The 121128-nt window shown below is 44.5% G+C and overlaps 9 protein-coding genes across 15 annotated transcripts in view; 4 read left to right on the forward strand and 5 right to left on the reverse strand.

Moving 5' to 3' along the window:
• Positions 1 to 422, reverse strand: part of ddx47 (DEAD (Asp-Glu-Ala-Asp) box polypeptide 47) — a 4383-nt gene extending 3961 nt beyond the window's left edge. The window contains exons 1-2 of the mRNA XM_068719000.1: positions 275 to 422; positions 1 to 73 (exon numbers count right to left, since the gene is read on the reverse strand). The exon at positions 1 to 73 is cut by the window's left edge and continues 21 nt beyond it. Coding sequence (XP_068575101.1) covers positions 1 to 73; positions 275 to 406 — 205 coding nt within the window. The 5' untranslated portion in view covers positions 407 to 422. The remainder of the gene's footprint in view (positions 74 to 274) is intronic.
• Positions 423 to 719: 297 nt separating this feature from the next.
• wbp11 (WW domain binding protein 11) lies at positions 720 to 6682 on the reverse strand. Its single transcript, XM_068718949.1, has 12 exons — positions 6524 to 6682; positions 5769 to 5855; positions 5603 to 5634; positions 5409 to 5502; positions 5000 to 5196; positions 4529 to 4662; positions 3862 to 4028; positions 3538 to 3774; positions 3314 to 3439; positions 2927 to 3208; positions 2190 to 2375; positions 720 to 1890 (listed from the first exon to the last, which is right to left on the reverse strand). The coding sequence occupies exons 2-12, from the start codon at positions 5830 to 5832 to the stop codon at positions 1208 to 1210; spliced, it is 2202 nt and encodes a 733-aa protein (XP_068575050.1). The 5' UTR covers positions 5833 to 5855; positions 6524 to 6682; the 3' UTR covers positions 720 to 1207.
• Positions 6683 to 7815: 1133 nt separating this feature from the next.
• Positions 7816 to 12454, forward strand: LOC137878460 (THAP domain-containing protein 1-like). 3 transcript variants are annotated; one of them, XM_068718771.1, is made up of 5 exons: positions 7816 to 8087; positions 8267 to 8303; positions 8493 to 8625; positions 9540 to 10153; positions 10505 to 12454. In XM_068718771.1, the coding sequence occupies exons 1-4, from the start codon at positions 7859 to 7861 to the stop codon at positions 10146 to 10148; spliced, it is 1008 nt and encodes a 335-aa protein (XP_068574872.1). In that variant the 5' UTR covers positions 7816 to 7858; the 3' UTR covers positions 10149 to 10153; positions 10505 to 12454. The 3 variants fall into 3 exon arrangements, with proteins under 3 accessions (XP_068574872.1, XP_068574871.1, XP_068574873.1); XM_068718770.1 differs by having other exon boundaries at positions 9540 to 12454; XM_068718772.1 differs by lacking the exon at positions 8267 to 8303 and having other exon boundaries at positions 9540 to 12454.
• A 514-nt stretch (positions 12455 to 12968) lies between these two features.
• LOC137878461 (pleckstrin homology domain-containing family F member 2-like) lies at positions 12969 to 18575 on the reverse strand. Its single transcript, XM_068718773.1, has 3 exons — positions 18468 to 18575; positions 14190 to 14536; positions 12969 to 13907 (listed from the first exon to the last, which is right to left on the reverse strand). The coding sequence occupies exons 2-3, from the start codon at positions 14470 to 14472 to the stop codon at positions 13312 to 13314; spliced, it is 879 nt and encodes a 292-aa protein (XP_068574874.1). The 5' UTR covers positions 14473 to 14536; positions 18468 to 18575; the 3' UTR covers positions 12969 to 13311.
• Positions 18576 to 22836: 4261 nt separating this feature from the next.
• On the reverse strand, positions 22837 to 25701 carry mgp (matrix Gla protein). The gene is made up of 5 exons (XM_068719031.1): positions 25617 to 25701; positions 24216 to 24307; positions 24060 to 24089; positions 23743 to 23848; positions 22837 to 23440 (listed from the first exon to the last, which is right to left on the reverse strand). Exons 1-5 carry the CDS (start codon positions 25697 to 25699, stop codon positions 23284 to 23286), a joined length of 468 nt encoding a protein of 155 aa, XP_068575132.1. The 5' UTR covers positions 25700 to 25701; the 3' UTR covers positions 22837 to 23283.
• A 17485-nt stretch (positions 25702 to 43186) lies between these two features.
• Positions 43187 to 45589, forward strand: pde6hb (phosphodiesterase 6H, cGMP-specific, cone, gamma, paralog b). Its single transcript, XM_068718702.1, has 3 exons — positions 43187 to 43252; positions 44436 to 44593; positions 44699 to 45589. Exons 2-3 carry the CDS (start codon positions 44451 to 44453, stop codon positions 44814 to 44816), a joined length of 261 nt encoding a protein of 86 aa, XP_068574803.1. The 5' UTR covers positions 43187 to 43252; positions 44436 to 44450; the 3' UTR covers positions 44817 to 45589.
• Positions 45590 to 48849: 3260 nt separating this feature from the next.
• On the forward strand, positions 48850 to 53242 carry LOC137878414 (G-protein coupled receptor family C group 5 member D). Its single transcript, XM_068718712.1, has 4 exons — positions 48850 to 49190; positions 49990 to 51187; positions 52690 to 52745; positions 52940 to 53242. The coding sequence occupies exons 2-4, from the start codon at positions 50062 to 50064 to the stop codon at positions 53015 to 53017; spliced, it is 1260 nt and encodes a 419-aa protein (XP_068574813.1). The 5' UTR covers positions 48850 to 49190; positions 49990 to 50061; the 3' UTR covers positions 53018 to 53242.
• A 1589-nt stretch (positions 53243 to 54831) lies between these two features.
• On the reverse strand, positions 54832 to 97317 carry LOC137878295 (RNA binding protein fox-1 homolog 2-like). 4 transcript variants are annotated; one of them, XM_068718554.1, is made up of 13 exons: positions 96287 to 97317; positions 87487 to 87537; positions 74861 to 75064; positions 74028 to 74201; positions 73501 to 73554; positions 73075 to 73167; positions 63543 to 63630; positions 63010 to 63066; positions 62567 to 62711; positions 61398 to 61440; positions 59072 to 59178; positions 58524 to 58599; positions 54832 to 58310 (listed from the first exon to the last, which is right to left on the reverse strand). In XM_068718554.1, exons 1-13 carry the CDS (start codon positions 96533 to 96535, stop codon positions 58266 to 58268), a joined length of 1386 nt encoding a protein of 461 aa, XP_068574655.1. In that variant the 5' UTR covers positions 96536 to 97317; the 3' UTR covers positions 54832 to 58265. The 4 variants fall into 4 exon arrangements, with proteins under 4 accessions (XP_068574655.1, XP_068574654.1, XP_068574656.1 ...); XM_068718553.1 differs by having other exon boundaries at positions 62567 to 62744; XM_068718555.1 differs by lacking the exons at positions 87487 to 87537; positions 96287 to 97317 and adding an exon at positions 83349 to 84798 and having other exon boundaries at positions 62567 to 62744.
• Positions 97318 to 100205: 2888 nt separating this feature from the next.
• On the forward strand, positions 100206 to 107719 carry LOC137878436 (CD9 antigen-like). Of its 2 annotated transcripts, none has more exons than XM_068718740.1 (9): positions 100206 to 100292; positions 100540 to 100648; positions 101223 to 101328; positions 101446 to 101543; positions 103135 to 103209; positions 103321 to 103425; positions 104231 to 104326; positions 104523 to 104606; positions 105424 to 106333. In XM_068718740.1, the coding sequence occupies exons 2-9, from the start codon at positions 100583 to 100585 to the stop codon at positions 105652 to 105654; spliced, it is 861 nt and encodes a 286-aa protein (XP_068574841.1). In that variant the 5' UTR covers positions 100206 to 100292; positions 100540 to 100582; the 3' UTR covers positions 105655 to 106333. The 2 variants fall into 2 exon arrangements, with proteins under 2 accessions (XP_068574841.1, XP_068574840.1); XM_068718739.1 differs by having other exon boundaries at positions 100212 to 100292; positions 106241 to 107719.
• The last annotated feature ends 13409 nt before the right edge of the window (positions 107720 to 121128 follow it).

A 121128-nucleotide genomic window follows, 5' to 3' on the forward strand; every position in this document is an offset into this window, starting at 1 on the left:
CTTCTACCTGGATCTTCGTTGGAGTCTTCCATCCCAGCTGATCACACGACTCACAAAGAACCTCGGTAACACCCTAATGGACGGAGAAGACACAGAGCAGAGACCTTTGAACGTTGCCGCCACTGTTTTGCTACCAAATCACAACGTGGTCAGATAGCAGGTATTTAAAATACAAGTGCAGCCGCTACTAGCTTAGTTTAGCTAGCTCAATGCCGCTGCTTGTTTTTGTTGCTAAAATGGCGTTGCTTCCTCGCGCTCTGTGAGGCGGACTTACCAAATCCTTGAAGGTCTTCACTGCCACCTCGTTTTCGCCGCTGTCAAGAGGACCGTCAACATCCTCGCTACTCGTACTTTGGAGTGTTTCGTCTGTGTTCGGCTTCACGCTTTCCACAACGTCGTCCGCCATGCTTTTAGTCCCAACGTGTCGTCAGCTACGGAATGCGCAGATGCGAAAAATCGATCTCAAGCCGCACTGGATGATGGGATTTGTTGTTCTTACACGTATACACTGAAGGCGCCACAAAATCATTAAGAATACTAAATTACTGACTGGTGGAATTTAGTAAAATCTTTCCCAGATATTAAGCATCCAGACAGGAATTGCTAAAACATGTGTATGATTATGTTATCCATGTGTTGCATATATTGTCTCCTATATCACACACTGAAGGATGAGGTAAAAAGTATTTATTTCGCTGCAGATCAAATCGTTTAAGACAAACTTTCCACACCTTTATTTCAATGTCCAACATGTTTCAGAGATAAAATAACAATCATACAAAATGCTTTTTCTGGTCATGGCAAAACACAAACAGTTGGCCGGAAGAAAATGCCAGTTGTAAGAAGAAAAAAAATGGACTAAAAATGGAGGAGAAAAAGCACAGGTAGTCTCTGGCAGACAATGTTTTCATAGCAGAGAATAGTCTTCTTTTTAGGGGTCTTAGCAACTAATTTAAAAAAAAATTACAATTTCATGTATAATCTGATTTCTTATCAAGCAAATTCACATAATCCTTGATACAACAAATAAAAATCCAAATCAAATGAAGATGGAGATCAGTGCTGAGTGTAGCAGTCTTTCCTTGTTTACTGAAAATAAACTAATCTAGCTGACTGCCTTGAAGACAGCTACCTCTAGCACTCTGCACAGAAAACAAATACACCTTTGAACCCCACTGAACATCCGCCCCAAATACCCTCCGAAGTCTCAGAGGAGTCCCTCCATCTCCCTCATAAAGGCTTCATACATCTGGTCTTTAGTCTTCATGTTGGACTGAGACACAGCACCCATCTGGACTTGGTGGACCAAGCCCATCGAAGCAGCTGTTGCCTGCTGTTTCTGCCCATGTCCACCTCCCATGCCGTCATCTCCCCTCCTTCCTCCGTGACCTCCTTTCTCGTGATGCCCAGCTGCTGCCCCGGGCATCCCTCCGCTCTTGTCCCTGCGCACCCTCAGTGCCGTGGGCACGAAGCGGGTGACCTCTGTCTTCGGATTGATAATCTGAGGTTTGGCGGAGATGGTGGCCCCGCCGGAGCCGGCACCTGCAGCTAGGCTGCCTCCGGCTGCTGCGACCGACGTGATGTTGGGTCGCTTTTCGATGGTGGCCGCGTGGTGGTGCCCGGGGGGATTGGCGCCCGTGGGGGCGGCAGCTGTCCCTGGGGGGGGAGGCATCTGCATGACGCCCGGTCGCATGGGCATAGGCATGGGCATGGAAGGGGGCGGCATGTTGCCCTGTGAACCATCCGGGTTGGATCCTGAGCCTTTTTGTCTCTGGACAATGTTGGGAGGAGCACTGAGCACGTTGGCGTTGAGAGGGGGAGGAAAGAGGGAGAGTGGTGGGGCAAGTGGACGCGGGGGCCCTCCAGCTCTTGGGGGAGGAGGCGGGATACCTGCAAAAAGACACAAAGTGTATTTTAATGAGAAATGTATGACATTCCTCTTCGCCACTCCACAGATTTAAAACATAAAGTATGCTTACAAAGTATGTTTAATGATGTATAGAAGTATATTTTTACTGCCTCAGTTTGAGTTTCACTGCAGCTGAGCTGTGATGGCATATAAAATAACTAAAATATTTTCTTTTGTCACGTATATTCACACACAAGAACATATAGAGCATATACACACACTCAGTTTACATTTGGATTGAAAGTACCACACACACACACACACACACACACACACACACCTGGTGGTGCAGGGAGTGGGAGTCTGGGAGGGGGTCCTCGTGGTGGGGGGCCCGGTGGGAGGCCAGGAGGGGGGCCTGGTGGGGGGCCCGGGGGCCGACCTGGCGGAGGTCCAGGGGGCAGAAGGCGGGGCATTGGACCCCTCATGCCTCCAGGCATACCAGGAGGCCTCAGGAACGGAGGAGCACCTAAAGACAGAAAATATCAACTTTTTTTCTCGGGACCCACTTTTTAAAAATTATTTTTTTGGTGTGACATGCATGGGACAGAAACAATAAGACAGTGAAAATGATCTGTTGAGGTCGCTGTCTGTGTGGACACCACACGCGTACGAGCTGCAGCAGTTCACCGGCTGCTCACGCAGGCTCTGAGGTTCATGAAGAAAAGGAAAGGCGCTCGTCTGTACATAACCATAAACAGTATAAACTACGTGGGAATGACGTAGTTCATCGGGTGTGTGCTTAAACCACATGTGTGTATATTTATCAAGGTAAAGATGGTATTGCAAAATACATGTGTCAGCCAAATGTGACACCGGTGACGTTGATGAAACAAATCCTAATCGGTTCATCCTCGAGTCCAAGTGGACTTTGTGCCAAATTTGAAGAAATTTCCTCAAGTCATTCCTGAAAACATGATGCCCCCGGCTGCTTCCGGTGTGGATGCATTAAAAACAGGTAAAGAGATTTATTCTAGTATGGAGGTCAGAGCTGAAGCATAGTTTCCCGGTGCAACTAACCTGGTGGTGGACCTGGGGGCGGGCCAGAGGGTGGACCAGGAGGCCTCATGGGGGGAGCTGGGGGTGGACCCAGTGGTGGAGGCCCAGTCATTGGTGGACCTTGCAGGTGTGGAGGTCCTTGCTGGCCCACCGGCCCAGCAGGAGGGGGTAGACGCGGATTAGCCATGAGGTGGGGCGGGTTTTCCCCGGGTGGTCCCCTGTCCTCGATGTCTGAGCCGTCCGATTCATCCGTGTATTCCTCCTCCACCTCTTCCTCTTCCTCGTCTTCAGGAACTGACTGACCTGGAGACAAACATTTGAACAATACAGCACCATGTCATCAGAAATAGAAATTAAAGTATGCTAGCTTAGCAAGTATGGAGCAAAGACCCTGGTATACTACAGTACCTGCCATCCTCAACATCATAGCCTGCAGAGGGGTAATGGCCTTGGTCTTCTTCACCACCCTCTTCTTCTTCTTCTTTCCTTCACGGAGTGTCTCTGGAGGCATGTCAGCGAATCGTACACTGCGACCTAAAGTAATTAAACGTAATCAAAAGTAATTCATCAAAAGGATGAGTAAGTTGAGAACTTAAAGGAAAAATACATTAAAGCGATTCTGAAACACTCACCTGCATGTCTTTCATTTCGGTCTCTGTCCTCCTCCCTCTCCCTCTCCTCATCGGGCCGGTCCACACTCATCCTCAGGTCGCCGTCTCCTCCTTCCTCTCTCTCGTCTTCGCTGTCCTCCTCGGAGTCGCTTTCGTCGTCGTCCACGTCGTCCCGATCTCTGTCACTCTCACTGCCGCTGTCCCGATCTCTTCCCAACTCCATCGGAGAGTCCTTTTCTAAACCAGGAATGGAAGGCTCTGCTCAGGAAAAAAAAGAAAAATTAGGAATTAAATTAAAGGAAAATTAGCATTCAGAAATGTAGTCATTCAGGGTTTGTGCGTTACCTGTGTCGGTGCCATAAGCTCGTCGAGCTGGGATGCCGTACAGTGCCAGAACCTGTGGGGGTGGGGGCCCGGGTGGGGGTCCAGGGGGTTTCTTCCCTGGAGGTAAGCGTGGCACACCTGGCACTGTTGCCAAAATCGCTCCAGAAGATGCCGACAGAGGTCCTTTACTGAGAGATGCATAAAAACAGAATTCCCACAAAAAAATGATTACCTCAGTGGCAGAGCAATACTCAGCAGTATTACTTAAACCCATTGATTTGTGGACTGCTGTTTTGAAGCCTTGAGTTCGGCGATGTAGCCGTCGTCATCTTGGATTACAGCCATCACATGTTGGGTTTTTTTTGCAACCAATGAACGGTCTTTATGGTCTGTTTTACTCTAAATGGACCATAATTTACTAAATGAACATTACGCTGTATTGAAGAAGACTTGAAACTAGAGGTTGAGACCATAAACTCATGTTTACAATGTTTACTGAGGGAATAAATCAAGAGAGAAGTAGAGTCATTTTAGACTAGACTTCTATACAATCTGACTTATTTTTACAACCCGAGGAGTCGCCCCCTGATGGCCATTAGAAAGAATGTAAGTTTTAAGACAATTCCACAGTGGCTTCACTCAGCAGAACCGGAGGTTTGTCGCCTGGTATGCACATGTTAATAACTACCCAAAAGAGACGTTTTTCTTCAGTATGGAGGGGGGCTGAGCTCCTGGTAGTGGGATGTCCTGGATGTGGATATTGGAGGGTGCATGAGGCATATCTGGTAAAGGAATACTGTCAACCTCCACTGACTCTGCATTCTGAAAAAGAGGACACAAAACACATGATAGTAAATAGAGTCACCACAATGCCTCAGCAATGTAAAGAAACAAATATGAAGTGTTGGGGCTCAACAAACTGTGTATAAATTCCCGCAAATTAAATAAAAGACACAAATTTGCTGGTGCTTCTCAATGAGTCAAGATTAATAAAAATCTAAATTCACAACTATGCCTGCAACCACAATACTTTCCCTATTGATGCATTTCAGTCCAATCATGGGCGAAGTGTTTATTTACTGTATTACAAGTCAAGGACTTGTAATACAGTAAATACAAAAACATGTTTATGAATCCAAACAAATACACATAAACACACCTTGACTGAATCAAAATAGAGAGCCAGCTGCCCTCGCTTGGTCTCATAGTCCAACTCAAGTTTGCGTAGCTCCTTGTAGGTGTCGGGATTCTCTCTCTCGTAGAGACGGACAATGCGCTCAAATGTCTCACGTAGCTTCTTCCTCTTGTCCCGCAGCACTTTCTCATTCAGCAAGGGCTGCTGGACTGGGTTGAACTCTGTTGAAGGCGTTACAGAAAAGCTTAATATTTTAACAAAAGCAGCAGCTTTAGGAAATGATGATCTTTTGTTATAGTTAAATCAGTTGAAATAGTCCAAAAGCCATAAATCATGAAAAAAAACATTCTAACTTTATATTTAGGGACCGTAAACCTATGTAAAGACACATGAAAGCCAGTTTTACAGAAACGTATAAATCCAGCCTCCCCACCCATCTCATCCAGCTTCTCCATGTCTTTAATGATCTGTCTGGGGTCCTTCATCTTCAGCACAGCAGCTCTCACCATCATCCTCTGCTTCTTGTTCTATCACAGATATTAACAAAAGAAGCCACATGTTATTAACACAATAACGCCACTGTAAAGAGTACATTTAAAAGTGAATATGTTTAAAGACCACTCGTACCTTTTTTAACTCCCTTTTCCTGGCCTCCTTTCCTGTAAGAGAGGTGGAAAACAAGGGTACACTAGTTATTGTTCTGGCACTTGAAAACAATGAGTTGATCATTCTTCGGATGTTATCCAGCAAGCCGGGAAAGAGGAACCAGCTGCTGGTTATGGTCGGTACTTACTGGCCTGGTCGGTGGGGTTCATGAACTTCCCACTCTTGGTGGAGGAGGTTGAACGTCTCCCCATCGTGCCGGTGCGTCTCCTTCACCCTGCAAAGTTATGACATGTAAAAAAAGAAATTAACGATCTGTGTCCGCTGACAGAATATACACATCTATAATTTATATTTTACATTTCACAATGAATTCAAAGACGTCTCTGTCAGATGTTTCACAGCATCTTTAAGAGATTAGTTCGTTTCATTTAACCTTCGTTTACTACTACTAATGACATGCTTGTTACCTCTGCATACATTACATTTAAAAGTATCATTAGTAAAACTGTAACTAAATGTAAATGTAACATTAAGACAAATAAACATTGTAACGTTGCGCTATGTTGAGTAATGTTAATAGTGATGGTTGGCGAACGTTAGTTAAACAACGTAGCTATAGCTAACGTACAAGCGAAGACAATCTAAGTCTTTCTCTCTCTAAGTCTCTCTCTCTCTCTCTCTCTCTCTCTCTCTCTCTCTCTGTGTGTGTTAGATACAACGTATTCAAACACTCGGGTGTTTTAAGTAGCTATCGAACAGTATAAAGCCGGTCAACTTATATATGTGATAGATATCTAACAGTTATATCTTCTCATAGCGGGCCATGCAGCATTTGGCTGGCAAATGCTAACGTTCGGCTATCTGTTGACGTTAGCTCGCACTTGTAGCTAGGGCCGCGTTAGCAACGACAGCAGCGAAGGAGGAACGACATTTGAATCTTACCTTTTATTCCAAAAAAGTCCGTAGAGCGTAACGCCCCACACGCGCACCTTTGCGTACCAAAAACTAAAGTAAAACGTGTTGTGTAGCGTTACGCTGCGAAAGAGAAATCCAAAGCCTTCAGGAATGAATGCATGCACGGACTGCTTTAGCCGGTCGCCATGTTTACTGCGCGAGCAAGAGCGGAAGAGGCTAATTTGACGTCATCAGAAGGTCGCCGTGGTTTCCTTTTTCTTCAGATGAATATACATTTTATATGATTATACTGAAAATGGTACTACCATGTATATATACATGAAACAACAAAATATAAAACATAAAATGAATCTTAAAATATAGAACTGTACGAGAGAGCTATAAACAAAAACAAATGATACACCTTTTGTATTACAGAGTATGTGTCCGATCACTTGAGAAGTCTTCAAATATATATTTTGTATTAGTTGCTATCTTAGAAACAGACAAAGATTTCAACACAAAATAGTCTTTTTTCAGTTCATTTTATTTTGGGGAAAATTCCACATTTACAAGAAGAAGAGATGGGCGGACTCCAATCAAAAACTATATCAATATGTAATGTAATATCAATATGGCACCACGATTACAAAAAAACCCGGCAATTCATACTAATCATGTGTTTGATAGATCTATTATGGACAAATAATACAGTTTTTTGAATTACTTGTTTTACTTGGTATATGCTATCCCTGGTAAAGACATTTTTGTTATTTATTTGTTTCAAAGATATAGACTAACATTTTGTTTTGCTGACATTACAATGGATTGAAGATGTGACGTTTGAGAACGTATACGTTCTGATTCCAGTTCGTCAGGTTGAAGCATTCACACAGCAGGAACATATACGGGAACTGTGTTAAAATTGGAAAACACAATAGATCTATAGAATGGTATGGGTAATGGTAGAACACGTTATGCTTTACTGTGCAAAGTAAGATGCTGAGAGAATGGATACTGCTTCTTAATTAAATGAAGTTGAATTATGATTTACGTTATATTTTACAAAGTCCTGGGGAGAAGTGTTATCTATGTGTTTCAATATTTTAGGAGAAACACTTGATTGAGAGAGAGAGAGAGAGAGAGAGAGAGAGAGAGTATAACTTTGCTTATTTTCTTGTTCTCATTATCTTTTCTCTTTTATTTATACACACTCCACACCAGTTAGTGGCGGTAGTGCACCATAACGTTGTTTGTCAACCTTCATGAGCATGAAGAAGAAGACTTCTAGCTGCAACCAGAGGACTCGTTCCCTCCTGGTCAAAGGAGAGAATGCGGGTTTGAGCCACTTCCGCCTTGGCTTCACTTTTCAGACCCGACCTAATGCTTCGTCCGCCTCTCACAGACAGCCTGGCGGTGTTATCTTATATTCTTCTTATTTACAGCCTGTGGGTGTTATGCGTTTTTTCGTGTAGGAACTTAAACCCTTTCACGGTGCGTTTACGGTTCATTAAAGTTAATTGTAACATTGTGGTGTGTTGTCTAAGATGTCTTGTTCAGCCTACGGTTGTTCCAGAAGACATTCTAAGGGGTCGGACGTTAATTTTTTCCGGTGAGTAGCGTTACATTGTGTTTTAAGCCCGCTGTTCACTTGCTAAAATTAGCATTTATTTTTTACGTGAAATACAGATGCAGCTTTCTAACCTAGCTAGCTCGCTAGCTTTAGCGTTTGTTAGTTTTTTTTGACGTTTTGTGAATGAACATTTCTTCTACTGATAACATCTGCGGCAGAGGAGACGCAGCAAAGGCCCGTTGCTGCCCTCTGCAGGTCAGTTGTAGAACAACAGTAGAATCTGAGCCTATCTCTCCTGGTGTAACTTCCACTACTTGCCCAAACATTCCCAAAAGCTCTACAGTGAAGACTGACACATGATTTGATATCCACTTTCCATCTGTTATAACATATTGGAATGTCTGAATGCGAAAGTTAACTTCTATTTTTTCCTTCTTCAAACAGATTTCCTTTAGGTGATAATGCAAGGCTGAAGCAATGGTTGCTGAATGTGAGGAGGAGGAACTGGATCCCATCTAAAAGTTCACGTCTGTGCAGTACGCACTTTAAGGAGGATCAGTTCTTCATAGACAAGGAGGTAGACGGACACATTTTAGTGCATTAATTAATTACACAGTGAATTTTCTAAATGTACCAATACTTAGTTGTGAAAGTTATTGAAATACCAGACCTAACGTGGAGGTGACTTAACAGTAAAAACATATTGAATGTGTGGATATCACCCAGATGATGTACGTGGTCCTGGTGGATCTACACAAGTTTCATTACAACTGTATAGTTACTATGATTTCAATGCTCCTGTGTGTGAATACTTTTTTTTATAAATGGTTACAAAATGTGTGGTTTTCGCTTTTATTTGTTTATTGTCTTCTTTTGTTTGGAAAACCACCCTTAAAATCAGAATTTAAAGGTACAGTATGTAGGATTTAGGGGGATCTATTGGGAGAAATGGAATATAATATTCAGAATTGGGTTTTTTATTTAGTGTATAATCACTTTAGACTAAGAATTGTGTTATATAGTAAAGACAATATATGTTCCTTATTTGTTTTATGACATTAACATAGAGGCTTTTGAGAAATGCCAGTTGAATATCTAAGGGGCCAGACTAGCATTTATTAGCAAAAGTTGAATTTTCATAACCATGTTTTCATTAATATAAAGTCACCTGAAACCAAGAATTGTTGTTTTTCTTAGCTCAGAATGAGCCCTTCATGTCTTCGTAGGGAGCGGGTCTCTTCACAGAGCGCGCCATGTTGCACCGCCATGTCTCTACAGTGGCCCAGAAAGGACAAACCAAACACCGGCTCCAGAGATACCCTTTTGTGTTTTTACGTTACATAAAGGCCACTGTAGTCCTCTGGCACGCTTGGAAAGGGCTTTTCCTTTGGTTGCAATCTGCATCCTCACCACTAGATGTCACTGAATCCTACATACTGCTCCTTTAAATCACAAAATGTACCTGCTGATGTCTTCTGCATTTATCTTTAGGGCAAGAGGAGGCTGAAGGAGACTGCTGTGCCCACCATTTTCGTCTTTCAAAACCATTGGTTGATAGAGGATGTAACGAACACGACCACACAGACCAGCCTGCTACGATTGACTACCAACATTGACAATGATCCGTATCATAACATTGCCAATGCGGAGCAAGCGCCTATTGAGGAGGACGACGTTGTTGACTGCGATGTCGTTGACGGCGTCGTTGACGGCGTCTTTGACGATGTCCTTGATGATGACATCGTTCGGGTTATTGTCGGCGGCGATGTCGATGAAGTCGTTTCCGATGACAATACCGAGTGTGCGGCGAGCGTAACTTCACAATCCGCTTTGCACGATCATAGCTACCGGAGTCTGAAACAAGAGCAGATCTACGTGAGCACTGATCACAACTACATCGTTTCTGGTTCTCCCAGGACACTGAAACGCAAAGTGGACGCGGTACAAGATCAGCTCGTCTTGGCTCACAAAAAGCTGAAGCTAAAGTGTCAGGAGACGAGGCGAATGAAGTCGAGACTCTTGTCCATGAAAAATCTCACTAAGGATCTAAAGAAAAAGTTGAATGCAGTTGAAAAAACTCTTGCAGCGGTTCATAAGTAATGGAGGTAAGGCGCAAACAAGTCCAGGAGCTCAAAGCTTAGGGGAAGAAGTTGATCTGAAGTCTGATTATGTTAAAAGTCTCTCATAGAGATGCACCAATTGCAAATTTCTTGTCTGATTCCGATTGTCTTTTAACAAACTTAAATTGACTGCAAGGCTTCGGATTGTTTTTTTTGTTTTTTTTCCTACCACTGTCTCCTGAACCTACTTTAATTTTGGACTTCACAATGTTTTCAGTGAACTAACTTAACTGGTAATCAGAGGAATGAGCTTATCCGTCTTAGTCTTACCCAGGTGGGACTCTAGACATGTGACAGCTGAGTGCTGTATTAACAGAGTGTGGTTTGTGCACGTAGAGTCCTGTTCATAGTGGCAGCTGTGTCTAAGACTGCACCTGTCGCCGAGGCCTGCTTCCTCAGGTCCTGCTTCCTCAGGTCCTCAGCCCGTGACTTGGACGGTCTGCCACCTCCTCGTAAGCCTTCTTCTTACGGCAGCCTTGACGCAGGGTGAGGACAAACAGTTATTATTATTATTATAACCCCCGTTCTGGAAGGTCTATGACGTCGCGCTTGACATCTCGACACATCAGGCCAAACGACCTCGCTTACAGAGTTAGGACCGGTGACATCATCTGTGACGTCAACCCTCAACTCAAAGATAGTCATTACCGAAAACAAAGTCTAATCAAATGAAATAATCCGATCATGCTTAATTTGATTAGTAATGATCAGATGTTGCTGGCAGCAGCAGGTGGAGTTAAGTGAAGCTTCAATGATGCGCACCACCTGCACTCATAAGCAACAGACTATTTAATGAACCAAGACTTCAGGAGAAAACTGTTGTGGTTTTAGGTCCAGGACAGCAGGACAAGCAGCCGGACATAAACGTCCTGTTTAACAGGAGAAACGACGAGACTTTCGCTCCCATTTAATGTTTTCCAAAACATTCAAATTAAAAACACATCCATACTAAGTGGACCACAAAATAGACCTGTGAGCCTTGAAGGCAGGGATCAGGGAGGGAGGAGGGTTGAAACAAGATTTTCAAAGTAATGGTCAACTATTGCAGGTGGAGTTCAACGGGCGCTTCCATGGTTCCAGTCACAGCCGCTCCCTCTCATAAACAGCAGACAGTTTAATCAGCAAAACGTAGTTCAGGAGTTTCACTGAGCTTCTAACAGGGTTCTTCTGAGTCCGCTATAGACCAGGTTCTTTAAGGGATCTGCTTGTTTTGTCCCTCGCTGCAAAAGCCAAATGTGACACTAGGTGGCAGGAATGCCATTCTTCAACAGTCCAGCAGACACTCAGCAATAACACAAGACCAGCTGTCAAGTGCTTGTGTTACCCTCAACTTCAAATAATGTACTTATATACTTCTTTCTGAACACTTTCCAACAATCTACCTTTCAAAATAAGACGTTACGGCAGACTCTGTTCTCTGTACTGTGCTGACTCTGACCAATATGTTTGCAGCATGTATAAAATTAAACATAGTCATCATATTGTAACAGGTACGTGAAATGCATCTCTAATTTGGCCTTCAATGTCACGCTTGTCTGATTCAATATTTAAAAGGCTGCAGGATTTAATGGTAATCAACTTGACTCTGTGCATTTTCTACACATCTGCAATGCTCTGAACTCTATCAAACAACAAGCAGGTCTTCAGAAGCTCATTCTCTGCATAATTCAAACCAATTCTGTGACGTCAGCGGGATTATTACGTAGTAGTTTATGCACTTCATGCATCATGTAAACAGCCAGACTACACACAGTATTTACAGTAGAGGAAGTATTGAGCACAGCACGTAAATTAGGACCAAATGAAACCAACTGAATGCAACGATTTTATCATCACTGTTCAGAAAGACAGCTCAACAATATATATATATATATATATCTATTTACATTGTTTGAACTTGTTTTAGCATGTGAGCAGCTGTTATTTATTATTGAGTGTCTACTGTCCAGTAAAAAGAGGTCTTAGTGAAAAGTAGCTTTTGGAATAATACGGATCTGTCAGATATTATGAAACCGTCTCAACTCCAACAATGTTCTTCCTGCTAGCGCCTTCAGGTATGCTAAAAATATTTGGCACTCAGCAGATTTTAACCCTGTGAGAACTATCAACAACACTCACACACTTATAAAGGTCTTACGGTGTATTGATATAAAGTAGGAGCTGGAAGAGAGACAAGAGCACATGACTCACCGTCAACGTGTGTCACAGGTTCAGTTCATTTGTACGAAAATATAAATGTTTGATTATTTCACAAATCAAAAGAAATAAAGCAGTCAAAGAGACAAAGTTGGAAGTTGGAGGAGTGGACATTTCTGAGACGCTTTCGCATCCTCTTTGAAGATTTGGGACAAAGACTTGAGTGTCAGCAGTTTGTTGTGTTTAGTGAGACTAATCCCATGTCCGATAAATGCACTCTACTGTCTGATCTACAGTAAGTAGGCCACGTTTCCGTGTGTGGAGAAGTCAAACAGGTTTGACGCTACATTCTCAGAAATGACTCAACCAAGATTAGAGAGACTGAAACATTGAGTTGTTTATAAAACCTATAACTGATTTAGCTGTCCTACCTTCACAATAAAATGTCACAGCTGGGTTTGTTGAGCGCTCTATGGACTCAACACCCTAAAAGCACATAAAAGCAGTCTTTTAAAAAGGGCATTTTGAAAAAAAAGTCTGTTAATGAAGTCCTCTGAAACTAATCATGAAAATAAGGATTTTATAACGTTATATAATAAAAACAGAAGTTAAATTGGTGCATCTGACTCGATCTAATAATCACAAGAGACACAAATCCTTTACGAGTGTTTTAAGCGCTTTATTGTTGTTCGATAATTTCAAAGCAAAAATAAAAAAGTAGCAAAGTATAAACTGTTACAATGCAGTTTCATAACTGCATGCACTGCTCTTCTCAACATCCTCTGACATCAAATCATATTTGAGAAGACAATGGTGTTTTTCAGTGGCTCGAGGACCGGGTATGACAACGTTACATCGTTCTCCTTCAAGGTTTTTAACGTTACTCTGTTGCATTTGTTTACCTTTGTGTCATCTTAGCCCATTCAAAAGGCCAAATACTCGCTGACTTCATTGTTTAAGATGACGCTTGATGATGGCAAACATGTCTGAGGGACCGTCTCCATGTTTTACTGGGGCCTCTGATTCATTGGTCTCGGGTAAACATAGGTGTCCATCTGTCCACAGGTGTCCTGATGGGACACCAGCCAGCCGCCGTAAGTGTGGCCCTCCATCGTCTCCGCTCTCTCGTCTTCATCGCTGGACGGCGCCTCATTGTCCTCCTCCGAGCTATTCTTCCGAGTGCCGTTTCCTCCCGGGCCGGACACCTCATCCTCCTTCGTCCTCTGGTCGCACAGGCTGCAGACCCTCAACCGCTTGGTGGGGTGAATGTTTCCGATCACCGCTCGCTGCGTGGAGCACGCGTTGCACACCAAAAAGCCGCATTTCCGGCAGTGGTGGCGGCGATTGGTCTTGGTGAACTTGTTGAAGCAGCGCATGCACTTGAAGGCCGCCTGGTCTGGGATCCACGCCACAGCAAAGGTGGAGCCAGGTTGGCTGCTGCCGCCCTGCAGCAGGTTGGAGCGGCACTGCTCGATGTGCTCCATCCAGGCCCGCTTCTCCTCGTACGACGGGGCGGACACGAAGAACGACTTGCGCGGCGTGCGCATCAGCCATTGGTTCTTCAATCCCTCAGTGTCCTCCATGTCCTCGAGCATGATGTCCCCTGAAATGACAGTCAAGACGGCCTATTGAGAACATTGCAAAAAAAAAAAAAAGAAATGTCGTCTTATTTTTTCTTTTTGTGTGTGTTTTGTTTTTATATCTATAGAACGTTGTGCTCAATTGAAAGTAGTTTAGGTGGTATGTGGACAGGCAAACAGGTGCAGAGCAATAAATACTTGGTCACTCTAGCTTGAGTGGAGCTGTAAACACAGATACTGGTTTGATCACCAGCTTTCTCTTCAGTCGGACTGGATGAAGTGAAGCCACAGGAGGAGTTGCTCACCTAGAGGGATGACCTTCTGGTTTTTGTGCCAGCGGCCGTGCAGGATGATGCTGCCGTACACCAGCACGTCGTTGAAGAGGAAGAAAACCTTCGGCTGGGGCTTCCGGCGGCCCTGCTTCACCAGGCGGCCCTGTCCCATCAGAACCCGACCCGGCTTGGACAGGGGCTGCCCCGCCGGAGCAAATGAATTATCCACCGCCTGGATGCGATGGCGGTTCTCTTTGTCGAACGTGAACAGGTCCATCGCGGCAATTGAATAACCTGCTGTTGGCAGCGGGATCATAAACAAGGTGTAGGAGATGGGCTGGGTGGAGTCAGACTCCTTCCTGGTGACGCCATCGGAGGTACTGAGGTTACATTCAAGACAAACCCGTTAGACGAGGAATAAGGGAGATTATGTGGCGTGTTGTTGTACATTTAGAATTCTTTTTTTTTTTTACAGTTTAGAAGCTACTCTGGAAATTTAGAACAAAGAGTAACCGTAGCGGGCTGCATTTAAGAGGAACATAGTGTTTTTTTTACTACTTTAATGTTATTTAACGGACAAAGTTCCTGGTTACATTTTTAGATAAATAATTTACATGCAAAACATGATCAGTTTATACAGTAAAATACATTGCTACAGATTAAACACCAAACAACACCGTTCAAATTAGCTACACATTACTTTTACGCAAGTAACATTTTGAATGCAGCACTCTTAATGAAAATAAGCCGCCTCTTTCCTTCCTGCACGACATCAAATATGAAATCATATTACATTGAAACAAGACTAGAGTCTGCAGTCATCAGAGCAGCTCTGTGAGGCATGTTAGACAAACTAACACGCTTAAACAAAGCAGATTTTTTTAAAAGTTTGGCTATTTAGTTACTAAAAATATAAGTAGGGAAACAACAAGAATACGCAGCAATATTACCGCCTCGAGCACACGCTCAACAAGCAACATAATCGAGTATTTCATGTCCCGCCGTCCGATTGCTTATGTTCACCGTGTTTTACGACGTTGGCCTACAGCTGACGCCGATGGGAATGTCATTCGTTTTGCAGGTATTTGGTCATACATCAAAGTATTGAAATTTAAATTGAATAGATGAAGAGCCATTGTGGTATTGAGAGACTGGTTGCGCAACTCGGCCAGCAGCTGGAATGAAAAAATAAACTTTGGTGACAACAGGTGTTCGTCTCTCACAATGCCGCCTGTGTCACAGACATTGTGTGTGGAGCTTCTCTGGCAGTCCACAGGTACTAATTATGCAAATCAGCCAGAAATAAACAGCAGGCTTACATCATCGGGTCAAGACACTTTGTCAATCAGCAGTGATACTGTTACACAATGAGCGGTAAACAAAACGTACGCAAGGCAAAAATACAAGGGGATCTCCAGAGGGTGGGGGTTAGAGTTCTCTTCCAATGAGGAAATACATTTGAACACATCGTTTACCGACACAAAACGTCATTTGGACTAAATAATGCTTGCCAGTTTATTATTTAGTATGATAAAACATTACTTAGGCTAAAATAAAAAGCATATTTTAGAAAAAAAACATCTCTACTTTGAGAATCTTCTCCACTAACAAAACCTTATTTTGTCCAAATGATATAATAATTTTGTGTTCAGCACCCATCAAGTATGGGCTTTGTGTCATTTAGACTTTTATGCTGATAAAGTAACTAAGCTCCCCAATCTTCTCTGTTTCTGTAGTTTCATCAGTGACGGAGTTGTCTGACTAAATACTCCAGTGATCCAAAATAGATTTACTTCACAAGACGCAGTCAGGCGATTAAGATCAACCCCAAATCTCCACAAAATGTGCAGCTGAGGCTTGAGATCTGTGTCATGCTTTAAGGAAATGAATGAGCAAAAACTTAGCAACCACTTTCAGTAACTGGTTTATATGTGGAGCCATTGTGAGAACACAAGTACTACTACAGAAAGTGCATGTACTCTGAATTCAAGAGGTATTTACTGAAGTAGCATCAATCACTTGATCAGAGACGGTGGGGTTTCGCTGTGTGTAGGTCAGAGAAATATGACCGTCACCCTGTCGACGCTGTGGAGTCCTTCCTCCTCCTGAGCTCCATCATAACCCAGGACCTCAAGTGGGAGCTGAACATCAGCTCCATTACAAAGAGGGCTCAGCAGAGGATGTACTTCCTGAGGCAGCTGAAGAAGTTCGACCGGGCCAAAGACAATTACATACATTTACAGATCCCTGCTCAACTGTTCACTTTAAATATACACTTAACACTTCAGTAACAGACTCATTTTAGCATACTCTTATATTGTTTATTGTCATGCACCAATCACCAAGCCGTATCCCTTGTATGTGCAAAGGTACATGGCAAAAAAACCCATTTCTGATTCTGAAGTAAACCCATTGACTTCAAGACGAGCACTCCATAGAAGCCTGTGAGAAGATGCCCCCTACCTCTCACTTGATTTATGACCTCAGTAAATATTGTACATGAGTGTATGGCCTCATTTTGTAGATTATGTTCCCATTTAGAGTAAAACAAGAAGATAGAGCAGCGTGTGTTTTATGGCGTTGCTACTTGACGTTACCTTGTGGTTGACAGGTTGCTAACACGTCTGCTACTCAGAGTTTTCATCTTAGGACTTTAACCGCTTCACGGTGTGTTTTCAGTTCATGAAAGGGTTCTGTTCTGTTCGCCTAAAAAATGCCTTATTCTGCGTTCAGTTGTACTTAACAGCGAGATCCACCTTCGCCTGACCACGTCACGGTGACTACGTCCACGTGACTATTATGCCGCGCAAAATTCAGATGGAGGGCAGGACGTGAAGAACCTGTATACTGCACGAAGTGGAAGTGGAGCAAAGTGAATACATAAAAGGGTTGGTTGAAAACTTGATTGAACAGTTATCGCCAGAAAAATAGAAGCACATATTGGATGTGATCGCTACAAAATGAAGAAGAGCGATTTATCCGGTGTGGAGGCGGTCGACATCACAAATGGCCTCATCCTCCAGACCTCCTCCTACAGGGCTCGCCAGCTAACATCGCTAAAAACAAATCTCCCGGTAGATAGCTAGCTAGCTTCCTCCCGCTTAAAAGCAATGACAGAAACACAGACCATGGTACTGCGGTCAAGTCAGCAGACATTCAGATCTCCGTGGTCAACAAGTAAAAATGTCAGATTTTCAGCATGGGTGGAGTCAACGATGTCCTCAACACATACATATCAGTCATTGTCTGCAATTATTGAGAAACATTTTTATAGCACCTCAAATATTCAGTTATTAGATGTTTTCTCGGTTCAAATGTATGACTTTTACTTTGAAATATCTCTTAATTGGTACAGTAAAATTGTCTGATTTTCAGCATGGGTGGAGTCAGAGATGTGTTGAACACATATTCCTCAGTCATTGTTTGGAATTATTGAGAAAATACTTTTTATAACACTTCATATATTCAATTAGATATTTTCTCTGTATAAATGTATGACATTTACTTTGAAATATTTCTTAATTCGTACAGTAAAAATTCCCGATTTTCTGTATGGGTGGAGTCAACGATGCCTTGATTACATATACATCAGTCATTGTGTGGAATTATTGAGAAAAACATTTTTATAGCACCTTAAAAATGTCCGAAATTTGCCATTTGAATTCAGTTCAGAGTTTTTGCTTAGTAAAATATCTTAATTGACTGTCAGTCAGGTATTATTCATTTTAATATCTTTCCAGCAACCCTCAAATCAAAGAATAAAGACACTTCACGCACAATTTAGGTGTATTTTCCCATTTACTCACGAGATGCAGGTAACATGTTTCATACTTAATGTGAATATAATTAATTTAATCTTATTTCCACTATGCAATATGTATACTTTGTTTCACGGATACAACAAAGTATCCAACATTCAGACGAAACATCTTATTTTGAAAACCGGATATTCGTCTGAAGAAAACCGAATGTTGTCTCAAGTTAATCTTTCCGCTAACTTTACAAAGTCCTTCGCTCGCTCCCAATCTGTGCCGTTTGAATGCGTTTACCGTATATTTCAGCATATAGGCGCACTACAAATTAAGTGTCTGCTGAGTTAACCATGGATATCGGAGTGTCTGCTGACTTGACTGCAGTACCATACTGGTGATATCACCAGAAACATAGCCAGACACGTCTGTGATAATATCACCCCGTGGTGTTTGTTCTGTAGCTAGTGTTTTGCCATTTTTAGCTAGCTAGCTAGCTTACGCACCTCTTTTTGATCCATGTCAGTCGCCATTTCTCTGTGATTTAAAAAAAACGTCTTACCTTTGTGTACAACTATTTTCGGGAGTCGAAAGCAGCCCTTTGTTTTTTACTAGATTTGTTTGGTTGGAACAGCCGTAAACAGCGCAAACCAGAGGCACTATTGCTGCAGTGCTGAACCTGCCTCCAGTCGCCTGCTGCACTCCACCTGGAAAGCACGCCGATGTGTGACGTCATATGCAAAGAACCTATACTGTCTGTGATGTCATGCTCACGGTCAACAGGAACATCTAGTGGCCATAATTTGTCAAAGCAGTTCTATTCAGCTATCTATTATGTTAATCTATCCAGGGTCACATGTTATAAAAGAACACACACACACACACACACACACACACACACACAGACACACAGAAGGGTTTTATTTATTTGTATTTATTCTTTATTTAGTTTCATCACACTACTCTATGGTAACAGCAATTATAGAATTACAGAAACAATTCTGTGGGTTTAAGTTGGATGGAAAATATATCCCCATGCAGATATTACTCCCTTTGCTCAACTGTCTCACATCTGTTTGCATTTTTATCCCCAAATCTCTCAGTTTTTAAGTTGTGTAAAAACGTTGACAGACTGGCACATTTTTGGAATATTTTTGCTCATGCTTTTTTTTTTTTTTGGCCTAACTAAAAAAAAATCAGTTGTCATGGTTTGGCTTCTAATAGGGGATTGAGAGAGAGAGAGAGAGAGAGAGAGAGAGAGAGAGAGGAGAGGGAGAGTGATTACAGAGATGCAACACACACACGTCATTCACACAAATAGTGCTTCAGGACTACGTTAGATTAAAAGACACATCATATATATGCTGCTGGATTTGACCCCCATGCTTCTTATAGGTGACGTGAAAGTGATACCTCTCCAGCTGGGTCAGAGACAATTCTCCAGCAGCTCTCTTCTGCCTCACCACAGTGGAGGCCTGCTCCCTCTCCACAAACAAACCTGCACATGTAACACAACTTTTGTGATTGTATATGTATATACTGTAAATGTATATACACAATGTCTACCGATCAACCCAAATCAAATGCATGAGAAAGATTCAACGTATGAATAGCAACTCGGCAGAAATAACAATTTTGTGTTAAACCATGAAAGAAAGTCCAGGTGCTGCAAATAAAATGTGGATTAATACAGAATTCATAAGTTCAAAATGTCTTTATCATCATTCTACATGTATATAAGAAATCAGAGTAGTATTAAACAAAATGTTAAACTAATAATCAGTTTTCTATTTCATTAATTTGTCTAGAACTCTCAGATGTTGTCCAGCCAAACTGTGGGAATCATCAGGTTTAGTTCTTGAGGCAATATGTTACATATTAATGCAACTTTGATCATAAAGTCAAAACATGATCTTACCCTCCTGAGCAGGGCTGTCAGCAGGCTGGGAGCCAGTGGAGGCATCTGTCAGATATATGGGGGGAACATATGAATAATAACAATGTTTTTATTTGATTTGATCATTTTCAATCCAGGAAGAGTCCCTCTTTCAAGTCATTCCTTTTAAAGTAAACCTCTGTCTTTACTTAAGCCAGAACTAAATGCATCAGTTGGCCAGACATTTAGTATCAGTGTCAGTAGTTTGTTTGCTTGTTTGTTTGCAGAACAGCATTCAAATCCTATAAAAATATACTATAATAAAGAGCTTTGTTTTATCATATGCTGTTGTGCAGCTCTTACCTGAAGTCAGACAGATGACAGCAGGGAGCAGAGAACCAAGACGGCCAAAGTCTTCATCTCTCAGCCTCTTTCTTCAGCGTCAGCGTATCAGGCAGCAAGTAGACTTCAACAGCTCTCTCTCTCTCTCTCTCTCTCTCTCTCTCTCTCTCTCTCTCTCATATATGCACATATACACACTGGATTTATAGATGCGGCCCTCTGTGTGTGATTGGTTAGGGAATCATATATCACACCAGAGATACACACCTCCACAAGAATGATGCAAAAACAAATTTTAAGTTTATTTTTTTTGCATAAATGGGGATAAAGGTGAACACATAGAGGACAAGAGGTCTTCTCCCAAAAGGCAGGTATTTGTTTTAAAGCAAAGGTGATGAGAAAGCAAATGTGGGGGTGACTCTCAAATGTCAAATATGAGCCACTGTGTTATTCAATGAACAGTATTTGACACCTTGTGGAGGTCGTTTGAGCTGCGGCTGAGAAACTAGATTTCTTCTTGTACATCGTGAAATGTTTTCGCGTATAAAGATGAAAGAAAATGATTGAAGAGGAGATGCTCAAACATTGTAACAGAGGTGTAAAATGCAGTGACATCGCGTCACCGGACTTCTTGCTGTCAGTAATAAACCATTTGATGAAACGTTAGGGATGCCATGCCAGCTGGCAGCCTGGAGAGGTCCCAGTTTTACAGCACACCCACACACTTTCACATGCAGGTCACGAAGTGGATACAGCAGAGAAGAACATGTAACACAAACTGAAACAGGATAAAACCGCCGTCCCACATTATGTGACATGATTTTAATCTGAGGGCCCTCTCTCCCTCTTTATTGCAAACCGCGGTGATTTCCTACAGAAACAAAAGCAACATTTAGAAACAAACCCAGTGTGTTTGAAGATTTGTGGAGGGGTAATTTCAAATGTGGAAAGTTTTTTTTCTTCTTCTCCAGAAACAAGTGGGTGGTTTCCCAATAAAGCGGTGGGAAAAGCTTCATACAGTGGAGTGGGACATGTTAACTAACTTTTTGTAAACTTTCATCATTTAAAAAAAATCCAACAGAAAACATCTAACTCTTCTCTATTGTATTTGTTCATTAAAAAGAGACCATTGCTGGTAATGTTGAAGCTGAATGCAGCATCTGATGCACTAGAAAATATCTTAATCTGTGATGTGAAAGCGTCCCTCCAGAATGTTTTCTCCTCTGCTCTTCTTGTTGCTTTTCCCGCCTGGATATTTAGATTCTGGACTGGTCCTGAGAGTATTCTATGGGGTGTAATTTGACCGTCTGGGTCAATGTCGGTGCCTTGACAGAGGAGGATTCAACCTCAGGACGAGTTGAATTGTGCTGATCGGAGGCCTTCTGGCGACACGACAAAACACACATCCAGTATGTCTGTCTTTTTCAGGCCCTGCTGGGCCATGCAGACGTCTGCTGCCTTCTGTGTGTCTGTCTGCAGCAGGAGGATGCTGATACATTCCTCCTGAGATTACAAGGAGCCAGATCTTCACCACACAAACATTAGCCCTGTTAGCTGGTTTGAACGACAAGTAGCAAATATTTTCTATAGCATGTGAGAGTGAATGCTAAAGTTACATTTCTGAAATTAAGTAATGCACACCATCACTTAACTCAATGACATAATAGCTAACCAACGATAAGAAATGTATCCTCATCTGACGAGCTGACTTTACTCTACGATCATAGTTAGCTGTATTAGCTTGCTGTAGCACTAGCTAGCTAGCGCGAATTAGCTAGGCATCCGTGGTGATGTGTGTGTTTTGTAGAAGCAACGTAAATAAAAAAGAAAATTCAGTTAATCTTATGCATAAATACCAAGTTCGAATCGATCAAAATGACTGAACGAGAGTTTACATTGTTTTATGATGATGTTTACTTGAGCGTAGGCCTACTTCGTGTGTACATATTGTACACAATTATTCCACAAATATAGTTACTTTGCAGATTAATATTTTTTATTTAAAAACATTAACAGTTTATGAGATCAAATACATTGTTTTTACCCCTTTTTTGGTGTGCAGGTGTGCAGTTTGGGGCTCGTTACCCCGTTTTAGATGTCTTTGAGTTGTTCCACCAAAGGGACATTTAAAGGAGCAGTGCGTAGGATTTAGTGGCAGCTAGTGGTGTAACTAAACGCCCCTTTGCGCGTCCCTCCCTTTCCCAAGCATGTGGAGAACTATGGTGGCCTTCAGGTACAAGTCACAATGTGAAAGGCTCTCGCTAGAGCCACTGTCTGGCTTGTCCATTCTGGGCCACTGTAGAAACATGGCGGACTCTGTGAAGAGAATCCGCCCCCTACGTAGATATGAAGGGCTCATTGTAAGCTACAAAAACACAACGATTCTTGGTTTCAGGTGACTTTACATCAATGAAAACATGGTTGTTGAGTATTCAACTTCTGCTGATGAATGCTACAGTCTGGCCCCTTTAAATATTTCCACTGGCAGTTCTCAAAAGGCTCTATGTTAATCTCCTAAAACAAATAAGGAAAACATATTGTCTTTACATGTATGAGTATACATTCAAACACTATTCTCGGTCTAAAAACACACAGAGCTGTAAAATTAGCCATTTCATCTATCATTCTAACATCTGCCATGTGTTGCAAACACTGACACTCAACGCCAAAAGTTCTCACACACCCATATGGCAAAGAAATTGCACAAACAGGATTCGGATAAACCCCAATAAAGGGGAATTTATTTATTTATTCAAAGCAATGGAAAAAATAAATCACTGACAGCAGTGCTGGCCTGGATAAATAGGTGGATAATGTGAGAAACGGTTAGTGGATAGTGAGCGAAACACTTCAGTCGTGCATAAAGCGCATAAAGCTCATAAATGCGGTGAAGGTGTGATAATAGCGGATAAAGGTTATCCTGAGATTACACAAGAGATTGGCCGTGAATTTCTACACGCCTGTAACTGACACTGGATGCCTTTGTGTCTACAGAACGTGTTTTTCTTCTAGGATCCATTCCACATCCACAAGAGGCCACAAAAACAACACATAAATTATAGAAAAGTTGTGATATGGGGGGGGGGGGGGGGGGTGATGAAGGAACGCGCATTCGTTCCCAGACGATAATGATGATTCTGCTTTTCGACAGACTCTCTGTTTAGTACCGACGAGTCACGGCTGGTCTCTGGGGTTGATTTCGGGAGCCGAAGTACCTCTGGTAGGCCTGTTGAAAGCCGTGGCGATAGGCGTAGAAGCGGCAGGGAGAGTAGTCCTCACAGGTCTCCGCACGCCTCTCCGCCGGAGACTTTATCGTCCTGGACGAGATGTAAGGGGGAGTACAGAGATACGTCACAAAGGCAGACAGAGACAGTTAGAGGGGAAGAATGAGTGAGAAGAAGGAAGAGGATTGTAATCAGAAACAGCTTGTGTCTTTGCTTTGTTGCCTTTCCTCCTAAATTCTTAGATTCTAGCATTTAGCTTCAGTCTCTCTCTCTGTCCCGTAGACTTTTTTAATAGTGTCATTAAGTTTGTGCATGCCTCTCTGTGTGGTTTTTACATATGTAGGGTGCACAAGGGTAATGTGCTGTGCATGCATGTCTGTGGTTGTGTCTTCTACCTCATGAAGTGGTAATAGTTGTGGCCGTTCCCTCTGGCTGGGTTGTATACGTTGCCCCTCTGTGGCGTGATGAACGAGTTGGCTTGGTTCGGAGGCACAAACAGATCTGGAAGCACAAAACTTTTACTAGACAAAAAGTCTAGATTTTGAATCGGGTATAAGGCATGCCCATCGTGCAACTGATCTAAGTCCGGCGAGATAAAGGGCAGGGGAATGTTAGCCAGGGTTAAATACATTACGCTGTATAACAGGCGGCGTCTTGTTGGTTAGAACTTGCATGCATGTTTTTCCATGAACGAGAGACAACATTTAATCACCTTCAACGGATTCTGTGCTTTCATGAGAGTCTACGGGAAAAACATGGAGTCGGGTTAATCATAAATGATGATGATGAATGGGATGAATTATGTGTTTTGAATGAATAGTGGCTGCTGAGCGACAGAGGAGCTGAGGACGTCGGGGAGGACCTGTACCGTAGCAGACGCAGAAAGAGACCGCGGCACAGAGTGCCAGAAACTGAAGGAGGCTCCTCATCCTGGTGGCTTGCGTAATCCGCTCTGTGGCGCTGGACAAAGAGGAGAAAGGTGTTTCAGTGAGTCAGGCCGGTCAGACCACAGTGAGACTTAGACAGGAGAAAGAGAGAGAAAGTGGCTCCGATTTCAAAACTGCGGGTAAACAGGAGAGAACCACAAGCAGGGATAGGAGGCTGAATGGGGAAACGCTTCTAAATCTGGGCCCGTGGTTTTGTGCATACGACCGGCACACATACTGTACGTCTACACATGCTGGCGAGTTGCTGCAGTGACTGGATGTACAAACACCCACTCAGTAGCTGGAGCCCCACTTTGTAGGGAACAACCAGAGAATAGCTGTGTAGCTAATAGAGTCCTCATAAACTTAATGCAGGGAGATAAGTGGAAGTTATATAGAGGCAGGTATTCTGGGTGGCTCTGCACGCACACACACACACACACACACACACACACACACACACACACACACACACACACACACACACACACACACACACACACACACACACATCTGCACTCAGTCACGCACATAAAGGGACCTAAGGTAAGGTGTGTGACACCTGAACAAACAGTAATGCCAGATGTGTGTATCAGCCCAATACACGCACACACACACACACACACACACACACACACACACCCTCTCTATTCGCATGCCTGCAGTGCAGAAAAGCTTTCATCCCCATCTTCTGTTTGTGGGATTTGGACGGGATTCTGTTTCAGCAGCCCTCCTTTTTTTCTCAGTCAATAGCAGCTTTCATTATACATAAACACACGCGCACGCACAACTCACTGACACATACTCAGACACACACGCAGCACTCATAACATCAGCCCCTCAGGCATATCTTGGCTTACAGTCGTACCCGGACTCACAGCGAGCACAGAAACAGAGAGCCTTTGGCCCAAAAGTTCACAAAGACTGCCATCTAGACGAGCGTGTGTGTGTGTGTGTGTGTGTGTGTGTGTGTGTGTGTCAGCTGCTGACACTCAAAACAGTGAGTTTTATGTTGGTCTGAGTCTTAGCAGGGGTCCTGGTGGGTTCATTTTCCCCACTGAATGTGCCCACCTCACTGGAAAAAGCCACAGGCATGCTGTTGGGCACAAACATAACCAACCTGAGGCTGCATATGAAGTACTCTACACTTACAGACGGGTATTGTAGGACTATTGTACTATGAGGATTACATGTTGCAGCAATATACCAACACAAAATAAACAACTACAAAAATGCATCGGCTAATAGATAAGATGAGATAAGTTTTGCCAAAGTTGAAAAGAGATGTAAACTACCTCTACAGTTCACCACGCCATTCAGATGATCTGTTTTAATGTACTCACCGTGAAAGATAAGTATGAAGTCTTGGAAATATCTCTGTGTCTGTGTTTTCCTCCCGAGAAATATTCCCCCAAATTCCTGACATCACGTCTTTTATACTCACCTCTCCCCCCCCCACCTCTTCATTTCTACCCACCACCTCCCCCTTAGCCCTCGCCCTCTCTCTCTCTCTCCTCCCTTCTCACACTATCAGCCCTCTTTTTCCACCGTTTAATCAGTATTAACTCACTCCCTCCCCAACTCCAGCGGCCTCCACTGAAAAATACAGATGGGGGGGGGGGGGGGGGGGGGGGGGGGGCGAGGGGGAGGGAGGGAGACAAAACAAGCAGGGGGGTAAACAGAGAGGGGTGAGGAACGCTTGGCACGGGGGACATCTAACCTGCACCATCGCAGATATGTGATAGTATTCACTGTTGTTTGCCAGCATGGCGCCGTTATACGAAAATACCATCCATGCAGACACAACATGGACCGTCTCACCTGTCTCACCTGGACAGCAACACTTAGTTCTGGTATGATGTCATCTTACATGAGCATATTGACCATTGTTTGAAGGCACTTTGAGGGTTGAACTATCTCTTTAACATTCATGAATGAGAAGCTGTGATCTCAAGCAGTCACCGTATCACTGCTGGTATTCTAGCAACACAACGGCTGACTCAGCAGTACACCTACGTTAAAGTCACACGGGACAACATCCATGTGGTGTGCATCACATTTGGCTGAGGCGGAACATCTGTGAATAGCTTGTGTGAAAGCAGACCCTTGCCAAAAAGCAAACAAACCAGAATAGGAGGACGGGCTATAGCAGGAATCAGCTGGTTTCCAGACAGACAGATAAACATTAAGGCAGACGGTAAAGATGGAGATAAACCCCGGCGACAGATAAGAGGAGAGATTCAGAGAGAAAGCACATGTCGGTGCAGCCGTGGGTGTTTTTCTGGCGCTGCAGGCCGCAGACACATTCGGTGATGTGGTCATGTTGGGCCCTCCAGCGCAGATATTAAATGTCAAACACAAAGCAGAGGGTGGGAGATGAATGAGGGCGACTGTTTTGACTTTCTCAAAGACTTCAGTTAAGTAGTTTGAAATCGTTCCTAAACTTAGAGACCGGCAAAGAGGAGAGGGCGAATGAGAAAAGGTGGAGTGGGTGATTGCATGGAAAAAAATAGTCAAACAGAGATTTATTTTTTCACCCTTCTCCTCCCAGCGTTCTCTCTTGTTTATGCCGTCTCTAAAGCTATATTCTGCCGTTCTACTCGTGTGCATCGCCCTCTTTTTTTGTTTTTACCTTCACGCTACTTCGGTACTTTTTCCCTTTTCTCACTCCCTCTCATGCAGTCAGTGTCCTGCTCAGACCAGACACCCCCTCAGCCTTTTCCATGTCTATGCGTTGCAACAAAGCATCCAGCTCTTGAGAAATGCTATGAATGCACGTTAGACGGCCGTGATCTTGTTTGTTTTTTTGCAGAGAGTGAAGTTTGATGAATGAAAAACAGAGATGGAAGTGGAAAAACAGGATGGGATCCGCCCGGCGGAGCTGAGCGTGATGGTTGTGACTAACAGGGAGCATCTGAGCAGTACATCTGAAGGGAAAAGGTCAGTACAGGAACAGGAAGTGATAATTGGCCAATTCAAGTGAGGCAGACCCAAAGTGACCTTGGAGGGGGGAGATGACTGGATCAGACTGTATGGAGGCTGGACTTTATGACAGTCTGTGGTCGAGGGGGCAGGACATGGATGGAAGAAGGAGGAATGGAAGGAAAGAATGAGCATTTGGCGGGAGAATTAATGCAGAAGAGGGGAAAAATAGTGAAAAGTGCTGGAATTTCGTAATGGGGACATGACCACAAATGTGTAAACTATTCACATAATGTCTGCAAAAACACATATTCTTACCTGTCTGGGCCAGCTCGTATATCAGTGGTTAAGCAGGTGCACCCGTGGTTACCAAGTCAGAACACAGACAAGCAGTATTTCAACAACAACTCCCAAAAACCAAAGTTCAGCCCTAAACTGGCAAGGCACGATATTTTTCCCGCCGCTATTTTTTACATCTTTATGTTTTCTTAATGGTCCGAGCTGTGATTCACTTGTTAAAAATTCAATTTTGAAAACAGTAGACACGTTGAGGAGTGAGTGAGTCAGATAGAAAACATCATGTGACGTAAGCTCTGTCTCTAGGATGAAGGACAGACATTACTCAGGACTGTCCTCCTCCTCTCTGATGGTTCTGTTGTCCTGCGGCTGTGAATTTTGCCGTGTGAATGTCAACATGTCACTGTGCAGATTTATGGGTGTTGCATAAGGCTGGCATCCAGAAGCAAACATGGCTCTTCATCTGTTTGTTTTTATGTTATTTTGTACAAATAAATAGTTTTATTATCACTGTTTTTGGGAATGATCTTTTTTACCTTCAATTCTTCTTTCCTTCTGGTGTCTCCCAGGCCTCATCACCTATCGACAGAATCCAGGGCCAGTGTAGGCGTGTGGTGAATACCATGTATCACTTGTTTTCTCAGGCTCAACCTCTCCTGTGCACCAACTCCCAGCTGAACCTCCATGCCCACATGCCTGTGCTGAAGAAATATGGAGGACAAACAAGTAAAACATTATCATTTGGCTTTGGATGCACTGTGGCTGAAGTGAAAAACACAAAACAAAAATGCATTAAAAAGTATGCTTGCTCAACAAAACTCACCTCTTAAAGTTAGAGTTCTATGTGTAGGATTACATAGTGTTGCATAATGATACATAATTTGTCTTCATGAAAAGCTGCATAGAGTTCAAGGAATAGTTTGATATTTTATGAGCTTTCTTGCCTGCAGAAGGTCAATACCACCCTCATGGCTGTGCAGTGAATACTAAGCTGGAGCCAGCCGCCGGTTAGGGACTGTACACACATTGTTGAGGTAAGGAGAGGGCCTGAACCTTTTTATTATTATTAATTATTTATACATAAATACAATAATCTCCCTGTTTATAGGCAGATTTTGTTACCTGTGAACAGATCCAGTCTGGCTGTCCACCCTTGTTTGCAGTCGTTATGCTAAGCTAAGCTAACCGGCAGTAGTTTCATATTTACCACACTGTACTTAACTCAAAATGTTCCTTTAAATTTATTTCATCCTTAGCAACTTGCAATAACTCTGTCCTAAAATGAGCCATTATTTTCCTATGTTCCTTAAACGCAACAGAGCAGTGCTAACTATAGCACGTCGCTAATGATAAAGAACAGCTTCTACCCCGGCGATGATGTAATTAGTGTAGTTCCTGCTGTTACATGACTGAGTAGAAATCTATTTGGACTGCTAATTTGTCTGCTTGAATCAATGTTTAGAGGTGGATATCAGATCTTGAGCAGCAAATGAAGGGAGTGTACTGTAATGTGTAATGTTTGTACACTCCTATCCCCCCAGAGTGTCTTGTTGTCTCCAAACAAATTTCTTTCGAGGTGATCGGTGGTGGAGATAAGTGAACTGTCTCACCTCTTTCCCGCCATCTCCTGTAATCTCTCGCTGCTGTAGTCAACCTGTTATTACAGAGAGATCACATAAGCACATATAATTCCAATTAGGAAATAGTTTGCCTCAGAACGAGGGAAATGGCATCAGGTTGAGTCCTGCATAATTTGGGGGTTTAATGTTCAGCGAGGGAAAGGTTTCACAAGAACACTCTCCGTTCATCTGGAGCCCACGCAGATAACACACACACACACACACACACACACACACACACACACACACACACACACACACACACACACACACACACACACACAGAGCTCTGCAGAGACAACGCTGATCATTGTAGGCCAACCAGGAAGTCAGTGCCGCACTGGTTCCCTCGACAAAAAGTCGATGGAATTTTTTTACATTTTGCAGAAAATAAGTAATAAATAAGTTTATGATACTTTTACACGTTTTCTTCAGCAAGAAATCTTCACAAATGAGCACCACCTTAATGATTACTGAAGCTTGAACGCATTCAGCAGAATTAGTGAATCGCAAGTAAACACAACAAGGCTGTGAAGGCGGACTAGTCGGCGTCATGACGTTTTTGTAGTCTAATTTAGCCACTTGTTAGCAACCGCTTATTTCAAGACACGTAAAAGCTTCAAAATTCACGAGAAGGGTATTTGCTGACATATTTTATATCATAGAACAAAACAGCCAAATCTCTTCCACTTAAGCTGATGAACACAGACCTTATTTCAGGCATCTAACCAAAAACCCATTGACATCGAGACGAGGACACCGGACGTGCTAAAATGCTAATTAATTTCCATGTTTTACAACTCACTCTTTAAACTTGGATTTACAGTTATTGTTTTTTTACTTTATTTAAGTCTCGATATAAATCTGCAACAACCAGGATTTGCTTGGCTTTGGCATGTGTGCTGTTAAATTTTAAGCACAGTCTAAATTATTTAAGTCTGTCTTCAATGCATCAATAATGGGGGTCAATTCAGGAGACGCTGCACATCTGTGTGTGTGTGTGTGTGTGTGTGTGTGTGTGTGTGTGTGTGTGTGTGTGTGTGTGAGAGAGCGTAAGTGTGTGGGTGTGTGGGTGTGTGTGTGTGTGTTTACGTGTTTCTGTTGCTGCGCAGCTCAGTATAATCTGCCTCTATTTCTCAGAAGAGCACCATCCAACTTTTTTCGTTTTATGTGGCGTTTACTTTGGTGCCCCACCGCTCTTCTGTGGTGCCAACTCTAACAAACTGTCCTGCAGGGCATGCGACCAGCACCCACCTACTCCTGTCAGGAATCTCACACACACACACACACACACACACACACACACACACACACACACACACACACACACACACACACACAAAAATGCACTGCATCAGATAGCATTCACAAACACAGACAAGCGATCACAGACGGCGACTCTGTTTATTAAAGTCAGACGAGTGCAGTAATATGAAAGCATGCTGGGGGGGATTTCCTCGAACCAAGAGCCCCACAATGATTGTTATGCATGACCACAAACACACTAACTGCAGCAGTCTGTTCATCTATACATAAGAATCAACTATACACTTTCTGAAATACTTATTTCTGTCTCCTTTCCTCTCTTTCCTGCCTTTTTAGCAAATGCTCTCATTCCTTTTCCCGTCTGTCTTTCTTATCATCTTATCACACACTATGCTATCGTAAGCCATGTTGCACTACTTTTATCTATCCTCCTCTTTATTTAAAACACAACTTTTTAAAGCTGTATGTCACTATATTGCCAAAATAAAAAAACAAAGTCCTTCCCCAGTGCCTAAAATATTACACGACGTTCCTCCACCATGTTCGCCACGAACAATCAGTCCCTAAACCACCAGAACTCTACTTTCTGATGTGACCAGGCTTTACCGCTGCCATACTTAAAGGCTGCTACCATGTCTGTCCCAGACCATTTGTAATTTCGCTCTTTTCTGTCGCATTGTCAATATTCTGCGACAAAAAGTCCAGCTTGTCATCCACATTTGACGGGATGTCATCTCTTTCCCATCTCTCCCTCTATCCACTGTATTTTTTTCTCTCTCTCTCCCTTCGCGGTTGTCAAAAGCGGTCAGCGTAATCACAAGCACGAAGCCACCAACACGCCGGGCCAAGCAGCGAACCAACGTGTCGTCTGCGACTGAGTGGTGACACGCAGGCAGACAGTGCGCGGAGTGACAGGGAGCCACAGGGCGCCGGCGCTTGCACCCAACAACCCCTTCAGCTTCTCTCAGGCTCACATTCTCTGGGCTGTCATCTTATTTTAGGATAGCGCTGAACGAAACCTACAGGAGCTGTGTCCCCGAATGACCAAGGCAGGACTTGTGATGATGGAGTTATCACATGCCATAATCTGAAGTGCCGAGTAGCCATTTCCCCAGGAGAGGTATAGACGAGATCAGGGACCAAAGAAAGAAAGATTTGAACTGTTGAGCGTTCACACAACTCACCAAATAAAGTTGGAAAGAAAGAAACACAGCACTTATCTTCTTAGCAGACTTCCCAGCATGCATTGTTCGAAATAAATCTCTCCAGAGGCCATTCTTTTTCTGTAATTTGAAGAAAACGTGCATGATGGTGACTTGCTGTGTGTATTCTAATACATATTGAGCTAACGCACGGTTGTTTTCTCATACACTAATGAAATCAATGCTAACCATAGTCTGTCCCTGTCCCCACACACATGTTTTTCTTTTGGCACAAGCCGAGCAGCTAATGTGGCTATAGCAGCATCACTGACAGAAACGTGTTATTTTTAGCTATGCCAGTGACATGTCTCCAAACATCAACATGGTAGCATTATCATTGTAAGCATGTTAGCATGCTGATATTAGCATTTAGCTCAAGTACAGCCTCACAAAGCCACTTCCATATTTTTACTCCCTCAGTATTGTTAAACCAGATTGAAACGTTGCCGAGTTTGTTTAAAAGTGCGTCTGCCCCCTTGTGGCCAAAGATAGAAGCTGTATAATACTGCTGACCAGTGATAACATAAATCATGGGCTGCGGGCTGTAAACCAACCCAATGAGAGGTCTGCACAGTGGAATGTAACATGTCATGGTCTGCACCAACGTGTATTGGTGTATTATAACTAAAGCAATTACACATAAGCTCGGGCCTGAGTGGAGGAGCTTCTATCCCCTGCAGCTAAAGCCCACATGATATTATTATGCAGAGGATTAGGAGTCCACACACCAAGAGCACTAGCCGTAGAACCGCACACTAAGCTGGCTTCATGACCAGTGTGCATGTTGTGTGTGTGTGTGTGTGTGTGTGAGATGCTGAGCTGTGGGTGTGAAACCATAGTAACCTGGCCTCTTTCACCCTCTCCGCCACAGTGACACACTGAAAACTAAAGAAGAGTTTTTTTCACCTGAAGGACGGCTGCAACGCTGCTCTGCTGAGCGACACTCATCTGCCCCCTGCAGGAGGAAAAGTGTGATTACCAGTAACACGTCTGTGGAAAACGAGTGCTTCAACAAACCCTGTTGTTTTCATCATTGACTGATATGTGCACACATATATATGTATTTGTGTATAATTTTTTAGAAGATATGGCCCTTACCAAACGAGTGAGTTCATACTTTAAGAGGGCCACTCCTTTATTTGGATTATTGGGCTTCTCTGTTTGTCTCTTTCTCATGCTTGTGGTCTAGGAGCTGTTGCCAATACTGTAATTCTTCACTTAAAGCTTCATTTCCTATCTCGTCCTCTCCACTCTGCTCTACTCCTTTCCCCTCCCCTCCCCTCCCTTCCTGCCAAAGCAAATTAAATACCAAACATTAAAGTAAGATAGACACCAGCGAGCACGAGCAGTCTCCTTTTTCTGACATGTTTTGGCCTCTCCACTCATTTTAAAACGACACATGAATGGGCATATTCAGTACAGAGTGTAACGTATACTTCAGTTCCCACAGTTAGCTATATGAAAGCATCTCCTCACGAATCCTCTTTTGAGGCCATTCCTCGGAGTCTTTCCATGTCTCTGGACTTTTATGCTATTAAGCTCAATGAGAGCCTCTCTGTTATCCTGCCTCTCTGGAGCTCTACTGACCCCTCGCTGACTGCCTGAGAGGCTCAGCTAGGACTGGTAATGAGATGTTAGCCCTGACAGCGGTAACGTCGAGGAGGCTGAAGAGCGCTATTCCCTCATCTGTTCTCCTTTTTTCTTTCCTCTCTCTGAGCGCCGTCTGAACATTTTCCTCCCTTCACTCTTGCAGGGAGCTGCAGCATCTCTTATTTATTCCCCTCGCTCTTCCTCGCGGTTCTCTCTTCCCCTCCCAGCTCATAACGTCTCTTCTGTCTCGCTATGGTTTTCTGGAGGACCTCTTTCTCACACCATCTTTCTTGGCTGCTGCGTGTCTGCACACTATAACAACGGGTGAGGGACTAAAGTGAAACTTCCACATCACACAGGCCTGCAGCTGGGTTTTAAGTGAAGAGGAGGCTGTTAAAGTTCACTGTGGTGTCTTGGGTAACAACACACTGAACCATTTAACAAACTGTACAAATATACAACGACATGTTGGACGCATTGAGCTCAAATCATTGCTACCATTTTAATAAAGAGACAGCACGGAATGAAAGGCCGGATGTTTTGTAACATCACATTTTTGGAGCCATGGTTTCTTTTTGGTAATTTTTTTGTCTGTTTGTATTCGTTTTGTGTGTCCTTGTGGTTCTTTTGTGTCTCACTCTAGTTGTTTCGTGTCTATTTGTAGTCACAAAGTGTCTCTTTTTTCACATAATAATAATACAAAAGATTATTGGAAACCATCCCAAAAAAAAAAAAAATACGGGTATGCAGGTTCTACTTTCTTAAGGCAGCGTTAGTCCGCTGTTCTTAAACTGATTCACTAGTTTTACTGCATTTTAACGTCATGTTACAGTAGCCTTGTGCAAAAATGAACAAACACAGATATTGGGCTGGATTGAGTTTGGCACACACTCAGTACTAACAGGCTCAGGCTCTTCAGATCATATCTCATTGGGGTTTTTCTACCAGACAGAGTTGAGTCAGTGTGCTTGGTGAGGTCACGGGGTTTGTTCTCTGTCTGTTTTAAAAGGCTCGGCATGGTGTCGACGTTATCATCCAGCAGCCTCTCACAATACAGGATCTATAATGTGTATTCCTCGGCTTCCTGGGTTTTAATGGCTGCCTGAAAGCGTCAATCACGGCATCGCATTGTTACAGACTCTGTTAAGTATTAATGAGTACATTACTACACTGTGGGCTGGAAATGGGATGCTTAGCTAGCCAAGGGCGTATCCTGCCCTGTGTGCACACACACACACACACACACACACACACACACACACACACACACACACACACACACACACACACACACACACACACACGGCACTGTACGATGAAGCGGATCAGATTGGGAATTTATGAGCTGCGACTGAAGACATAAACATATAAATAAGCATTAATCCTGTTCATTAGTGGTACATCGAGTTATGCGGCAAAAACAGGCGCTGTGAGCCATCCAAACATGTGTGTGTGTGTGTGTGTGTGTGTGTGTGTGTGTATGTGTGTGTTGTGTGTTGTGCACGTGTATTTCTGTGTGAGAGAAAAAAAACCCACAATGCACCAAAATAGTGTTTTTGGAAAAACAGATGTTTCTGTTAAAAGCTCTCGTCTATGGCATTAAAATAAGGAATCTTTCAAGATTCAAGAACTTAATTAGTGCTCTATTGATAATGGTAAACATATTCAGCATTGACAGATCTGTAATGGAACATCAGTTATTCATCTTTATATATATATATATGTATATATATATATATACACACATATATACACACACACAGAACATATGTGGCTGTTGGAAAAATGAATAAATAAGATTTTCCTTTTCATGTATCATTTCAATGCAGAGATGAATGCAGCATTTATCAGGTCTGCATTCAGGCTCGGAGGAAACCCAGGAAACATGTGCACAGGGTAAAAATGAAAGGGAGCAGAGAGTCAAATCACATGACGTCTACTCCCGGAGTGCGGAGCCCGAGAGGGACGCCTCGGAGCACTTGCTACGCTGAATAACCTTTTGCTTCCTTTATTTTCTCCTCAATTCAACCTGCTTTCTTCAATCAGTCACACACGCAAAAAATAAAATACATCCTGTATCCGTCCTGCCTGCCAACACACACACACACACACACACACACACACACACACACACACAGAGAGAGAGAGAGAAACACATTAAATAGGAGGAGCTCTATTTTCTCCCTGCAATCATGCACTTGTCCTCCAGTAGCATATACACGAGTGTGTGTTATGTGTGTGTGTGTGTGTGTGTGTGTATGTGTGTGTGCGTGTATGTGTAGCGTGTATTTCTGATTCTGGTTTGCCTCAGATTCTATTAATTGCTATTAATGCTGTTCCCACTGCTTTCAAGCCCTTGCGAACGTCACCATGTGTCACCATGTGTCATGACAACGTCAGCCTCTCTGATTTGGTGATATCCAATTAGTCTGCCTCACCGATCCAATCTAATAAGTGGCCTCCTTTAATGCCAATGGAAGCCTTAAAGCCCAGATTACAGCTTCCCTTGTCTTTCTAACCCTCTCTCCGTCACTCTGCACCCACTCTGAGCAGTCGGCTCGACTACTATCACAACGTGAGCATCCCAACGTGTGAAAGAATGTTTCAGGTCGGGTTTATTCTCGGTGGACACCTCTCTTATCTCCGAACACATTTTGACCCTCTTTGAGTCTCACATGTGTATGATGCAGATGTTCCTCAGAATTATAAATACGCTGCAACAGTCCACTGTGCCCCCAGGGAGTAATCGATTCAAATGTAAGTGAAATAATAATGAGGAAAACAAATTGGTATCATTCATTTGCTATGGGCTTAAAGTCGCGGGAAATGCATATGGAGGCTGGAAAGCTTTAGAGGAAGACAGACGAATCCGCCTTTACTCATTTAATGATGCTGATGTTTGTTAAGCCTGTATAAGAACTCCATCCTCTCATAGTTCATCTGTCTGGTTAGCTTCTCTCCTCACTGAGACTCTTCAGCCCTCCGCAATCTCATGTTTTTGCAATTGTTTTCGCAGTTTGTGTGTTTGGAATTTGATGATGTCAAAAGATCTGCAGTAATCTGCAGTCTGTTGCTCTGAGCTACTTGCTCTCCTATAAAACTTTAAATAACAGGCTATGTGTAGTTAGAGCTTTTGCCTTAATTTAAGCTCTGATTTATGTCCAACTGATTTGTTGCAACACTCAAAAGACCATTTAAAGAGTTCTTCACCCACTAATGTAGCACTGCGCATCCAAAACATTGTCAGACTCATGATGGACATTTTAATAAAGAGGCTCAAAATCAATGCAGCAGAATGGAGTTATTAGTCTTTTCTATTTCACGCACACGTCTTCTTTATCAAAACATACATTACCCACAATGCAATGCAACCACAGAGGGTCTGTTTGAAGATTCAGGTGTGTTACAGGCCATACATTGGAGTAAGTTGAAAGCGCGAAAAAAGAAAAAGTTTGAACTATCCACATCCACTATCATTTCTGATTCATCAAACATCAAAGCACGTCTGCACCCTGCACTCCCCGTGTCTCTATATTTCTTGATGTTTGTGTGATCCTCTGTGTTCAATTTCAGCCAATATAATTCTTTCCTCTCACCGGGATTGAAAGCAATCATCCTTCATGTCAGACGTCACATCAGTTTGGCCCATGCATACGGGAAATCTTTACATCTTTTTCGCAAAACAGTCATCATGTGGATTGGTTTTTGATGCAATGTTTGATCAATTTTCCCATGAAAAAATCTCGGTCTGTCCTTGTTTACTTTTCTGATTCATAGATCATCAAAGCCAAATGTCGAGGTTCAACAAATAGTATTCAGCATATACAGTGCAACATGAATCTCAATGTTTATTCTCCTGTTTTACATTCTGAGTACAATGGCTGCAGGACAGCCGAGTCGTCCGGTGCCTCTTTCCTATCCTTCTGCACAATGTTTTCATTCCAGCCTCAAATGAAATATGGCATATTAATAATTGCACACCCACATACGTGCTGCTGCTGCACATGAAGCTCACAGCTCGCCTCAGTCTGTGAGGCGAGAATTAACAGGACTTTATGGCAGAGGGGCCCTCGCTGTGACGCTTCCCTGATAAGTTCTGCATTTCTGCAGCGTAATCGCAATTTTTAAAGACTCGCTTCGGAGTTGCAGAAGAAAAGGGGGGATAGTTTGGAACAAACACTTGTGCTGTACGCACAACGCATGGGCACACAGGAGGATCGAAATGTAAAATTGTTGTTGTTTTTTGGATAGGTGTGCAACAAATACAGACAATTGTGTCTCAACATGACACAAAATCACACAAAAAGGACTGCAGTGATTGCAGAAATTCTCCCTGAGATAAGTGACTTTATAAATGTCTTCTATATGATTTTCACCTGATTAATACTCTTTGTACTGTAGACAAAGAGAGAAAAAATGACATTCTTCTCAACGTATCTGGGCTCTGCAAAGGAGGGAGACGGGACTTAAACAGTTCCTGAAAACGTTTCGAGGAAGGCGTCATGACGACAATCGACGTAAGCCCATGAAGTGAGATTCAGGTCAATCTGCCTTTCAGAGAATTCTTCCCACTGTCCAATTAGTTCAACACGCCGGCTTACTTAAAGTCTTACATAAGGCCGAAACACAGAGGAAAATTCACAGCTTCCCTGGAAAGATTCCAGAAAACACAAATAGATATTTGCAGAAACAATGGAAAGGACAACTCGCCATTAGAAATGTGTCTTTATTGAAAGCAAACAGACAGAATAAAGCCAAAGTTACTGAAAAGAACGCACCTCAGTCAATATGCTGACAACTTACAAGGACACCAGCCTGTTCTTCTGTATGGCTTATTCACCAGCAGACAGAAATGTAGAAATTGGAATGCTTTTAAAAGGGAATAAAAAGTTAATGAAAAAAAACAACATATTTATCAAATAGTGAAAGAATATATTTACTGCAGGCAAATCCATGTATAAAAGAAATTTGCTGGTTGCCATGAAAGTAAGAGATTTAGGCTAAAACTGAAGGGATTTTGCACTTCAAAGCTTAAAGAAGCGTGGCAGATCGGAAATGGAAATGCATAACGTGTTTGCATGAATGAGTAAAATCATTAGTTGCATTTGAAGTGAATTTCTGTAAGCCATGCCTGGGAATCGGAAATGAGAGAGAGGCCTGTGAGTACTGACTGAGCGGGAATGAAAATGACTTATGTAAAATAAAAAGCAGGGTTTTTTTTAAGATTCAAATATCCAATACTGATGCAACAGAAACAGCAGTGATTTCTTCATGAATAATGTATGCAGTCCATCTGAAAGCAGTTACAAAGTAGCATAATCAAGAGGTATAAAAGATGTGGCAGATGACATTGATCAGGAAAACAACTAGGTACACAACACAAAAATATAAAAGGGAATGAATAGAAGATTGCTACATCAAGGCTGTAACAAATGAAAAAGAGCTTCACTGATGGGTTGGATCAAACAGAGTGAGAAACCTTTCAAGAGTAGGTTTTAAGAAGAGACTGTAAACAGGATGATACTACAGACTCTTTGAGGCTAATCAAGCTTTTTGTGTCAGTGTTCTGCAACTCTGAAACAGTGTTCATACAGTCTGGAGGATCAGGAGATCCTGAATCAAACCATCACACAGTTAACCAGAGACAGCCAGCCAGAGGACAAAGTCTTGCTGCAGTATTTTGAACTGACAGGAGTCACAGCGGTGTCTCGTGTGAATGGATCCTTATGATGGATCAGCCCGCACTGAATCCCAGACAAAATATGTTTTCGGGGTGAAAATGGAAAACCTCTGTTACAGACAGCACATAGACAAGAGCAAAAAAAGAGTAGCCCGCAAATCTGGGATCATGTGACTGTTTATGTACTGCATGTGACCACAAGTAAGTGTGTGTGTGTGTGTGTGTGTGTGTGTGTGTGTGTCACTTACACAATAATTCCCAACCAGCTGGTCGCCGGCTCATGCTGTTGCTAGGGGATAGGCCTACAGGGGAAAAAAAATACATTATATAAAACAGACAGACAGACAGACAGACAGACAGAACGACAGACAGACAGACAGAACAACAGACAGACAGACAGACAGACAGACAGACAGACAGAGAATGAAATTGAGTAAGCTCGCTGAGAAATTGAAAAAGTTGGCAAAAGTAATTGATAAATGGTTGAAATATTAGGTTAACATAATACAAACAGTTGAATAAGTTAGCTAAAATTATCAAAACGGTTGAAACATTAGCTACAAGTAATGGATGAATGGTTAAAATATTAGCTAAAAGTAAAACAAACAGTTGAAATAGTTAGCTAAAATGATTAAACAGGGGAACGGTTGAAACATTCAATAAAAGTAATGGATACATGGTTGAAAATATGTCAAGCTTCTGCCAGTAGTGAGACTGAAGTAACTTGAATAATGCAAACTAAACACTGACAGCTCAACTGTATGAAATATTTAAATTAATTAAAGTGAACATACTTGGAACAAAAACTGCATTGTATAAGCGCTACTTGAGAGCCTGACTGGGCTGTGAGCACGTATGAAAAGAAAGGAAGCACTGACTTAGCGTCTGTGTTGAGGTCAGAGGTCAATATACTGTCAACGCCCCGTCAGCATGTGCTGGGATGAGGAAGTGTCCCATGTTTAACCTGTACGTCTGCTGTACATCGCTCTCTGAACGAGCCCTACAACTGTCAACCGTCTGACCTCATATTTACCCGCACACCAGACTGAGACATGTTAGGATACGTGTGGTTCACGCACAAGACTATTATTAAAGGTGCTTCATTAAAAACACATCTAAACTGATATTCTAACACTCACTCCATGAAGGCTTGAAGTGTGGCTGTATTTCAGTCTTCAAAGAGGTTCCTATGGCGACACGTTTTCATTTCAGAAAACCTTCTCGAATCACCTCTCACAGCATAAATCCACTTCTCTGCTGTACTTTCTCCAATACTGTAGACGTTATTATTATTTAGCCATGCAAAGCTGAAGGGAATACAGCGTATATTTCACCTTTAGCGGGTGCAGAGCGGATCAAAGCACAACGAAGGCTTGACTGGAAGCTGAGTGAATGTTAATGTGTCTGGTGTCTCTTCCCTAAATTCTATCTTTAAAAAAGAGACGATTTTAAACGGTTTGCGCTAACGGTCATGTTTTCTTATTTTTGGGGAGATGGCTCGGAACTTACACACGTAAATGTGTCTCGGACACAAAGCATGAGTTCAGCATTTGAGTCCAAAGAGACTGTGGTTCAGTCCTGTCTCGACCCTTTTTGGTAAAAAAATAAAAAGTAAAATGTAAATAAAAAGTGCATTCATGAGCTGAGAATAGTCGCTCGTGGTTTCTTTGAGCTTTTTGCAGAGAGGCAAGCAAACCTCCATACATCCAACATGTGTAGGTTAGTGTATGCCTGCACTGTATACGGTGCAGGCATACACTAGCCAAAAGTGCTAGGACGTAAAAAGAGTATGGTTTCCTCTGAACACACACACACACACACACACACACACACACACACACACACACACACACACACACACACACACACACACACACACACACACACACACACACACACACACACACACACACACAGGAATTCATGAGCTTCATGAAAGAACAGATTTCTTTGTTGAAGTCGTACTTAGCTGATGTTTGACATGCTGTAAAACGGTGCCTGTGAAGCTGAACACACAAGCACAGGACTCCCTGTGTCATATTGCTGCCCCAGTGGTACTTTTCAATACTAAGTCCCTTCGGTAATCGAATTAGTGGCCTAGGTATTAGCCAGCAGACATAAGATGAGGGGGCTCCGAGGTTGACTTATTGACCTACAATGTAAACATGTCAGCATCTCACCGTGTAGCTTTGGTCCAGTCCTGTTCATTGTTTTTACTGAGGAGCCTTGCTAACAATCCGCCGGCAAACTTTAAAGAGGCAACGAGGCAAACAAGCTTAGCTGAGGCAACTGTACTTACAGCAGCGTTTCTGGAACATTTTCAGCACACTGGCAAGTATCGTAGATTTGTGATGTGATTACATTGATGAAACTGGCCTGGTGCACACTGCTGATGGCCCCAACCATCAGACTGATGCAGAGTTTACATTACATAGTGCGGAAAAGCCTGTGTCGTTAAAGAGGCCAGCTCCATTCCTGTCTCCGGCCAACAAACTCCACCGGTAAATAGGCTTAGCCTTTGCCCTGTCCTGCTTTAGGACCATGTTGGCGTCAAAACCTCAGCCGATTAATGTGCAGCATAGGATCGACCCCAATCCCAGACCACTATATGAAATGATAGATTATTGCAAAAAGGATATCCATCTTTGAAAAGTACGTTAACCCAGATAACTCTAATCCCCATTTCTTGGCCCTTGCTTCCATATTCACATGAGTTAATACATTGACTGTAACAGCTACAGACTGCATAGATATTAAATAATGGTGGTTAGAAACTACAGCCATTAAAGATGTAGTTGCAGTTATGAGCATTGTGCTATCACCCTTTGGATTGCATGTCAGGTAGGTTGTTTTGTTACAGTCTTGGCCATGTCAGTTGGTCGTGACATTTTGTACAAACATTCATGGTCCCCAGAGGAAGAATCCTCATGACTTTGGTGATCCTCTAGCTTGTCAACTACTAAATGGTAGCATGCCAACATGCTAAACAAACATGGTGAACATGGTTAACATCAAACCTGCTAAACATCAGCATATTAGCATTGCCATGTTGAGCATGTTAGCATGCTGACTTTAGCATCTAGCTTAAAGCACAGCTGTGACTACAACTCATCTAGTCTTTATTCATCTTTGAGCAAAGAGATATCAAGACAGAGCGCAAATAGAAGGGACATTTTAATTAATGAACAAATATAGGAAATGAAGAACAAAAGAATGAACCAAGGAGCAAAGGCGACCGAGGCCTTCTTTCCCCGTGTCTGTGTGAGTTGTTGGTAAAGTTTGTCAGTCTCTTGGGTTTTAAAAAAGTCCTGGTTGGATAATTTGAAGAACAACAACGTCTGCTTACGTACCTTCCCCTCAGCGCTGTGTGCTTGTGTCATGGCTTTTTCTCAGGAGCCTTCTTGTCCCGCTTCCAAACAAGCTAATCCGGTATCCTCCCTGTAAATCAACATTTTCCACACGCAGAGGCCAAATCATTACGAGACAACTTTCAATCATTATATCACACCAGTTTAGATGTACTGTACTGATCAGGCAAGGTATATTCCAATATAGTCTTAAATCTTGAATCCTTGTAGTTTTACCTTTCCTAAAATACTGGAGTTTAAGTTGTGTGTGAGGATTTTCTTTCACCTCGTCCAAAGAAGATTTAAGTAACTATGTAGAGGCATGAAGTCGAAGGCAGCTGGACCAGCTATTCGTTCAGTTTGACGACGATTCTTCAGCTGCGCTTCATTCATTTAGTTTGACACATGATGGGGGAGAGAGGGAGGTCACCTACACTTGTTGTTGATTAACAACACTTTAACATGAAGAGAGGTCAGGCAGCTTGGCTCTTCAGCTCACAGCTAAAACCTCATTATTGCAGTGATTCATCAAAACACAAGTACTGTAAGTGCTCAAAATGTTCTTGAATACACCAACATGCAATTTGCATTACAGAAAGAACAAAACTGCTCGTTTTAAGCTCCCTTTTTCAATCAAATTCAAAGTCACGAAAGACTATATTTTTGCATATTACAATTGTACTCTAATAAGAGTTTGACGTCTGTTTATTTGTGGCTCTACACGTGAAAGCAGCATCTCACATTGACCTCACAACACGGCTCATAACAGCTGGGGTTTAGAGGGATAAGCCCGATCAGATCCTTCCAGATCTTTGACGCTGTCTCCCCATTAGGTTGCACCGCCTCCCAGGTGGGGAGGGTGGCATGATGGGAACAAGGACAGTCAGGGGGGGTGGGGGAGCCCATGTGACTGGAAAGAGGAGGATGTGGGGATTAGAGATGGAGATATAAAAGCGCAAAACAGAAAACACGCTTCACATATTCACATAAGAAGAAAAGAAGCAATCTCTCTGAGCAGAGATCGGCGGTGGCCTCTCGGGATATCTGTGACAACAGGTGAGAACAACCTTATTGACTCATGAAGGACTTTTACTTTAATCATAACAGCTTTTATAATGTTGCCATGGTAATAGAAACTACTTGTGCACTGCTTGAAGGTAAAATGTCGGCACTGAACTCAGACAATGCAAGAATTCAGATGAGGACCACTTAAGAGTTTGATGATAAGGATTTAATGCAGGTCTGCGTTTGTGCATTGCTATCTAAAACTGTAAACTGGTGCCAGGAAGAGGAATGACTGAAAACTATGATGTGTTCTACTTGATGTGTGGAGGCTGAAGTACAGATGTAGTTCAGAAAAGAAGGACTCTTGAAAGGCATTTAGTAGAAACTTAAAAGGAGGCGACAGGTGTGTGTATTTTCCGATGCCCGGTGTAAAGAGGATTGACTTTAAGGGCACAGCAGCAGATGGCTGATAACATGTTGGGCAGCGGCTCCACAGACTCTGTGACCCTCACTACCGGCCCACTGGATCTGCTGCTGCGGGGGGCACATGTGGTCGAGTTACACAACGTGCCATGGCACGGTGTTTTCTGCCTCTGTCAAATTGCCCTACCAGGATTTACAGTGTCAGATGTCACAGGAAGGGGGGGTGAGAACAAGAGCTCAGACAGGAGCCTGCTTAAGATTGGGATGGAGATCAGGACAGGACGAGATCAGGACAGGACAGGACAGGACAGGACAAACCGGGACGTAAGCAGGTCCATGTGCAGAAAATAACACGTGACATGTGTTGTGATGCAGCCTCATTAGGTCAGCAAGAGAAAAAAATTCACAGATGCGGTGGAATAGTTTGTAATTCAGTAAACAGTATCCTGATATATCTTAAATATCAAACATTCAGTGGTTGAATGTCAGAGCTGAAGAGCTAATGGAAAAGTCAGAGGTCCCATTGCACATGGCGTCCCTGTTGTTCAAGTAGGGCAATTAGTCCGCTGCGGATCAGAGTGGGATTAGAGCTAATCTGGTTATTTAAACTAATCTGCATGATCTCTTCTGATTGGCATTGAGGGCTGGAAGGAAACAGGATTAACAGAGGGCAGCAGAGAGAGAGGGAGAAAGAGAGAGAGAGAAAGAGAGAGAGAGAGAGAAGGGCGGAGGACAAAAGAGGAGAGGACAGCGGAAGCCACAGGAGTCAACTGTGATCGCCGTCTGATGTCACATGTCGCCTTTCTTTTAGAGACCCTCAGCAGAAATGAACGCCGCCCCCCCTGCAGGAAGCGCCCTGGCCCCCGGTGGATCGGCCGGCCCCACCACACCCAAGAAGGGACCACCCAAGTTCAAGCAGAGGCAGACCCGTACATTCAAAAGCAAAGCCCCGAAGCCAGGCCAGAAGGGGTAAACAAAAAAAACATTTATTACATTTATACATATATTTATTTGTATTCAATCCAAACAATCAAATTCAGGCCGCTCACCTCTTTTTGTTTTCTCTCCTTGCAGCTTTGGCGACGATATCCCCGGCATGGAGGGCCTTGGCACAGACATCACAGTGGTGTGCCCATGGGAAGCCTTCGGCGACATGGAGCTCAGCGACTTGGCCAAATACGGCATCATCTAAACCGGCTGCCTCCCGCCTTCCTCGCCTGCGTGCACCTCTCCTCCGTCCGGCCCTCTCCGCCCTGCCTTCTCTCTGTCCCAGCTCGGCACGCCACGATAAGACTGCCAGCGAACCCCCTAATGCCCTCTCGTCTATCTACCTCATGCCTCACTCCACTAAGTGGAAGGAGAGCATAAATCATGATGTTATTTTTATATGATTATATGATATTTTTTTATAGTATATATATATATATATATATAAATATACTTGGAATGAGAAGACGAGAAAAATAAAACCCCCACATACCGTATTCCCTTCATCCATCTATGATAGTCTTCTCCCGACGTCTCCCCCCCTCCTCATTCGGACTCCCCTCTCTCCCACCCACCACCCCCAACCCACGGCAATGGACGCAAGCAAAACACTAGCTTGTATTTGCTTCTAGCTGTCTATTAAAATGTAAATATTTTGTTCTCAGCGTTGAACCTTGTCTCCCATCCTACCTTTTGTACATCCTCCCACTTTTGTTTTGCATTGTATTTTGTACTCCACGTGCACAACTGTAACTGTACTGTAAACACCAAGGGGATGCAAGGAGAGCTACAATGCACTTTCACGTGATCACGGAGGATCCACTCCCTTTTATCCCATCCATCTCTCTCTCTCTCTCTCTCTCTCCTTGCTGCTATCTGAACCCACGTCCCTCCTTAGAGAAAACAAAGGCATATACTGTATGTTATGTGTTGCACAATACCACAGAAGATGTACTGTGAACTGGTACTTCCTGATAGCTGCAGTAAAATGTGTATATTTATAGTAACCATGTTGTCCGTGTTGTTTTTCTGGAACACCTACATGAAAGATGAAAGCCATGGAATTGGAATTTATCTCAAGCAATAAATATGTCAAACAAAGGGAAACAAAAAACAATCATGATTTAATACCACTAATAAGGATCTAGGATGAGATACAACATGAAAGCAAACTCTCCAATGTTTCCGGGCAGTCCTCTAATTCAAATTGATGACATTTCCTTCTGTCTCTTGACTCCAATGCTGTCTGAGCACATCTAATAATAATTGCCGCTCATTTTAAGGCTTCCTGAAATCGACACACTCCCACGTGGCTCTTTGTAGGACAAGTAAAACAAATCATGGCATCAACAAGAAACCGTGTTCTTTCTCATCTCACAAGGAAAACAAATCATCTGGTATAATAAGTATAAGATCCAGCTCACACATCACACCCCTAACAATAATCAAACAGTAAGTCCTAGGGATTATGATGTTTTATCTCTCTGTTAATTATATTATATAGAATAATATAATTATTTTCTACTAGAAAAGTATGAAAGTATAAAAGTAACTGTTATAACCTGTAACCTTTTTGAATCACTGTATAACCATTGATCCTATAAACCTTTTTCATTTTTGATTGAAGTGATTAAACCTATAACTTGTTTTACTTTTTCATAGATGTGATTAACCATATAAACTGCATATGCCTTATATAAAGTAGTCACTCTAAACTTATACACTACTTCCTCGTCTGAACAGGATCAAGCCAGTTACCTTCTGTGTCTGACTTAGAGAGAGGAGGCTTCATGTGAGTGTCGCATGAGCCTGAAGGAGGTTCCAGCTTTAGAACAGAATAAAAGCAGCAGAGCAGAGCAGCAAGAAGAGCATTCCAGAGAGTGACTGGATTAAGCCTCATAGCAAAATCAGTGAAAACTGATAAAGAGGAGAACCCTATTCTTGTAGGAGAGTTAGAATTAGTTCTAGAGTCACTGTAACTGTTTCATTGAATTGAAATTGTTTGTGATGTGATTGTTGTGAGAAAAACTTAAATAAAAATACAGCCTGACATTTTGTAAGAGTCTGAGACCAAACAAAGTATTCTGATCCTTTAGAACAAGTTAACCCTCTTCCCCTGTCCGTTAACCGTGAGATCCAGACGTGACGACTGAAGCTACCATTTGGAGCTTAAGGTAAGTTCAGTTCCCTGGGTGAAGACTTAGCCGTGTTAGTCATAAAAGGGTGTGAATGTTCACAATGGGCAATAGCAAAGTATAGACGATGTACATAACTAGCAGTGTGCTATGGGTTGCATCCCATTGAGAACGCCTAGGGCATTAGCCGTAAAAGAATTTCAAGAAGACAATTAATCCGAAATCCTAACGATGTATCTACGGGGTGAGATAAAAGGCCGACGGTATTGTTCCGACACCTAGAAGAGGAACGTATGTCCTCGCAGGTGGGACAGCCGACGGAGTTACCACCATGTTAGGTGCGAAAGACTTCCCCGCCTAGAAACGGGGCAGGAGCCGCTCACGCTACAGAATATACCCTACGTACTGTATATTAAGAGTCTACAGCCATGCTAGCAGCTCTGTGAGGCTGTATTTAGAAGTAGCAAACCTTTGAGCTAAATGCTAACATGAGCATGGTTCAGTCAGCATGTTGATTTAGCATGTTAGCATGCTAACATTTGCTGACTAGCGTTAAAAACAGCACACACCTGAGGCTGGAATGGATTTTTGGTTTGATAGCTGAAATGAGCTCTGAGGTCAACACAAGCTTAAGAGGTTTTAACATAAAACATGTCAGTTATCACCCCTCAAGAGAATTAGCTTTAAAAAGGCGGTTGCTAACAAGTGGCTAAGTGAGACTACAAAACATCATCCCGCCTGTAGTCCACCTTCACAGCCTTGTTGTGTATACAACACTCATGTGACCGTGGTGTTGTTTGTTTATAGCCTAACTTTGGCTTTTTTACTTCTGCCAAATGCATTCACGCTTCATCGTATAAGTGGTTTCATTTGCGAAGATGATCTTGCTGAACAAGACATGCGATACTCCAAAATCCAATGAAAAACTCCCAGTGGCTTTTTGACGAGGGAACCAGTGCGATAATAACTTCCTGGTTGGCCTAGAAAAAAATACATCATGAACCAAAGGAATAGGGCAAATTGAAATTTTGACCTGTTTGTGCGAGATGAAAAAGTTAAAGGGTCACCCAAGTTATTACAGTTCATCCTGAGGTGGAAATGAATGTGTCTAACATATGTCACGGCAATCCATCCCATAGTTGAGAAAATTACATTACAAGGAAAAAGTCAGGGATCACTAAGAGTCAGTAAGATTCATTTAAGGTTTGTTCAAAATTCACCAGCAACTCATACAATAGTTGTTAAGAGTCGTGGCCCAACAGGCTGACAGACAACAGTCCAACACTGCTATTCACAAAAGATCCCAAAGAGAAATAAGGTTGATAGAACGAAGCTCTGGAACTGTACAACCACCACGTGGCTTCTGTCACGATGTCCTTTAACACCGTTGTCCCTCAACAACCTTTCCCAGACACTCCGGTTGCTACGGTTGCTCTTTCAAAACAGTGAGTGACGGATAATCCGTACGCAAATGTTTCACTCGTGTGAATTGGGTGGAATACGTAAAACACATGACGTCACGCTTGAATTCCCCTGGTGTTAGGCGACACATCGGGGAGACTTTGGGTTTTGAAGTCTTCAGTAGACAGACTTTGATCTTGTCCCATACGATACACACTTTTATAGACATACTCTATGTGCATACGCTCTGCTCCTGCAGCAAACAAGCTTGCTGATTAGAAAAACAAAGCTGTGTTTTGCAGAGTGACTTTACAGTTGAAGAGTGAGTTTACAATTCAAGCGAACACACCCTGTAGACTCTTTACTTGTACGGGCATGAGATGAGGTGTTGCGTATGGACTTGTAAAAGACAACAGTCGAAAGCACTTCTCCCCCCGCGGCTAACTCGCCACTTTTAAATGTTGTTGCTGTGATTTGCCAGTAACTACGGTGACCGGCCGGTTCTGCACTGTATCCCGATGAGACTGGGGATGAGTCAGCTGGACTCCCTCACGACGAAGAGACTCTCCCCCCCATTTTTTGTTTCACATAAAGTGCGCACGTTATCGAGATCCGGGATGCAAATTCCTACGGGAAATGGATTCATAACGCAGGGAGGAGTGAACTCTCTCCCTCCCTGTGGGTGATTGAGTGTGTCATCCTGCTCCAGGTGTGTGGGCCCCACCTATAGTGTGAGGGAGGGACCCAGGGAGACAAGAGGGCTCTGACAGGAAGGTGTGAGTAGGGGTGCAAGTTTCTCTGCTCTTACCCAACCTGTTGATGCAAGGAGAAAAGCAATCTTCTGTCCCCGGGTGGCTCCATCGCGCCCCGCTCGTCCTCATCTTGCCCTCTTTCTGTTTCCTGGGGGCTGGCAGAGATATGGCATCAGCAGAGGAGGCGCATTAAGCCGCCAGTTTAGCACAACGCTTCCAACCAAACTCAAAAATCAAGACTTTTGCGGTGGGATTTGGAAGCATTTACTCTCACGTCCCAAAGCGTAAAAGGTAAGTTCACCTTTTTCTTTTCTTTTTAAAGATGGCCTCTTTTTTTTGTGATTTACCTTTAATAGTTTAAGTCATAGTCACCAAACATGTATTCTATTAAACATCTATTTTCCTTAAATAAAAGAATACAATTTCTTGAATTATTGGGCACTCTGTGTTATCAGTTTTGTTTAATAACAGCGATTATAATTGGCTATTTAGAAGTAATCTCCTTAAGTGGTGCAATTTCCAGCCATTGTTTTTCAAACTTGACCTACACAAATGAAGGCCAGTGTGGGGGCAAAGTTGACGTCCGGGGTCATATTCACTGAGTGATAATCCTGCTAAAGGTCGTCTTTGATTCTCAAACAAAGGCTCAGTCACAGACTGGAGGAAGTAGCAATCAGCTATCAGGAGTGAATATCTCTCACCTCCAATCTGAACTGCATGTAAACCCAGTGTGTGTGTGTGTGTGTGTCCCTGTCTGTCTGTGGCAGTTTTATGAGCTGATGCAGCAGAATAGTTACCTTTCATGTCTCACCTCCATGTTGCAGTCGTCCCCCCCCCCCCCTCCATTCTCAACGTTGGTCGAACACTCCTCTGCCTTGTTCTGGCATGTTTATGCGCTGCCTCCTCCTGCACTCATGCTGTCAAACCGCTTTCCCCTTCTTTCTGTTTTCCACGCTGTGACCTCTTGTGTTATCTTGTCATCCATTTCACCCCCGCTTGCTTTTAGTGCCCTCAGTCAATGTTAACGTGCTTAAGGAAAACGTGTACTTCAGTTTGGTGTTGTTGAAATTCTTTGTGCTTCTTGTCTCAGGAGAAAAGGTCTTCTTTATCGAAGGACATTTAAAAGGAAGGACTGGATCCCCAAGTGGATTACTAACTAAACATGAAAATGGCCTTTTTATCCGAGATGCACAAACCCCTTTTCCCCCTGGTCCTCCTCTTCTACGTCTCTCTCACTTGTCTATGCCAGACAACCAACGGCAACTCAACCGACAACACAACCACCTCCTCTCCTTCCTCGAGTGTTACGCCCCAGAAGGGCGTGCCAGGCTGCGGAAGAGAACTGAACCAAATCTACAGGTACCTGTGTGACCGCCGGGCAGCATGGGGTATCGTGCTGGAGACCCTGGCCTCTTCGGGCTTCCTGTTCAGCATGTGTCTCCTCCTTGGCCTGCTGCTCTGGTCCCTGTGGATCTGCGTTTCATCGAGGAACCAGCGCAGCAGCATCGGCGGCACGGTGGCCTGCATGTCCATGTACCTGTTGGCCACAGCGGGCATCTTTGCCATCACCTTCTCCTTCATCATCCGCCTCACCCCTCAGACCTGCCCCACCAGGCTCTTCCTCTTCAGCGTGCTCTTCGCCCTGGCCTTCTCCTGCCTGCTGGCTCGCTGCCTCGCTCTGCTGGGCTTTGCGGCGGCCCGTGGCTGGGGGGAGCCCGCCCTGGCCCTGGGGCTCTTCACCGTGCAGGTCATCATCTCTACCCAGTGGCTGATCGTAGTGCTGGTCCGGGACAAGAAGCCCTGCGAGTACAGCCAGGAGGAATTCGTCATGCTGCAGATCTACGTGCTGTGCCTGCTGGCGGTCAGCCTGATCCTCTCCCTGCACTACCTGTGCCGCTCCTGCTTCACGCACAGCTACAGCTACACGGGGGCCGCCCGCCAGCAGGGCCAAGCACGGGCCACGCTGCTCTGCCTCACGCTGCTGCTCTCCGCCTGCATCTGGGTGGTGTGGATCACGATGCTCGTCAGGGGAAACCGTGAGGTGGACCGTCGGCCGCGGTGGGATGACCCGGTGATCTCCATCGCCCTGGTGGCGAACGGCTGGGTGTTACTGATGGGCCACGGGCTGTCCCAGATCGCCATCTTCTGCAGGGGGGAGGCCAAGTCCAAGGATATTCCGCTGAGCTTTGCAGGCTGGACCAGCCCCAGTGCCGACATCCCAGGACTGGCCAGCCAGAAGGCAGGGAAAGAAAACGGAAGCTTTGAGAGTGATAGTGAGAAGAGTAGAGGTGAGAAGTTTTCCTCAATTGGCCAAACAGAGAGGCGCTCAACTGAAAGGTTGCGAATCGTGCAAAGGGGCGAAGCTGGACGAGGGGTATAAAAATGATTAATGCTGCAACTAACAATTATATTCTCAATCGATTAAGCAATTAATTTAGATTCGGTACATAAAATCCACATCACAAGGTGACATCTTCACATTGCTTGTTCGGTCCGAACCAACAATAAAAAACAAAAGATACTTAAAGGTGCAATAAACAGGATTAAGAGCATTACTGTAGCAGCTAACAATTATTATCTATGTAAAGATATAGTGGAGTAATGTCTACCTGAGCAGAGAATGAAGTCACTCTCCTTCTGTGTGTGTGTGTTGTAATCTGAGCTTCTCCTTGCTTTGTTGACATAGCCGGGCCAACCGCGAGTGCTTTTAGTGCATGTGAGCGTACCCCACTGGTTAGCTCAATGCCACCGCTCTGCACGGCTCTCGTATGACGGTTACAGCTGATAACGCCGTCATAGCAACCACGCTCCGGTTCCCCCTCAGGTAAACACTGTTAGCTCTGTCAGCACTGCTGCTGATGTTTGCACTGTTAGCTGCTAGCCGCCGGCTCAGGTGTCGCCATTTTGAGAGCCGTTTGAGAGGCAATTGAAATGCTCCCAATCTCGTATTTAGCACCTTTAATTTCACAGATGATAAATAAAACCAGTAAATATTCAGATTTAAGCCGAAACAGAACACAACAGATCAGTTTTTGGCAGCGTTTCTTGAAAATTACCTAAACAATTAACCAATTATCATACAGTTGCAAATGAATTGTTTCAGGTCTAAGAACAATAACGCCTCAAGGAATAATGTCACATAACAAATCATATTAATTGTAGATACCGATACAATAATGAGAAACTGGAATGTAGCCTGACAGGACCAGAGCCCAGCTTGAGTTACTAACTTTAAAACTAGACGACCAGGACGTAGCTTCTTTCTGAACTGTGGCCACAAGTGACTATTATGGATAAATAGCAAATGATAAAACGACTGCACGACAAGAGAAGAGTTATTAAGTTGGCAAACTGACTTTACTATCAGACACAATAATATCCATCTGAAGTTTGCTAACGTTAGCAAACATTAGCCGCTATAAGCTAGCGGTCATACCAGTCCAAGTAAGGCTGCAGCAGCAAAACCCCCTGAGATCAAGTTAAGCACTGGTTTGTTTTTCTGCTTATGAATTGAAATGGCAAAAATGTGTTATTTCTTTTGCTTCAGTCTTGTTTTTAAGGCCATTTTTAAGTACAAGTCCTGTACAAATAACAGCTAAAATGTAAAAAAAAAAAAAAAGACTCTACAAGCGAACAAAAGAGAAAAAGACACTAACATGGAGCATATGTCCACCATTACAAAGTGATTCCCACTGTCTGTCGACTCAGCTCTCAAAGTGCGCCTTCCTTCATGACGAACAGCACGTAATGGAGCGATAATGAGCTAACTGGATCGTGTGTCTCCCTTCAGGCAGGAGGACTGAGCAATCTCTGCGATCACCCTACGAGTCTGAATTCTCCGTGACAGTGAGTAATAAAGCATTAGGATTAACAATCTGACTTTGCAGACTCTACAATTAAGAGCCGTGACCTTTTCCCCTGCTGGGGGCAATTACAGCCAAGTTACATTGTAAGGTTAATGAACGCTCAGTTCATCACAGCTTACGAACTGCACCGCCGTGATGAATGTGTGCTTATATGTTTCTGTGTGTGTGTTTCAGGAAATCGACCCCGACAGAGATTACACCATTCCTCGCCCGCAGACCACCAACTACCTGGAACCTTATGATGAATATTGATTGAAATCATTTTTCATGCCTGCTTCTTACACACACTGATAGATAACACAACACTGTGGGTAACTCATGCACTAATCTGTACTTGGCACGTTTTTTCCACCTTTTTTTTTGTGCAAATGTAAATACTTTCTGTTTAGTGTTATATGAGTTCTTATTTCAAATGTGCCAGTAGGATGTAAAATATTCTGTCCCAAAAATAAAAATAAAATGAAAAAAAGAGACTCAGCAGAATGGCTCATCTGCTGGATTTTCCCCGTGGAGGCTGGGTGGGTGCAGATAGTCCAGCTTTATTCTGGTGGGAAATCCACATCAAATGCTTAGTAGAAGGGAGTCTTCATGACTGTGTGTGTGTGAGTGAGTGTCTGAGATGGTATATAATAGCCCAGAGGTGATAGAGAAGGCGTGAAACTGTCACTCTGAAGGTGCCAAACTGCTGAGCGGGGCAGAGGCCTCTGTGAGCAGGAGAGAGGAGGGATGAAAGGAGGAGAGAGGAGCGAGGAAGGGAGATGAGATGAGATGAGACAACACAGGAGGAGGATGGGACAGGAGACCCGTCAGCGGCGCGGTAGACTCGTGCCATCACTGATTAACGTCTTCATATTCAGAGTTAAGTCACAGTCGCTGGGTTCTGTCAAGTCAAAACAATGGATGTGTTCCGCCTGCATATAAAAAAAGATATACGAGGCGTAAAAGGTGTGGCTCTCTCCAGCAACACGGTGCTCTCTACTCTAATGACACGTGCGGGTGGTCTAAATAAAAGATGCATCTATAAATGATGCGCTTGCCATAAAGCTTTGTGTCTCCCCACTCACAGACTGCACAGATGGCGCACCAAAAGCTCTGAATGAGAGTCAGTGCCATGGCAGCAGGACAGGGAGGCTCCACCACCACTCAGGGAGCAGGGGTGCAGTAGCTCACTTTAACCACCAGGGGGCAGTGTTTAGACGCACCAAGACAAAACCAGTCCGAACTGACTGCTACATTTTCACTGTTTGAAAGAAAAGGCCTGACAATATAACACCATAGAATAACACATGCCTGTGAAATAATTTAAGTAGTAGAGAGAATACAACATGTTTTAAATCCAACGACAGGAATAGCTTCGACTGGAGTCAGCCTGTTATGTGGCCTGTAGTGACTCTGCCACCCACCAAAGTCAAATCCCCACTTCAATTGATACAATCTCCCCCCCCCCCCTTATCATACGGCCTTCAATCTATTCTTCCAATTAGCCCAACTTCAATTACTCAGAGAGCGCATGCCATCAAATTGCCAATTGGCCTCTTGTGCATTAGAGCAATTAGCAGGGATATGAGGTTTCCCGCCACATCCAGCCCATTTACGGCTATTAACTCCAGATGCAATTAAAGATTGTTCCAGATCCTCCATCCCTCCCTCTCCCTTGGCAGCGATGAAAAAGTTGGGAGGTGGCGGAAGAGCTTATCGCGCAGTAGATTTTTTCTTTTGGTCAGTGCAACCCAGCCGAGCGGCGTTAATCGCTGTTACCTCCATCCATCACCTGACTCGCGCTGGCTGGTGAGGAGGAGGAGGAAAAAGAAGTTTGTGCTCAGTGTGAGAAATGAATCTTGGTTTGGCCTCTAATCAAAAGGTTGCAACATGCCGCTCAGCTCCTCTGCCTTAGGGGAGTCTCTCTCCTGATTGGGTAGACTCATCCCAGCCAAACACTGGAGAGAAAACGATGATCGTTACACGTGTGTGGGAGGGAAATGCCAGGATGGTTACCGGAACCAAAACGCGGATAGCTGGGAGCGTCACGCTATGGAGCGGAGGTAATAAGTACTCACAGACCAGTATAAAAACCAAACAGTTTATTTATTATATACATTCAATAATAATGAAGAGAATAAACACAAGGATGGCAAAAAATAAAACATTGTGAGAAAATACATGTCACTTATTGGGGAAAAAAAATAATCACTTGGATAAATGAGCTTTTAAGAGCATGTGACGTTTAACAAAAAAATAATCCACATGCAATTCAAACTCATTCATGAGATCCCTGTACACACACACACACAAAAAATCCCACTGGGTTGACTCGAGCACAGTGCGGAGGGGGGGAAGTCAGGGTCAGCAACTGAGGAGAACCTCTGCTCTATATAGTGTGCGTGCGTGACTGTGTGTAGGTGTGTGTGTGTGCGCGTGTGCTCCAGCAGCCCTCCATAAGAGATTCGCTCCAATTAGACCCCACACGGAGTCACCGCAGCTGCTGCTCGATAACGATTGTCTCGACCGGGCAGCGCGAGGTGGAGACTCCGCTAAACGAACATCTGCACGGACCGGTTCACCGTCCCGCGTGGTAGCAGCTGCTGCCCGTTCACCAGCCTCACGCAGCGCTGCGCGCGTGACTTTCTTCTCTCTCCCCCTATTTTACAGCATTATTATCATTAGCGGGGAGGGGGGGCATGTCGTTAAAGTGGATGTTCCTTAGTTTTATTGTCATTAGAAAAGTAAACCACGGAGGGGGGTCTAGACGGACCAAATTAAACGTCGCACATCCCCGACACGGCTGGTGATCACAGCAGCGGCTACAGAGGCGCAGAGCGGCGATAACCCGGATTGTTGAAGCGGGACCGAAGCGGCTCTTGTGAAGCGACATGGCCGCTTCCCTCTCGCCTCTCCCCGGACTCTCTACCTCTCTCTTCCCCTCGCATCCCATAACATCCGAGTCCTTTCCTCCTCCTGCTATGTTAACAGCCCCCCCCCCCCCCCCATCCTCCTCCTCCTCCTCATCTTCCTCCTCCAGCACTATGATTTGAAATTCATGCACTACAATGAAAAAGGGTTCTCTGGCTGACGCCCTTCCTCTCTCACAAAAGCATGCATAGCAACACTTCTGATAATACTTGTAAGGAATAATAAGACAAAAGAAAGACAAAAAAAGAAGAGGTAATGCGTGTCAGAAATACTCATTGGACCTACTGCACACAGTTTTCACAATCATACAAAAACATTACCCCCCCCCCCTCACTGTCAGTGCCCCCTGGAAAAGGAGAGACAGCAGGGACGTTGTTATCCTGTCAACTCATGATTAATGGCTCAGCTTCTCACCTTCACCATCACAGCCACAACGTCCCTCCACTAACCTCCCACGCTTTTTCATTGTTCCAAAAGGTGGCCGCCGCTGGGCCACAGGGCGCGCTCCACATTGTTGTGGATGTCTCCCCTCATGTACTTTGCCAGTTATTCGGCCCTAATGGCAAACGTAACACAAAATATCCGCTCCAGACTTTTTCTGCATATCCCTCATGACTCCATCTGCTCTGATTTCCCTTGTCTGCAGCAAAAACGCCTCCGCACTCCACAGCATGTTTCGTGCTTTATCTAAAAAGCAAAAAAAAGCCAATAAATGAGTGTGTGAACTGAATTCAATTTAACCGGGTTCTTTTTTTTAAACATTTTCTCTGTGTGTGGGTCAGCATTCCCGAAATTGCTGTTCTCTGTCTTTTGCTTTTTTTGTAGACGTTGCTTCAATGGCTTCAAAATACAGATTAAAAAATATAACAAAATAAAAAAGGCACAGAAAAAAATGTATCAACCACAAAACTAAGAAATGCATCAGGACCCCAAAAGAAAATGTGCTTTCTTCAGAAAATCTTTGGAACCAAAAAAGGCAAATAATATCAATAACAACATAGTGAGAGTATACGGAGATGTGATAAATACAGGACAGAGACGTTAAAACCATCCGGACCGAACAATCCCAGAGAGCATCACGACGGGTTTAAAAATCCAAAAATCATGTGGACATGTGGCGTTAAAAAAACAAAAAAACAAGGAATATAAATATTAAAATGAGAAACTCTCATTACTTCATCACATGACTGCAACCTCTTTGTTTCCGATGCGTTCTAATCTGTTGGGATCTGCTTGTTCTGCTGAGTTTCAAACACGGAGCAGCTCTGAAAGCAGAAATATCTCAATTGGCCAGGAGGGATTCCCATTTGGCTGACTGGCAGATGATTTGTTTCCCTGCGTGGGTGTTCCTGCTTCAGATCTGCTAGATCTAGTTTTTCGATGGGTTCTTCGTCCGTCTGACGAAGTCATTTCGCCGCCGCGGCTGGAATGTCTGGCGGTTAAGGAGACACCAGAGGAAACGGGGCCGAGTCCTTTTTTTTTTTTTTTTTTTTGGAAGAAGCAGATCGAGGATGAGAGGAGGGGGGGGCACTGAGTTCTCATAATGGACAAATGTAGTGTAGATGACTCCGCGTCCCATCGTAGTGTTGCAGTTACAGTAATAAAAGGTAAAGAGAAGTGAACGTCTCTGAAGACAGTGGACAGTTCGTCCACGTTACATATAATGACATTTCTATGCAAATTCTTATCGGTGGCAGCAAAACTAAGCAGACGAAAGATAAACTGAGGTAATGCAGAAAAAAAAGTCACTCCATTTTTTTTCCTTGTCATTTTCCCCCTTTTAGAATTTTTTTTTTCAACATTAGTTGTTTTTTTCTTCTTGTGTTTCCTTTTAAATTCGGCGAAAGTGAAATGTTGGAAAAAATGACCCAAAAAAAGGCATTTCCCCCCCCCCCCATGCAGTGTTTCTGTGGACCAGATCTCTCCCGGTTCCCTCAGGCTGGTATCGGGTATCTTCTGAATGGAGCCGTCCAGAGTTTCATTATTACACCATTAGTACAGGGCTGCCGCTTTACGTCAACGTAGTGTTTAAAAAGATCAGTACCTTCAACAGCGACGCCGTGGCATCATTCTGTGCATACCGACACCAAAGGAAAATGTAGAAAGGAAACCGTGTACTTGGCGTTGAATGTGAGTGTGTATATAGGGCAGTGTATATATTCTAAGTTCAAATGACTTGTAGGAAAGAAAGAAAAGGTGTGCAGGACCACACAGGATCAGCAGTCTCTCTCCTTCCAGGTCCCGTAGTGTTTTAAAAACCGTCCTAAATTGTGTCCCCGTAGTTCAAAGTAGCGGGCTGCAGCTCTCTGGTGTGGGACACGCTCCCTGGCAGTTTAGTCGTTGATTTCCACGTCAGCGACGCACAGAAGAGTACGGAAACAGAGTTTGAGTTGTATGATGTGGCGAATGACCTCCCTCGCCACGAAGAGAAAGACAAAAAAAACAAAAAACACACGAGTCGTCACTATAGTCCGCCTGCAGAGACATGGTGGGGTGGGGGGGTGGGGGGGAGCTGCTGCCGAACAAAGAGCTTGAAAAAATAGGGTTTTTTGGAGCGATGTGTGAAATTCCTCGGTGGCGATTTGCGGTTTTAGTAAGGAGCAAACCTACTGTATCCTGCCCGGTATAAACTGGCCTGAAAGAGACAGAGGGGACAACAGTTACAACTATATGAGATCGTCGGGAATAGAAATCTAGTTCATCTAGAAAATGTGGTCCACACTTGGACTACAAATCCACATTCATTGAGACTGCACACAAAGTCAAATAGTGGATCCAAAGAATAGCCAAAAGTGGGCAGAGCCTCTCAATAACAGAAAGTCATGTGTGTGGGGGGGGGGTCACTCACCATGGCTCCCACTCCGTAGGCAGCAGCGGCCGGAGTTAAAGCGTGGTAGGGATCTGTAGTGTACACCCGGCCATAACTAGCAACACACAAGAAATTACACATTTGTTCAATTATTTTAAAAAACAACTGAAAGGTCCCCTGTAGAGGTGCACATGTGATGATTCAGATGTACTGACTCAGCATTGTTCTCCCCCAAAAAAGGTGGACCCTTTCCAGAACGGCCTCAGTAGTGCGTCGAGATGAATAAATCCTCTCCTGACATACAGGACTACCTTTAAAGTCCTGCCGGCTCTCACTCTGATCTCTTCCATTTGTATCCGTTCATTAGTGCGGCGCCACTGAACATGAATGCTCTCACACATCCAGTGCTTCCATAACCGGTATCGTCTCTCTGTTATCAAAGAGCCGAGGCATTAAGTATTAATCCTGAGGCCTGGGATTCTCTCTTTAGATTATCCTTCAGTTCGGCTAAAAGGAAACCTCTGCTGGTTTCTGACCGTCTGGTGTTGTACAGTGTGGCGTGTTTCTGTGTCCGGGGTTGACCTCACCTGTCGCTGTAGGTCGCGGCTGCGGCGGCTGCTCCGGTTACGGCCGCCGGCTGGGCGTATCGATACGCGGCGGCGGCGGCGGCAGCAGCAGCAGCAGGGTAGCCTCCCTAAAGACACACACACACACACACACACACACACACACACACACACACACACACACACAACAGAACTAATTCATATGGCTGAGAGGAGGAAGACACCCAGGCTAAGGTGTGTCAATGAGTGTCTGTTGGAAGGGGGGGGGGGGGGGGGCATATAGAGATAGAATATACTGACATTTAATTATTTTATGAACAAGTGCTACGAATGTACACATTTTTGTGAGTACCTCTTTTTTTAAAAAATCTATTTTATAGATTCTACACCATGATTACTGTATGTTGTTACTGTTTGTAATATTGTTATGCACAATTCAAAGATACAATTTGAAAATAACATTAAAATACATTCTTTTTTTAAATACTTTTCTTCTAATTTCCTTGTATTCAGTAAAAAAAATAACTAATAACATTTCCTTACATATACTGTATGTAAGCCCAAAATTGTTTATCATATACATATATATAAATAAATGAATGAATTACAGTATGTGTCAGTATATTGCATTTCTGTATGGGGAGAGGCGGGGGTGGTGTTGGATGTGGGACAGCAGAGCTTTATCAGTGAGACAGAGAGAGGAAATTGGACTGTCGAGGTTGAGTTAGATTGTATTATTACCACTAAGGGACACGGGGAGGTAAAACAGTGGAAGACAAAATGTTCACACAGCTGAGGCCGTAGATAGAAAAGCTCATTGTCTCGACAGGAGAGAAGATTCTAGTAACGGTGGCATACGTCAAGAGGACGCCTACAGTCTGAGGACACTAAAGGACTCACAACTTCTAGTGGAGACATTCATGACAAAAACAACTGCATTTGTTAATATTTGTGGGGTTTTTTCACGTGGATTCTGGAGACAGAAAAAAAAAAAGAAAGAGAGGAAGATGGAAAAAAAAGAAAGAAAAAAGAGTCGCACACACACACACACACACACACACACACAAACACACCCACACAAGCCTATGCTGACTATAAAAAGCACCTCCTCGCACTGAGGCCGCATGCATGAGCCAAATTAAACCTAAGGAACAAACAAAAGAAACGCTGCTGCATGTGGACCTGATCAGAGCAGAGCACACAGCAAAGCACAACAGAAAGACCCCGGCATTAAAGGAACCGGGGGATGTTAGGGGGAGAGATGGATCAAGGCCTGCTGGGTGAGTGGAGGGAAAGGGGGACATGGAGCAGTAGTACTGTACAGTATGTCTGCATGCAGCAGCCGATCGCATGCTTCAGCAATCATCCCGGCAGGGATCGGAGTGGTTAATTCAGGAAGAGACCGTGGTCTCCGCTTCAACTTGAAGGACATCTCACATCCCAACATTGACTGGACCCTTTCTGTGAAATGGTAGCATCCAATTTTAAAGGATATGCAAGAAAACCTATAGTTTAGTACGAACCGTCATGGTTGAATCCAATTTTCCTGTTTTTATGTTAGAGTTTCTCCAAAACTAGGTGACCAGACAAAAGAGACCAGGTTCTCTTTTGAACAAACTGGTAGGAAATAAAATACACACTTGATACAATTTAGTAGTTTAGTAAACAAACAAACAAAGCCCTTCCCCACAGTGGAAACGACAGCACATTTCAGTGAGTTAGTAGAAAAGTAAAGAAATAAAATTCAAAGCAGTGGTCACTTTGTTTTTAAACAACTAAAAGACAACATGTTCCAGATCAGATCAGAAGATCAGAGGAGGTAGTAGAACAATGCACACTGTGGGTTTGGTGGTGAGTTGACCCTACCTGAGGCAATCTGGGACTAAGGACTGAGTCCTGAAACACTAGTCTATAGAGAGAACAGAAACAACCGGTGTCAACCTGGATACACACACACACACACACACACACACACACACACACACGCACACGCACACGCACACGCACACACTGTTTTTCAGACACTCGCACACTGTTCCATCCGCCCACAGAGCAGCCTCCATAGTGGTGTTTGACACCCTCCATCCTATCATTACGATTTCACGGCTATTTTTAAATTAACGCAAACCCACTTTGACCCAAGCTGCGTTTGTGTCACAACAACAAAAAAAAAAAACAGCTTTCATCATTCACCTTTATGCAGGCAGCTCTGTGCAGCGCATGACTGGGCGCTCATGCAGAATCACCCCCGCAGGGAAAAAAAAAATTAAAAAAAAGAGAGAGAGAGCAGGAGAAAGTCGTGAGGGGGGAGAGAGAGGGTGTGTTGGTGGGAGGCGAGTTTACTTACATATAAGTCTGCAGCTCCGTAAAACCCATCCTGATACACCACACTGAGAGAAGGAGGAAATGGGAGAGGGGGAAGAGGTGGTGGAGGAGGAGGAGGGCACAGGAGGGGGGGGGTCGGTGGAGTGGAGGGGGTGCAAACGGAGCGGTGCACAGTCCCACAAACCAGAGTGGATGGAGGTCGAAAACAAAAGATGGTACAGGAAGAGAGGGAGAGAGGGGGAGAGAGAGAGAGAGAGAGAGAGAGAGAGAGAGAGAGAGAGAGAGAGAGAGAGAGAGAGAGAGAGAGAGAGAGAGAAGTAGTTATTTCACACCCATGCAGCATGCAGAGGAAATACAAGTTCCATTTGAGCTCATAACTGAAACCAGAAGCATTAGACAACGGGCTCGCGGGGCTCATACGCTGAGCTCACTGAACTGAAATGAGACCATTAAGCGCTGTTGTTCCCCGGCTACCAGAAAACCAGGGCAGTAAAGGAGCCGTGAATGGATCGCTTTATGGCAGTTTTCAGTGGAGCAGATATGGAGAGGGTATCTCCCCCCCCCCCAACCACCACCCTCCCTATTTTATGTTGTTTAGCTTCATTTGATTATCATCACAGTGAGCAGCCGCCAGGCCATTAACCAATCAACTCTGCTTTCATCTGAATATCGTAGCAGTCGCAACCCCATTAGCCAATCATCACAGCACAGCATCGACATGCACAGTGCGCACACTAGGGGGACAAAAAAAATATAAAAAACAGATCACGGTACATTTGAATAATTGGTAGCAAATCTGACGGCTTCTGTGTAACGACTGAGCGTGGTTTGCTGTGTGCCTATGCTAATCTGCTGATGGGGGTATCTGAGAGTTTATTCAAATGAACCTTCAACGGTGCAATCCCATCAGCGTGTCAACTCGCTGCTGAATGCCTTGAGAAGTGACTGACAATGTGCCAGTTGGACCGCTGAAGAGAGTGAAGAGTGAATAATGTGTGAGCATGAGAAGCGTGTTAAGCTGCTCAAATAGGATCCGGAAAAAAATGATTCTGAAAATCGGTATTCATGAGGTGCTCCTGAACAAAACACTTGATCTCGACTTTCTAAAACGCACACCGCGGCTCTGGGACGGCTACGCCGCAGCGCGTGAAGCCAGCGGCTGCGGCTTATAAGCGGCGTATCTGCTCTTACCCAGGGTAGGTGGGGATGGCGGGCTGAGGCACGGCAGCGCGCACCGCGCTGTAGACGGGCCGGCCGCGGCCCCGGAGGTGGGCGCCGCGGAACGCCGCCGCTGTGGTGGCTGCCGCCGCTGCTGAGGGGTATGGGAACCCTGGGACTGAAGGACGAGAAAGGAGAGTCAGCAGGCGATCTAGGGAGGAAAGGTAACGACGCAGGGCGGGACAAAAAGGACAATGTGAATGGAGGAAATCAGGATGAATTAAGGAGGAAAGAGAGAGTTGAAGGGGAACAGTCCCACTGCAGCCTTGAGGGCTTGCTATCGATAAAAAGTGAGGAGAAACGCTAGGCATGTAGTGCATTAATACAACTGAAAGATTGGAGAGTGATTAAAGTGCAAAGTAGGCCGTGGAGACGGGTTATAAAACGTGGGTGAGGGAGATAGAGAGCGGCCTTACCTGCGTAGATCTCAGGTCCGTACATGGCCCCCATCATGGGACTCAATTTCCACCCCGCTGATGGTCACACAAGAGAGGAAGGGATGAATATGGGGCAGATGACGAAGAGCATTCAATCCTACAGTGTTTGCCAGCGGGTCGCCGATGGCAACACTATATTTTAACCCCTCCCACTTTTACTTAGCTATCTATAACACACTATGATGTAGCTGTAAGCAATATGGTGACATTATATATATATATAACATGTCTTCATAGGAGAAGTTGTCATTGCAACAAATACTACACACTACATAGCTGCATGCAACTACATCGTAGTGTGTTATAAACCATTTATTACAAATTTAGTATTCTGCTGAGATGCTTAAAAAAAGAAAGAAGAGGGGGACTGGGGTTAAGCTAACGACACCTCACGCATTTCACATCCGTCTCCCCCAGCGTGTAGCTATGACGCGGTACACGCTTTCAAGTGTGTGTGTGTGTGTGTGTGTGTGTGTGTGTGTGTGTGTGTGTGTGTGTGCGGCGGTCGTTACCGTAAGGCAGCGTGCTGAGAGCCTCTCCGTTAGGGTAGGGGCTGACCATTTTCTTGTTGGTCATCACCCTGGCGGTGGCGTTATTCACCTGGGGGGGGGGGGGACGGAGGAGCAGGCGGTCAGAGACACGGGCACTCGGGACACAAATCAACACAGGACATCAAAGAAGTGCAACAGACTGAAACACAGTGAACTCCATCACAGGGCTGTGTGTGTGTGTGTGTGTGTGTTTGTTTAGTTTAACGTGTCTGTCTCCCTTTTTGTGTACTTCTTGGTGCATCTCTGAGAGTGACAACGCTATTATCTGTGTACAGTTAACGTGAAGGTTATTAGAGGTCAACATGTAGTTTACATCACTCTGTCCTGCACCAATAGTCCGTTACGTAACCTTATTTTTATTGTGGCAATGCTTACTTCAGCTGGTTTAAATGTTGGCGTCACGTGTAAAATGCCGCGCACGCCAACATGTGACCGAATAAACGTCTAAAACGTCACTGGTGTTACACTTTACCGCTGTGATCGAAGAGAACAAACTTAACTCCGGACATGGCTGCTAACTCTTTCAGTGTTCATTATTTGTGTGTAAAAGATGGAGGGGGGGGGGGGGGCTGTTAGGGGGATTTTTAGTCATCATGCAATTAAAAAAGCCAGTCTACTCCGCCCAGTAGAGATGTGGTGACTCATTGTGGACTCATTGTAAAGGGGGATGAGGGCACAGCAAAGGAAAACTGAGCTGTACTTGTTCATGTTCTTTGGCATGCACAGGTGAAAACATTCTGTATGTTTTCTTGGTTGTTTTTTTTAGGTGTGTGTGTGCATGTTCCGCGCACGCCGGCTGACATTTCCGTCTAATGCTCAGGCTTTCAATCCAAGATGGCTGATAATCTTCTCTGAGCTTCAAAAGGCTCTCACACACACACACACACTCACACACACTCCGGTCCCTTGATCTATCCCCATCTTCCTTTGATGGGTCTTAAGAGAAGGAGATTGTAGCTCTCCATAATAACGCGCGCTGCTCCCCAGCGCGACGCTGGAGCTCTACGTCCGGCTGTGTGGCGAGCCTGAAGATTAATGACCTTCTGGCTAAATGAGGGGAGAGACAAAGAAGAGGAGAGAGCGGCCGAGGAATGAGAGCGCTACACGCCGCACTCTCCATTTAGGAGACCATTAAAGCCTCTCTCTCCCGGTGAGTCACGCTCTGGTTCTGCGGAGCTTCACCTCATTTTTCCCCTCATCGCAAATGGCAAAGTCGCCGGCAAACGATTCAATTAGCCTGAGCTGTCGGACGCGGGTGTCTGAGTGGAAACATTTTGAAATGTAAAAGTTAATGAATCACTTTTTTTTTTTCCTTTCCGTCACGGTGACATTTTATCCAGACCTTTTCACGAGAAGTTTTATGTTGACTAGTTAACCCTAATGAAGAGTTAAGCCTATGTTGATGGTGTGTCTGCGTGTGCACAGCGTGTTTGTGTCATGTGCAATCATTGAAACTGGGTGACAGGAACACATGCAAATCAACAGAATATGAAGGCAAATCTCAAAGTGTTAATAATTTTGAAATAAACATTCAGTCTTTCTCGTCCCTCTTTTGCCCTCCCAGTCCGGCCTGAACAATAAAACCAGGACAAAATGAAGTCACATTTCCATATGAAACCAAACTTGTGGGGTTTACATACCTAAAAATAAATATAACAAAATAAATAAATACAAGGGAGAGAAGAGGGGGGTGCAAAAAACATTTGTTTGACAAAATTAATAAGTCATATAACACAGAGATTACACGCAGCCAAATATGGGCGCAACACATGACCAAGAGTGAGTAACAAACCAAAAAAAGAAAAAAAAGAATTCAGCCAATCAGCAAGCGTCGGATGCAGCATAGAGACCAATCAAAACAATCGCAGCACTCCCACATCGAACACGTACGAGACAAAGATGGGACAGAAACGTTAAAGAGGAAGGGATGCAGGTGAGAAGGAAAGAGACGGAGCCAGTCCATGTACACAAGAATAAATAAACAGGAGAACATAAAGATGGAGTGAAGAGAAAGAGGAGGAAAGAAAAAAAACGTTTACATGAGCAACACAAAAAGATAACCAATAACAATTATCTGTTTGAAAACAAAACATAAATCCCAAGGTGCATCATTCAAATAAAGCAATTAGATTTGGTGACCATTCTCCTGAAAATCTCATTATATGTGGTGGGGTTGAGAAACAGAGCACCAAAGGATGGAGGGAACAGAGAGAGAGAGAGAGAGAGAGAGAGAGAGAGAGAGAAAGAGAGAGAGAAAGAGAGAGAGGGGGGAGAGAGAGAGAGAGAAAGAGAGTGAGCAGTCCTCATTCCCAAAAAAGGAGAGAAAATCAAATAAACATGAGACACTATGCCAGGCATTAGAACTGTGTGTCACAAACTAAGACCAGTACACTACGACTACGACTACTACTACTAGTACACAGACAATCCACTACAAGAAAACCAAACCAAAAAGAGAAAAACAACATGGCAGCATAAGAGACCCAAAACACAGTAAGGTAAACCCCATATCGGTTTTGAAATGCATATGGTCGACACAACACTTGATTTGATAAGGGACAACATCTGAAGCAGCATGGTTTCTAAACTGACTTTTTATTTTGAAAAGAAAAATAAATCCAGCTTCATTTTTTAATGGTACCGCAAAAGACTTTTAAAAGTCTAGGTTGTACATTTGGAAAGTTGTCCAGGCGGTCGAGACGAGAGCGCCGCGGCTTCCTCTAAAGTGGAACAGCCCCTGCTTCAATAATTACAGTGTGGTAATTCCACCGCAGAGGAAAGTTCATTCAATATTTTGTGAACATGAGCTGCTCTGTCAAAGTCTCAAACATCGTGACGTCATCTCCAGTGACACGACGAGTGTTTGGAGTCGCTATCGACGCACCGTTTCTGAATATTACAGAGAGCCCGTAACACCGCACCTTTTAAACCATTGATGTGACATGAATGAAAGTTTAACTAGATAATGCGACTTGATGGAAGATGTCTCACTCTGTTGGACTTCTTGGGAGGACAAAGACACTCAGTCCACTAGTTGTTGTACAGCGGTGTTACAGAGAAGCTTCTCTCGCCGCCATAAATAACTATTTGGCCGAGCAGACACCGTCCTGCAGAGAGCACACAAACCTTCAGCAGTGACAGCTGATGTTTGAAAGCGACAGTATTAGTATTATTATCAATTAGTAGTCGATTTATTTAATCAAATATCATCCTCTGGGAATAATCCACAGTGTTTTATCCTTGGAGTTCTCTCCAAACTCGTACTGCGGCTGCAGAAAAGGCAGCTTTTTGACGCTCTGAAATCAAAGCAAAAATGGAGGCACCAAAGCAGTTTGATGAGCGCTGTGAGCACCGGGTTTAGCACTCAGCTTTTGGGATTTGGGAGAGAGTTATTTACTAATATTTTGGACTTTCTGAAGACAATAGGACTAACGTATGAATATTGTAAATGGACGTAGCTTCCCTTTATCTGTCTGCGATACGGTGTGGCAGATGCTGGCTAGCCACACGCTCAACATTAACATGAACTCAAAGCCTGGAGAAACGCCCTCGCTGAACCTGCGATGTCTTAACTCACATTTCTCAAAATGCACATCGAGTCCAACTGGCTAATATTTGACAAATGCTAAAAGCAGGCAGATCAATAAAATTATTATAGCATTATTTGCTCTGCGTCCAGTCAGAGCAACCGAGGAGCAAAGCTTCGTATCATTTCTGTTGATTTTCTTTCTTTCTTTTTTTTAATCGTTGATCAAGAAAATTAATTGTTCATACACTGAGTCCAAATGGAGAATTAATTAGATGGATTGAGGATAGCCGTGTCATTGCATGGAGGAGGGTGATTACATTCGGTCATTCCCGGTGAGGTGTTAATGACATGGTGGGGGACGGGCATGTGGAGGAAACATTACTGCTAGAATACCCACTCTGTTGAAGGATGCTCTGTGTGTGTGTGTGTGTGTGTGTGTGTGTGTGTGTGTGTGTGTGTGTGTGTCTCTCTGTCTGTGTGTGTGTGTCTGTCTGTGTGTGTGCCTGTGATACTGTGTTGTGTGCTGGAACGTTACATAACAGCAGTAGCTTTGCAGGGCGGGGCCTGTGACATTAACATCAGCAGATAGACTAACATTGTACTGTACATACTACTGTATTGAATGCCCATTTCAGCGTGGGTGGGTGGGGAGGGAGGGGGGGGGGGATCAGTTCAGTGATAGATGTTTGAACACAACTTACCGTTGCCGTAGAAACAGCGAGTGGTTACCGTGGAGACTGACAACAACACACAGAAGTCGTCAGGGAAACAGAAAAAATATAATAAATAAAGGAACAAATAATCCCAGTAACAAAAGAAACCTAAATGCCCCCCCCCCTCCCCATCTTCCTCCTCCTCCTCCTCCTTCTTCTTGACCCATGTGAAATAAAAAGCTGATAGCAGCAGTGTGACAGCTCAGAACAGAGGATGAGAGGAAGAAGAGAGAGGAAGAAAAAGGGAGAGAGGGATGCTAGCTCAGAGCATCCTTACAGCGGTCAGGCCAAAAGAAGAACGTCGCCGTACCCACTAAGAACGAGCCTTGTGCAGCGAGGGGCTGAGATGCAGCGAATTGGAACACTTCCCGAGATACAAATGAACAGCACCCTCCTTCATAAGAGCAGAAACAGTTTAAAAAGGTTTAACGCTGTCTGGCTCTGTCACAGTCAAAAGGACAAGTGGACAAGTATTTTAGCCGTGACTCATTCCTGTGTGGGACGGTTAGGCCACAAGAGAAGAGCGCACGCCTTTGGAAAGTTGGTCGTGGGTAGAGCGGCTGTAATTTCTAGTTGTCACCACAAAAAACAACACACTGAGGGTTGTTTGATAGTCAAACAATAAAAAAAAAAAAAATAAAGACGGAGAAAATTGGTAAAACAAAACAGATGAAGGCAGACAGAGATGACGGCAAAACAAAGAAGGTTAAAAGTGAGGGAAAACGGCTACAGATTGCTTTCAAATTAAACACAAAGGGGGACAGAAAGACATACTTGACTGGCAACAAGAGAATGAAGTGATCAGGGAGAGAAAGAGAGAGAAAGAGAGAGAGAGGAGCCGACACAAAGAGGGTTGGAAAGGGCAAAGTGCAAAACTCTCTTTCCCCTTTTCTTCAACCTTTGTTTTTCTTCTACATTTTCACTCACGTACAAAGCAAACACACATGGATACTCACACATCTCATTCGTTAAATCGTTTCAAACCATGCAGTAACAGAAAGCTCCGATAACAAAACGGCACCGGTCAAATCCAAAGCCGGGGGGGGGGGGGCATTTATAAAACTGGGACACAAGGAGCTCTCGCCTTGGCCCATCCAACGACTCACAATCTCACTAAATCAAAACTAAGGAAGTGATGCTACTGAATACAATCATCCGACAGGTTCAGAGTGTTTATGGTTTATGTGAGCTGAAGGCCAGCTGTGCCCCGTCGAGGACAGTGTGTGTGTGTGTGTGTGTGTGTGTGTGTGTGTGTGTGTGTGTGTGTGTGTGTGGTGAGAATGTGTCAGGCATGCAGAACCACAGGCACAACTTCTTCTCATCCTTTTCATGGCTCTCATCCATGCACTGATGATGACACTCTTTACTCTGTAGCAGCCCCCCCCCCCCTTTGCATGCAGAGCTGCACCACGTGTGAGACACACACACACACACACACACACACACACACACACACACACACACACACACACACACACCTCAGCTTTTCTGCTCTGTCTGACTAAAACTCTGCGCTGCGGAGGAGCAGTCATTTCCTGTAACACTCAAAGCCACGCAGATCAACCACAAACACGCAACCTCAGAGCAGGAGTTAGTGAACGGAGTCTGTGGGGTTTACACGGTCTCTCCTCAGTGGCTGCGTGCGAAACTGTGTGCAACCACCGATGTGTACGAACTGCTGTGCTTTTGATCTTGCCACAGCCCTCCAACACTTTACACTACAATCTACAGAAGGTCGGCGCAGAACAAGGTAAATCTTTTGTACAATGCCGACTGTTTGATGCCGACTAAAAAACTTTTTTTTGGCAATTAAATAACTCTTTATTATGTCTCTCATTCCAAGATAAAATGAAACGATTATGGTTAGAATTCTAATAGCCAGTAGGGATGTCACGACGACCGATACTTTCTCATACGATCCTCAAATTCGTACCGTACTATTTTGTACCGGTTACGTAGATACCGGGGATCAGGGCTCAAGACTAACCCCAGTGTCCCGGGGAAAACAGAAAATGTCCCTTTTAATGCTACATGCCGGTGGGCTGCCCAGTCCTGCTTGGCTAAATAATGGCGCTAACAGCTAATGCATGGAGGTTGCATTGAATGACAGTAAAAATCAGCATTGGGCAAAGATTCATTATAATGATATCATGATTTACTCAAATGTAATCTTGTAAAGTGTTTTTGGCGAGAAACTTAAGATGGATCATCAGGGATTAATAATAAACTACAAAAACAGAACGCTAACGATAATAAAGGAATGTGTGTTTACGTCCCCAGGATTTATTGTTTTGGTTACCGTGGTGTCAAATTGGGTAACGAGAAGAATGAATTTCCCTGGTTTCGGTGTGAACTACTACGCTTATGCAACGTGAACTTGAGGATTTCCTGATCGAGGTTTTGCGGTCGTGCAAATGAGACCACGCAGCGACCCAAATGCACTTTCTACACAGCCAGTCACTGCAGCACAAGAATGAAATATGTGACTACGCATGTGACTGAATGCTTTGGAGAGACTCTCTTTGATTTAGGGTGTCCTACAGTCAAAGTAACAGCCGTCGATGACTGCCACAATATCACTACCCTAGGCAGAGAGATGCTGTGAGACGTTGTGTTAGAGCACAATCACAGAGACAGCCACTGTCCAACCTAAATATAGGCCTATAGGACTGTATATGTATATCTATCTATCTATCTATCTATCTATCTATCTATCTATCTATCTATGTATGTATAGAATGAATGGTGATGAGATGGGATCACAGAGAAGCAGGAAGAGACAAAGTGAATCGTAGTTGGGCCACTTACATGGATACATTGGAAGCACACAGGGAACTGACTTCTTCAAAGCGCAGAGTTTTATTCCAGACAAAGAGAAATACAGTACAACTTTAAGCACAACAGTTCTCTTTCCGGTTCCTACAGGCTACAACACATGCACGCTAATGGGGCAGCTAAGCTATGAGAAGAACTACTAACCGACTCCCATTGACATGCACAAAGAATACCAAACGTCAGCACTCCAGTTAAGTTCAGCAAACCTTTTTTTTTTTTTTAAATCATTCAATCAAAACTTACTCTGAAAAACTAAGAACTCAAATAATCAGCCTTTTTTTCTCAGTGAGAAAGCGAGACTAGGACGCACCCAGGTGCAACGGATTTCATGCCAACCGAACAAGTGAACAGTCCCATCACCAAAACGAGTTCAACAAACGGCCGCAGAGAATAAACATGCAAGGAAAAAAAACAAACACATCCAGCTGTCTGCAGTACTGCCTCAGCTCCTCATCTCTACATTAAAATACCAACCATGCAGCCTACGTCAACCCAACTCATGCCGGTGGATAGCAGTGACACACAGTCACACACAGTAACAGTGAAGTATTCATGTGGAACCGCTGTATACAGTAGGCCAATATTTCAGAGTTCATGAATCATTGTGCAGATTGCCGTCGTTATTATTCTGCCATATTCATCTCTTAAAAAAAGAAGAAGAAGATAATTCAACAAACTCTGAAAATATACGACCACTCGAAGCCAGAGTAACATCTGCAGGAAAGGAGAGCTGCCAGATGGCGTTGTCTCTGAAAAGAAAAAGTCTGGCCCTTTCTGCTCAGGTTGAAAAGAATGTGTAAACACGTATCCACGACTTGTCCTGTGCCAGCCTTTTGTCTCCTCGAGCCCATGCACCACAGACAGACAGACAGACAGACAGACAGACAGACAGACAGACAGACAGACAGACAGACAGACACTCTATGGACTCCTGTAGCCGGCCCACCATGCAGCCTGATGCATGACTCGCTACAGCCCGACACCACTACCGGAGCACGACAGAGTACATGCAGAGTGACACCCAAAAACAGAGACCGACTGCTCGCTGATTAATACGGCTGACTGGTATCATGCAAAATGTGTGTGTGTGTGTGTGTGTGTGTGTGTGTGTGTGTGTGTGGGGGGGGGGGGGGGAGGGAGAGAGAAACAGAGTATCAGGTTACGGCGATGCCAGTGACAACGCAGGCTGTTGACTGAACACAAGGGGAGAGACTGATGCAGGGTGAACCGGCTCCATCAGTATCCGCTCAGCTTGCTGATTGACTGAAGGTGGAGGTGGCGGAGGGAGTGTGTTGTACCGGTGGATGCAGGTGGCAGTCTTTCATTCTCGACCACACTGCGGCACAACTGAGAGTACAGAACTATAAAGGGGGTCCCAGCCAGCCTCATCCATCATGCAGGAACTGACTCTCGCGCGCACACACACACACACACACACACACACACACACACACACACACACACACACACACACACACACACACACACACACACACACACACACACACACACACACACACACACACACACACACACACACACACCACAGGAAATCACCACAGTAAGCTCATGCAGAAAAACGTGGTTCAAAGATCCAATATGAACAACTGGCTGATTGACACCCCAAATTAAAAGAAAAACGGTTTCCAAAAACTCACATGCTAAAAAAACAACAACATGTATAATTAAATCAACATAAATAACCTGAAAAGAAATAAACTTAACATACATCAGAACTCAAGTGCACAGATCTTTGTAAGAACCCCGGAGAGTGAACATGCATCAGTGTGGCTGTGATTTTTTTTCCCAGCATGCTGCTGTTGTACCGGGAGGCCAGACGCTTGTCACAACCACTTAGCCACAGCGCCGGCAGAGGGGAACACAGAAGGATTTCTACACTAGGGAAGAAAATAAGAGCATCTGACAACAATCTGCCATGCATCATCCTTTTCACTGCGTTCCTCTCGTGCCCTCCGGTGCCAACTACACAAACATCATTCCAATGTTGCGGAAAAAGTTGTAACATCCGTGTGGCTACGAGTTGCGAATCAGTCGAGGGAGGTTGAGGGGGAGGGGGTTTTTTAAAAAAGGTGAAGAGGCAACAGCTTAATGTGAAAAAAGAATATGCTGCAGAGGAAAAGTACCCAGCATGCCTTATGTAGTGTTCTTGCCCCCCCCCCCCGATCATTCCCACCACACAAACAAGTCTTTTGAAATTTCAAAATGAACATATTGCAGAGACGACCAGGGAGTGGGATACCAGTGGGCTGCATCAGAGCATATCACTACAGGGAGGATGGGAGCTAGCAGTCAGTGATCAAGCAGAATTATGAGTACAAAGAGAAGACAGAAGAGAAGACGGGAGAAAGAGAAAGAGAGAGAGAGAGAGAGAGAGAGAGGGGGGGGGGGGAATTACCTCAATCTTACGACCTTCCACCAATGTGCCGTGGAGCTTTTCCCTGGCTTTCTCTGCGTCTGCGCTGGTCTCAAATGTCACAAAGCCGAAACCCTGTGGTACACGGCAGAGGTTAAAGAGGTTGGCGGTGAGAGAGTGAGTGAGTGAGTGAGTGAGTGAGTGAGTGAGTGAGTGAGTGAGTGAGTGAGTGAAGGGCACATCATGAGGGATCGTGGAGCATCTGTGCATCCTTAGACCTCGGGGTGCACTCTGACATTGTTTAAGAGATAATTGGAGTTTCGCAACACAGATTCCCCACGTGGCGCGCTGATACCGCGTCACAAAGTGTCGCATTCGCAGAGAAAAAAAAAAAAGAAGCATGCAATGTGGGAATTACTGTCACTAAAGGAAGAATTGTGGCGAATCAGGCGTCGCCTGCGCACTTACCTTTGAGCCCCTCTCGTTGAAAATGATCTCTACATCCAGAATCTTCCCATATTGCTGCAAAGAAATTTGAGGGAGGAAATTAGCAAACATATAAAAGCAAAGAAAGCAGTCCCTGGATCCTCACATATCAGTCTTTTAGGATACTGCTAAATCAGAAGCTTCTCACATGGTGTTACAACAGCGTAGCACTAGGTGTCGCTATTACACAAAAGACGACTTCCCATTAGTTTTCAATGTGCTACCTTCTATCCTTTTGCCTTGAACTCTGCTCTTTGCCCATATTCCTCTCACTTCGTCCCTCATTTTAAAAACACACATGTCAGTTAATTGCCCCTTTAAGCACAAAGAGAACACCCATGAGTTTCTTTCCTTTGTGGTAGTTTTGACTATTTTGTCCTTTCTCTTAACCACACCCCTCATGGGCCGGCACCGCCGTGGTGGACCCGTGGTGTCTAGACTGATTTATTGAACCCCATTAAAAAAAGAAAAAAGAAAAAAAGAGGCCCACGACATTCCCAGCTTCTTACCCCAAACATCTGCCTGAGGTCAGGGTCCCGGAAGCGGAAGGGGATGTTTGAGACGTGGAGGCGTTTGGGGGTCCCTTTGTCATCCGAGGGGTCTTCCACAGAGCCTCCGCCTCCCGTGCCACCTGTGCCGCATTGTACACCCGCCTCACCCTGGGGCACCTCGTCTGTCTTTCCCTGTGGGAGGGGGGGGGGGGGGGGGAGGAAAGAATAAGGGTGAGGAAGGAGCAATAGGGGGAGTTAAAAGGCGCTAAAATGGCTTATGATGATTATTTTAAAGCTCTACTGCATGAAATAAACATTATGATCTCAACTGCATCTGAAAGGATACATGGTTACTGGCCAGCAGTGTGTTGCTTTGAGCTGAATGCTAATGTCAAACTTGCTAATATGCTCACAATGACAATGCTAACATGTTTCTGTTTAGCAGGTATAATTTTTGACCATGTTCCCCGTCTTTGTTTAGCTCGTTAACATGCTAACAACGACTAATTAGCCCTAAACACAAAGTCCAGCTGGGGCTGATGGGAAGGTTTTGTAGGTTTGGTCATGAACAGTATTGGACAACATTTTGTCTTTAAAATAAATAAATGGCAATCCATCCAGTCTGGACGATAGTGGTAGAGCTACATGTCCATCTATAAACCAGGCTTTATGTCTGCAATTGTATTTAATAAAAATGAATATAATAAATCATGCAGTTACTTTTCATATTCAAGAAATCAAAAAAATCAAGTATGAGGGAAAAACAGACAACAAACTTGAACAAAAAAACGCCTCAACATCCCACACGTGTGGTGCGCTAACGATACAAACGTCTTAAAGGCCGTGCTTACGATGTTGCTGTTGGTGGTGGGGGTGGTGGTGGAGGTGGCTCCATTAGCACCGGCCCCAACGTCTGCTGCGCCCCCAGCACCAAACATGGCCCCGGGGCCAAACTCTGTCCCTGGCAGCCCGTTTTGAGGAGGGGGTGGAGGGGGGAACGCTGAAAAGGGTGGGGCCACCAATCCCTCCTGTCCTCCTGTCGAATCCTGAGAGCCCTGTGGGAGCGGGGGGGAGGGAGGGAGGGAGAAGAGGAGAGGAGAGAAGGAGACAACTTAACATATGTACACTGTAAGCAGTGCTTTATCGCGTCCTGGTGAAGGCAGAATGACGGGGTTAAAATCCTGCTTATTAAATTTCACTCTCTCCCTCCCTCCCTCCCTCCCTCTCCACTCAGTCCCTCCCCCCACTCCCTCCCTGCTACCCTCTCCCCCTCCCCCTCCCCCTCCCTCTACCTCCATATCTCTGACAGGCATGAGTTTTCAGTCAGCCGACCATGAAATATTTACAGCAAACACATCTATTATTAAGAGAGAGAAAACTCGATACACGGTTTGAGATACAGAGATGCTTATGGGATGGATGGAGATAAGCTAGTACAGCGCCACGCTAACCGTGACGTGTTTACAGCCACTGTTGCATTGTGCGAACATTTGCTCCTGGATTTTTTGGGGGGGATTTTCTTTTAGAGGCCATCTATAATTCAGATGAACTGTGTATCAGCGGGGACTTCAGCCTCAGGATCTTTCTCTCTGCACCGTTACAACTCTATCAGCAGCAGGATCATCCACAGAGTCTTTATGGATGCTGCTGCTCAACACACACACAAACACACCTTTATCTTGTGTGTGTGTGTGTGTGTGTGTGTGTGTGTGTGTGTGTGTGTGTGTGTGTGTGTGTGTGTGTGTGTGTGTGTGTGTGGTGACTCTGCAATGCTGCTTTGCTTCAATCCTTTCACACAATCAAGGCCATCTTGGAGTGAGTTTCACAAAACACAGTGGAGGGACAGCGAGTTACAGAATGAGCTGTAAAATAAATAAAGCTTTAAAAAAGAGAGTGGGTTTGGCGTCCAGACCGCACCAGGCCAGGCAGCACAACACTCGGCATTCAAACACCATCAACCGCTGGTCGGCTCCCTGCCGTGGGCTGGATCTGGGCCGGGCGACGCCTAAAGATGCTCGGTCTCCAGACAGCCTTTTTAATTAGACGGAGTGACCATAAGATGCCGCAAAGCGAACGAGCTCCCTCCCCGCGCTCTAATCCTGTAGCCTGACTGCTCACTGTTCTTCTGCAGTGTGTCTACCGCATTATTGGCCGTAAACAGACAGCCGAGGCATAAAAAAAAAAAAAAAAAAAAAAGGGCCCATCTGCAAGACAGACAGCTTCTGGGGTCCAGCCCAATGGATGGAAAAATCTGGGAAAGTGACTATCGGTGCGGTGAGGCTGAATGCGTGTTAGGGGGAGGAGCGCCCCAAAGCCGATTGTGTTCCCCATCTGCTACACTATCTAGTGATAAAAGAGGAAAATTCATTGGTTAGGCCTCGGCCTAGGAATGATCAAAGGCTTAAGTGTACTTGTTTGGGCATGTGAGCTCATAAACATGCAGTAGCCTGTGTTCAGCCTCTGAAGGGTGTGTCCTACGGGCATATCCAGGCCCGGGGCTGAGTCACACACACCCAAAATGCTCGGCAGTGGGAAAGAAGAGGGAGTACAAGAATTAAAAAAAAAAAAAAAAAATAGGGTGACAACAGAACAAGAATGTTAAAGCTTCTGATTTTAAATAATCGTGTATGAACAGGAGTGCTTGTTAAGCATGAGCCTCACAGCATGAGAGAGAGATAGAGTCGAGGAGAGCCGGTCCCTTGGGGCCAATCTGTGATTTGGGGCCGTGTAAATGTAATTGACTTGACTCGTCAGTGACTGGGTCTCCCTGAAATGACATATTTCATTAACAGAGATGCCAAAACTTAAACATGGCTCATCATTTGTTTATTCTATCTCATGGTTCCCTGAAACAACTGGACCAGATGTCACAACACGATGTTCCCACTAGAGACGCACCGATCGATTGGCTGCTGATCCAAACCGGCAATCAGTCTCTTATTTCAGATCTGTTTGCCACGTTTACACACGTGTTCCGCCGCATGATGTTTGATTTTTTTTTTTTTTTTTAGGTTTTCACAGCGATGTAGAAGAGATATAAGAGAGGGACTTATGACCTGTTTCACTCCTTAACACTATCTCTTAGTATTTCTAATTATGTAGCCTTTTATAAGCAGCTAACAACTATTTTTTTTTTTATCAATAAAATTAAAAATTAAAAAAATTGAATAATGTCCTAATTTTGTGAATGGTTTGTATTTAGCGTTTATAGATGACTAAAACAAAGTAAATGGAGAACATTTAGAATTTTTGACAGTTTACACTGACTTCAAAGTCAATTATAGTTCTTAGACAGAAAGTCTGAATCACCAGGTTCTTTAAAAAAAGAAAAAGAAAATTGCAATCACAGCATCTCTAGCTCCCACATGATCGGTCATGTGAAGAAGCATTTTAAGTAGATATCATTTTGAGGCTCCTGCTGTGAAAGTTTAAAGAACTGTGCTCGTGACCGTGAGCTCTTTTCATCAGAAGGTTAGTTTGAGCTAACAAAGCGTAAACAATCACAAACTGGATTAATGGATGAACTCATAAACAGGGAGACGAATGGAAGCTGTCAGTGGATTAAGAGCTGAGAACAGCACCTCCTTAAGTCCACACAGGCATTCCTGACCCGCCGACTGAGAAGCAGTACTGCCCTACATGGCAGCATCATATAGTCAAAAGGAGGGGGGGGGGATAATGGAAAAAGGAACAGGGGCTGGGGCTTAACGGGGAGGGGGAAGGGGATTATGGGAAATAATGACATGCTCTATTAAGAGTTATATCTGGTCCGAAACTTTCCAGAGTGAATTTTTTGACATAATGAGATAAGATGCAGAATTGGGCGCCTCTGTGATACGTTTAAACAAGCCGGCTCCGTATGGAAACGACAAGAGACGCGATCGGTAAACAGAGGAGGTCGAGTATCGACTGAAACGTTTCCGATATTACTAAATAACGAGGACCATCTGGAGAAGGAGCTACCCATCCATACGGTTCCACTCTCCCCTCGTGCGCGCGCGCGCGCACACACACGCGCACACACACACGCACACACACACACACACACACACACACACACACACACACACACACACACACACACACACACACACACACACACACACACACACACACACACACACACAGCAGTTGTGTTACCTGAGACACCATATGTTTTTCCATACACGGAGAGGATGAGGAGGAGGGGGGGGATGTTTCACTGCAAACCTTTTCAAGCGTGCGTTTATGTGTGTCTGCTGACTTTAACCCTCTAACCGCCCGAGTGAAGCGCACAGCAGCCGCAGGGGCGCTGGATGAACCGCTGAGTGGCGATGCTACTGAAACTCATCAATCATGCGAACAGTTTGTGTGTTGGATCTCTGTAGCGCCTGTAAAGACGCCTCGCTGCAGACAGAAATACTCTTTTTACGGCTTCGTCTCCCTCTGCAATCCGGCTCTTTTCTTCTCCTGTGGTCGGAGAACTAAGTATGCCTGCCCCCCCCCCCCCCCCCCTCATGCTCGCCTGCCACGCTTGATGAAAGCCAGAGGGAGAATTTCTTTTTCTCTTTTTCCCTTTTAAAAACCATCGATACCCGCCCCTGAAGTCACTTAAAGCTGTAAAGCTTCTACTGCACCGAGACGTCCGTCAAGGCGTAAGCCGCAGCCCATCTCCTTATACGGTGGCCTCTGTTGCAGAAGCTCCCGTCTCTCCTTCCTGACTGTGGGCCAATCAGATTACAGAAAAGCTGTTCCTGGGAAATGCATCAATACTCCGGAAGGCTCGGCACCAGAGAACACATGGGTGGTTATTTGGCATGACTAAGGACCTGACGAAAAATGTCATGTCGCTCTCAATATGCGGTTGTCGATAATAAAACACAAGGGAATCTAAAATGCTTTAAGTCCAACTGTAAACTACAGGCAAACGCGACGCTGTCTGTCAGTGTCAGCAGCTCTGTGGCTGCGCTGGGATCTGTGACAAACAGCTCGCTTGTTTTTGACAGTTCATCATCATCAGCATCATCATCATTATCATAATCACACTGACGGCCCTTTCTCCAACACTCTGATTCACCTTGGGCAAAGCAAGAGGATCTAAAAATACTTCCTATGCACAACTCTTCTTTTTGTTCTTTTTCTGACACACCAGACCGAAACATATGCAGAGATGGAATCATTAGAAATAAACAGATAACAGGTTGTGTATTTAGTGGCAGCAGGACTAGCTTGTGTACAGACTAACAATAGAACAGCGCCTCTCGCAAGGCGGTCATCACTTGCTGCCTTTACCAGACAGCTGCTTTTGTGTCCCAAAACTGCCAATATTGTGCAAAAAGACGAATAAAGCCTTATTAAAGGTTATTAAAGCTGCACTGATTAGTCGATGAATCGACTGAGATGAAACCCGTCTGCAACTATTGTGTTACTCAAACCAAAATAATCCAGTTTTTCTTTGCCATAAATGATAGTAAAGCGAATATCTTTGGGGTTTGAACTGTTGGTCTGACAGAACAAGATATTTGAAGAAGTTCACTAATTGGGAAATTATAACATTTATATATTACTGTTATATTACAGGGGGGAAAAACGATTGAAAAAATAATCAGCAGATTAATCAATGAAAATAATTGTAAATTGTAGTTGTTATAGATGACGACAACCAAAGCAGACTAAATAATAATAATAAATAAATAACAAAAAAAGGTTAATTTCAGTAAAAATGAATACAATTTACAAAATAAACAACAATAACCAACCGAAATATAATTACAATGGACTAATAGGGACAGAATAGGTCATCTATCATCACTTATTGATATATTTTGGTGAAGTCGTACTGCAGGTAAATAATCCTGACTGGATGCGGACGACCCTCGGCTAAAACAGGTTGGATTGAAGTGTCTACAGTGTTTCCACTAAATGATGAAGAAAGACACACTTCGCCTCCCTCTGGTTCTCAGCCTGACCTCGAGGTGTTTCATGCGTCAGCGGTACCTCTGCCTCTGTAACTATCTTTCAAATCGCTCGCACATAATCACTGATTGACATTTACACTTTTAATTTAATCCAGACTAATTTACAGAAAATGCAACTGTAGGATAAGGTGCTCCCCATTTTACCACCAAAAATCCATAAAGACAACACAGACAGAACATGAGTGTTGTAATATGGAAGAATCAGAAAGAAAATCCTGCGTTGCTAATCCTCAGCGGACGCTGCAAGACCACAGCGCTGGCTTGAGGTGCTGCAGTGCGAGATAGGGTGCAGCGTGTGCAGAGGCTGAGATACTGCATACACCGAGGGCTCCGCTGCACCGCTCGCAATGTGCCCGACCGTGTGTGTGTGTGTGTGTGTGTGAGAGGTAACATGCGGAGCGGTTTCACACCTCGACCCCGCTGCCCACAGCCTTGGGCAGTGCGCAGTTAGAGCGGCATTAGCGTTGGACAGTATCATCGCGGCTGTATGGGGCTGGCGGAGGGACAGTTCACCCTGAGGTGGAGTAGTGTCACACAGTGCATTAAGCCACCAATACTGAGGACTCTTAATCTGTAACAGGTGAAACTGTGTTCCTGTGAGACATGGAAGTCAGCATTATCTGTCACTTTCTAATGGGACAGCTGCCACACACACACACACACACACACACACACACACACACACACACACACACACACACACACACACACACACATAAATACCATAATCCCACAGGATAATTATCATGAATAAAGCTAAATACACTGTTGGTTAAACTGAGGGTAGCTGGGTGCTGACATGGCACTTACAGCAAAACACACAGGTAGCTGTCAGTTTGAGAGCGCAGCTGTACAACTCTGTGCGGCTACGATCTCTCTCACACACTCACACACACACACACACACACACACACACACACACACACACACACACACACCCCCTGAGGGCAGAAGACTTGGGTGTGGATCCGTTGCACATTCCTTTGCCGTGGTGGTGTCTTGAGGAGATAATGCGGGAGGTGGGAAAGTTAAGCAGCCTAAACGCTCAAGATGCCACTCGCTGCCTTGTGAAGCACGCGGCGGCTTGACACCCTTTCCTCATGGGCTCAGCGCTAAGCGGGTGGGTTTTTGGAATGACGCAACATATCTGGTAAAAGGCTAGTGCACGGAATACGCACACGTTTTCCAACAACCAGTAAAGAGGATGTTTTTGGATGAACAGTAGAGCTGTGTTGAATAGTTCAACGCTTCATTCAAAACGATGACATTCTAAAATCAATATTTGAATGCCGCACCTTTCTTTTTTTTTTTCATGTCTATTCATTGTGTACATTTCTATTATTAGTGTTGTACTATCTGTAGGAATAGTGGCGGCTGCGTCAGGATTGTTTCATGAGGATTTGTTACATGATGCGAACATTTCCACGAACTTTAGAAAGTCCAAAAGTCAAAATGTATTGAAAAGAAAACTTCGCGACATGTTTTTTTTTAATCTCACGAAATGTTTTGCTGCAATCCATATTCGCTGACGTTTAGCTTTTCAAACACACTGCAGTCATAAAAAGCTCTCCTGCTTGCGCGCTCACAAACGACAATCTAACAGCCTCATAAATCACATCTATATCAACACAACAACACTAAATGTACTTCTTCAGGGTGAGGGCAACATCAAATATGATGACAGATGGAGCTCCATTCAAAAACCTCAACAGGAGCTTCAACTGAAAACAGGCCGACTTGATGCTTGTGTGTCATGCTGCAGTGATGACGCCGACTAGCCAATTAAACAGATGAGTTTTGAGAATCGACGAGTCAGCGGGCTCGTTATGGAGCCGGGTCCACCACTGACCCAGAGAGAGGGGGGTCCACACAGTCTAAAGAAACCGCCCTGTGTGGAACACCTCAACCGTTATCAAGCACATTTCAAGCATCAACTGTGTTACTCCAAAATAAATGCTGTACACTTCTTGCAAGGAGCAAAATTTGAATTAATACAATTCGTTCAAGATATCAACCAGCCCTAAATTCCGCAGTAGGCTAAGGTGAGCTGTCCTGGACACGAGTCCCACTGAGGGTCTAACCGTCCCTCTGATGCACACTGTAAACTACAGAGCAGAGGTGTGTCACCCAAAACACAGGACGGTGCCATGAAAAGTGTGACTGGCCGAGTGTCACCTTTAAAGAGCAATCCCACATGGAACTAACGCCCTCGCCCCCCCTTACGCCCTTCTAGTTACTACCGCCATCCTCCATTTGGCGTCGTTCCCTTTGAAGAGGAATGATGTGTTTAGGGTACAGCTGCTCTAGCCTGCGGGGGGGGGGGGGTTCTCTACTTCACCATGATGAATAGATGGAGACAACTACAAATCTTTTGAATCTTGGGTGGAAACACGACAGCGGCCACGATTATCGACAGTGTCCACGAGTAAGACAGGGCTGCTGTTGTGTGCATTCAGTTATAGGAACTGTGTGTGTCTGTTGTTCCATAAGAGAGAGAGGGGGGAAGTAAAGTACTCCTGGCAACAACTGGCATGTGCGTGTGTGTGTGTGTGTGTGTGTGTGTGTGTGTGTGTGTGTGTGTGTGAGGAAACAACTGTGCCCTGACACCTGTCTCCCTCAATCCAGAGGCAGATGAAGTTTAAACCGCATGGACAGCTTGGATGACAACGTTGAACCGCTTGACAAAGCCCCGGCCTCCACATGCGGCGCACATGAGCAATACGACATGACACGGTGTGCGGTGCAGCGTGGCGGGAGCATGCAACGCACCAACTGCACACGCATGTCAACGCGGCTGCTACCTCGCATCTGCACGTACCTCCCCGTCACCTTCCCCCCCCCCCTTAAGGGCCCCAAAGGAACCCAAGACCGGAGAGCAGGGCATGCTAGAACAGAGCCAGAGAACAGCTCTCGTCCTCGGGCTGTCTCTCGGCTAAAGTAGCACAGACACACCCACCATATGCTAAGAGCAGCCGAGCGCACGTCGACTGTAAACATTACACGCGGCAGTGTTGAGTAACTATTTTGAATATAGTCAAATGTTGTCGCTCAGCAGCATGCGACTCTCTGTATGTTGCGTCCACTCCGGTGACGCATGGACAAAATGTTGCACAACTACTAGAGTGGTAATGAGCCCGTTAGCATTGTTTCTTTCAAAAATAATTAGAGATACTTGAGTGCAAAGAGTTAAATAAAAAAAAAAAAAAAAAAAAGCCCTGCCAACTATCTGACAACAGGCCTCACCTGAGCCAAGAGACATCAAACCAAATACAGGCCACATCACAACTATTGAAAGCATTTATAATCTTCTGTGATCTTGCTGTTCTCGACATGTGCACAAAGTTGCTGAAAAAAAGAAGCTCTGCTTCAGAAGCCAACTTACCGGCAGCATTGCTTGGTAGTACAGCCCCATCATCGTCTGCTCTAGAGGAACAACTGCTGACCAGCTCTCGTTCCTTCTCCTCTCCCCTTCCCCGTGTGTCTGTATGTCTCCTCCTGTGCCTCCTCTCCCCTCACTGTGCTCTAAGACCATGAGCCGACGGTGGCTTCAGTCCACGTCTGTCTCGCACATTCAAATTCTCCCTCGTTCACTCCCTCCCCCTTCGCCGGTGTCCCTTCTTCCACTTCTCCGGCACACGAGCCTCGCTCTGCCCGTCACTCCCTCTGCCTCTCTTTCCTGCGTCTCCCCCCCTCGGCCCTGCCGCTCTGATCCCCCTCGGGCCTTTCTGTCTCTCTCTCCTCCTGACAGTCTCTTCCCTCCCGTCTCTCTCTCTATTCTCTTTGCTCTGCGTCTGTCATTCACACGCTCGCGTTATACGTCCCGCTGCTGCTCCCCCCTCGCTTCCTCTTGTTCCCGCCCCTCTTTGAGAACTTTCCCTCCTTCTCGGCCTCAGTCCCTCCTATCCATCAAAGCATCCATCCTTTCCATGCAGCCACCTAACCCTTGCTTCTGGATGGAGTCAGAAAGCTGCTGTTGCTGTTCTCCTAGAGCCCCCCGGAGAGAGAACAGGAACAGGAAGGAAGGAGATGCTGTCTTCTATCCACGAACTGGCTGCCTGAGAGTACAGAACACGAATGCGACCCCCACTGCATTGCAGCTCCTTTTTTTTTTTTGATGATGATTTATTTATTGCGTGGCAGCCTGTCAGCTCCAAAAAAAGCAGCGGTGGGAAGGCCGGTTGGTAGACAGCTAGGTAGCTAGCTGCGTGGGTAGGCTCCTAGATCGCCATCTTTCTGCTGCAGCTGCCTTCGCCACACAGATGGAAGTCTCACAAAACTGTGGGAGCGCCAGACTCCAGTATCTAAACCTCAACCTGCACAGGAATCTGGATTTCGCTGCATTGCGCCTTTTTCTTTTTTTTTCCCCTCCTTCTTCTGGCTCGGGCTCAGTTTTCCCCCACTTCCCACCACTGTATTGTTAGGAGGCGCTTAATTTTTTGCAGAGATGAGAGTGCAGTTCCTTGCACCGCATTTTCATATGGGAGGGACTGAACTCTGCGGGGAGAAGAAAATAAATAAATAAAAAAATAAAGCCATGTGATGCCAAGCTTTCAGACATCTGCTGAGGCTGGCTAGAACTGGGTCCAGAGGGATGGAGGGATGCAGAGAGGGCAGGATAAGTGATTGGTGGAGGGAAAACATGGGGCAAAAAAAAAAAGAAAGAAAGAAGGGAACTGGGCTGGAGTGGGAGGCGAGGGACGGAGGGGTGGTGGATGTGAGCGAGAGATAACGGGATAGAGGGATAAATGGATAAAGGGCTGGGTGAAAAAAAAGAGAGAGCCAGGGATGACGGGATTAGGGCTGTAAGTGAGGAGGATGAGAGGATGAATAGGGGATGATCTGAGGATTAAGCACGCAGACTGAACGCAGAGATAAACACACGTGGTCGCACACACACACAAACACATGCACATTGTGTACACAAAGATGTGCTGTGATCATATTCATGCTGCTGCACTTTGGCTGGCACTCACACGGACCCAGACGAGGGGCTAACTAACACGCACACACACGCACACGCACACACACACACACACACACACACACACACACACACACACACACACACACACCAGCTAATTCAAACAAAGGCCTGCTATTTCAAACACAGCATCTACAGATAAACAATTTCAGGAGCCATGAGAAGATTATGAGGCAATTAGATTTAAATACAGTATTGCCGTTGCTAAAAAAAAAAAAAAACCTCAGGTATGAAGCCTCTATGATGTTTTTATGTGTGTTTGTTGTTAACCCTGATCTTTTTTATGACCTAAACAGCAAAAGACTGACATGTACTGCCTCAGGGGTCGGAATGGACACACACACACACACACACACACACACACACACACACACACACACACACACACACACACACACACACACACACACACACACACACACACACACACACACACACCAGTCAGTGTGCAGCAGCAGCAGGGACCCACAGGAGCCTGTCACCACTTAACACACTCATATTGACACAGGCAGACCTACAGGCAGTTCAAACATGCATACATAACACTAGACGGGAGCATTACCAAGACAAATGTACTGCAGCAACGAACAAGCCAATCCGGCGGCTAGGCTAGGCTAGGCTAGCCCCCCATTTGCATGACAACCGGCAGCCGGTGTGCAGGAGTCTCCTAATGCGTGTGTGTTGAAGGGCAGAATACATTAGCGGGGACCAATCTTAAATCATTTATTAAACAAATGCGCCGGCATTTGAATTTAACAAGAGGATCTAACAAGTGGAGTTCAGGCGCACTGCGGATCACAAGTGTTCTCTGGCCAGGTGATGGTCTTACAAGCAGATGAACCCAGGCAGGGCCAAGACCGGCTCCAACTGTGCTCCTGACTATTGTAGCGTGGTTCTGTGCCCTGCAGGCAAGCCGTCTTAAATAACTTGCTTCCATTTCTGTTTCACCTCTGCTCTACTTCTCTGCCTCATCCGCTCATCTGTTTCATATCTTTTACGCCCGTCGTGTCTCTCACTCCTTATTTCTGTTGTTGTGAGATCAACACCCGAAGAAAAGGGGGACATTTAAATCTACATCAATTTAACTAAGACAAATTCTTACAGTGTCGTCTCGTCCTCTTTGAGTTTACCCTCTCTCACACACTCACACACAGAGCTGTATTCCCAAGAAAGGAGATACCAAGGATTGGAGAGCCAAGAGAAGGGGGGGGGGGGGGGGGAGAACACATGAGAGGGGATGAGACCTGTGAAAATCTCCCATGTTGTGATTTTTTGGGGGAGGGAGGCCGGTGGCGAACGGGCCCGCAGACCAACACTCCCCTCCTGTGGCACTGCCAGAGAGCTGCACATCCCGAACGCCAACTAGAGAGACACACACACACACACACACACACACACACACACACACACACACACACACACACACACACACACACACACACACACACACACACACACACACACAGAGAGACAAAGGAGCACGCACGCTCTCAGATACGGAGGCCTTTTCCTCGCAAACACGCTCAAATGGGCTCCGACGCACACGAGCTGGTTTGAGCCGCTCAGCGTGCTCTGCTGCGTGGAGGTAGATAAGAAAAAATAGACAGCCACCCTGCCGCTACGCTGCACACGCTGCTCACCCTCATTACCGAGAGCAATATGCACGGAGAGACACTCGGGATGAGAAAGAGAGAGAGAGAGGCGTGTAAAGAGAGGACGTGCAGCAAACAGAGAGTGCAGAGCTTAGTTTTAAAGAAGGCGATAGCCTAATTTCTCTTTCTGGGGGTCAAGCCTTTGATAAGAGGAGCTCAATTGCTACCAGAGTTCCTTTCATCAATTCTTCTAACAGGCATCATTTATACGCTTCCATAGTGTGAAAAATAAAAAGAGCAGAACTTCAGAATTGCTTGGATAATGGCGTCGTAGGACTAGGTGGACGACAACACTGGGATCCCCTAAGAGTTGGTTTTCTAAAAGCATTCACGTTATACTGTATTAGTATCAAATGTCATTTGTGTTTTCACATTCAGAGCAACTAATGAGATATTCAAATGAAGCTGCAAATGTTATGCCGTCGTCAACGTTGCAAACTCATTTTTAAAAATACATTTAGACTTAACAACGCGTGTTGTAACGGAAGTGTTTGGCTCCCACAAGTCAGAAATAATCCTACGCAGCCACCGACGGAAACTAATCCTTCAAATAGTGCAATACTAATGAAAGCGTAGCCGGATCTTTATCTGCAACTGTGCAGAAAAATACTGGCATTGAACACAACGACTAGACATGCAAATGTTGGTTTAGATTTGGAAAGTCAAAGCTTCAAACTATCCAATAGCCCGTTACTGTATACAAAACAGATCCGACTACCAAGAGTGCAACTGACCTTAAACTGTTTCATTTTTGTCTTCTCTTACATCCGTTGATAATATTTATTTGTTTAAACTGGCTGAAAAGTGAATCAAGGCTTCTGTATTGCATAATTATTTTTTGGAATTCATTGTCACAGAGGTTTTGCGAGCCATCACTAATCTCTTACCTGACTGTGAGGTGGGTATCCATGGAAACCAGGGTTTAAAGGCTCATTGTTCTGCAAGAGACAACAGGAGGGAAGAGAGCGGTGTGAGTGGATGCAGCATGACAGTCCAAAACGAGTGACATGTACTCTGAGTCACAACATCAGGAAGTGGAGGAAAGAATGAAGAGGTATTCGTGTCACAACGTGTCTCTACAATCTAAAAGCCCAACTGACCACCAGGGTTGGAAAGAAGCACCAGACAGATGCTGGTAGAATATTCCACTGACTGATAGATTAGCTTTAGAAACGTGAATACAGGGGTTTTGTTTTTCTAATGCCCACGATTATGACAAACTAAAATGCTTAGTAAGCAGTAAGTTCAAACAAGGAAAGATGACACTTCCCTGAAAGAAGAAGACGGAAGAGTGAACCAAGTTACATCAGCGGCATGACTGGTGAACCGCTCCGGCAGAGCGTTCACAGCCAGCCATACTAACCAATCCAAATCCACTAGCAGCAACCCCCCCCCCCCCCCCCCCCACCCCTCTTCGACCCTGCCCCAGAAACCAGTGTTGTGGTTAATTGCTCTGTAATTACTTTTAATTAGATTATTTCTGTCTCTCTCCCTCTCAACTATTATTTTCCCCCTCCGTGTCATTTTTGCCCCAGTGAGATCAGCCATTGTTTGCGGCAGAATTAGTTGAGGAGGAGGAGGAGGAGGCAGAAGAAAAGACAAAGAGGGGGAGCAGGAGGACTGGAACAATGGGGAAAGTTAACCAAACGATGATATTTTGACAGCAGAGAGAGAGCGAGAGAGATGACACCGGCACACACAGCCTGCTGGCAGGCCTCGCAGAGAAAACATGACCGCCTAGCGAGACTCATGCCTCTGCTCTCCTCGAGGGATGAGTCTCACGAGGAGAGAAGGGGGGGAGGAGGGAGGGGGGAGAGAGCACGAGAGAAGGTCTGAGGGGGGTGAGAGACGTGTGTATGTGGTGGGGGATGGGGTGGTAGTCCCGTAGAAGTGGCTGATGTTTTCATTATATTTAATCTGCAGGACTGAGGAGCAGGCAAGGTGTTTCAAACCCACGTGTGTGTGTGTGTGTGTGTGTGTGTCCCCAATGAGGAGGGCAGATTAGGCTCTTCGAGTGTCAGCCGAGTTAACCTCCTGACCCCGACCTCGAGCTGCCTCCTGAAGGAAATCACTTCCTGATGGCATTCATCCAGCCAAGTGTCTGAAACGGAGGGCCGCGCTCGTCCAAACGCACGGACAAACGGCTGTCGAAGCTGATCCCGAAGACCTGGCTCACGCAGTGGAACTCTTTCAGAGACCAGGACTTGTAATTCTGTTGTGCAAGTCCAAAAACAGATGTGGTCGATGCATGGGTGAATGAGGGAGTGTCTAGACAAAGCGGGGTGGAGGGAGGCCGAGGGGGAATGAGAGCGTGAGGTTAGACGAATGGCCTCGATGTAAACAATAGGTAAGAATGAGAAAGACATCGGTAAACTCTTGTGTGTGTGTTTACGTCCAGACTCGAGGTCCGTCCTCCTTTCCCCCCCGTCTGAAACAACCCTTTCTTTGTCTCCACTCTCCGCTTCCCGTTTCATCTGGAACCAATTTCCCCCTCGTGCCTCGTCCCCAGAGGGAACACTCTCCTTGGTGCGCCGCAATTACAGGGGAATGGACGGGCTTACACTCAGCAGAATACCGGCTGTGTGTATAAAGCTGCTGGTGCTCCACCACGGCACAGATGGAAAGGCGGGGTAGAGGCAAGCTGTTCGCTGCAGCGTTGCACAAGTCCACAAAGCCCTGGGCAAAGTCAACAGGAATGGGAAAACTCTTCCTATTCTAAATTATTAAAAAACAGATGCATTTTGGGAGTTACCAACACTGCATTTCAAATAGGACTGAACTGACATGCTGGTTTCGGTGCACCGAAAAGTGGAGCTCAACAGTGTGCTGAAGGGCCACCAAAGCAGCTGAAAAAAAGTGATAATTCAGCTCTATTGCTACAAAATACATACAATTGTAGCGTGGGATTAAAATGTTGAGACTCTGTGTTTTTAAATCGCATTTGCAGTCAAAGTGAGGGTGAAGGCGCTGCACTCGCTACCAAAAAAAACTGGAACCACAATTATACCCAACCATCAAATTATAGAGTTGGTTCTGCAGTGGACAGGCTGGAGAGAAGAAAGAGGAGGAGGAGTGTAGGTAGAAGAGCAGGAGGAGGGAGAGGAGGGTAGAGTTTAGCAACATCTGGAATCAATCTGTCTGCAAGAGAAGAGAAGGGGGGGGGGGGGGGGGGGGGTTAAGGAGAAAGAGAGAAGAAAAGAGAGAACAGAACGAAAATAAGGGCAGAGACAGACGCACACAGGAGGTGGAGGAATGTGGGGAACAAGACGGCCAAAGCCAAGAAAAGGGGAGAGAAATATAAAGCAGTCAAACATCGGTGAAATGGAGACAATGAGTCATAAGTGAGGAATGCCATGTGATTTATATTTTCTTAGGGGGTGGGGGAGGGGAGTGTGTGTGTGTGTGTGTGTGTGTGTGTGTGTGTGTGTGTGTGTGTGTGGGGGGGGGGGGTCTGAACTTGATACCTAGTCTTTTCAGAGACTCTTGTTTGCTCGCGCTGACACACACACACACACACACACACACACACACACACACACACACACACACACACACACACACGACTCTGCTTTGTAAGTATATTACATGCCTGCGTGTGTTGAAAAGCATACAAAAGGCGCCCTCGTTTATGCCTGCCATACATTTTTTTTTTAATAAATAAATGAAAAATGAATACTGCATGCTGCACTAAAGCCCGTCCGGGCTGAAAGCGGGGCTTTCCTACTGCACTTCTGCAAGTTTCCATTAAGTCAATTCTGTATAGTTTGCGAGCGAGGAGGAGCCTTTGAAGGCGCCGGCGGGATGACTGCGATGGCTTCAGACGGCACTGGCAGGGATCAGCAAAAAGCACAGAACACCAGTCACACGCACATAAACATACACTCTCTCCCTCTGCGTCCCCCTCTCTCCCTCTCGACTCCGCGGAGGGCAAAGCTAAAGGGCGTCTCTCTTGTTTATTTTCACTCTCTCCCAACTTGCTATTTTAGGAGAAGGAAAGAAGTTGGGGAGTTGCTGGAGCAAGCGGGCAGGAGCAGGGGAAGAAAAAGGGAGCAGCGGTGGTGAAGGAAGGCAAAAATGACATGAGGTCAACAGATGGAGAGAGAGAGAGGGAGAGGGAGGGGGAGGGAGAGAGAGAGAGAGAGAGAGAGAGAGAGAGAGGGGAGGGAGGCAGAGGGGTAATTAAAGGGGGGGCTGCTGCAGGCGTCCAGAGGAGGCGGACTGTGCCGAGGTTTGGCTTTCAGTACGGCCTCAATCATATCACCAGATGTACGGAAAAAAATCCCACCTGCCGCCACCAACAAATCATAATTCAAAAGACCAAAACCCTGAGACCTTTGACATAGAAACCACTACACACATTACTGCAGAGCACTGTGGCACCGAAACAGACAGCGAGCTGGAGATCTAAGAGCCAGAATCAGCTCAAATGACTTTTACCGGCCTCACTGTGAAATCACAGGATCTGAGGCGAGGAAAGCCAATCATTCATTAGGTGTAACGGGAGATTCTTCGCATATTTGGCTTAATATCAAAACGCAAGTCAACAAATCACAACCGAGGTGGGAATGTGTAGCTGAACACTGTTTGAGAGGAGCAAAGGGAGCCACCAAATAGAACGCAGACACTGAAGTAGAAGGGAATTAAGAGAGCAGGCCAAATGGTGCAGGACGGGGATGAGAGTAATTTGTCAATGTGATACGCTCCGAAAGCTATCAAAGCCAAGCGATGAGGTGGGAAGTGAAGAATTCGATGGAGATTGGCGATACGTGGGGACATAAAGACAAAGACAACCGAGGGGAAGGGAAGGAAGCCAAGACGAATTGCAGTGTTTCTACTCAGACTGAAGGCTTATCTCTTAAGACAGAGACTTTTTTTTTTTCTTCCCCCAATTGGAAAAGCTTCAGCAACACATTTTCTTTTTAAAGTTATAGTTTATGTTCTTTCTAAAAGAATAGGAGTGTTGAGACACCTCTGATACATGATAGTCTTCTTCCCCAATCTGACACTAACAGAACATGTGGCTGTAGGGCATTGGCTGGTTGTGCTGCTAGTTTTTCCACAATCGAAATCTTCATACAAGACATTTTTATTAACATAACTACAGACAAAAAAAACAACAACACCGCAATTGTGAATTGCAGAGTTCACTTCGCTCGTTAGTGCTTTTAATCACACATCCTTTGTGGAATAAAACATCTTCTACCGTGAGTCAGAATATCTGAGTGACGTCAATGCCAGTTATTAATCATCAGCTAAAAACCTGGGAGTGTGTTTTATTCGTTTCATTCCATTATTATACGTTTTTTTTTAACCTCTTGGCCCCGCAACTTGCGCCAATATGCCGCGCAGGCTGCTTCATTGTTGTCAGCTCTAATTATTTCAGTTATTGTTGGCCAAAGCCCGTTTGTGCACCACGGGGCGTGCGTTACGTTACAGTGAAACTAGGTTTTCATTTCACGCTCCAACAGATCGCCGGCAGTACGCTTATTTGATAAACGTGTCGCATCCGAGTACTCAGCATCCAGCGATCCTCTTAATGAAGTACTCGGTACACAGATTTGGAGTCGGTATTATAAATGGCTGACGGATGGCTGACCCTAAAAAGGGGGACAAATCCTCACAAACAACCTACATGGATCCAGGTAGGACTCACAACTCAATTGTCATCATCCGTGACCCGATGGCAGCCGGGACAACACGGCGGCGGTGCATCACAGATGACGCCCCCCCCCCTCATGTAAAGGAAAACACTGAATTGACATTTCAATCGGTGTGTGGGTGGAGACGGAAGCACATGTGACAGTTTGGGGCCAGCCATGGGGAGGAGGAGTGTAGGGGGGGAGGGTGGTGACATGATGACCATAAAGGGAGAGTTCACATGTGAGTGTCATGTTAAGGAGCTGCTTTACAAGAGTACAGGAGGGGGGGGGGGAGAGACAGAGAGAGAGAGAGAGAGAGAGAGAGAGAGAGAGAGAGAGAGAGAGAGAGAGAGAGTTCTGCTCCATTTTTTTTATGAACGGTGACTTTTCCTCCTTTGTCTTCTATCTGATTATTCTTGTGTGCTTTGGCAGCGCGGTGGTTGCACAATAACGCACCGTGAGAGGAACTGAACACACGCGTACACAGGAAGAGCGGGAAACAGGAGTCGAGCGACTTTACGTGGAGAATTTCTAGCTTATCGTTAACGGTGCAAAAGTCAAGGGTGACTCCGTCGCTGTGCCGCGGCTCAAAGTTCAACAGCACTCATTAAACAGCAGCGGAGAGCTTAACGTGAGACCCCCCCCCCGTAACAAATATTAACCCACATCAGCGCGGCCTCCACTTCTGTAATTGCGTGTGTGCATGTTTCTTCTTCTCTGTGAATTATTCAGGCGGCTGTCTTCTGAAGGGCCTCTTGGACTTGTAGGCAACAGTTACACGCAGGTTACTATTGGAGACTATTTGGATGCAACCGCCGGGCTTATCGGGAATTATGAGTGAACGCAGCAACGGCATCTTATCTTGCTGTTTTACAGTCGGTGATTAGGGACACCCAGCGATGATTATTTCCACTGTTTTGCAACGTCTAAGTCTGTAAAATATCAGAAACAATGAGAAATTCCCATCAAGAAGACAGAACTGATGTCTGATGTTGTACAGTTTGTACAACATCAGAAAAAGCCTTTTTTTTTACTATTTCTTTACTATTATTTCACATGTATAATGCTGTATCCTGCCACGGTTTGATATGTTTGTCAATCGCAATATCTTTAGAAATCAATCCAATGTATAAAAAGAAAAAAAAGAAAAGAAAAACAGAAATGTCACTGACTTATTTCTGTTAACTTCATTGTAAAAGACATTTCACGAGTTTATAATCAAAACGAGATTTCCCAGAGAATGAGATTTTGTGCACTTAATAGCAGAAACTCTTTTAAATGTATGGTGCAATTTACTTCTAGCACCACGGAGAAAAGTCAACACGCATCTCACATCCCTGCCTCTTTTCGGGAGCAGACTTCCAGCAGCAATACATTTTCGTTAGCGACCGATATGACAGACTAACGTTCTCATCGGGCTCCTGGGCCGACAAAACGCACGCCGTCCACAGAAAACAAGCAGTTCGCAATGTGATAAAAACTGCTTGTGGTGAGCATCCTGAACCCAAAACTCACTCCCGGTCTGGTAATAACCTATCTCGTCTGTTCTTATCAACCCCCCCCCCCCCCCCCCCGTTCTGGGCTGTTAAAGCAATCGGTCTGGTTAATGCCCTCTCCTAAATGAGCTTTGATCTCGTTAGCGCGACACAAAGCCTCTTTACTGCCAATGATAGGACAAATCGGCTCTCCAAAACACACACATATATATAAGACAGAGAGACAGAGAGACAGAGAGAGAGAGAGAGAGAGAGAGAGAGAGAGAGAGAGAGAGAGAGAAGTGGTCCGCAGCACTGCCTCAAGGGGAAGCGTCATACTACGTTAAGAGGGACCAAAATAAAAACAGACGAGAGGAAGGACGAGACGAGACGTATACGAGGAGGAAGTGGTGGAGCTGGGGAATAAAAGGGGATGGGTAGATTTGAATGATGGGAGTTAGACGGAGAAAGGGAAAGATAATCAAAGATGGCACCCCCCATCATCTTTGATGGGACAGCAGAGAAAGAGAGAGAGTGGATGGGGGGGGAGGGGTTGGGCACACTGAAAGCCTGTGAACCAGGAGTCAATTAGCAATCTGGAAATATGCTTGGGGGAGAAATCAGAGGGCAGCTAGAGGGGAGCAGGGGGGGGAGGGGAGGAGAGCAGGAGCAACAAAAGGGAGAGAAGGCGGCACTCTCGTTTATTATTACAGTCCTGATTTACAGTCGGCAATCCGCTCCCTCCAGCGCTCAATGGGAACACTGTGGTAATAGTTGGGCGAGTTCAGTTGTGGGAGCATCCTCACCCTGAGACGGCCACGGCCGTGACTGCATCAGCCCTCAATGTCATTTACCTTATTTTTTCATTTACCCTTTGCATTAAGTGTTTTTAAAAACAATTCATCACTCAGGGCCTATCCCCCTGCTTATCTCCCCCTCCCCCCCACCCCCAAAGTGACAGTGTCATTCCTGCCATCCGTCACTTTCCTCTCACCCTTTATCACGAGTCCCTTCCTTTCTGTCCGCTCTCTCCTGGCTTCCATCCTTTCTTACTCCCTACAGCTAGGACACATCAGTCCGAGGGGAATTTCTCTCCTGTAATACACCCAAAATATTGTTAAAACCCCACTCTTTATCGCTCTTTGTCCTCCACCCCCTGTCTCTCTTCCTATGTGCATCCAGCGATCGCTACCCCCTTCACGTCTCCGCTCCTCTACTCCATCCTGTCCTATTTCCATCCTGACCCCCCGCTGCCCGGCGATCAATACAACTGATGGGCAGAGAGAATCCTCCCCAATGCCACGCTGCTCATTGTCACATCATCTTCGCCGGCAGGCTGTAACCTCCACACCCCCCCCCCCCCCTCCCCCCCTCCCATCATCAGCATCCATCCTCTTGTGAAGCTCGCCACGCATCGCGGCATCACGCAGGACCTGTTTGTCACTGCAGCAGGTCAGCCGCACAGTTCAAGTAATTTACCAGCTCCTCTGGATTGAATTACCTGCCCTTCAACTACCGTTAGTGCCGTTTCCCTGGACTAAACCGCTAAAACGCAGATATACAAATTTACCTCCTGCTGTTGGATAATAGACACTTCAAAGCATGTGTGCGTAGGTGTAAGAATGATAGTGCAGTGCATGCGTTTATGAGAGGGAGCGGGATAAATAGTAATAGATCCAGGGAGAGCAAGCGAGAGAGGTGCCCCCTCCCCCCCACCCCCAGTGCCTCGGCAGTTCCCTGGTTTACTGTAATATGCACAGATTGGGTCCGGCAGAGGCAGGAATGGCTGCTGATGGCAGTCGAGTCATGAAAGCAGGGAAGACCCGGGTTAAGGAGGGCCCCCCTTGAGCCCCCTTGCTCCTTCAGCCACCCACCAAAAGGCTGTTCTTTGTCTTTCACTGTGGTGACCCCTCCCCCAATCCCTGTCTGCCTCGCTCTCTTAACACCTAGCGACAATCAAGGGAGGGGAGGGGAAGACACGGAGCGATAAATGGCACATACGGTGTGTATCAGGATTTGATGCCATGACTCACTGTAAATAATCATCATAAGTCTGAGTGATTTCACCCACGTGAATAAAGAGGGAATAGTGTGAGAAAGCACTGGTTTACTTTGCGTACGCCATGCAGGCATGATGAATGGCTCTCATCTGTGTGCTGTGTGCTGCTGCCTGTCACAGCAATGGAGCCTGTATCATATTACCTTTGTCTGGCTTGGTCATGCTCTCTCACCGAGCAGCTCCAAGAGAACAGCTACAGTATTTCAGCAAGCCACCTTTTACTTGGTTTTAAAAAAAATGTAATTCATAAATCTCTCATTTGGTGTCAGGAAAATGATTTTCTATTTGCTGCAATAATACATGATTACGTTGTAGATGAGGGGGGGGAAAAAGGGGGCCTGTCAAAACATACTCATCATTCCCTGCTGATGCTTGAGAACAAAAGCTTTTACTGAAGAAGAAGAAGAAGAAGAAGAAGAAGAAGAAGAAGAAAGGATGATACTTTGCTACAATGCTGCACACACACGAAGCTGTGGTGGAAAGTTAACGCTACAGATGTACTGTACATTCTTACCTGTCCAATGTCACCAACAACAGCCCCGGTCCCGTCTATCCTCGGTCTTTTGCACTCCGCCTCGGCTAAGTCGGTGAGCGCAGCGGTTGTCTGAGCGTCGGGCTCCGGGTCTCCTCGCTTCATCCCGCGGACAGCTGCTGGACCCCCGGCCGCGTTCGCGAGGGGTCCGGCTGCCGTATCAATGTCTCTTTCCATTATTCCCCGAGTAACGGGCAGCATTATTGAGGCGACGTCGGTCGACATTAACATTGGACGGCAGACAGTCACCAGTCAAAAAGTCTTGTTTGAAGCTTTGCCTTCTCCGTGTGACTCGTCCGCAGCTCGATATTTCACAATGGATTCGTCTTTTTCCCAGAAAGCGTAGACGGACAGTACAGGACTGGTTCACATCTATAACGGCAGCTGGTACTGTTTATTGTCTAACTTGGCGTTAGCTATTCGAGGCAGAACATTATTCCAGGGTTCTGGACAAAGCCCGTTAAGTTACCGCTCTTTTCCCTTTTCCCAAAGAAAGTAAAAAACGAGGCCGAACGGTTGACCCGTTTCAATAAAGATCAAACGTTCGTCTCTTGGATGCCTGACGAGCTAATTAGCTAGCTAACATCAGCTAGCGTGCTAGCATTACATTCCGCTAGCTCTCCTTATAAATGTGGCTCACTCTCGCTGCCAGTAATAGGAAACGTTGGAAATGAGCTTCGCGTAATACTTCTCCGTCGGACAGGCAGTCCTCTCTGCTCTCTCTCTAGAATGTGAGTTTGCCTTAGAGCCCTCTCTGTTGTTCCTACCAGCCTCCCCCTTGATTCCGGTCCCGTCTTATCACACCGTCCGTCCCCTCGCCGTGGTCTGCTATGGATGCGTCTTGGCGTGCGGACTTGGCTGCCGACGAAACACGATTTCCTCTGGTCTGAGACCCGGTTGGTGTGACTCGTAGCGTGGAGGGAGCGCTGATCCGCGGTCAGATTTGTCTACGGACACCGGGATCGGAGGGAGAGGAGAGCGAGGTGAGGTGGGCTGGTCTGAGGTCTGCCTTTCCGCCGTCTCCTTCTCCTTCTTTTCTATTTTTTTTCCTTTTCCTTTTTTTTCCTTAATTCCCACCGCCACCACCAGAGCCCCCCCTCCTCCTTTATCCTCACGTACTTCCATATGTAACCGAATTAGAATGGAAATGTTACTCTTTTGCTGCTCACAGTAATGGCAAAACAATTTCTACTAATTTCTTTCAAAATAATGAAATACATGGGAAACAAATGCAAGATGGAAAAACGTCGAATATAAAGTAGGTTATATTAAACAAGGCTACATTTTACCACAATACTCATAAATAATGTATGTACGAGTTATACATGCAGAATCATAACACTATATTAATCTCCGGTTGTCAGATATGGAAATTATTAATGTATTTGCATGAGAGTGTAAATGATTAAATTCTTCAAAGATCTCAAAACCTATTCAGTTTATAAATTCAATGACATTTGTAGTTTATGTGTTTTTGGAGCATGGACAAATAAACTTGTGGTTATTTATTTTTAATATAAATAAATAACCAAAAGTTTTCAAGACGGAAATAAAATGCAACATAAGAAATGAATAAAAAAAGAGCAGCAAGCCGCCGCCGCCTCCTGCAGTCTTTGGTTTGATTATTTCGAGGGAATGAAATACAGTACAGTCATGTTTTTTAATGTTTTTGCGCCCCCTGGTGGGTCTTATATGACACAGCGTCTGAAGGGAGGGGCATTTACATCCCGAGAGGGGGGGATCACTACTCTCTAGTGAAATTGTTGTCATATAATTCATACAGAAGCAACACTAATCAAATGCGTCTGCTGTTGTGTAGAAAGGTTTATAGTGGAAAGCTGCAATAACTGAGAGAGGGGGGATACATCATGAAGAGAAATACTGCGTCGATGCTGTCACACACACACACACACACACACACACACACACACACACACACACACACACACACTTATGTGATAAAACCTGCACTGAATCCTCACTTCACCTGTCTGCCTCCAAAAAGATGATTGCTGTCACTTTAGGCCGACCGCCTGTGTGAAAATGTGTGTGTTTGTGTGTGCGTATGAGCAGCTGAGTGTATTTAATGTGTGTGTGTGTGTGTGTGTGTGTGTGTGTGTGTGTGTGTGCTTCTTCCTCTCCCTCTGAATCACTCACTCTATCAACCTCTGTCTCTCTCCCGCTACCTGTCCCTTCGCCACCCACTGAACCCGCAATGATGGACGGCAGTGGGGTCACGTCACTCCACACGGCCGCCTGTTTCACTGACGGAGGCAGAAGCCATTACTCTCTTTTACACAGCCACAGACCTCACGGCTCATGAAAAAAGAAATCGGTGGTGAAAAATACACCTCAGTGTCTGCAGGAACACCTGTGTCTTGGTGCATCTCTTTTTACAATTCCTGTAGTCTTCACATTGCACACTTTAACAGTATGCATGGTAGCGTACGTCCTTTCGGTCTCGCTTTGCACAATTAATCAGTGTTTCTTTGTTCACAGCAGCAGACTGTGCAGCAGGGAAGAACACGTTTCTTTCTTTTACTTCATACATGTTTAGTTTAGAGCTCAGGCACTAAGTTGATCAACAGAAAACGTAAAACTGTTTGATAATCGATTTATAATTTCATGCAGAAGAGTCAGGCATCTGATTTCAGCCTCTCAAATTGAACAGTGAACTTGTTACCGTGGGCTGTGGGAAATTGTGTTGAGCATATTGTTATTTACTCTAGACACGTGTAATTGACGGAATAATCAGCAGATTAATCTTAAAAGTTGCAGCACTGTTTTGCTGATTTCAGATTTAGAGATTTATCATTTCACTTCCCGTACGTCTTGATCACTGTTTGCGGTTGAACAAACCTGTTTATGTGTGAACAAGTTTTCTAGGAACCATCAACACATTCCCACCACATTATTGAGGTGTGAGCATGACCCTGTGTCATGTTCATTGGGCAAAACCATTGCTGAAAAAAACCCTGCATCTTTAACTATTTACACCGACAGACTAAATGTATAGGAGTAATGCAAAAAAAAAAAAAGCTGTCAATTAAAAAATTGGCATAGCGATATGAACATTAACAACACATCATTACCATTGATATAAATGAATTCTGTCTTTTCAGTATATCTAATGCATGTATGTGTCTAGGTCATTCCCTCAGGTTGTGGCATGTTTTTTAATTGTGTAACATTTATTTTATTTTTGAGCAACACTAGCTGAGTGCCATATAGTCCCTTTCTATTGAAGATAAGGCAGACATCTCTACGGCCGATATCTCCAAAACTAGGCAACTCACGCCTAAACAATCTAAACTGAAAATAACACCACAGGTAAAAGGAAAAAGAGGTCTATTTGATTTTGGGGTGTGTGCGTGTGTGTGTGTGTATGTGTGTGTGTGTGTGTGTGTGTGTGTGGTGTGTGTGTGTGTGTGTTTGTGGGTGTGGGTGTGTGAGCGAGGTAAAGAGAGGGGGATTTCTTGTGTTTTCTGTTTCCTTTCTTTGTTCTAAAGCTGGGGTTTAAGTTTCACATTTACAAGAATACCAAAATGTCCACTAGTCGTTTCATATATATTTTATTTCTGCGTGATAAACAATTGCAATGGCCTGTTCAGTTTGACTTAACGATTGTCTAAGAATTCTTTCGATGTATCATCAAATCAGTTTAAAAATCACACATGGACCGACATTCACATAGTCCATTAAGTGACATTTGTTTTTCTGAACTGCCTTTAACATCCCGTAGCTTTCGTTTTCCTAAAGTTTCATTCTACCTCTCAAGTTCATCTGGGCCCGCCCCTTCTGGACGCCACCGCCTGCTGATTCGGTGTCACCGGGCGTCAGTCACGCCTCTCAGCCAATGAAATGACCGAGCGGAGTCAAAGGGGCGGGGCGTGACCGTACATGTAGTTCGCAGCAGTAACAGACCTGTGGCTGTTCTTCACACTGACTACTGGAGGAGAGGACCCGCGAACGCCTTCAACAAATCAAGGTATTTATATGATTCAGCTGTTAACGTTGTGTGTAGTACAACTGCCTTTTAACTTAACGACCCATTTTAAAATAAAGAACGCTGTTACGACGTTTAAACGTGTAAACAGTTGCTTAATATGACGTCTGCATGTCAAATGTAACCCTCAAGAGGTTGTACCATGTGAGTACACACGTGTAACATACGTATAGCAGACTAAGGAACAGGAGGGATGAGGCAGTCTAATCCGTTTACTACACCTTCACAGACATCACAAGTACACGCAGCAAAACAACCCGCCGCTCCTCATCATGGCACTGGATGGATGCGGCCTCTTCTGCAAATATACCCTCTTCATTTTCAACCTCATCTTTGCGGTAAGTCTGTCAAATCATAAAACTGCGTTTTGAAGGAAAACAAAAAATTATATTTCTTATATGACAATATTTGATGTATTTGTTGTTGTAATAGCTCATGGGGGAAGATCCGAATAGTTTGCAGGTGTGTTTTTTTTTGTTGGCAGTTGTCTATCTAGTTCAGGAGGCTGCTACTTGGCTCCTATTAGGTTTTGTTTCTGTTAAACAGCAGCTCAGGTTCCCAGTTACTTTCATTTACACCTGTCTATGATATATATATATATATATATAATATAATACTCCTACCCCCCCTCCCCCCACACACACTTATGACACTTTCCTTTGTCAACTGTGGCATGTGTTCCAGTGCATTTCTGACTGTCCCACAGTTATGCACTCTGTCATCTTGAAGCCTTTTGTTTTGTCTGTTTACCTTCGTGCCACCTGTTATTCAACATGATGTCAATAAACACCATACCTGACTCAAACATGTACCGAACATTACAGGTTTGAAGATGTGAAAAAACACGTAGCCAGGATATTTTAATGCATGTTGAGACTGGAGTTTTAATTGGTTATTTCTGTGTTTTGGCAGTTGGTGGGGTTTGCCTTTTTGGGCATCGGCCTGTGGCTGAGGTTCAGCTACAACACCAGAGGCATCTTCCAAATAGAGGCCCTCAACTCGAGCACATTTGTGATGGGTCAGTACTTTTTTTTGTTACGCCAAGTTGTATCATTCCTCCAAAAATAACCGCACAAGGATATTTTGCCACACATTCGATCACATATCTGTGTTTCTCTCTTTGTGTTTTTACCAGCTGTGACTGTCCTGATAGTTCTCGGCTTAGTGATGCTGATCGTGGTGGTGTTCGGAGACTACGGCGCCTGCAATGAGAAAAGATGTGCTCTGCAAGTGGTGAGACGTCTTCACACGCTAACTTCCTTATAATGTGGGGCAACGGACAAGTTTTTTTTTCTTTCTTTTTTTCTCCAGCCTGCCGAACACAATGTGCACACTGTTACTAGTGCGTAACTATTTCTGCGTTTATCTGAGAAAAGGAACAAAGGAACAGATGTTCGGTTTTGTCCGTTACACCTCCAAAAATGAAGGACAAAATAATAGAAACTCCTAATGGGACAAATTCTATAGTCACTTAATTACTGTAAAGTCAACAAGGCCCAGGCTTCCATTTAAATTTTGAACATTTCATATTTGTCATACTGCAGTGTTGAAAGAGCTTTTCAAAAGTTTCTCTGCACGAGAGCCAAATAATTTAAATTCCTCTCACTTAATGGTGGAGTTGCTGCTGCGCTCCTTCTGCCTCCTCATCAACAGACTGGTTAAACGTCAGACAGCTAAAGAGTTATTAGCAGGGGAGACCAGGAGAAATTGTAACATTTTTAATTTATTAATTTAATGTATTAATCTTTTGCTTCATTACCCACAGACTACTTGAAACACTAGTCATCTTTAGATAGAAGAAAGATATATATATATGTCCACTAATTAATTCATTAATTAATTTTAATGAATGAGGACAAGACTATATTATTAGATTAATTAATTTGAAGTGCAATTCATTTAATTGTGGTAACAGTGGTTGGGGACAATTGTAACATGGATATAGCAGCCATGATAAAATATCGTATGCTTTCTCGCAACGGCTGTATTACCAGAGGCTGTTCATGTTTTCTGCTTCTGCTTAAAATTATCTCATTCTTGTACATCAATATCGGTGGTAAAACTTCACTTCCTGAAACCTGCAGACACACATTTTCAGCGGCGGCAAACTAAATGGATGCGAGGGAGGAACGGGGAATGTAAAAAAAAGATCCTTTAGTTACTCATCACTTTTGACCTTGGTCTTGATTTGGCTCTCCTCAACCCTCCTTTCTGGAACCGACACATTTTATGCACAAAGACCGAGTGTGGTGTGCAACACTACATCAAATAAAATAATAATTAAACAGTAAACAGTTGGGTTAAAGTCTGTTGCAATGTACACAGATATGTTCAAATATCTTTGATTACTGCCTTACTGTTTCCCCTCTGATTTCCTGTTTTCCGGTTTTATCTCATATTCCCGTCTCAGCGGTTCGTTAGGGAAGCTCAAAAGGAATTCCTGAACTGTGACACATCACAAAGGCGGGAGGCGGAGAGGGTTTATGTGCTGTGGGAGGAAACAGGCTGACACGGTTGAAAACTCTGATTTGTAACATTGAACTGTAATCCAGCAAAGACATTTGCACAGCAACCAATTGCAACATTTTATTTTGAATCGAGAAGATAAAGCAGATTTCAGGCATAGGGCAACTAATAAATAGGGAATTCACTTTTATCAAAAAAGTTAAATCAAAACACATGCATACAGTTGCATATCTTTGTTGTGATGCACATGCATAGCAGTGGAAAATGGTGCGTTATGTTGTTTGGTTATTTGTTTCTTATCACTTTATTAACATGAGATTTTCTCATCTGGTTTCTTTACCTCCCCTCCTCCTTTCAGTTCTCCGTCCTTCTGACCATTCTGGCGTTGGCTGAAGTTGCTGTCGGAGTGATTGGTTATTCCAATAAAGATGCGGTAAGAATATAATAGAAAAGAAGGGGAGGAACACAAAGAATAGTCAAAGATGTAATCATAAATACTCCATATTTACTGTCATGATAATATGTTTTCATTTGTATTATTAAGGTTGGACTGAAAATTGTGGAGTTTTACTCTAGCATGTATGCTCTGTATGTGACTGGCGGAGGAGACCCGGTCATTGGTGCCACTCTCACATTCATCCACAATATGGTAAACAAAAACACAGTTTAACCCCAAACCGTTTTGCCTTAATGCGTTTTGAACTTGATGCTTTTGCAACTTTTTTATTTTTATTACAAATTACTCTTTTTAAAAAGTCAGTTTTTATTTCATATTGACGTTTTCTCACCGACACTTCTATTTCATGTCAAGTTTTATTTCACTTAGCTGGTTTATTATCTAGACTGGGTTGAGAGCTTTGATTATGACTTAGCATTAAATTGAAGAGTTAGCAGCATTAGCCGTGTTAGCTAGCTCCTTTTGGCTTGAGCGACCACAGAGAAAGACTCTCTCTCTCTCTCTCTGTGTATCTCTCTGTCTCTCTCTCTATCTCTCTCTCTCATCTTCACAAATAAAACTAATCAACCAGCTAAGGTGTCACAGCAGCAGCTAGATAACTGTTGCAGAGTAACTATGACATTGTTGTTGTTTTAGCTAACAGGTGCTAACTGGCTAAATCTGGTAGCAGTCGTTGAGCTCGCCAGTCAGAGAGGCTTGGGCCGTGTGACTAGTGACACCGAAGGGAAAAGTGACATTATGAAATAAAAAAGTACCCGCTAAAGATATGACTATAATAAGCGATTACAAAAAACATTTCATAATAATTTAAAATAATTTCTTAAATTATTGCATATATATTTGTATATTTTAGACTATTTATTCACGTTTATTTCATAATTACTCCTTTATTTAATGTTTAACTCTTTGGGGCTCCATATTAATGACAAAGTGAAATAGCAAAAATTATTATTCATTTTGAGTGTTCTTAACCTACTTTCATCTCCCTCCTGTGTAGCTTCACTGCTGTGGAATGACCGGGGTACCGCTGGTAGAGTTGGCTAAACACACCTGTCCCGCACCGAACGGGTTCTTTGAGCAAATCAAGATGGATGTGAGTTGGTGCCAAAAAAGCTGTTCTGATGAACTTGTATGGTTTTGAGTTAAACGTTGCCTTATCTGTGTTCTCTTAGCACACCAGCTCAATGTAGGATGGCTGAGGATAAATAAACCCCCTTTCTTGTTGCCACCACTGGAAAGTGAGCGGCTGTATTCTGCTAACAGTTGCTCCTGTCTTGTTGTTGCTACAGGGTTGTCCTAACATCATCCTGAGTGTCTTTGACAGTAAAGCTCAACTGGTGATGGGCGTCTTCGTTGGAACTGGAGCTCTTTTGGTAAGCAAATGTGTTGCTGCGCATTTACACATTTAGACGCAGTAGATGAAGTCAATGTTTTGGCTGAAATATGCTGGTGAATGAAAAAATATATTTACAAGATTATTTACCAAACTAATTACCTTTAAAAAAATAAAACATTCTGCCCATTTTTATTGCCATCTTGTATTTAGAATACAATGTTTTGTGTTATGAAGTGCAACAAAATGCTAATAATAGCAGAGTTGGACTGTAGATTCTACTGAATGTGTTTTGCTTCGATTGGCTCGTAGATAAAGCAGGTACGGCGGCCTTCAGGTACAAAGGCTGAGTGTTATCCTCCAAAAACATTATCTGGAGGAGATGATATCAGATTGGTTTCACTTTACAGAACCGGCGGTGGCCGCTGCTACAGTCTCACATCGCCTGCTAGCGCGGCTTTAGACTCAGTGTAGTTATAAGTGAAACCATATTCTGAGCCGCCTCACCACAACTCTTCCTGTTCACTGTAAAGTGCTTTGAATATTGTCATGCCAGAAAAAAATCAATGAGCCTTATTTATACTGTATTGAAGACAACACAGTCCATAATATTAAAACCATTCAGTGTATAATTAGCATCAAATTACAGTCAAAACTGACTGCTGTGGGGGACAAGGAGGAAAAGTGATTTATTGTCTTGCCTATACACAAGCTTAATTTTGTCTTCTACTGTTGTTGTTCATGAAGTATATGACCGTGTTCTAATCACTCTAAATCCCCCTCGTCTCTCTTAACCAATCGTCCTCCCTCTGTCTTGCCTTCCCTCTTTCCATTCTCCCCATCCTTGGTGGCCAAAGTTCATAGCTGTGATTTGCAGCATAATCCTCAGTAGAAAGCTCCGTCTGTCCAACTCATCTTCTCAGTACATCGTCCTGACTCAGTCCACTTCGGTCCTGGCTAACCCTCAACCGTCTCAGCACGGATTTGTCTCCACCTCCTACCCCTACCCGGTCGTCTCCACCTCCTACCCCTACTCTGACCCAGTCGTCTTCACCCCTCTCTCTGTAGCTAACATCCCTTTGGCTTAGTCTTAGTGCACTCTTGTTAGTTTTCACTCGCTGTCTTGATTTGATTCCATGACGCTCTAGCATAGAGAATACACATCTATGTTTTTATCCATTCTCTTCACTGCTGAACATGTTCAGCTCCTCTGCATGGTGTCTCCAGCTCGCTTTAAAAAGGAAAAATCCACCCTTTTTAAAGGACCTAAGGCACAATTATGACAACACTCCATCTTTTGGAACTGTTGTGTTGTTGAATTTGCATCACTACATAAAAAAGCTGTATAAAAAAATGTTTTTGTTGTCCCATCAGTGAAGGTTTTTTATTATTATATTATTTAATCTGTATATATACAGTTAAAGAATACATATCCAGGGTTGGATTTTTCCTTTAAGCCTCTGCTTCTTCATCATTGAACATTTTGCCTTTTTTTTAATTCCTCACACAAGTGGCTGCATGCAAATTGAAAGCATGGGCTGATGCCGCTCTCACACCAATCCCCCCCTTAATCCTGGACGGGATAAAGACCAGGAAGCAGGTTGCTCACCGCACAGCTCTTTTTCCCCATCACTGCTCTTTACTTCCCCTCCTCCTTCTGTGTCTGCATCACAGATTATCGCCCTGGTCTGCACCATTATCCTCCTGAAGCAGACCAAGAGAGACCAGCAGGAGATCACTGCGTACTATTCGACTGTGTACTAACAAGAGGATTCGGTTTGCCCCTCCTCTGCCTCACCGACGACGGCCATCGTTGGAATTCAGGCTCAACCAGCAAATGAGTGTTTACAGATTTGTCTCTGTATGTGAACTACTGAGTTTTAGAACTGAATTCAATTCGATATCCCAAAACATCACACTGTGATTATAATGTGACCCGTTGTAAGCGGAACCCCCTGCTTTTTACAGAGCTGTTGCCAACCATCAATATTTTAATGTTTTTTCGTTTTTTTGAATAATCATGCAGTAACTCTTGATGAAATGGATGTTGCTTAGAATGAGCCATTATTCATCCAGCTAGAAACTGTCACAGCTAGACAGCAAGTGCATTCTAGCCTGACAGGCCTCTACATCACTGTGAGCGTACGATAAGTAATCCGACACGTCCCTTTGATAACAAAAAGAATAGGACGCTTCCACGTCTGTTACACATTTTAATCAAATTCAATTTATCTTTGTATAGCCCAAAATCACAAATTACAAATTTGCCTCAGAGGGCTTTACAATCTGTACACATCCTCTGTCCCGGGACCCTCACATCGGAACAGGAAAAACTCCCCCAAAAAAACCCTTTAACGGGGAGAAAAGAGGAAGAAACCTTAAGGGGAGCAACAGGAGGAATCCCTCTCCCAGGATGCACAGAAGTGCGATAGATGTCATGTGTACAGAATGAACATCATAACAGAGTTACAACACATTCAATGCAACTAGCATTATGTTAATGAGCAGTGTTCTGTACCTTAACAACACTGCTGCTGAGGTTTTTGTGCTTTTGTCTGTTGCTACATATGAAACAGTTAAATACTGACTGAGCCACTGGCAAATATCAAGGTTTGAATTCATATTGTGTGTTTAAATGCAAAGAGGGAAAACATTTTTTTTAAAATATGTAGAGGTGTAATGTCACACTGGTACACGAGTCATTTATACGTTGCTTTAGTTTTGCAAAAAATTTTCATTCCATGTCATTTCTTCCAGTTCGGGTGTTGGGTCAGAAAACAACATCAAGGGCATTGTTGTGTGTGACAGAAATGTTCTGCAGGCTTCCCTCAGTCATCAGGTACCGTTTGAGACTGTTAAACTGACTGTAAACATGCTGAGTGCTTTAAAGTTGTGCCGCCTTCCTGTAAACGCTGGGAAACAGCTTGCTGTTAAGAGACATTGTAGTTCAACTTTTTGTTCCTGCCAAAAGCCTTTTGGACCAAATGGAAGTATATTAAGGGTCCTGTTTAGAAAGAAGACAGCTGAATTGTTTGTGTATCGCTTGTTTTCTTTCCCGTACTACTGTAGTACTATTTGCATTACACTATATTGTTTTTACGTTCACACGTTTTTGAATAAATATTCTATCGAGGGCTTTTCCTCACATCTTCACCAAGACTTGTGTGTCTGTTATTTCCATGAAACAAAACAAAGAGTGCTGCTGTGTAAGAGTGTGTAGTGTTTTTTTTCTATGTCTACAATCAACTTTGCTGGACTTTAACTTTATATTAAAATGAATGCTAAAAGGCTGACTCAGTAGCTGTTTGCTATCTGACTCGTGGTGAGGTACCACAGGATTCTCACTAAAAGGAAGTCAGGAACGAACACCCACAGAACATACGACAGAGATTGCACCCCTTTATTACTCATCAGCTGTCAACTTTCCTTTAAACAGTCAATTCGTTCATCATGCATAAAGTAGAGATTCATAACTCCCCAGATCCTGTTTCTAAGGGGGCGTGTGGGACATTGGGGCGCCTGTGATTTACAGTTGGGTTACCAATTAATAGCAAGAGCGACACTGGTCAGAGGGCCATCCTTGTCGCCGGACATCGTCGTAAATTAACTCTCCTTAGGAATGTAGCTAAATGTCCAGTGTCTAAGCATCTTCTATGTGAGGGCCCAAGCTTAGGATTCAGCTTAAATCTATCCCCCTCCCCGTTCTAACTGCCTTAATGAATCTGCCAAACTTCTGTCTCACACAACATGAATGACATATTGACCAGAGATACGCTGGATGGTCAGGCTGACCCAGCCGCTGATACAAAGGGTATCCTGTTTTTCGTGGACATGGCGACATGGCTGCCGGCCTCTGCTCGACCCTTACCTCATATTTTAGGAGTCGAGCAATACATGCAATAAAGGACTATACAGGGGTCTGTGAATATACAACTATGCATGAACTGAGTGGAACCCAAAAGAGTATAAATTGTAAGATTATAAAGATACCTGAGCAAACATATAAGATAAACTCAAAACTAAGGAATAATAGTTATACATGCATACGTTTTTCCTCCCTCAAGTGTTTATTTCATTGCTCACTGTTGGGACCTGTGAGGATAAAAGAAGTTAATGTTAAAGTTCTCGAGACTGTCTGGGCCTGGTGCTTATAAAATAAAGCTCTTTGGTGAACAATAATGACTACATTGGGTAATGTAAACTATGTAGCCACAATACATTTCGTACATTCAAAAAACTTCAAATTCTAAAAAATATATATATCTAATTAATGTATAAGAACCTTGTTGGACTGCTGGACCAACTAGTTCCTCCCTTATGTTTCCACCATGTTAAACTTACTGTTGATGCAGCGTACAGTGCAGTCACCATCTGCAGCAGAGCACACTTCAGTCGAGCACAAGAAGTAGATCTGAGGGGAGGAAAAAAAAAAGAATGAAAGAAAAGGTTTTATGGCACAATTACACTAATCCTAGTCTACATGTAGCCACCATTATGGAAGTCTTTAGGGTAGCCTGAACTTGAAACCGCCACATTAACTTCAGAGACAACAATAGACGTTTACTTGTATGAGGATGTTAAGTGGGAGGTACCTCTGGGTCCTCCAGGTGAGAGTATCCTCCTTCAGCCATGTACGGGGGACTTTCTGAGTGCAGAGACAGGAAGGCAGAGATAGCCAACCTCCGGATGTGGTTGGAGTCAGAGCGTGGGGAAGGAAGCGGCTCTGAATCACCTCGGCTGGGACAGCTGAACAACAGAGCGGTGAAAGAACAGCTACAACTGAAAATCTCTACAGGAGTAATAGCGTCTAAACCACTGCTGTAAGATTACTTAACACCCAACAATACAATGGCTCTGGACAAAACAAAATGGAAAAGGTGTCAACTTTAAAAAAAAAGTAAGTTTGTCCTTAGGGTGGCTCTTGAGATATCTAAATCAAATGATGATCATCTGCCAATTAGATATATATTACATTTCTCCAGAACATCAGATCATCCATGTCCCTAGTAAACTTTTATGAAAACCTAGCTATTAGGTTTTGAGATATTTTGACACAATGAACGACTCGACGATGGTGATGAATGAAAAGGGCGTTCCCAAATTCAATATGAATCATCTCATGAATACTAATTGTCATGGAAACGTGGCCAATAGATGTCAAGAATCTGGTTTACACCCCTTACAGCCAGCATCTGTCAGATCAGGCCATTATTACATTGATAGTGGGATTAGGCCCATTATTAAAGGTGTAACAATGCTTCCCATAACTTCCCTCAGACTTCATTAGAATTCAATGAAATTACAAACCATATTGGTATCTGAAGAAGAATATATTATATAGTGACATGGCCCATTGACAATGCAATACAATAGAAACAATTCATTTCTGTACAACATACCCATCATAGACCTGTCAGGATCCCTGTCTGACCCGTTGTGTTAACCTCTGTTTCCCCAGATCTCCTCTCCTCATGTGTTTTGTTATTCCCCTGTTTGTTATTGTATGCCATGTGTTCTGTGTTTTTCCACTGCCTGCCTCTAGACACCTCCCATGGCCACACCCCTGATTGGTGCACAGCTGCGACAATCCAGCTGATTACCACCTGCAGTTTGGCACACCGGATCCTGATCCCCCTAATCACCTCTGGGCCTTATATCAACCCTAGTTATGGATCCAGATACCACCGGAGAAGCTACTGCAGATGTTGTCCAAGCTACGCTGATCAGTCATAGCACCCTGCTGGAGGAACACCAGCAGATGCTCCAAGAACTGATCAGTTCACAGAGATCCATCAGACCTCAAGTTTCCCAGATTGGCTGCATCGTGCAGGAACTCTCTCGAATGGCCAATCCTCCACCGGCTCCAGCACCCGGACGATCCTCTCCAGTCCGTAATCAGCGAACCTTCAGGAGCACCAGCGCCATGTCCGGATGATTCTCCAGCGTCTACTGGAGAACAAACTGTTCCATGTCACCACAGTTCAGTTCCTGGTGTTCATTATCGAGAGGGGTCAAGTTAAGACGGATCCGGAAAAGATCAAGGCAGTGACTGAATGGCCGACCCCCTCCTCTCAGAAACAGCTTCAACAATTCCTGGGGTTTGCCAACTTCTACCGCCGATTCATCCGGAACTACAGCATGGTAGCAGGCCCCCTCACTAGACTCACCTCCTCCAAAACCACGTTTGTATGGACACCAGAAGCCGGCCAGGCATTCCAACTCCTCAAGCAGCGGTTCTCCTCTGCCCCCATCCTGACTCATCCCGACACTTGACAGTTCTTCGTTGAAGTAGACGTGTCTGACACAGGCGTGGGAGCCATCCTGTCACAACGTTCGGACTCTGACTCTAAGCTCCGCCCCTGTGCTTACTATTCTCACCGGTTGACTCCGGCGGAGAGAAATTATGATGTCGGAAACAAAGAATTGCTGGCAATTAAACTGGCTCTTGAGGAATAGAGACACTGGCTGGAGGGGGCTGTTCATCCATTCGTGGTCTGGACGGCCCATAAGAACCTGGAGTACATCCATACCGCCAAGAGGTTAAACTCTTGCCAGGCTCGGTGGTCCCTGTTCTTCAGGCGGTTCAACTTTTCCATCTCCTACCATCCAGGCCACAAGAATACCCAACTTGACGCTCTCTCTCGCCAGTTCTCCCCCGAGGACCATGCCTCCAGTCCAGACACCTCAGTAGCACAGCGACAGTGGCCGGTGTAGAGCGAACAGGAGGTGCAGGAGGTTGATCCATCACATGGAGCTTCACTTCACCTGGAGAACCCGGGGAGGAGCTACATTCCACCATCAGCCTATGGATCAACAGAGTGGCTGCAGCGTGTCTCAACATCCCAAACTAAGCTGAGCATCTTTGACAGACAGCAATTATTTCACGACGTGCGCGTCACACCTCGTTTATTTTGGGCCAATGTTAATCACTTATCCTCTGATGTTTCATCTTTTGAAGGTGGAGATGCGTCTGAGTCTGATGGTGTTCTGTGAGCTGCTGCTTTGAATGATTGCAGCTGTGTTTCCTGACTGATGGCAGTGCAGCAATCAACAAACACTGAGATAGTGAAGCTGTGATTTTGGGATAATTGCATGCATCTGTTAACTAAAACATTTGTTAGAGGCAACATATTTTGCAAGGGGTGAATTTTTTTTGTGCAATAAAATTTTCCTCTATTTTATGTTAGATTCTATGCCGATCATAAGAAATTAAAGTAAAATGAACGTGTTGGAATCAAGGCCTGAGCTTTGATTCCACCTCCAGGCCAAGTGCCATTTGAAAGCTTTGAAACTTCCTGGGATCAAAAAATTAAACAAAAACATTCAGAAATATGCTTTGTCTGACTGATTGCATGTATTAACATGTATTAATGCAATCAGATGACTACTGTCTGTAGATGATCTGTTGAAGTCATTGGCCTAGAATTGGATTCTAGTCTAAAAGAAGTAGAATAATTTGCAACACAAAGCTAACAGCAGAAAGCACATGATTAAAAAACTAAAAACTGCCCAAACTCATACTTTTTCTTCATCGTCAGTTCCTTTTTTTTCAGATGTGTGTTGACAGGATCTGCTGTGGGAGGGACTCACCCTTCACAGGGTACGAGCAGCAGCCCAGAGACTGACGCCCTGCGTCAGTCGAAATCTGACGCAGGGCCAAGGCCCGGGGGCAAGGCAGAGGGAGTGGACGGCTCGGCCTTGAGTTGATCTGAGTGCAGAGAGCAAACAATGAGAAGAGAGCCAGTTATACTTGAATGCTCTATTCAGCAGCAGGAGCGATGACAGATGAATAAATACAGAATTGGTTTCCCATTCAGGTGTCTAGTTACAGCCAGAATAGATGCCAGACCTTTAGCCTGGCACGGCTGAACAATAATGTTCTGCCGCCTTGTGGTGATCTGAAGTCAGGACACTGACACCAAAAGCTACGTTTCAAAAATAATAGCTGCTGGTTTTTCACCTTTCATTTCATTATCCAGCCTCTCTTCTGCTTGTTCACCACCAGGACGTCCAAAAGCATCATATGGATGTTGCAGAGTGTTATAATGGAAATAATGATAGTAGTAGTAAGGATGTAGGGGGTCATTGTGAGCATCATACGTTGATTCTGTAGGTGGAGTAGAGGCTTGATGATTGGGATAGGAGGGATGCTGAGGCGGGGAGGAAGATGCTGGAGGCTGATGCTCTAAAGCTTCTTTGGAGGGAGTCAGAGACCCGTGATGGTCAGCGCTGAGTAAACTCTCAGGTCCATAATACATCTGATAGTAGTGATAATAAGGGTGGTCGTAGAATGGGTAAGGAGGAAGATTCTGGTAGGGTGATGGAGTGGGGAAGGAGGGTTGTTCAGGACGAGGAGCTGCAGCAGCGGCGGGTCCAGGAGGGGGAGTGGGGGGGGGGGGGAGGTTGGACTGCTGGGGTCACGGGGGCAGAGGGTCTCTTTCTGTCATCCAGCTCTGCTTATACATCGACATAATTTTGTGTTGAGCATATTGTTATATAATAGACACGTCTAAATGAGGAAATAATCAGCAGATTCATCTTAAGAGTTGCAGCACTGTTTTGCTGATTTCAGATTTACAGTGTTTTCGAGGTTTATCATTTCACCTCCCGTACGTCTTGATTATATACATTTGAGCAGATCACTGTTTTACAGTTTACTAGCTTGTGTAATTAGCACGTGTGGTTGAACAAACCTGTTTATGTGTTAACGCTGAGTTTTCTAGGAACTGCACCAACACATTCACACCACATTATTGAGGTGTGAGCATGACCCTGTGTTAATTGCTGAAAAAAAAATAAAAAAATTGCATCTTTAACTATTTACACCGACAGAAGAAATGTATAGGAGTAATGTGAAGAAAAATGAATTCTTCCCATCTTATTGGCATAGCAATATAAACATTAACAACACATCATTACCATTGATATAAATGAATTCTGTCTTTTCAGTATATCTAATGCATGTATGTGTCTAGGTCATTCCCTCAGGTTGTGGCATGTTTTTTAATTGTGTAACATTTATTTTATTTTTGAGCAACACTAGCTGAGTGCCATATAGTCCCTTTCTATTGAAGATAAGGCAGACATCTCTACGGCCGATATCTCCAAAACTAGGCAACTCACGCCTAAACAATCTAAACTGATAAATAACACCACAGGTAAAAGGAAAAAGAGGTCGATTTGATTTTGGGGTTAAATGTCCCTTTAACTTCTTAACGTAAACATTCTTTATTCCATTGAATGTTTTACTCTCTCTCTCCCTGGGAAATCTTTTTATAGCCTAACCCTGCTTTAACCTTCTCCACAACTTTATCTCTGACCTGTCTGGTGTGTTCCTTGGACTTCATGGTCCTGTTTGCTCCCCAATATTCTCTTAACAAACCTCTGAGGCCATCACAGAACAGCTGTATTTGTACTGAGATTAGATTACACACAGGTGGACTCTATTTAGTCATTAGGTCAACATTCAATCATTCAGCAGTCATCAGGCAACTTCTGAGGGCAATTGGTTGCACTCAGAGAAAAGGGGGCTGAATAATTTTGCACACTGCACTTTTCAGTTTTTTATTTGTGAAAAAAATTTAAAATCATGTATAATTTTCTTTGTACTTCACAATTGTGTGACACTTTGTGTTGGTCTTTCACATAAAATTCCAATAAAATATATTTATGTTTGTGGCGTGTAATGTGACAAAATGTGGAAAAGTTCAAGGGGTATGAATACTTTTGCAAGCCACTGTAGTCGGTCCATTAAATGCAGTGGCGTGCCGTGCATTTAATACCTGGGCCTTCAGTGCTGTCCTACTACAGTTGAACCACCTCCTAATAACCTCATTATGACTCCACAGCTACGAGTTATTATTTGTTTCTAGGGGTGTAACAATACACGTATTCGTATTATAACGTTCGATACGAGGCTTACGAACCGAACAATACGTTTGAATAATACTAGTGCATTTGGAAAATGCAGAAGCTTAAATTGTGGGAAATATGATGTTCTTTCGGTGGAGCCACTGCGCTCAACCTGGCAACCCACCTGACGTAACAGACAACGTGCTGTCTGACATGCCCACCACGAAAGAAAAACATTGTACTGAAGCGTGTGTACAAACTCTAACTGAGACCTGGATCACACCAGAAAACACCACCACACCCGCAGCTCTGTCAGATGTGTACTCTTTCTCTCACACTACCAGAGCTGCGAGGCGGGGTGGTGGTACTGGCCTGCTAATTTCCCCAAAATGGAAATACTCTCTTGTCTCTGTTCCTCAGTTCTCCCCGTCCTCTTTCGAATTTCATGCTGTTACTGTCACTTATCCAGTCAAGTTCACCATTGCTGTTGTGTATCGCCCACCAGGGCCTCTTGGTGAGTTCCTGGAGGAGCTCGACACATTAGTCTCGCACTTCCATGACGATGGCTTGGCGCTCATCCTGCTTGGTGACTTCAACATCCTGACCGATAAGTTTGAACCTCTTCTTTCCTTCCTCTCCTCCTTTGACCTTTACCACTCTTCTTCTCCTCCTACCCACAAGGCCGGCAACCAGCTGGATCTTATCTTCACTAGGCACTGTTCTACTGCTAACCTCTCTGTCACTCCCCTCCAGCTCTCTGACCACTATTTCATGTCCTACTCCCTCTCCTTATCCGCTCCCCCGTCACTTCCTCCACCTAACCACATGGTTTCTACCCGGAGTCATCTCCGCTCCCTCTCCCGTGCTGATCTCTCCTCTTCTGTCACCTCTGCTCTCCCTGACCCTGAATCCTTCTCTCTCCTATCCCCTGATACTGCTACTGATCTTCTCCTCTCCACCCTTACTTCTTCTTTGGACAAACTCTGTCCCTTCACCTCCAGGCCTGTACGCCCAACTCCACCTGCCCTGTGGCTGTCGGACTTAGTGCGTACTGATAGACGGAGCCTGAGAGAGGCTGAGCGTAAATGGAGAAAAGGCAAACTCCCGGAGGACCTTCTTAACTTCCAAGCTCTTCTTTCCACTTTTTCCTCCTTTCTATCTACTGCTAAAGCTGCGTTCTTTCGCTCTAAAATCCTAACCTCTGCTTCCAATCCTAAAAAACTCTTTGAAACTTTCACTTCACTCCTCCAACCCCCACCCCCTCCTCCTACTTCCTCCCTTCTCCCTGATGATTTTGCCAACTTCTTTGACAAGAAGGTAAACAATATCAGATCCTCCTTCTCTCAGCCCCTCTCTCCCTGTCCAATCATGCCCCCACAGCTCTCCCTCCCATCTCCACGCCCCATCTTACCCTATCTGGCTCCTCTCTCCCCTAACGAGGTCCTCAACCTTGTTACGTCTAACCGCCCCACCAGTGGTGGAATGAACTTCCCACCGACATCAGGACAGCAGAGTCACTGCCCATCTTTCGGCGCAGACTGAAAACCCACCTCTTCAGGAAATGCTACCCTGAGCCTTCCACTTAGCACTTATTGCATTCATACTAGCTTGTTGCACTTATTGTATTCATATTACTTATAGCACTAACTGTTTTTCTTGTTTCTGCACTGTACTTTGGCTCTGAGTTATGCTCTGCTTCATGCTCTTAGATGCTTGTTTGGAAAAGGAATTGTACTTGTGACTAGTTCTTACCAATGTTGAGTGCACTTTTTGTAAGTCGCTTTGGATAAAAGCGTCTGCTAAATGACTGTAATGTAATGTAATGTAATGTGTGTTCTGGGAGGCTATGCTAAATTAGCTTAGCAGGAAAACCAACAGCAGCACACACAGTGAAAACTCTCCCCGCAGCGTTTAGGCAGCTGTTCCCTACTGATTCACCATGATAAGTGCTAAGTGGAAGGCTCAGGGTAGCATTTCCTGAAGAGGTGGGTTTTCAGTCTGCGCCGAAAGATGGGCAGCGACGCCGCTGTCCTGACGTCAGTGGGAAGTTCATTCCACCACTGTGGGGCCAAGACAGAAAACAGCCGTGACCGGGTCGATCGGCCGCCAGGACCTCTGAGCGATGGGGCGACCAATCGCCCCGAGGCAGCAGAGCAAAGTGGTCGGGCGGGGGTGTAAGGCTTGACCATGGCCTGGAGATACAAAAGAGCTGTTCCTTTCACTGCCCTGTAGGCTAGCACCAGAGTCTTAAACTGGATGCGAGCTCTTACAGGTAGCCAGTGTAGAGAATGGAGAAAGGAAGTTGTGTGGGAGAACTTGGGGCGATTGAACACCAGGCGAGCTGCAGCTTTCTGGACAAGCTCCAGAGGTCTGATGGCCGATGCCGGGGCTCCGGCGAGTAGAGAGTTGCAGTAGTCCAGGCGGTAGATGACAAGAGCCTGGATGAGAACCTGCGCCGTCTCGTCAGTCAGGAAGGGGCGAATCCTCCTGATGTTATAGAGCAGGAATCTGCAGGAGCGTGTAACGGATGAAATGTTTGCCGAGAATGACAGTTGGTCATCCAGGGTCACACCCAGGTTCCTCGCAGTCCGAGTTGGCGTCACCACGGTATCATCAATGGTGATGGACAGGTCCCGGTGCGGGCAACCCTTCCCCGGGAGGAACAGTAGCTCAGTTTTGTCTAGGTTGAGCTTGAGGTGGTGTGTCGTCATCCACTTCGAGATGTCAGCCAAACACGCAGTGATGCGCGTCTCCACTTCGGTGTCACCGGGGGGAAATGACAAGCCGATGACAGCTGGGTGTCATCGGCATAACAATGGTAGGAGAAGTCATGCGAGCGAATAACAGAACCCAGAGATGTTGTGTAGAGCAAGAAGAGAAGGGGGGCCTTGCGGAACCCCTGTAGTCAGCATGCGTGGTTCCGACACGGCCCCCCTCCAGGTCACCTGGTAGGATCGACCCGTCAGGTAGGATGCAAACAGGGAGAGTGCAGAGCCTGGAGGGTGGAGAGGAGGATCTGATGGTTCACAGTGTCAAACGCCGCAGACAAGTCCAGGAGAATCAGGACAGAGGAGAGAGAGTTAGCTCTCGCGGCGTGAAGCGACTCTGTCACCGCAAGGAGGGCCGTCTCTGTCGAGTGACCCACTTTGAACCTGGACTGGTGGGGGTCCAAAAGGCTGTTTTGGTGTAGATAGGAAGACAGTTGGTTAAAGACAGCACGTTCAAGTGTTTTGGATAGAAAGGGTAGAAGAGAAACCGGTCTGAAGTTCTTGACATCAGAGGGGTCAAGTGATGGTTTCTTCAGAAGGGGGGTGACTCTGGCGGTCTTGAAGGCCGTGGGAAAGCATCCTGAAACAATGACAAGAGCAAACTCACAAGAACCAGTCACATATACTTATATGACAACAAAGCATGACAAATTAAACCAGCAACACTGCAGTGCTAAAACACGCATTCCTCCACACACTCAAAGAGCACCATTCAAATATTATTCACATCAGAGGGAACAATATTCACAATATCATAAAAACGACACCATAGTCAGATTAACACAGTAGTAATGCTACTGCAGATGTAAAAACAAAGCAGTTCACTTACCAAAGCTGCTGTTCACTTAAAGACAAAGTCCATCCTCCTTTCTTTGTTAATAAAGAGTTCAATACTGCGGTTGTACATCGGTGCGGTTCAGTTCCAGCCAGGGGTCCTCCTGTGAATGTGTTCGTTGAGTTGTAGATCCACTCGGGTCTCAGCAAAGGTTTTCAAAAGCACTTTAGCTTGTGAGTGTCCTGTTGTGCTATGGTGTCTTGTTGCTGCCTTGGTCAGCAAATCTAGCATAGCTCCAAACACCAAGATGCTCAGTCGCAAATTAAACGCATTCTTAGCCATAAAATGTGCAACGCTTCTCTGACGCTGTCAGCCAGGAATACCGTTCGTACAAATCCTTTTCCTGGCTGGGTCAGAGCTGCTAGCTGTGGGATTGGCCGACCCTTTCTTACAATGATTCTGGAAATGTCCTTCTCCAGAAAGGCATGTCAGTAACTCCCAAATCTGTTTCTCCTCCTCCTTCAGCCAATAAGTGTTAAAAAAACAAAGCTACACCAAGCAAAACACAAAAAATTTAACTTCTTACATATCTTTAAACTTGACCTCTTACTACTAGCTACTAAGTTCTGCTAGCTAGCTTTCAACAGTCACGCTAGCCCACTGACCAATCATGGCGCACGTTAATGCTGAGCTGCACGTTAATGCCGACATACTTGTAGGCCACCTAGACAGTCAGAGAATACACCCAACATGTCAAACTAAAGATCTGATTGGTTGAAGACTATGACAATCAACAATATCATCCCCATTTACTTATACTGCAAAGGCTTCCAAGTGGGCATCGGGCCTCTCTTCTTACCTAGAGAAATAGAGGCGAAATCTGATTGGATAAGAGCTCTACTTAAAACAAGCTGTGCTGGAAGCAGCGCTGCAAGTTGGAAGCAGAGCAACAGAGGAAGACAGTAGCTGTGCAATGAGAAAATAAGCTAATGGGAAAAATAATTAGAATACATGTAGTGTATTTATGAAAAATTATTTAATTATAAAATAGCTATAACTTTGTGATTCTGTTTAGGCCAGCAGAGAAGGCTTTGCTGGCCCTGACGGCCCACCACTGGATAACTGACATTTATTTTTTCACAAAAACAACTGCCTTTAACATCCCGTAGCTCTCGTTTTCCTAAAGTAAAACTGGCTTGTGCAAAGCACACTGACTATAATCCTGCGGGCCTACTATTCTTCTTAGTCTCCATCTTCCGTACTAAAGTTTGGCGCGCTTCTCATCCCGCAGGGTTGCCAACACCTGTGCAAAAAAACCCCACTTTTCTCAGAGATTCGCCCAGCCGTTTTCTCGAAAAACGGAGCAAAATTTCTACATTCTACAAAACACTTCACTTTGGGCCCATTTTGACTAGCCATACAATAACGTCGAAAAATGATTCAAAGTTTAAAACGTAGACAAAACGCTGGACTTTATTGGGCCAAATGGGCATTTTGATAGCTAGCACAGTTTTCTTTAAGTCAAAGTTTGAGTTTCAGGAAAATTTTCAGGACTTACACATTTGGCTCAGGGAGCCTGAAAGGAACATTAACTCCAACCAACTACTCTATTAGACTCCATGCTAAATCTGACCACTAATTTCTCAAAGAAAGCAGACGGTACCATTTTTGTATTTTGCTCTGAAGCTCACATTTTTCACCCCACAAACATAAAAACTACATCACCGCATTCGGAAGAGTCTTATCTCTCTCATGATACCCACTCAGACTCCTGCTTTTTTTTAAAAAGGAGGCAGGAGTTTTGTTCACGTTTACTGCAACGTTTCTTAATCAGTCTGCCTCTCTAACCATGGCAACCAGTGAAACACACACACACACACACACACACACACACACACACACACACACACACACACACACACACACACACACATACGCTCTCTTTCTGTCTGTCTTTCTCTCTTCCTCTCTACACACTGACACACACACACACACACACACACACACACACATACACAAATGACTTGGAGATATTCAGTCAAAGGCATTGTCTGTCTCTCACTGTCTCTCTGTCTTTCTCTGTGTCCTCCGCAATTTCTCTCTCTCACACACACAAGCCTGTCATTTAATAACCTGTGTGCGTGTGTGTCAAACATTATAATTCTGTCTCCTCTCCCCCTCTCTCACCCACTCAGTCCCACCCTTTCAAAACAAAAGCCCCACAGAGTGAATTTTAACTGGAATGCTTGTGATGAAGCCTGTCATTTAATAACCTATGTGTGTGTGTGTGTCAAACATTGTTATTCTGTCTTCTCTCCACCTCTCTCACCCACCTAGTCCCCACCCTTTCAAAATAAAAGCCCCACAGAGTGAATTCTAAGTGGAATGTTTGTGTTGAAGCCTGTCATTTAATAACCTCTGTCTGTGTGTCAAACATTATGATTATCTCTCCTCTCCCCCTCTCTCACCCACCCAGTCCCACCCTTTCAAAAAAAAAAACAGGGAGTAACTATATATTAACATTAAGCTCAGAATGAGGTTCATGTTAAGCAATGTTATGTTCAAGTCTTTCCATCACAAATACAGAAATGTAATTTCCAAAAGGTATATATCTCAAAGACAGAAATGATGGGAGTGTTAACTAATTTCTCAAACAACGGTATATATCTCAAATATATAAATGTATTTCTTTTTTAGCTTAACCTAAAAATAATCTAAAATGTATGAATATAGTATGAATCTAAAATGCAGAAATGAGAGAAGCGATATCGCAATTGAACCTCAATGATACTACTGGTAATATTGGTCTTCGGGCAGTAGCAGCCACACTGTCAAAATTTCTTGTGAAAATTTCAAGTTCTGCCGCTCACGTTTATCTCTTCTGGACGCCACCGCCTGCTGATTTTGGACACCTGGTGTCAGTCATGCCTCGCAGCCAATGAAATAACCGATCGGAGTCAAAGAGGCGGGGTGTGACTGTATAAGTAACTCGCAGCAGTGAGAAACCTGTGGCTGTTTTTTCTTCACACTGACTACTGGAGGAGAGGAACTGCGAACGCCTTCAACAAATCAAGGTATTTATATGATTTAGCTGTTAACGTTGTGTGTAGCACGGCTGCCTTTTAACTTAACGACCAATTTAGAGTGAAAGAACTCTGTTACAACGT

This window comes from Cebidichthys violaceus, unplaced genomic scaffold, assembly GCF_023349555.1.
Source record: "Cebidichthys violaceus isolate CVI_PGR_0920_01 unplaced genomic scaffold, fCebVio1.0.p SCAF_23, whole genome shotgun sequence".
NCBI lineage: Eukaryota > Metazoa > Chordata > Actinopteri > Perciformes > Stichaeidae > Cebidichthys > Cebidichthys violaceus.

Bases quoted from the DNA above. Each gene is read 5' to 3' on its own strand.
- LOC137878461 (XM_068718773.1), bottom strand. From the start codon at position 14,472: ATGATCCCGCTGCCAACAGCAGGTTATTCAATTGCCGCGATGGACCTG. The intron at 13,908-14,189 runs GTGAGCAACTCC...CTGTCATTTCAG, and splicing joins CCAGAAGGTCATCCCTCTAG to GGGACATCATGCTCGAGGAC.
- LOC137878414 (XM_068718712.1), top strand. From the start codon at position 50,062: ATGAAAATGGCCTTTTTATCCGAGATGCACAAACCCCTTTTCCCCCTG. The intron at 51,188-52,689 runs GTGAGAAGTTTT...GTCTCCCTTCAG, and splicing joins TGATAGTGAGAAGAGTAGAG to GCAGGAGGACTGAGCAATCT. The intron at 52,746-52,939 runs GTGAGTAATAAA...TGTGTGTTTCAG, and splicing joins AGTCTGAATTCTCCGTGACA to GAAATCGACCCCGACAGAGA.
- LOC137878295 (XM_068718553.1), bottom strand. From the start codon at position 96,535: ATGTTAATGTCGACCGACGTCGCCTCAATAATGCTGCCCGTTACTCGG. The intron at 73,168-73,500 runs GTAAGTGCGCAG...CGTGTACCACAG, and splicing joins TCAACGAGAGGGGCTCAAAG to GGTTTCGGCTTTGTGACATT. The intron at 62,745-63,009 runs GTAAGGCCGCTC...TTTCCTCCCTAG, and splicing joins CGGACCTGAGATCTACGCAG to ATCGCCTGCTGACTCTCCTT.
- LOC137878460 (XM_068718770.1), top strand. From the start codon at position 7,859: ATGCTTCGTCCGCCTCTCACAGACAGCCTGGCGGTGTTATCTTATATT. The intron at 8,088-8,266 runs GTGAGTAGCGTT...CATCTGCGGCAG, and splicing joins TCGGACGTTAATTTTTTCCG to AGGAGACGCAGCAAAGGCCC. The intron at 8,304-8,492 runs GTCAGTTGTAGA...TTCTTCAAACAG, and splicing joins CCCGTTGCTGCCCTCTGCAG to ATTTCCTTTAGGTGATAATG.
- pde6hb (XM_068718702.1), top strand. From the start codon at position 44,451: ATGAACGCCGCCCCCCCTGCAGGAAGCGCCCTGGCCCCCGGTGGATCG. The intron at 44,594-44,698 runs GTAAACAAAAAA...CTCTCCTTGCAG, and splicing joins CCGAAGCCAGGCCAGAAGGG to CTTTGGCGACGATATCCCCG.
- mgp (XM_068719031.1), bottom strand. From the start codon at position 25,699: ATGTCAGGAATTTGGGGGAATATTTCTCGGGAGGAAAACACAGACACA. The intron at 24,308-25,616 runs GTGAGTACATTA...CTCTTTGTCCAG, and splicing joins CTTCATACTTATCTTTCACG to CGCCACAGAGCGGATTACGC. The intron at 23,441-23,742 runs GTAGAAGACACA...CATCTCGTCCAG, and splicing joins AACTATTACCACTTCATGAG to GACGATAAAGTCTCCGGCGG.
- wbp11 (XM_068718949.1), bottom strand. From the start codon at position 5,832: ATGGGGAGACGTTCAACCTCCTCCACCAAGAGTGGGAAGTTCATGAAC. The intron at 4,663-4,999 runs GTGTGTTTATGT...CCTCTTTTTCAG, and splicing joins TCTATTTTGATTCAGTCAAG to AATGCAGAGTCAGTGGAGGT. The intron at 4,029-4,528 runs GTAGTTATTAAC...TGCATCTCTCAG, and splicing joins AAGAAAAACGTCTCTTTTGG to TAAAGGACCTCTGTCGGCAT.
- LOC137878436 (XM_068718740.1), top strand. From the start codon at position 100,583: ATGGCACTGGATGGATGCGGCCTCTTCTGCAAATATACCCTCTTCATT. The intron at 103,210-103,320 runs GTAAGAATATAA...TGTATTATTAAG, and splicing joins GTTATTCCAATAAAGATGCG to GTTGGACTGAAAATTGTGGA. The intron at 103,426-104,230 runs GTAAACAAAAAC...CCTCCTGTGTAG, and splicing joins TCACATTCATCCACAATATG to CTTCACTGCTGTGGAATGAC.